The 131,076-nt window shown below is 45.3% G+C and overlaps 4 protein-coding genes and 1 pseudogene across 5 annotated transcripts; 1 reads left to right on the top strand and 4 right to left on the bottom strand.

Moving 5' to 3' along the window:
* Positions 1 to 7,142: 7,142 nt before the first annotated feature.
* LOC100832076 (alpha-mannosidase At3g26720) lies at positions 7,143 to 16,871 on the bottom strand. The gene is made up of 29 exons (XM_003577471.3): positions 16,515 to 16,871; positions 16,209 to 16,292; positions 15,699 to 15,787; positions 15,423 to 15,597; positions 14,171 to 14,290; positions 13,844 to 13,930; positions 13,699 to 13,770; positions 13,300 to 13,413; positions 12,805 to 12,905; positions 12,635 to 12,728; positions 12,350 to 12,517; positions 12,173 to 12,262; positions 12,017 to 12,082; positions 11,824 to 11,880; positions 11,446 to 11,665; positions 11,218 to 11,351; positions 10,938 to 11,006; positions 10,796 to 10,855; positions 10,561 to 10,632; positions 10,066 to 10,113; positions 9,808 to 9,927; positions 9,678 to 9,743; positions 9,021 to 9,133; positions 8,834 to 8,918; positions 8,342 to 8,452; positions 8,144 to 8,239; positions 7,791 to 7,838; positions 7,631 to 7,699; positions 7,143 to 7,541 (listed from the first exon to the last, which is right to left on the bottom strand). The coding sequence occupies exons 1-29, from the start codon at positions 16,725 to 16,727 to the stop codon at positions 7,323 to 7,325; spliced, it is 3,060 nt and encodes a 1,019-aa protein (XP_003577519.1). The 5' UTR covers positions 16,728 to 16,871; the 3' UTR covers positions 7,143 to 7,322.
* A 3,123-nt stretch (positions 16,872 to 19,994) lies between these two features.
* On the bottom strand, positions 19,995 to 31,773 carry LOC100831774 (alpha-mannosidase At3g26720). The gene is made up of 29 exons (XM_003577470.4): positions 31,403 to 31,773; positions 30,694 to 30,777; positions 30,289 to 30,377; positions 30,011 to 30,185; positions 29,678 to 29,797; positions 29,477 to 29,563; positions 29,324 to 29,395; positions 27,248 to 27,361; positions 26,988 to 27,088; positions 26,810 to 26,903; positions 26,521 to 26,688; positions 26,098 to 26,187; positions 25,944 to 26,009; positions 25,745 to 25,801; positions 25,388 to 25,607; positions 25,171 to 25,304; positions 24,810 to 24,878; positions 24,665 to 24,724; positions 24,478 to 24,549; positions 24,002 to 24,049; positions 23,755 to 23,874; positions 23,437 to 23,502; positions 22,640 to 22,752; positions 22,446 to 22,530; positions 21,718 to 21,828; positions 21,509 to 21,604; positions 21,049 to 21,096; positions 20,598 to 20,666; positions 19,995 to 20,511 (listed from the first exon to the last, which is right to left on the bottom strand). The coding sequence occupies exons 1-29, from the start codon at positions 31,610 to 31,612 to the stop codon at positions 20,311 to 20,313; spliced, it is 3,039 nt and encodes a 1,012-aa protein (XP_003577518.2). The 5' UTR covers positions 31,613 to 31,773; the 3' UTR covers positions 19,995 to 20,310.
* An 11,548-nt stretch (positions 31,774 to 43,321) lies between these two features.
* On the bottom strand, positions 43,322 to 55,523 carry LOC100831475 (annotated as a pseudogene).
* Positions 55,524 to 72,368: 16,845 nt separating this feature from the next.
* LOC112268650 lies at positions 72,369 to 78,991 on the bottom strand (the record flags this gene model as incomplete). The annotated part of the gene is made up of 10 exons (XM_024454570.1): positions 72,369 to 72,599; positions 72,739 to 72,831; positions 72,919 to 73,404; positions 73,712 to 73,784; positions 73,891 to 74,120; positions 74,308 to 74,406; positions 75,548 to 75,878; positions 76,239 to 77,821; positions 77,900 to 78,124; positions 78,449 to 78,991. Coding segments are annotated over 10 exons (3,894 nt in total), but the record flags the coding sequence as incomplete, so codon positions are not given.
* A 10,780-nt stretch (positions 78,992 to 89,771) lies between these two features.
* LOC100830867 lies at positions 89,772 to 97,237 on the top strand. 2 transcript variants are annotated; one of them, XM_010239383.3, is made up of 5 exons: positions 89,772 to 91,207; positions 93,384 to 93,955; positions 94,031 to 94,250; positions 95,529 to 96,876; positions 96,961 to 97,237. In XM_010239383.3, exons 1-4 carry the CDS (start codon positions 89,936 to 89,938, stop codon positions 96,852 to 96,854), a joined length of 3,390 nt encoding a protein of 1,129 aa, XP_010237685.1. In that variant the 5' UTR covers positions 89,772 to 89,935; the 3' UTR covers positions 96,855 to 96,876; positions 96,961 to 97,237. The 2 variants fall into 2 exon arrangements, with proteins under 2 accessions (XP_010237685.1, XP_010237684.1); XM_010239382.3 differs by having other exon boundaries at positions 95,529 to 97,237.
* Positions 97,238 to 131,076: the final 33,839 nt, after the last annotated feature.

Here is a 131,076-nt window from a genome sequence, read left to right as displayed (position 1 = left end):
AGAACAGATGCGGTTTTAAATATGGGATATATCTCAGAGAGAAGTTGAAAAGCCAAATCTGACCGAACACACAAATTTTACCTCAACACTCTCAGAAATCCACATTGTACTATAAATTATATGTGTCCAGCATTTAAAGTAAATTACAGTTCAGGTCTAATGGGACTAAAATTAATATTAATTACACAATAAAAACAAGATATGAAAAACAACTAATTCACATTACATAGTAGTATTATCAGTTCATTCATAAGAGAAGTTTGTGAAATAAAAACATCATTGAGGCAAGATTGCTTATGTGTGTGAATCAGTATGAAGTATGAACCTGAAATAGACTGTCTTTGACTATGTCCTTTCTTCTCCATAGGGCATTTACTTCCATGTGCTATACTGCTCTTTTGATGTACGTAGCATAAATGCATAATAAATCTTCCATGACGAATTGTGCATCTAGTTCTACTTCTTCCTTCATCGATGCCAAATATGGATTTAAGACCTCAATTCAGGGCAGGGAGGTAGGGCAAGGTGTTCCCCGTCTCAGAGAGCGGCATCAACTAAATAAACACCTTCTTCAACCCCGTTCACCTAATAAAGGATATACAGTGTGTGTGGAAGGAGACAATGCGCACACACCAGGACTTCATCCTGATTAAGATTTTGAAAGCTATGTTATGAGGATTTTATGGACTGGATGAACCTGCTGGGAAATGATATTTGACAAGCAAACATGACATCAAGTCATCAGCACAGAAAGACCTAAAAAACGGCTGTGAATAGCAGCCGATGAACTGAAATAAGCATAAGAACAGCGAACCACCAGCCACACCGCCAACAACGGGCGACAGATGCGCACCGCATACGAACTGCAGTTGTGCGACAACGCGCTAAACCAGCACCTGCAGCCATGCAAATCAACGACCAAATGGAACCGAGCAAACCAAACGGTTAAAGAAGAATGGACAGGGCAACAATGAAACCCAAGCCGGCAACAGATTGAATCCCATACCAGACCGCTTCATGCCTAAACCACGGACACCCGGGAAATCACGGGGCTGCAGCAATCCGAGGGGGAAATCACGGCGCTTGCTCCACCAATCCGAGGGGGAAATCACGGGGCTCCACCAAGCCTCGAGCCTTCGAAAGCACAGAAATCACCAGACCAGGCCACCGCCCCAGCACAGAAGCCCACAATGGAAAGCAAATCGCACACCAAGAGGGAAAAAGGGAGAACGAACCTGCAGCACGCACCAGCGAGACGGCCGTCGAGAACAGGGTCAGCAGCCGGCGCGGGGGTTCCTCCGGCTAGTTTGTCGTGCGCTCTCATTCATTGGTCCTATATAAACCAGTCGACTGGCTCTTGTACGTAAGTTTGAGTTCAGAAACTAATAAAGAGTTTCTATTGCTCTCTACTTACTGTTGTTCATTTACTGTACTTCGTGATTGTGTGGGTGTTCGACTACGATTTTGATGTGCAACTCCAAGACCGGCCAGCCGGCAGGAGTTGCACAACATGTTATCAGCACCAGCCTCTACCCCGAGTCTTAATCGAGCCTACCCTAACCAAGCTCTCAACAAAAATCACGGAGATATTGGATCTGAAATTTTATTGCAAAAATGGATTCCTCTCTGCGTTACAATTCCGTTTTTGCAATTAGTTTCTTTTCGTTGTATTTCACCTCAAGATTGGATTTTCCTCGCGGGTCGCTTGCTGACCAAGTCGCCGGCACAATTGCCGATCGATCCCGCCGCATGAGGGACTTGTTGACCAATTTTTGGGGGAGACGGCACCACGCCGTCGAGTGTCGCATCGCCGGCCACCGTAGCCATGAATGGCAGCGAGCCGTGCAACCCAATTTTTCCCATCGCGACCACCGCAACCGCTACCTCCGAGCGCGAGCGCCGCCCCCGTCGGTGCGCCGGCTGCCGCCGCCTTGGGCGCGGGCCGCTGCCGCCTCAGGAGCACGCCGGGCCCGAGCGCGTGCTGGCTGCCACTGCGTGCGTGCCCGCCGCCGCCGTCGCGTCGGGCACAAGGCGAACTGCCGCCGTGTGCAGGCCGCCGCAGCCAGCAGCCCCTGCCGCTGTTGTGCCGCCGCCGCCGCCCAGGGGAAACCCTAGGGGCTGGCGCGGCTGGCCCAGCTTGGCCGCGCGGGATGGGCCGTCCTTTGGGATGAAAGAAAGAGGGAAAATGGGCTGGCAACCCGAAATGCATTTTGGGCCAGGAATTTTGCGTTTTAGTCCAAGACGTTTCAGTAAATTACATGCATTTTATCCCTGTTGTGTTATTTTGCCTAATGTCCCTGGAACTGTCTGTTTTATCTAAAATCGCATAATTATGCCAAATTTGCTTCAGGAATGTACTCTTTGGGCGTTTTTTGCCCTTTGCACTTGCTTAACATGTCATTAATATTAACATGCTTTGATTTAGTGCTTTTTGATGATGTAGATTAACCGTTCAAACACTTTTAATCGTATTATGAATCCTCCATCTGATCTGGACTTGGGAGACGCTGCAGCACTTTTCACCATGGATGACGTGACCGCAAATGACATTGCGCTTGAGGTCAACGTTCTCATGGAAGAGTCTACCTAGCTTGCTTTATTCCTTTATATTTGCATGCGGTGTGTTTCCATACATTTGATAAATTTGAATAATTGGTTTACTGTAAGCTCTATGAGAGCAAAACATATTTGGTTTATGGCGATTGGATGTTGAATTCATTCATTAATTCCTTTATTAATATTGATGGCTTGTTATGTTCTGAAATGTATGTCGCATTTACTTAATTATGTTGCTACTTCCTCGGTTCATTAATTAATTAGATGCTATATTTTAGAACACGTGGCGCTCGAATGGAGAAAAATGTGCCTTGTGGATAGTTGTACCACAAACACCATCTTGAGAGAAATTCGTTATTTCGAGTCCATTAAAAAGACTCCAGGGAGTATCATGACTATCGCAGGGGGCGAGTCAATAATAGTAGGCTCTGAACAAGCTACTATCATACCCCCCATGGGAACAACTTTGCTCATTGAGGAAACATTATTGTACTCAGAGTCGACTCGAACTCTCTTGAGTGCTAAGGACATCTGCGCAAACGGCCTCCATGTGGAGACCGATGATGATAATAGCAAAGAGTGCCTACTTATCACAAAGCGCGATGCCCACGGTAAGCATGTTGTTGAAAAATTCCCTTCATTCGACACTGGGCTTTACTACACTAAGATTGTAGCGCCGCCCGTGTACACTACCTTAAAGACTATATTTAGAAGCTCTGAACTATTTTGCTTATGGCATGATAGATTAGGTCACCCCGGGTATTAGAATGATGAGAAATATAATTGACATCTCAAATGGGCATGGGGTGAATGTTAAAAATTTCCCAAATCATGATGATTTCATGTGCTCGGCATGCGCGACGGGGAAATTAATCATTCGACCATCACCATTGAAAGTGAGGGATGAAATCCCTGCGTTTTTGGAACGCATCCAAGGGGATATATGTGGTCTGATTCAGTCCTTTTCGGGGCCGTTTCGATACTTCATGGTGCTCATAGACGCTTCGTCTAAATGGTCATGTGTTAACTTGTTGTCTACACGGAACTATGCCTTTGCCAAGTTGATGTCGCAAATCATACAAATGAGGAATAATTTCCCGGATCATCGTATAAAGTCTATTCGAATGGACAACGCTAGAGAATTTTCTTCAAAAGCGTTCGATGATTATTGTATGGCACTTGACATTAAGGTTGAGCACTCTGTACGGACTAGCGGAGGCATTGATTAAGAGGATTAAATTCATTGCTAGACCACTCCTTTGGGGTTGTAATTTACCAACCACGTGTTGGAGTCATGCAGTGTTGCACGCCGCAAATCTCATCAACTATAGACCCACGGCCTACAACATCCATTCACCTATCCAACTAGCGCAAGGGTCGGCACCGAAAATTTCCCACCTTCATAGGTTCGGTTGCCAGATATATGTACCGATACCACCCCCTCAGCGATTAGCAATGGGACCGCTCCGTAAGTCGGGGATATACGTTGGTTATGAGACTCTATCCATAATCAGGTATCTGGACCCCATGACGGGAGACTGTCACACGGCCCGCTTTGCTGACTGCATTTTTGACGAGGATCTCTTCCCGACTTTAGGGGGAGGAAATCAACCTCTTGATGAGAAAAGTCAAGAATTGACGTGGCAAGCCACGGGGATCCACGCAAATGACCTGCGCACAAGTGAGACACATAGAGAAGTCCAAAATATAATAGATTTGCATGCTTTAGCGAAAGGGTAGAGATATCTAAGGATCCTGTGGGTCTACCTGCTTGAGTCCAAAGGCCTAAAAGGACGAGAAATCCGGTTCCTCAAATCTCAAGTACTCGGGGACGCCCGACGAAAAAGGACAAGGGGGATTTATCACACTTGGTTACTAAAAATCCCCGACAGAGTGAGGTAGTCAATTGAGACCTGGCACAAGTACGGAATATCCAGCGCAAGGAATTCCAGACTTTAACCTTCCAACAGTGGAAGCACCCAGCGGAGATGTGAGCGCACACATCGGCGCGGAAAAACTAAAGGACCTCGCTCCAAGAATGGGAAATCCTGTGGAGACAGAGGATGCGCATGACGCGCCCCATGACGGAATGGGCATAGATTATGTTAACACAGGAGAATCAATAAACCGAGCGACTGCTAATGTCGACATAAACTTTGCTAAGAAAATTGCCGCAATCATCGATCTTGACCCCGAGCCTAACTCGCTCGCTGATTGTAAGAAGAGGTCGGATTGGAAAGATTGACAGAAGGCAATAGTTACCGAATTATTATCTCTGCACAAAAGAGAGGTTTTTGGACCTGTGTGTCGAACCCCTCCCCACGTACGCCCTGTCGGTTACAAGTGGGTATTTGTCCGCAAGAGAAATGAAAATAATGAGGTAGTACGGTACAAAGTAAGGTTAGTTGCTCAGGGGTTTACTCAACGACCTAGGGTCGATTATGAGGAAACCTACTCCCCGGTCATGGATGGAATTACTTTTAGATATTTGATCTCAATGGCAGTCAATATGGACTTAAAAATAAAATTGATGGATGTTGTTACTGCTTACCTGTATGGTAACTTGGATTCGGACATTTATATGAGGATACCTGATGGTCTCCCTGTTCCGAACCAAGACAGAGCAAACAGAGGTCTATACAGTGATCAACTCAAGAAGTCGATGTACGGACTTAAACAGTCGGGTCGAATGTGGTATAATCGACTGAGCGATTTTCTACATGAAAAGGTCTACACGAGCAATGAAGATTGCCCATGTGTATTTATACGGCGATCCCAAGATGGATTCTGTATAATCTCGGTATACGTAGATGATTTGAATATCATCGGTACACCTGAGGATATTGAGGAAGCAAGTTCCTACTTGAAGTCAGATTTTGAGATGAAGGATTTGGGTAAAACCAAGTTCTGTCTAGGTTTGCAACTGGAACATTCCCATTATGGGATTCTAGTGCACCAGTCTACCTACACTCAAAAGGTGTTGGAAAGATTTGGATTTGAAAAGGCATATCCTTCAAAGACTCCCATGATTGGGCGGTCATTACAGCAAGACAAGGACCCTTTCAGGCCGAAAAAAGAGGGGGAGGAAGTTCTGGGTTCAGAATTTCCTTAGCTGAGTGCTATTGGAGCACTCATGTACCTCACGAATTGTACATGGCCGGACATTGTATTCGCCGTCAATTTGCTGGCTAGGTACAGCTCTGAACCTACCAAAAGACATTGGAAAGGTGTTAAGAATGTCTTTCGGTACCTGCAAGGGACCAAAGATCTTGGGCTATTTTATAGAAGTAATCAAGACCTATCTTTGATAGGCTATGCCGATGCTGGGTATTTGTCGGACCCGCATACATCAAAGTCTTAGATTGGATATGTTTTTCTATGTGGTGGAACTGTTTCATGGAAATCGTCAAAGAAAAGTCTTGTATCGACTTCGACGAACCACTCGAAAATCATAGCACTATATGAAGCATCACGTGAGTGTGTATGGCTTCGACGGATGGTTCGCCACATTTACCTGTGGGCTGAACACCGTCCAGACCCCCACCATTATCTATGAAGATATTGCAGCTTGTGTTGCACAAGTACAAACGGGTTATGTGAAGAGTAATCTCACCAAGCATATAAATCCTAAGTTTTTCTATGCACATGAGTTGCAAAATATGAACGAGTTAAAGGTCTTGCATACTAAGTCGTGTGAAAATCTTGCTGATTTGTTCACCAAGTCACTACTGGCATCCACTTTTGAAAGGTGTGCGCATGGAATCGGTATGTTGAGACTTAGGGAGATGCAAGGTTCAGGAGGAGATACTTCACATACTCATCGTTAAATCTTGATCATGGCCATCAAATACTCATTTTAGAGATTGAGTAGGTTGTACTCTTTTTTCCTCAGTGAGTTTTCTTGTGTTTCTCGCATGAGGTTTTTAACGAGGCAATCTGTGCAACATAGCAACTGTATCCTCTGCTCTCTTTCTCCATGTGTTTTTCCCACTTGGTTTTTTCGGAGTTTTTGAGGCATATGGCGTACGGATAATCGGTCAAGAGAAAGTGTTGGGAAACCAACGACGGGGTGGGATGGCCACCAAGTCGTGCGCCCCCCACCAACCCCCATGTTGACTTGTTCCTCCACCTAACAGTTTGTTGTGAACTCTTATCCATTGGACCTATATAAAGGAAATGAGACTATCCCTTGTACATACACTTGAGATCAAAAATTAATAAAAGCTCATGTTCCTCTCTACTTTCTGGTATTTATTTACTTTACTGTGCTTCGTGATTGTATGTGTGTTCGACTACGATCTTAATGTACAACTCTAGGACCGGCCAGCCGGCAGGAGTTGCACAACACAAAGAAAGCGGCAAAGCGCAAGCCGTGGAGCGACGAGCGGGCGAGGAAACTGCTCAGGCGTAGAAATCGAAGGGATGTGAATATTCAGTTTTACGGATTAGAAATACAGGTTGGTATCTAAAAACACGGATTTGGTAGACTAATATTTTTTTTATAAAATTCGGTAACCGCTAGAGAGAGAGAGAGAGCGCTGCTCTTACCAGTCATCCACGAGTCAACCACCAACCACACAAGCAACTTCAGTGCACTAGCAGAGGCTTGAGGACACCATGACCACATCATTGTTTATTGCTAATCACAAGGTCAGTCTTGACATTACAACATTGGAGACAAGATAAGCACATTACAACATCGTCTGCCAATGCCATGCCAACAGCATCGTCTACCAATGCCATGCCATGATGCTTCCCTCCAAAGCTCAGATCAGATGTTGGGTGAATCCATGGTCGAAGCTGATAATGAATGTGCGAATCTCCATGGGCCCCAGATTGACTACGAGCTTGGAAGGATCCACGGGTCCTCCACGGACCACATTCTCGCCGGGAGGAGGACCTTCCACCTTCCATTTAAGCCTCTTCTTCTCCATGGCAGCGCGCTCTTGGTTCGCTGATAGGCTTGTTTCAACGATCTTGCTAATCTGGAGCATCCAGATTGGAAAGAGGGTGAGAATGTTCGTAAAAGATTCAAACAGAACTGCAAATATAAACAAGTTTAAATGAAGATAACCTTTTTATCCGGGAATACCCTCTTGAGGTCAACACTCGCCAGAGCCGAGAGATCCTTGTGCTCCCCAGCCTATATGTATGCACAGGAGACAGGGCAAGACTTACAAAAGGAAACATGATCTAGTTCGAGCAAGAGAAAGTAAAGGATCAAATTATGAGACCTCATATAGGTGCGCCAACCGAAGAAGAACGCTTCCATCTTCAAGTTCCTGTACAGTGCACAAGCATTTAACACAAATAACTTCCAAAGGAAATGTTGCATTGGCACCAAACCACAAACAAATCTAGATAGATTTTCATCAAATTTTTGTGATATATTACCAACATGAGGATGCATTTGTTGCTAACTGGCTGATATTATTGTAAGTTGTAACCAATCAAACTAGACAGGATAAAGAACTACCCATGTAAACTAAACATCTTCACTTCGTTGTTTAGAATCAGGAATACTTTACATTTTAAGGATATATGACAAGTTAACAACAGTGGTCCATTCTCCATAGAAGGGACATACCTGAAGGGTTAGTAGTGCTACATTTTCAGGTAAGCTGTAAGTCGGATCCATTGCAGAGAATGATGGAACATGCGAATTCACCCAATTGCCTCCATCCTGAATAAACAACTAGGTGAATCTTCAATAGGAGAATAACCTACTCCAGATACAAGAATAACCATTTAATCAATAATGCGTGCAACAAATTCCATGCAATACCTGCTCTGAGAAAGCAAGAAGAAGAGGGGAGTATATTTCCTGACCAAATGTACGACGCCACCTAGCTCCTTCCCCTTGCGGGTCAATTTTGAGATAATATTTTCCTTCAATCTGTCAATATTATAATATGCTGCTATAACAATATTTCTGCATAACATTGTGTGCCAAATAATGTAACAAACTGGTCTGTAATTCCACAGCACATATAGCTTCAATAAATGTGCCAGTTGGATTTGGTAATAGATAAGATAAGTAAATTGCTTCCTCTATGACAAGAGTTGACAAATAGGTTATAACATTGATATTGCTTTCAAGCCATTGACTTATTGTCCTTCAGCTAGCTATCCAACTATCCTCTTCAACAATGTATTCTCTTCAGCAAAATGATGCAATACATTTATATTGCTGATAAGATAATATTTCTCTAGCAAACAACTCTTTTTTGACTTCTACTAAAAGCATATCGTCCGAAAGATATTTCCTTTTACTTACAACTAGTCCTTCACATTGATCAATTGAACAGACTGTTTCATTTAATGCTTCCGCAACACCACGACCATCATCATGGAGTAGCCTCCTACACAAGGAGTAAGAAAGATTTTAAACCAAGCAGAGGCAGACAAAGAGAAATGCTAGAGTATGAAAGAAGCATCACCATATTGTGCCCCTTGACATTTACCTGTGTAGCATTAGCTCAATCTGTCCATCCTTTATGCTCGAACCTCCAACAGACCTGTCTACAAGTACAGACAACTCTTTGCTGCCGTCTTCCACATATATTCCAAGATTAACCTGAAAATAAACACGGTACTATAAATGTCTGTATAAATTCCCAACACAATCTACAAAAGAAACAATAAAATAATTTGCCAGGTTCATCAAAAAATATTGAGAAAACTATGAGTAACCTGGCACTGCACATGTTAAATTCTCGGCCTGGCATAATCACCAATAACCCCTCACCAGTAAATGTTAACTTCTTATGCCATCATTTTTTTAAAGAGCAAGCTGCCATTAAATGCTTGTTGCCATTTTCCGGTAGGATCAATAACATATCAAGTACAAGAAAAACCCGAAACTCCTCCAGGAAAAGTGACAACAAAACAAGAATAACAAACAAAGAAAATGTATAAACTGCATGGAAAATGCAAAAGATGAATTCATGACCGCTTTCAGATATTCACTCAATTATGGAAAAAGAATGAAAGAAGCCAATTCTTAATGATACTCCCTCCGATCCATAATAAGTGTCGCTGATTTAGTACAACTTATTATGGACAATGGGGAGTATTATACTTCCTTCACTCAAAACATAACAGAGCAAACAAGAGCTTACAGGATAATAGTTCCCAGCAATTGGTTGGTTCACCTCAATCTTCCACTCCGAGCGATAATCCCGTACCTGGAAGTAAAAGGGTACACATTATATACTACTCCCTCCAATCCTAAATTCCGGTGCAACTTACCCTTTTGATGAAATCACGTCCACTGGAATCAGTATAAAATGTTCTGTTTGTCGCCATGTTTGTAATGATTTCAGTTGATAGTTCTTTTCCATTTCCATCATCTATTGGTATTGGTCCAATCTATGCATAACAACAATTAGTTATAAGATGTTAGAAAACTGTAATGCAGAGAAGAATAGAGGAACAAATTATGCTGCAAAATGTGAAGGCCTCAGAGAAGAAACCAATGCAAGGTGCATTTGTTGACATAGCACTCACTATAAATTCAGTTTCCACGTAGTCCTTTCCTTTGTAAACTCTGGTGATCTGTGCAAAGATAAGACAAACTATATCAATTATCCACAATTCAAAATCCAATTACTAGTCAATTAACAAGGAATGAAAGAATAGGAATAACTCCATATTTTTGGTCCTATTAATTTCACATTTCTTCCATATATGTCATTTCACCAAAAGCCATACATATGAGTATTTCTCCGATTTAATCATGCTCATAGGTGAATCTTACTGGTTATGCAAAAGATGATGAGTAACCAACAATAAGTTTATGTGCCTAAGGTGTGCTAATTCAGAACGAATAGGGACCTGTTGCTGTAGCAAAATAAGGTGTTACAAGCAAAGAGACGATTCTCACTGTTACTCTCATAAGTGTGGGCTAAAAAACCAATTAGAACCTTAAGATCTGGAACTAAGAGTGAGCAAATAAATCCCACGTGAGTGGTGATTCAAACGAAGAATGTTCATAAGAATAACCTGATATATCCATGAATTAATCTGCCGATGCACTTCATCCAATATGGGCCCACGCAAAATTGTGGGATGAACCTTGAAGTGGAAAACATAAATTCATATAAGAAGGCAGAATTTTGGGAGGAACACTGAAGTGGGAAACCATAATTTCATGTAAGAACAACAAGGCATCTTTTGAAGATCTCTTCAGAGATGTGTGTATCTGCTATTCCAGACATACTTCGATTCTTCATCATACCTGACTATCAGTGTTGATAGGAACAGTACCATTAGGGCGAAATATATATGCTCCAGAAGCCTACAGTCCGGTAAGAAGCAAACAAACGTCAGCATAAGTAATTGCTCCGTTTTGGAAAATAGATTACTTGTCCCTCTTGTACCTGAGGATCACTTCCATTTCCATCCTGTCCTATGTAATACTTGTACTTCTGCTCGAAATTTGCTTGAACCTTCAAATGTGTTAATGGCGTTTGAGTACAAGTGATTTCGTATAACAAGCAAAACTAAAAGAAAAATTCCATATCCAATACCACAAATGCACATATGAGCTAGGGAAGATAAACCCCGGCTAATGTCATAAGTGTGCAACTTTTAAGATGGAAGCAAGGCAAGAGGTCAAATTGTTCCAGATGAAAATAATACTGATCACTGGCAAATTACCTGAGTCTTGCTATCAGAGTACAGGGATAGTGCTACAGCTGCATCATATTGAAGTTTCAAACGCCCTTGCCCAATTTGAAGATTGCTATTTTCACTTCCCTGAGAGTATAGACTGGATGGCGAAGAGACAGATGCTGCAATGTATACATTAAATTGGAAAAATTGTCAAACCTTTGGAGTAATGCTTTCTAAATTTGTTGCATATCAAGATGAAAGACATGAATTCACCTGATTTCTTTTCGCTTGAGACAAAATAAGTGTTAAAACCAAGTGGTGGTACAGAAGCAGGAAAAGCAAGCCAAAACTTGGGCTTCGCAGCGGATGATGCGCCCAAGTAAGCCTTGACATGTTTATCCCGTGTGTACAATGAGGTATTAGCTATAGGCAGAAGTTGCGATTCAATTTCTCTTCCCTCAGAATCATGAACAACAATGGAGTCACTCATAACCTGTTAATTCCACAATGGGCACATTTAGTTTCATTCTCAAGTGGAGCAGTTTCATGATAATGGCACTACTCTTTAAGCACATCTTATACATATACAAGATGGACAGATGTATGAATGCCAATAGAATGTATTGTTTTGCAGGGAACAAAAACGCATACTGGTATGCGAAGGACATCCTCTCGTTTCCATCCAAGAGAGTTGTAGACAAGAACAACCTGCAACAGAAATGTCGAAAAAAAAATGATAGATGTTATATGGATTTACTTTCTAAAAAAGCATAGTGGATGAGTTGAAAATCCATATCAATTTGATCTTAAAAGGGGCCATGCATGAGTTGAGAACAAAACTCACCAAGCTTTTGCCTGGAGAAAAGTTCAACTCGGAATGGGGGCAATATGTAATGTTTAGGAGAGGACACTGAAAAGAGGGGATATATCTGTAAATAGTAAATACTACGCCATATTTTAAATTACAAGAGAAATCTGTTAAAACAAACTGTAAATCAACCTGTCCAAAATTTGTCTTTGGGGATGAACAACGAGATTTTGACCCTGACTCACTCAAACAAGCGAGAGATGTCGAAACCAGCTCCTCGGCCTGGAAAAGAATCAACCCAAATTAATCTGTCAAATCTTAAAAGACAACATCAAATATGAATTGAAACAATTTTCTTGAGAAGTTTACTTTCTTATAGCCAATTGATAATCTCTTCGCATAATCATTTGCAACGTGTTGCTTCTCTGTTCCTGTAACAGCATCGTGGTGCTGAGCAAGAGCTAGAGCATCACCTAAACTATCTGTTGTGAGACCTGACTTGCTTCTCCCTTTGAAAAATTCCAGCTGCCTAGCTGCCTGAAAGTGAAAGTATATTGACCTTAAGCAAATGAATGGTACCAAGTGACCAATACAATATATCATATTGGTGTTGGACACCTGGAGGATATTATCGAAAAAGCAAGTCAAAACTACCAAGTAATATCCACTCATCATGCGGACATATTGTTTCAAGGCAGGTCTGCTTGTGAAGTAACCTGTCCAGTATGCATTCGGCTTATCTGCATACCTATGATAGAAATAGAGTCATATGAATGTGAAAGAACAGTTAACCATGCCAATTATAAGTATAAGATAGAACATACGGGAAGAAATCATTTGTCTTGAGAGGCCATGCCTCATTTGAAGCAAATTTGGCATCAGTGTAAATGGAAGGTGTGGAATACAGAGCATTGACACGGCCATCCTGAGGTATGGTCAAAGAAAACAAGAATGGTAAGTTCTTATGTATTAATATGTATGTTATACAAAATTCCAGCACCATTTGACAATTCCCACTTTAAAATGCTCAAAATAAATCAAGTTGCATCAATAGCAAGAAAAGGAAAGAGGGAACACTTGCTTAAGCATTTATGTTCTTACACAAGAAAAAATAAATATCAAATGCATCCCACGATATGTGCACATATATTAGTAAGAAAAGATTGAAACATTTCAAATGTATTGTATAGTCCATAAGTGCATGACGGTGGGAGCTCAAGGGATATGACTAAGTAGTGCTGTGGTTATAGCTTTGTGGTGGAATTATAAGGGAACAAAAAGGTACAGTTAAGTTTTGTAACCCCGGGCTCCTCCTTTACCTTGTTTACATAATGAATTAATTTGTCCATCTGTCTGAACCAACTTTCTGCGTATTGATATTTGAAATCTGTTCCCATTGTAAACATGATATGGTTTGTCCTTGTGATATTTGCCTACAAAAAAGATGGAAATGAGTATAACTTAGGATGAAACCTGTATTGCTCAATAGAGCAACAATTTTAAGTATGAAATTCTGCGGTCCAAACAATAACTCCTCAGCGTAATAAAATGCACAAGGTTAAAGCGGCATAGAAAACCAAAGCTGAATTTTCAGTTTCAGATATAAACTTCAAAACTGTGACTGCAACACCCAAGTTCTAGTACACTAATGTATTTTTCATCCAATATATATAACTGAGCAAAGATATACATCAGCATAAAGTATGAACATATGAGACCTGTGCCACAGCCGCAGCAACAAAATCATTCACCCGCTGCTCAACATTGTAGTCAAAAAGAAGGGGATCATCCTGCATGGATGCAAGCAATGGACAATTGGTTCATCCCCATTGTTTTATAAATTTTCATAACTCATCAATTTACCTGGACGACAGGGGAATCATCATCAACTTCAAAATAAAACTCGCCAGGTGGTGGTTCATAATTTTTTGGGAAGATACCAGCAAAAATCTGAAAGAAAATGAGCAGATATCAAACATTACAAATGAAACATGGTTTACCGAAAACAGGCAGGAGTGATGCCTACCCAAAGAATAAAGGAAATGTTCGAAAATATATACAGGCAAAAGGACCTATTAAGACCGCCTGGGTGTGTTGCGTTGGAGGTCCAGGCTAGATCCTCAAAGGACCTCATCAAAGTGATTTATAACACTTATATTATGGATAATAAAAATGCTACTTAGTACACACATCAGCTGATGAGCCGAAGGTCTTGGAGCCCCTCCATATAACCTCAAGTTCTTTTGTCCCCTTCCTTGTGTCACGATCTTGGTAATCAATTCGGAAGAAATAGAAGGCATCAAATCCTACCTGAATATAATGGAATGTGTTAAATACTCATAATGCATAGCAGCCATGGATCCAATCCAATGTTGTACTGTATCAAGAACAAAGTAGACAAATTTTGTAGGGGGAACAAAAATAGCAGAGATTAAACAATCTCCACAAGGGAGAAATTTTGCCAAATGGACCGCAAATTCCTTGAGTATAATGTCAAAGGAGCACAATGTTTTATTCACTCATGACGTCTCAAACACTTTGTCTTGGATCCTTGTTCTATGCAAAATTCTAGTGCTAATAAACCTAGCCTCGATCATTTTTTTGCCATTCAAATAGCTGTTATCTTGCTTTGGATAAGATTTTGTCTCCTCAGATTGCCAAGGATATACCTCATGGTTATCATCTCCAATTCCTAATAGGATTCAAGTCCTAATAGGATCTGAGCAACGTTTGCTAACAAAATGTTTTGAGCCATCTCTTTGCTGGTCAGTCTGACATGTTTCTCAAAACACTGCGTCACCTGTAAATTGACTGACTTGCGTAACTATCATCGTTAAGAAAAGCTGTCAATCACATCACTCTTGAAAGCGTAGCCATTGGATTTCCCATTATGAGTGTCCTATGTAATGTAAGCACATAAAGCCTATGTCTCAGCGTTTACGTACTACATAGTACTCCCTCCGATCCTAAATTGTTGTCGAAATATTATATGTATCTAGAGGCTTTTTAAGAATAGATACATCCATATTTGGGCAAATTTGAGTCAAAAATTTAGGATCAGAGGGATACCTTATTAAGGAATTCCACAACAAAGTAGCAACATACTGAGTGTGAAATTCATCTTATCATGCAAATAGAAAGTATGCAGAATTAATGAGTGATGACTAGTTACTATCATAATGGTAAAATTCATGTTATCTTGTGCTGGACTAATAGCTACTACCTCCAATCCATAATAAGTGTCTGGAATTTAGTACAAAGTTACTACAACTTCGTACTAAATCCCGGACACTTATTATGGACCGGAGGGAGTATTAAGTAACAAAAAAGCATTAACGATACATGGAAGTTGGACAAGGAGCTCTGGCTTAGTTTCTTCAGGTAAAAGCATCAAAGTCACACAAAATCAGAAAGCATGGCATGAATAGATAAAGCGAATTACTTCTGCACCAAGAAGGTAAGCCTGAACTGCAGAGTGCCCAAATGGATCAATCTGCCAACCAATCCTTGGAATCAGACCAAACTCCTCCTTGATGAATCTGTGCCCGAGTGTAGTCTGATCTATCATGTCAATGTAGTGTACAGTCGCCTCGTCATGCATGCACATGCCCCCATTGCTTCAAGACCACACAAGCAGCAATATGTTTTCAAATATTGAGAAGAGATATGATTACAAATGCAACCTACTAAAAAGGAAACTTTGGAAGTAGGAGAATACATGAGTTCCAGCCGTCCAGAGCTGAGGAGCCCCTTAATAGTATCCTTTATAATGTCGTTCTGCTGCCTCCACCATCTCTGGAAGAACGCCTGCAGTCATACATACATATATAAACGGTTTTGCCAAATAAAAACCACACCATCGAACCCAAAAAAGAACCCACGTCTAACACCATCCATTATTCCATTTGGATGTATAATTGCTGGTCTAGCTCCAACTCTTGAAACTAACAGCAAGGAAAGGAACTACGGAGCTCCTATATTACACTGACAAATACGAAATGCTTGTAGAAGCCATTTGGATGTATAATTGCTGGTCTAGCTCCAACTCTTGAAACTAACAGCAAGGAAAGGAACTACAGAGTTCCTATATTACTCTAACAAATACGAAATGCTTGTAGAAGCAACAAGGTTTTAGGTAGCTGTACATTGCTCGCGAACTCCTAATTCCACACCTCAAAACTTCTCAGACTGAACTGTTTGACCCTTGTGTAGATGCAAATTTCCTTACCTGCTCGACGTAGATGAACTTGCGGTTCTCGTCCTTGAGCAGCGCTGGCACAAGCGAATCCAGCACGTTCTGCACGCACGCGCCCTGCGAGCAACAGCAACAGAATTGGGTACATTTCCCCACTAAGTTGAACAAATGAACTAGAAACGTAACTGAGACTCCGTTAGAAAAAACTAACGAGATTAGAAAGATAACATGGTATAAAACCATTCCAAAAGCTTTCCCAGAACAAGAGCGAAAAGGCTAAAATAAAACCGACGAAAAATTCTCGGCAAACCCAGGGGCATTCGAGCAGCGGGAAGTAACCTGGATGGAGTTATTGGATCCGACGTAGTACTGGTCGACGGTCTTGAGCCAGCCGACGTCGTCGTGGGTGTGGGGAACCACGTGCACGTTGAGCTTCCCCTTCACCACCCCCGCCGACGTGTTGTAGGGGATGTACAGCCCCTCGGCCCCGCCGCCGGGGCCGAGCAACACGGCGGCGGCGGCGAGGAGTAGGGCAAGCCGGACGGGGCCCATGGCGTCGGCCACTGGGAAGCTTCTAGAAGAGCGCGAGCGGAAGCGGACGGGCGGCGCGGCGGTGGTGGTCGTCGGATAGCGAGAGTGACTGCGGGCCGACCGGCGAAGTCGAGTAGCTAAGAAAAGGCGGCAACGCGGGCCCCTTCTGTCAGCGCGCGGGCTTGCGGAGTGTATATAGGAGGGAGTAGTTGCGGGTTCGCCGTGCCACGTCAAAGTCTGCGTGGATGCTGTGGCGTTGTGCTTGCAATTTTTATACGGTAGAGTGCCTTGTCAGCTCTGTTTTGTTTTTTGGATAGGGCAAGCGTTTTTTGTCGCTGGTGGTGGTATGATTGATTTGCAAGGTTTTGGAATATTGTCTCGCCCAAATCGAAGGAAGCTTAATATACTTTTGCGGTTGCGTAAGGGTTAATAATGCTATAAAATAAAATAGTCAACAAGTGAATAGGTGATTTTTTAGTTAATCACCGCAGGAGAGCATCCGACCCGAATATACTACCTCAGTCCAAGTTTACAAGACCTCTATTGGGTTTCGTGTCAAATTTTGACCAACAATCATAAAACAAATTAATAATGTATGTATAAAAGTTAAGCCATTGGAAAGAGGTTTTCAATACGAATCCAGCAGTATCTCTTTTGTGTCAAAATAGACTCATATAGCTAATGTAGTTTTTTGTCAAAGTTTGTCATAACGTTCCGTGCGGCCTTACATGTCCGGACGGAGGGAGTATTATTTAAGGGTTATGGTTACAAAATAGGAGAAAAATAATCACGCCACAAGACGACGGCTATCTTTGATCAATGCTTCTCAAGTTTAAAGTCCACAAAGGTAACTTCGTCACAAGCCGGCATGTACCGTAACCGATTGCACAAACGGAAAAGCTAGAACAAGGGGACAACTGCTGCAGACGACTAAAAACTACGAGGTCGGTCTAATGAAAAAGAGAACCACCGGCATAGAAACAATCTGTGACAAAAACATGAGACGAGTGCCTTCGAAGTCGTCGAGGGGTTGTCACATTGCTGACTATGCCCAGGATTCACGATCTTCAATTTCTTGCTAAGCGATCAAGGAAGAGGTCTGTGCACGGACATGTCGGGTGTTGTAATCTTGTCAAAGGGCATCATTGTTGCCAACAACCTCGCCAACTGAAGAGGGGCGGGTTGCCATCACTGGGAGGAGTGGTACCAATGCTATAGAAGGGCATTGCTATACCGAGACTGAACAAAAACACGAACCTTGATAGAAGACTCCAGATTCAAAAAGCCACACACCCCTGAGCATTTTGCTAAATGATACGACCAACAGACAGCCGAGACGCTGACGTGAGTCTGACCGAGAGCCAAAGTCAACTGACACAACATGAAACATGAAACACGCCGACATGGAAGCTGCGACAGATTGCAGATGATTTCACCAACGATGAAGACAATACCACCACCGTACAGAATGACGCACAAGCGTCACTGCAGTCACGTCTGAGCGAAGCCCGCCAAGGATTTCTCCCCATCCCAAAACTCCGACGCAACCTCAAGGGCAACTTCAGGAGTAAAAGAAACATCACCTTCAAGAAGGTAATGACACAGGAGCACCACCGTTACTGATCTAGCAAGCAGGATCTAGGGTTTCCGCGAACTCATGGATACATGCATGGAATCCAAAAACACATGCCTCCCAAGGTGGCAATCTCAGTGAAACACCTCTTGGTGTGGTGGTGGAGTTGTGAGTGCATGATTCAATCCACCAGCGTCCAAATCTTAGTGCTTACAATTATGTTGTAGGTTTTTCCTTACAGTCTTTTCGTAAAAAAAAAGCATCTTTGAGTCGTTAGCACACAAGCCCCAGATTTTTATGTGAGGCAAACCATACAGTGACAACCCAGAACGAGCGAATCCGGGTGGAGGAACGACATGAGCAAGAAAAACTCCCGAAGTCAAGTGCGATTGAAACTACGTGATGATGTTGATATCTATGTCTGGCAAGGCAATTGGAAATGCGCAGAATTATGATAGGAACTAACGACTAGTGCGATTGAAACTACGCGATGATGCTGATATAGAATTACGACATGAACTAATGACAAGTGCGATTGAAACTGTGGGTGGTGTGAAGTGATGTTTGTTCCGTTATTGGTTGATAGTGGAACCCGATCCTGCGGTCGTGAGGAATAAAAGCGATAGTAGGAACTAACATTCGAGAGGAAGCAAATGCTGTACACACGACAAATATGTGAGGAATAAAATCTAGCAAATGGTACGCCTAAGCAATTTAAATATTTTGCACTGAGTGCACAAGAGCTTTATGAAGAACACACTGTGCCATTCAATTGCACTTTCAGTTTTCTTCTTTTCTTTCCTTTTTTATTTTTCTTCACTTGGCTACAGTTGTCACCTGGAGCCTAAGGAGGGAGCGACGCCCGCAGCAGCTTAGAGATGAGATGGCCAGCTGGGACATGGACGGCTATGGTGCTTTGTTGGATCCACACGCCTAGCCTCCTCCGCCTCCTATTTTTTTATGTCCTGACTTTGTAATCTGAAATTATTTGGAAGCTGGGATTTGGAATTTTTAGGAGTTCTGGAAGTAATTGTAGAAGGCAAAGTTTTTTCTTCAACTTTTCAAATCTCCTCCATAATTTGTGAAACATCGAAGGAAAAAAGAGTGAACGTTCAAAGCCAAGGTTTAGAATTTATGAAAGTTTAAGAAAGCCAATGTTAGGACTTTCTTTTCTTCTTCTGTAACTTCTCTATTCAAGTTTGGCAATCTCCTTTAAAACAAAAGAAGTTCAAAGCCGAAATCTGGAGCTTGTCATTTCTGAAATGTCAAATGGTCACTATAAGAATTTTCTGAAAGTTCTCTCTTTAATTCTGAAATTCTCCCCTCTAAACTTTGGAACTTCCAAATTAGGTGAATGTTGAAAGTTGGGTTTATAATTTCTGGAATTACGTAAAGTTATTGGTAGAACTTCAGAAGTTCTATAACAAATTTTTGAACTTTTTTCTAAATGTTTTGGAACTTCCAGAAAAATTGGGGTGAGAAATGAAGCCTGGATTTATAATCTCTGAAATTTCATAATATCATTGGTATGAAAGTTCTTTATTCAATTCCTGAAATCTCTTGTAGAAGTTTGAAAGCTCTCTCCAAAAAATGGGGGTTGGCTGGGTCGCTCCATATCACTGTCGGAAGGTCATCCTGACATTGTTTTCAGGATGTCAAAATTTGACCGCTTGGTATAAGCCTCAAGCAGCCGACTGCAAACTAGGCATGCCCAATATAACCAAGCCAAAGGAACTTTTTATTGGAGTGGTGCAAGTCAGAACATGCAGCTCTCCACTAGCACAAGCTGGTGATGCTTGAGACGACCATGGCCGCATTATTTCTTATTGCTAATCACAAAGAGGAGCCAGGCTTAAAATTGCAACAGTGGAGTAAAAAGAAACACTATAACATCAGCTATCACTGCTACCTGGCTTTGCCTACCGATGCAGAGGCCGGGGTTTTACCTTCTTTTCGAAAAACAAAGCTATCATTGCCATTCCATCTCTCCAAGAAGCTCAGCTCCAAAGTTTGGTATATTAGTTTATCTTCTTATCGATGGTCAAATCTGATAACGAATGTGCGGATCTCCATTGGCCCCAGTTCGACTACGAGGTTGGAAGGATCCACAGATCTTCCACGGACAACATTTTCTTCAGAGGGAGGCCCTTCCACCTTCCATTTCAGCCTCTTCTTCTCCATGGCGGCACGCTCTTGGTTTGCAGATAGGTTTGTTTCAGTGATCTTGCCAATCTGGATTATTCGGATTGGAAAGAGATTGAGAATATTCATGAAGATTCAAACAAAATTGTAAATTTAAACAAATTAATGAAGATAACCTTTTTATCATGGAATACCCTCTTGAGGTCGACACTTGCCAGAGCTGAGAGATCCTTATGCTCTCCAGCCTACATGCACAGGACAAGTCTTGTAAGTTACAGTATATGTTGAAATTCCGCTAGGTGATAATTAAGCATATGTTGTCTCACTTTACAATACAATGATGTAACTTGTTTTATCTGAACACAAATTTAGCTCCATTTGCAAGCTCACATTACCATTTTTTTCTTCTTCAGATGCTTCCAATGTGGAAATTTGTAGCAATATCTTATCAATTTGTTTGGTTCATTCCATATACATTGTTCCTTCTATGATAAATATCCACAACTATGCTACCTGTACCCTTGGATCGAAAGGAGTGGATCCAAATAGTTTGGGGGCGTCTTAAAATTTCTTATAGAGAATATGTCTAGTTGTAGCAAGAGAAAGTAAGAGATCAAAGTATAAGACCTCATATAGGTGAGCCAACCGAAGCAGAACACTTCCATCTTCGAGTTCCTGTACAATGCACATGCATTTAAAATACACAGCTTTTCAAGCTATATACTTGTAAGTAGTATCAAAGAGATCCATTTGTTGTAGCTAATTGACTGATATTACTTGCAAGTTGTAACAATCGAACCAGGCAGGATACCAAAACTAGCTTGCATCAATACATATATAAAGAATACAAAATAGTACACTGCTCAAAGAGTATCTCTTGGCAGTCCATACAAAGAAGTTGATCAAAGTTTTGATTCCGACGTAGTACTATACTGTCCAGCTAAAGATGAGAATGTGTGAAAACCTTCCGCGTAGTAATTGGTCAGTACACATCTATATAATTAAATATATTTACCTCTTTTTAGAATCAGGACTATATTAACTTTTTAAGCACATACTCCGTATGAAAATCCATTGAAAGACATACCTGAAGGGTAAGCAATGCAACATTATCAGGTAAGCTGTAAGTCGGCTCCATTGCCGAGAATGAAGGAACATGCGAATTCACCCAATTACCTCCATCCTGTAAAATCAAGTAGGGGAATGTTCAATCCAAGAATAACCTCTTCTAGTTAAAAAAAGAATATGAGAATAATCGCTTGACCGATCATGAATATGAAAAATTCCAGATTGTACCTGCTCTGAGAAAGCAAGAAGGAAAGGGGAATATATTTCCTGACCGAATGTACGTCGCCACCTAGCTCCTTCTCCTTGTGGGTCAATTTTGAGATAGTATTTACCTTCAATCTGTCAACATCACATAAGTCGCTTTAAATAATAATAGCAGGACTCATGTGTTGCTACAGACTAAAATGATGATAATGTATGTTTATAAGAATAATAACATCATTGAATTGAGGTGTTGCTCGGTGTATGCCCAAATTCATGGTAGATTATGGTGTTTTTGCAAAAACAGATTTATGTGAGCAGTAAGCAATCCCATCTAATCTCAAATGTTAAAAGCACATCAGATGGCTGGTATGGCCCAAGGCAAACGGTCCCCCACTACCAACTTGTTTGATTATAGGAGTAAAGATTTCTGCACAACATCATGTGCGTCAAATGTAATATAATTTTTTTATCTATAATGCCAATGCAAATATATCTTAATATATATACCAATAGGATTTGGTAATAGAAAATTAAATTGCTTCCTCCATGACAAGAGTTGACCAAAGAAATAGGTTATATATATACAGATATTACTTTCATGCCATTTGCTTATTGTCCTTATCAAGCTATCAATCCAATCATATTCAACAATGTAATGCATTCTCCTGCTGCTAACAAGATTTCAGTAACAAATAGGTGATTTTGACTTCTATCCAAAGAACATGATCAAGAAGATATTTCCTTTTACTTACAACTAGTCCTTCACATTGATTGTCGAAACAGACTGTTTCATTTAATGCTTCTGCAACACCACGGCCATCATCATAGAGTAGCCTCCTACATAGGAAGTAAGATGGATTTAACTGAGCATAGGTAGAATAGGGGAAATACTAAAGTATAAAAGAGGCAAGATAGTACTGTGCAACTGTGCTTTTTCATGCTGTACCTGTGTAGCATTAGCTCTATTTGTCCATCCTTTATGCTGGAACCTCCAATAGACCTGTCTACAAGTACAGACAGCTCTTTGCTGCCATCTTCCACATAAATGCCAAGATTAACCTGAAAATAAATACAAGATCATCTATCTGTACATAAATCAGCGCCAATACAATCTACGAACAGAACTACATAATAGTTTGCAATTATGGATTCTCTAAAATTGAACATCACATTCCTAATTTCTTCATATTGAGAATACCATAAAATAGCTTCACTCTATGCATGTTAAATTCTCGGCCTTACCATTACAAATAATCCCATCCCTACCAAAGTTCTCCAAAGATTACTACTCCCTCCGATCCATATTAATTATCTCAAATTTGCCCAAAAATGGATGTATCTATGCCTAAAAAGCATCTAGATACATGTAATATTTCGACAATTAATATGGATCAAGGGTGTAGATATTAACTTCTTATGTCACCAAGTTTCCAAGAGAACAAACATATGGAAACAGACAAAGAGAGCTGATTTTGCTGGCATTAGATGTTTTTTACCAACTTACCACTTCTAGCACAACTAGCAACCAGAAAGATATTTAGTGCAAAATAACCCAAACATGATCTTAGAAAAATGACCGAAGAAACCGAATCAAGCAAAAAGTGCATAAACTGAGTGGAAATGCAAATTCGACTCCACTTTCAGATATAGTCAATGATGGAAAAAGGATGAAAGAAGTCAATTCATATTCTTACTGATACTAAATTTGCTGACTGAAAATGTATTACAGTAACAATAACTCACAGGATAATAGTTTCCGGCAATAGGTTGATGCACTTCGATCTTCCAATCCGAGCGATAATCTCGTACCTTGAAGAAAAGAAAGGTAACATATACACTAATATAAATATGGCATCATTGTGCATCATTAGCTCATTATATCACTTATTTTCTGTTCTGGTCATCCACTATGACATTGTTCAGATTCTCCCACCTTTCAAAACTAGTGCAGGAATCATTAACAGGCAATAATTTATGAATTATTTTACTTCATAATACATTTAGGGGAAGGACAATAAATATGTGTGGTCTAGGAAGGGGTAAAGTTCCAGTGCATCATACCCTTTTGATGAAATCACGCCCACTGGAATCGGTATAAAATATTCCATTTGTTGCCATGTTTGTAACAATTTCAGTTGATAATTCTTTTCCATTTCCATCATCTACTGGTATTGGTCCAATCTATGCAATAGAAAAGTTATTCATAATATGTTCGAAATCTGTAATGGGAGAAAATCAGTAAAAAACAAATTATGCAAAATGTGAAGCCCCCAAAAAAGACGGCGCATTTTATTGACAGAGCACTCACTATGAATTCGGTTTCCACATAGTCCTTTGCCTTGTAAACTCTGGTTATCTGTGCAAACGAATGAAAAAACTATATTAGTTTAAAAAATACAAAAATAATGACGTGGATTAATAAGGGAAAAACAGAATAAACTCAACATTTTATTACTATGAAATATTAATCTCACATTTCTTTCACCTATGCCAATTATCCAAAAATCATCTGTATGAGTGAGTATTTCTCTGATGTAATCATTGGTGAATCTTGCATACTATGCAGAAGATGTTGAGTGAATTATACTAGTAATCTATGAGTTCAGGTTGTACGTTGATTCAGAATGAATTACATTACATTCAAAGCGATCATTCTTACTGTTGCTTCAGCGAAACAAATGTGGGCTAAAAATTCTTTGAACCTTAAGATGCGGAATAAAAAGGAGGCAAATAAAAGATAAATTAGTGATAACTAACAGTTAAGACAACAAAATTTAAGATAACCTGATAAATCCATGAATTAATCTGCTGGTGCACTTCATCCAATATGGGCCCACGCAGAATTGTGAGAGGAACCTTGAAGTGGGAAACACAAATTCAAGTAAGACCGCTGATGCATGTTTTTAAGATCTCTTGACAGATATTGAGATGTATCTGTTATTCTAGAGATACTTTAGTCCCCTCATCATACCTGACCATCAGTCTTTATAGGAACTGTACCTATAGGGCGAAATACGTATGCTCCAGAAGTCTACAGCCCAGGTTAAAAAACACCAGTATAAGTAATTGCTACTTTTGGGGTAAATAGAACACTTGTAAATAGAAAACTTGTGCACCTGATAATCACTCCCACTTCCATCATGTCCTATGTAATACTTGTACTTCTGCTGGAAACTTGCTTGAACCTTGAAACGTGTTAATGGCGTTTGAGTACCAGTCATTAAGATCACAAGCAAAAGTAAAAGAAATAAATTCGATATCCAATACCAATCAACGCAAATGAGCTGCTAGAGAAGACAGCCCTGGGTAATCTTATTTAGTATGCAACTTCATTAATGAAAATAAAAATAATGAAAAACAAGGCAAGAGACAATCCAGATTGAAAATAATAGTCCCTCCGTTCCATAAAGATTGGTGTGGTTTTGAACCACCGCAATCTTTATGGAACGGAGGGAGTACAAGCCTTTGGAAAAATACCTGAGTCTTGCTATCGGAGTATCGAGACAATGCTCCAGCTGTATCATAATGAAGTTTCAAACGTCCTTGCCCAACTTGCAGTTTTCCATTTTTACCTCCCTGGGAGTATATAGTCGATGTCGAGGAGACAGATGCTGGAATGGATAAGAAAATTTGTCAAACTTTCGAGCAATCCTTCCTAAAATTGATGCATGTTAGATGAAAGACATGAATTCACCTGATCTTTTCCCGCTTGAAACAATATAAGTGTTAAAACCAAGTGGTGGTACAGAAGCAGAAAAGGCAAGCCAAAATTTGGGTTGTGCAGAAGGTGATGTGCCCAGGTAGGCTTTGACATGTTTGTCTCGTATGTTCAGTGAGGCACTAGCTATAGGCAGAAGTTGCGACTCGATTTCTTTTCTCTCAGAATCATGAACAACAATTGAGTCACTCATAACCTGTTAATTCCATAAATGGGAACATTTAGTTTCATGGTAGTGTCACTATTTATTGAACACATTTTATGCATATTCGAAATGGCCAGATATATCAGCTAGCGATCAAAATCAAGAAAATCAGGCCATGAATTGCATACTGGTATACGAAGGACATCCTCCCGTTTCCATCCAAGAGAGTTGTACACAACAACAACCTGTAGCAGAAATGTCGAAAACAAAACGATCAATGTTGTATGGGTTAAACTTCTTAAGAACTATTATGCATGAATTCAAAATCAATACAAATTTAATCTCAAAAATGAAAAAAGTCATGCATCAGTTGAGAACAGAACCCACCAAGCTTTTGCCTTGAGAAAAGTTCACCTCAGAAGGGGGGCAGTATGTAATGTTTAGGAGAGGACACTGAAAGAAAAAAGATATCAGTCCATACTAAATATCAAGTCATTGTGAACTAACACAAGATCCATTTTCAAAGAACCTCCAAACTGACCTGTCCAAAGTTTGTTGTTGGGGATTTACAATGGGATTTTGAGTGAGACTCGCTCAAGCAAGCGAGAGAAGTCGAAACCAGCTCCTCAGCCTGGGAAATAATCAAACCAAAAAAAAACCCGATCAAATCCCAAAAGAAAACATCAAATATGAATTTCCCCTCTATTTCACCACTGTTCTCAGCCCACAATGCGCACATAACAGGGAAATACTAAATCTAACAAGAATTTAATGCTACATGATAACCATAACGTACCACAACCGATTATCAACTCTTAAAGCAATTACATGGGGGTGCAAATTGGAACACTACAATACCCAACTTTTGATTTCCTCAATGGGCAGACATTGAAACGGAGTTTCTTGAGGCAGAGATAAATATAGTGAAACAGAGGGAGTACAATTTTTCTCTCGAGAAGCTTACTTTCTTATAGCCAATTGATAATCTCTTTGCATAATCATTTGCAACATGTTGCTGCTCCGTTCCTGTAACAGCATCGTGGTGTTGAACAAGAGCTAGAGCATCAGCTAAACTATCTGTTGTGGGACCTGAGTTGCTTCTTCCTTTGAAAACTTCCAGCTGCCTAGCTGCCTGAAATGTGAAAACATATTCACCTTTGAGCATACAAACTTTACGAAGTGACATATAAATTATATAATATTGGTTTTATACATCTGGAGGACAGTATAGTGAAAGAGGGAGTTATAAGTACCAAGTAGTATCCACTCATCATGCGGACATATTGTTTGAAGGCTGGTCTGCTTGTAAAGTAACCTGTCCAGTATGAATTCGGCTTGTCTGCATATCTGTGGAAGAAATATATTGATATAAATGTGAAAAGAACAGATGCTAAGTTAAGCGTCCAACTAAGAATACAAAATAGAACATACGGGAAGAAATCATTTGTCTTGAGAGGCCATGTCTCACTTGCAGCAAATTTTGCATCAGTATAAATGGAAGGTGTGGAATACAGAGCATTGACACGGCCATCCTGAGGTATGGTCAAACAGACATTTCAAATATATTGCATGATCCATAATGATCATCATGGTGAGAACTCAAGAACACACTACTATGTAGAGATGTGATTTCAACTTTACATCATGGAACTACATATAGTCAAGTTTTTAATTCCAGGCCCATCATTTACCTTGTTCACATAGTGAATTAATTTGTCCATCTGTCTGAACCAACTTTCTGCGTATTGATATTTGAAGTCTGTTCCCATTGTAAACATGATATGGTTTGTCCTTGTGATATTTGCCTACACAGGGAGATAGAAACGGGTATAACTTAGGATGAACACCTGTACAGCTGAATAGACTTACCACTTTTAGCATGTGGTACTATTAACTTTCCAGCATAACTGCAAATACATCCAAGTAACATAGAACAAAGCTGCATTCTCAATATCAGAAATAAACTTTATGATTGACGGCCATTCTAATAAGAAGTTTGTAGCTTGCAATCATCACCATCAATGAGCATGAGACTTGGATCTTCATGCAATGTATATTTAACAAGCAAAGATATACTCATATGCATCAGCTGATCAACGTAACTGTATGAGCTGTTCCCCAAAAAAAGTGTAATAATTTGAGGACTACAACTGCTAACGGCGGGGAACAGAGCTCGACTCCCCTGTCGCACGGACGCACCTCCCTAGCAGCCCGGGGATAACCCTAGCCACCGCCGCCGCCGAAGACCCCCGCCCTCGCTCTTCTTCACCGCCGGCGCTAGCCGCGGCGGCGGCGGAGATCGTCCCCAAGCGGGCGGGCGGTTCCGGCCAGCGCATCTCGCGGGCGTGAAGCCCTCCGAGGCGGCGCAACGGCATATCCGGGGAGCTGCGGGTGGGCGGCGCGGCGACTCTGCTGCAGCACTCCTCCTTCTGCGGCTGTGGTGCTGCCCCCGTCCCCGTGGGGTGCCGGGATCCTTGAGCTGCTGCGCGCTCGGCGGTTCCAGGAAACTTATTGACGGTGGCCATCATTGTGGCCGTGCGGGTTGCGCGGTGTCTGGAGTGGGGCGGTGAGGCGACAGTGCTCCTCGGCGTGCCTTCGTAGTCCCGTGGGCGACGTGTTCGTCCGGCGTCGGGGGTGCTCTAGTTGGCCAGCTCGGATTTGACCTTGGAGGGCAAGGCCCGGTGAAAGCCGGGCTCCGGCCTTGACCGGCGCCGATGCCGACGGCGCTCATGGGCGTCGTTTGTGGCCTTTGCTTCTCGACGTTCTGTCTTTTCTGAAACTAACACCTGAAGCGATGTGTTCTTTCTTCAGTTATCGTGCGGTGGAGATCGAAGATGGCCACCGAATGATGTACAACGGCTGCGATGGAGCCACGTCATCTATTTACTATTTACCGTATCATCTTGTCTGAACTCGTAGCAGTTGAGCTACCGTTACTTAATGAACTGTCAATTATAAACTGTAATTCCGTGGCAGGCTTATAAGCTGGCTTGAGCTACCAGAATAAAGCTAAGAAGAAAAACCACAATTCTTCCGGTTATACACAGTTTGCTTCAATTTCACCTAGATCCACTTGATTTCCATCGATTTCCAACTCGAGGCTTGACAGAGGTATCGAAGCGTGGGGGTTGGGTTCTCTCGTAAAATCCCACTCCTCCCTCCCTGTTGAGATTTCCAACTCGAGGCTTGACACGTTCTTGTCGTAATTCCGAGACTGATGCTCCTGAAAACCCCAGATCCGTTAATCAGTTGTGATGAATGGACTTTGGGTTGCAACGAAGGTTTTGGTTTTCCAATGTGTTTTTTGGATCATCGGTTTTAGGATTTTATTCGGTATCAGAAAGTTTGGAGTCACGAACTCGGCCTAAGCTCGAATCGGCCTCGCCTAGCTGTTGACGCCTTGGGCCCCAACCGTTTGGCATGGGCGACGCGAGCTTTGTGTGTGTTGTGGTGAGGGTCTCGTTTTTGGTCGTCCGCAATGAAGCTGGAGTTGCCAACTCAAGAGAAGTGTTGTGTGATGACGATGACCCCGTGGACAACCTCGACAGTGATCTTCTTTTCGCGCCATGTTTGCAGTGGTGTGTCTAGCCCGGTCAGCCGGCGTTGCCCTGGTGCAGCCATATTCCATGACAGCGGTGTGGACACATGTGTCTGTTTTTCACTGTTTTCCGCAATTAATTGAGCAATTCTTTTCTTAATTAATGGATCGAGGCTTTGGTCTTCGGTTTAAAAAAATAATTGCATGAGCACATGAGAGCCTAGTGTACCTGTGCCAGAGCTGCAGCAACAAAAGCATTCACCCGATCTTCAACATTGTAATCAAAAAGCAGGGGATCGTCCTGCATAGATGAAAGCGCCGAAGAATTGGCCCCTGCCTGGTGTTGAATAAAATTCCATAACTGAAGCTTTCATGCATTTACCTGGACGATAGGCGAATCAGCATCAACTTCAAAATAAAACTCGCCAGTTGGTGGTTCATAATTATTCGGGAAGATGCCAGAGAAGATCTGAAAGAAAAATGAGCAAATTCCCAGCATTACATGTGAAAAATGGTTTATCTGAACTTAAGAACATCAAAGTTATTTACAGCATTTCATAATGGAAAAGGAAAGGCTGCTTACATCAGCTGATGAGCCGAAGGTCTTGGAGCCCCTCCATACAACCTCAAGTTCTTTTGTTCCCTTCCGTTTGCCACGATCTTGGTAATCAATACGGGAAAAATATAAAGCATCAAATCCTACCTGAAAGATCAAACTAGAAAATCCATTAGTAGAAATTCTATCCAAGAAATTAATATGGTACAGAATGTGTCATCCAAACTGTGAAGTTAATCTTATCATGCAAATGTGTATCAGTGTAATAAGGAACTGTGACTTACTTTTATTAATTCCTGTAAAAACTTTGAAGTCACTTGAAAAAATGAAAGCATGGAAAAAATGGATACAGAGACTTACTTGCGCACCAAGCAGGTAAGCCTGAACTGCAGAGTGCCCAAATGGATCAATCTGCCAACCAATTCTTGGAATCTGAGCAAACTCCTCCTTGATGAATCTGTGCCCCAATGTAGTCTGATCTATCATGTCGATGTAGTGTACAGCCGCCTCGTCGTGCATGCACATGCCCCCATTTCTTCAACATCACAAACAGCATCAGCATTTTATCAGATATAGAACAGAGACATGATTGCCAGTGCAACGTAAAAAGGAAAACTTTGGAACAAGAAGCAGCACACGTGAATTCTAGCTGTCCAGAGCTGACGAGCCCCTTCACCGTATCCTTAATAATGTCACTCTGCTCTCTCCACCATCTCTGGAAGAAGGCCTGCAGCCATACATACACGGTTGCTAATGGAGAAAAAAAATCACATCATCAAACCCAAAAAAGAACCACATTTGCAAAACCGTGCAGTTAGATGTATGATCCCTCTTTTTCAGGAAAAAAAATACAACTTCGGGTCGACACCTCAGAAAAAACTAATATTTGCTGATCTAGCATTTTAGCTCCCATTCTTGAAAATAACAACAAGGAACAGAGTTCCCACATTACTCTGACGAATACAAATAAAATAGTGACAGTTAATGTAGGTGCTTCTGAGATTGCATTTTTTGGCCCTTGTGCAGATGAGAAATTTCCTTACCTGCTCGACGTAGATGAACTTGCGGTTCTTGTCCTTGAGCAGCGCCGGCACCATCGAATCCAGCACGTTTTGAACGCACGCGTCCTGCGACCAAAATCCGCCAGTTTAATTTCTGATTTAAGAACATCAACCAGAAATGCAATAGTGCAAAAAATCACAAGATTAACGTCACACAAAACCATTCCAAAGCTACACCAAAACAAGGACGAAAGTACGAAACACCTACAGAAAAATAGAAGAAAATCTCAGAGAACACCGCGGCAAGCGTGGCGAGCAATCCCAAATCGAAAAAAGAAAAGAATCACGCATGGCTTTCTCTAACGAAGCTAGTGCCGAATTAAAGACCTTAAACGGAAAGACACATCGCAATTTTTGGATTGGATGAATTATCGGAGGAGGATCGTTTAACTGTAGCAAGAGCGCGAAAAATTGAGCGTTTCTTATCACAACCGTTCTTTGTAGCAGAAGTTTTTACTGGTTCTGCAGGAAAGTATGTTCGTCTTGCAGAAAAGAGAAAAGTCCCGGAAAACAAGGGGGCATTCGAGCAGCGGAAACTAACCTGGATGGAGGCAAAAGCTCCATTCAAACGCAACAGTAAAACAACGATAAAATGGAGAAAAAAGTTTATAGAAAAAAACAGGATCAGAAATCTCGGAGAACTCTAGCTACGGGGAGCATTCGGGGAAAACCGGAAAAGAAATTACTCTACCTGGATGGAGTTGTTTGATCCGACGTAGTACTGGTCGACGGTCTTGAGCCATCCGACGTCGTCGTGGGTGTGGGCGACCATGTGCACGTTCAGCTTCCCCTTCACCACCCCCGCCGACGTGTTGTAACGGATGTACGCCGCCTCGGCCCCGAGCAAGCTCATGGAGGCAGCGGCCAGGAGAAGATGGGCCAGACGGAGACGGCCCATCATGGCAACTGCCGGCGGCCACCAGGAAGCTCGTAGAATAGCGCGAAGTCGAGTAGCTGGCTAATGGCAGCAGCGGGAGGGGTGCCTTGCTTTGTGCGGGCAACTTGGGCGCTCCTCTGTCAGGCTTGACTCCTCTGCCGCTTCAGTTCCTGCGCGAATGCAGGATAAATGGAGGAAATGAGAAATTGATTTCTACCGGCTGGAGCTGAGATGGGCAGGCCACTGAGTGCCTCCTGTGTTAGGTGAAGTGGAGCAGTACACTCGTCTAGTTTATTTTACTGAAGTCAAAAAATAGATGCTTCACCTGTTTTACTTCGCCTAAAGTAGGGATTAATTACCCACCAATGCCATTATGAAGACCGAACCGTTATCTCCCGAGACCCTCCCCGATTCCTCATCTCCCTGCTCGGCTCCTTCCCGTACGAGTTGGACTTCTCCCATGGCAGGATTGGCGGCGCATCTCCGGCCCTAGCAGAGCCCGCCGCCCTGCTCCTTCGTGGCGCCGCCACCGCCGCGTGGAGGGCCGCTGGCTGGGCCGCCTCGTGGTCTGGCGGCCTGGTCCTCTACTGCTCCAACGCTAGCCATTGATTCAGCACACCGTGGCCTGAGCAAGTTCTTTGTTGATTTCTCCATCCCGCGAATTGCTAGGTTCTGTGATCCTACACGAAAGTGCATCAACACCAATTGTGCAATTGCTAAGTTCTGTGATGTTTGTGCCAAGATATTTTAGAGGTGGAGTGGAGCTGATTTTTGTGCCAAACACATTTATCAGGTGAAGTGGAGCTGAGATGGAGTGGAGTTTAAAGGTGGAGTGGAGTTTAGGTGGAGTGAAGCCCTCCCAAACAGGCTCTAAGATAAGTCAATACTTCCCCCATTTCATATTAATTGGCATGAATTTAATACAACTTTTTATTATATCCAAATTAATATGTAACGGGGAGTACTTGGTATGAGATTGATAATAATGAAATTTGATTGATATAGTGTATTTACTTTAATTTATTTTATTTTATTGCGTTTCATGGAAGAAAGGTACTCTGTTTTTAGATACAGAAAAGTACCACAACGCCGTGGAAATATTTACCTTCGAGATTGGTCAACCTCCCTGAGGACGTTATGTTGATTGCCACAGAAATTATAATTTTTCATGGCCAGACACAAGTGACACCAAACCTAGCATCCAACCATGGCATTGACATGTGAAGCTATGCCCAGAAAATAGCTAGTCATGCGATGCACAGTTAATGACTAGTTAATCTTTAAGCCGTTATTATTTGTCTAGATCATTAAGATTTACAAGTCCATACGAAACGGATTCCCACTTACGTGGAGCTCCGCCAACAACTTAATGGGCGGACGAAAACCACTCTAAGAGACCCTATTGTTCCTCTCGAGCCTTCTTCCTTCTTCTACCCATGCATTCTTCCTCCCCAATCCAGTCTGGGTGCTCCTCCCCATGCTGCCTCGTCCACGGCCGCCTCCCCCTCGCGCCGCCGCGGCCCCACCCCTCAAGTAGCTTCCTCTCTGTGGGGGAGGTCTCCGGCGTGCTGCTGGGGCACCGCAGCCCTGCCCGCTGCCGCCACCCTCGCCCCACGAAGGAGGTAGGTTTTTTTTTCTGCATAATTAAAAGATAAAATGCAAAGTTCAAAAAAATTAAAACCTTCAAATCAGAAAAATAGAAGTCAAAGTTTGAAAGTTAAAAATTAAAAGATCAAAATATTAAATGTCAAGAAGCAAAAAATTAGTTTTTTCCAAAAATGGCAGAAATAAATAAATTCTAACAACCCAAAAAAGGCATGTCGGATTTCATCCGCTAGAATTGGTTCCGGCGGTCACCCGCCATTTCCAAAACTATAATCACCTTGTTGGTCCTCTCCCCGAGAGAGACAATATTTTAGAGTTGTGCAGGTCTCTGATAATCATTGGTTTTTACCTAACCAAAATATATACTCCAGCTTTTTTAATTATTTTGGGTGATATAGATCTTCTTAATGATAAAACTAAATTTTCTGAATGAGTAGTTTAAATTCATAATACATTTATTCTAGATTAGGTAGTCAATACATATTTTAACAAGAGAGTTGTATCTCATTAAATAGAAAGATAATATTAATTTGCAGTATAAGATTAACTTTTACAGTTTGGATGACAAATTAAATCATCAATAAATTATATATCAGTTGGAATCAACAGTACGACGCTTTTGCCCATTTTATGGTAGCAGATTTTGCGAGTTGTTGCGACAATCAGCAACTCGTGCTTGGACCCCTTGAACGCGACTACGCGATTCCGTCGCGCACGGCATCCTAACGTATGCGCGGGGGCAGGGGTTGTGGTCGCACGCATCGGCATCAGGAGAATCATTGGTTATTTAAATTGTTTGGCAGATCGTTGGAGATCTGAACCGCCAGTTGCTTTGTCTCCTCCCATGACCCGATCGACCACCCACCGGACTCGGAGATCACGCAAGAAATGGTTTGTTTTCTTATCCACTTGAGAGGGATGGACGAATTGTTTAAGTTGGTATTTGCCGTGTGTTGACCTGTGCTCTTATCGTGGGGCGCAACATGCCCACGTGAATACGCGATGCTGCACACACTCGGTAGTCAGAGATTTGTTCGTCCAATTGGTCATGGTCTCAGTTGGTCATGGAGGTAATCAAGCTTCCCAAAGCAGAAGTGTAAATAGCAGTTGTACTGACACATCATACTAGTATGAAATTCAGTTTTTGTAACACAACGGTGAGCACCAATGCTTGCTTCCAATTTGTTCAGTAGCTTTGAACGGATAATATTACTCCTTCCGTCCCATATTAATTGCCGAAATATTACATGTATCTAGACATATTTTAGTATATAAATACATCCATATTTAGTCAAATTTAAGTCACTTAATATGTGACATAGGGAGTAGTATTCCTGCTCACTGAGTCACGTGTCACTAGCTAGGGGGTTGTTTGGTTGGATGGGCGGCCTTCGTATTGTCGGTGCCGGGCCTAGAGATGCCCACCTTACTGATGTCGGACTGGATGACTTGCTAGCACCTCGTCGGTGCAAGCAAGTAGCGGGTTACTTCATCGGAGAAGGACTATGGGTGGAGGAAAGCTCTCCTCGTTGACGCTTGGACGATGTATCGACTCACTAGCACACACAGTTTCATGATGTAATATCATAGAACAAAGATCTCAATATTACAACGTATCATCCAGAATTAAAAAGGTACTTACAACTCGTATAACCTCACAGGTTAGCTGGAAATAAAACAACTATTTAGTAGCGGAAAGCGAAAGATACAAGGACACATCAACACCACGGTGAGAGCGTGTTGGAATGTAAGCCCGTAACCCAAACATGCAGAACGTACATCTTACTCGTCGTCGGAGCTTCCTGCATCATTAAACGATGCAGCCACTAGGGTCAATACATTGAATGTATTAGCAAGATTCACTAGGAGTTATATCAGAACCTACCAAGTATATGCATAATGTGGCAAAGTGGAGTTCAAAACTATTTGCATAAAAGCTTGGTTATTGAATCATATATTTTATTCAAATAGAATTTTATCACTATTGGACACGGAGTAGACACACCCATGCTCCTATTAACTTAGAGCACATTGAAGTGGATTCATCAAGTGCTTCTACCCTGTTCAACCATTCATTTTATTTAAGAAGTTGGAATGAGTGAGACTTTCCTTACAGCTCCACATCTAGTTGCTCAAATTGTCCATTGCCGGGGACACGGCTAAGTACTCAGTTTTGACGCTCTCGAGAGTTTGTACACATTCCCCACAAGAAACCGACGTGTTAATCCCTTGCTGTCCTCAGGGTAGAGTAGCAACGGGCATCGGTTACGAGATTTTCAGAGGTAATTCCCTAAACCACGAGATAATCACGCTCCCCCTACACGGCTACCTCAGTACAATTCCTCAGGTCTAGATTCATACAACTTACTCTTGTCTCGCCAGAGCCCATATAGCATTGTGTTTGTACTGGAAGCTTCTAAATAGGAAACTGGTCTAGTCTCGGTTACCCCAGGTGGCATTCCACATTTGCAACGTAGACGCTCCCCGAATCCACGGGAGAGACGTTCATGGACGATCCATTCCTGAATCCACAGAAACTCGACTCAGAGGGACGCATAGAAATGGACCTGACGCCGCTAATCCTCAAAATCTTCAAAGCAGCCCACCGAGGATGGTTCATTGAATTATTTGTTTTGCCTTACTTCTAACAAAACATTTCATATCGCCAAAAGCATAACAATATCATAATATAGTTATTTCCCCCACGATACTATCATAGCCTAGCATTCAACTACAATCGATGGCAATTTTGGTAGCAAGGTAATGGCGAGGGTAAACTAGACTAGATGGGATTTATAGCTAGCATAGAAGTACGAGTAATATTCCTGATGCATCTAATAAAACATCTAGTGCATAGTAAAAATATTTAGGAGAATGATCAAAGTGAACTTGCCTTGTCCAAGGTTGTGGTAGTTCTCGCACTCTTCGTAACAACAAGGATTACACTCCACACAATCTAAAATAAAAGAAACATGCACATAATAAACACAACATCCAATACAAAAGCATGCCATGATGCATATGCCATGATGATGCATGCAAAGGTTACTTCTAAAGTAAAAAGTTTCGTTTCTGTTTTGAAAAGTTTTTCAAATGATTTGGACAGATTATACAACAACAAAGTGGTAATTAAAATGCATGAAACAAGAATAGGGTTTAAATCAAAATATTGTGTGGCTTTTGCAACATAGAGCAATATTTAAACTTGTATGCATTATTATTCACAAAATAATTTCTTTTCTGGTCCTAATGGACAGAGAACAAGTTTAAATAATTTTACAGTAAGTTATCATGCTCAAAACTATTTTAAAATAATTCATTTGAAATTTAAACCATATTCAACCATTCTGTAAATAGCTTCTGTCTAAGTTGTTCGAAACTGAAATTAAACAGTGCCAAAATATTCTACACGTTGTGAAGATTCCAGAAAGGTGCGGAACACAAATTTTGGACAAACGGTTTAAAAGATATGAGGCTTTGAAGTTATAGGGGCTTTTCTGCAAAATTGCATTATCTAATTCGGCCGAAATAAAATAAAAGAAAAACTCTGCCAAAGGGCAGCGCACGATAGGCCGGGATCTAGGGTTTCCGGCCGGCGGCGGCGCGAAGGCGGAGCGCGGGCGGCGCAGGCGGGTCGCGCGGGCGGGGCGGAGTCGCGGGCGGCGGACGGCGCGGGCTCCAAAACGAGGACGGTTCGCGTCACTACGTGCGCAACGAAGAGAGGAAGAGGATTAGGAGGTCGGCGCGGGCGGAGACTCACCGGAACGGCGGCGAAACGCGGAAAACGGTGGCGGCCGAGAGCAACTCCGGCGAGCAATTGAATTCAAACCGAGGCGAAATTGGACGAGCGGTTTGGGGGAATTGGAGGAGAAAAGGAAGAGCTTCGGGGTGACGTGGTCACTTTTGAAGATTGAGGTCGTGGGCGAGCGGAACTCGGAGTGGAGTCGTGGGCGTCGTGGACTCGGGCGCGAGCAGAGAAATCGGACGGAGGTCGAAGAAGGGTGGCGGGGTCCACCGGTCAGGGGCGGCGGTGGTCACGGTGCGGCTGAGCCGGTCGGTTCGGTCCGGTTCGGCCGGTTCGGTCCGGTTTTCTTGGTTTTTCCTTTTCTTTTATCTATTTTCTGTTTTTGAACCTAAAAATTGATTCGAAGCTCCAAATCACTCCAAATAAAATGCAACAAAAAATTTTAAATCATATTTTCATATGATCTAACTTTTGGAACAAGAATTTTCTCAAAATAAAATATTTAAAAATACATTTGCCTATAAAATGGCTTTTAGGGCCCTTAGGCTATCGAAACAAATTATTTTTCAAAATAATTTCAAAAGCCAATTTATGTGATAGCTTTATATATGCATTAAATCCCTTTTTAAACCAATAACCTCATGGGTTAAAATGCAAATACTCAAAAGCAAGATCAAAGCCCAAAATCAAATAAAAGCATTTTTGCAAAAGGGTTTTTCGGGCAAATTTTTGGGTTTTCAAAGTGATCAAATGCAAAGGTGACATGATGCTTATGATATGCAATGCATATGAAGAGTTTTAAAAATTGGATGTTACAAGTGTTGGCGTAGATGTTGAAGTAGATGGTGACGTTTCGATGATGTAGTCGGTGCCCTGCGTGAAGCGATGGCGTCTATTCATGACACCATGTATGGCGGTGTCTCGATGGACACCACGTAGAGGGACGTCGCGAGCGGCTGCGTCTAGCATGATGGGCATGCTGACAGCGCAGCCGACAAGTTGCCATATTGACGATGACGGTGCGTATGGCCATGCCAACGGCACAGCCGCAGGCTCTGGGTGAAGTGGATGATGACGGTGTGTATCGTTTTCTCTGTTCCGACCTGAAAAATAAAGATTAATACTCTCTACGTCCAACAAAGTGAGCATATTAGGATTCAGTTGACCAAGTCTTTAACCATAAATTATTTTATTGGTATATGAATACCTAATCGAAACCATAACCATAGGCAAGTACTTTTGATTAGGAATACAATAATATCAAATTTCTGTCATATAATTTGATTTGATGTTAACAAAGTAATTTTTGTCAAAATTTCAGTAAAAACGAGTCTAATATGTCCACTATTGTTGGACCGAGCCAGTAGTTTGGCTCCCACCACCTTCTCTACCCTTGGCACCCAAGTACCAGTGGATGTGTAGAAAATCTCAGAGATAATTTATTATAGAAGACGGCAAAATAAACTGCGCAATGAGATAACAGTCGATGTTACTAGTATCTCATTGTGCAGTTTATTTTGCCGTAGAAACTTCTGCACACCATGTAAGGATTTCCATATAAAAATCTTGACCTTTGCTGGAACTCTCATCTTCCACTACTCCCTCTGTCCTATAATTTTTGTCTCAAATTTGCTTAAAAATGAATGTATTTATTTTAAAAAAGATATCTAGAAACATACATGTAATATTTCAACGAGAATTATGTAAGGAAGAATTTGCATGCAGTGGGCGGCGGAGTGCTGTTGGGATGCTTAGGCATCGGGCTGGTCGTCATGACCTGGCTGTACAGCAGACACAACCAGGCGGCGACGTTGTACTCTGCATTTATTAGCACCGTTCTTTGTTTGCTCTGGATGGTCTTACGGCTACAAGATGAGTAGTAATGATCAATTATCAATTGTGAGAATTGTCACTGAACTAGGTGTAACATTTATATTCGGAGTAAAATTCAGTAGCGGTCACTGATTATCAATTTAATTAGCCACCGTATTTTAAAAATCAAAAGTTACGGTGCGTAAACTTGATGAAATATTCCACGTACGGTCACCCGCACCATATTTTGTACGTATGGGTCCGTAGCCCGTGCTAGCTCAGTTCGGACTTCGGCATTTTGTCCTAAAAACATGCAAACCCGGTGGATAATAATTCGAGGGGTAAACTGCAAAAAAATAAAGCTGAGGTACGTACAAAATACGGTACCGATGACCGTATGCGGGATATTTCATCAAGTTCACGAACTGTAACTTTCGGTTCTCAAAATACAACGACTAAATTGAAAATTGAAACCAAGTTCAGTTACCGTGAGTGCATTTTAATCTTTATATTTGTACGTACTTTAACATTTCTTGCTCCGCGATAGGGTGGCCACTAAACATTAAGGATGAGCGACACGAAGAGGCGATGAGTTACTTAGGCGTCGGTCAGGCGGCCGAGGCTTTATTAGGGCTGTCAGACCTGAGATATTGGGGGTTTTACCCTTGTAGCTAGAATATCTCTTGCGCAGCATTTTTGTGTACATTTGCAACATCGAAAATCTATCAAAACATTTGTCTCTAGAAACTCATCGCAACATCAATTTTTTTTGAATCCAACATCAGTAGCTCGAGGCAATTTTGATCCACAAACTAGTTGTAGCATCCAAAATCTTGATTCGTCATTTGCAGCACAAAATAAATCCCCTGACAGCTGAAGGAGCAGTATGGTCGACTAGAGGGGGTAGGCGACTAACAATTTACCTTTTCTATTCACTGTTAGGGATACAAGCATCAATACATGCGTTCACTAAAACGCCTAAAGGATGAACACCCTTAGTATGATGCAATAGCAATAGGTCGTTCTCAATCCAATCCTCGAGCTCAAGAAAGCAAGAATCAGCACCGAGGCGACCACTTTCGTCTAGGGTTTCCAACAACCCAAGAGAAACGAAATCAACAAACGAAACAAGGGGAATCAACTTTTTAACTTGGTGAAACCCTAGATTGAGCTCTTCTCTTCCTATCCTCAAAGTATTGTCTTGGGGGAGATCACGTCGGGAGAGAGATCTCTTGATTTGAAGCTTGTTTGTGAGAGAGGAATGGGGAAATTTTCAGGGCTGTGTCAGGCAAGAAGCCCGTTGGGGATGAAGGGGTATTTATATGGGGTCCCCAAAATCTAACTGTTATGCACTACGCAGATCAGACCGAAACTTCCGGTCTGGAGCCGGAACTTCCGCAAATTACCGGAACTTCTGCATATTCCCAAGGGAACAAACAGAGAGCAAACAGAGGTTGGGGCTGAAGTTGCACCGGAACTTCCTCCACCTGATTCGGGTTGAAGTTCCGGGTGGAACTTCCTCCACCTCGAATGTAGCCAACACAAAAACAGTTATTTGAAAATTGGTTTCTTCTCTCACTTTTTTGGTAGGCTTTTTAATGGGTGCAATATACTCCCTCCGTTCCATAATATAAGGCGCCCACGCATCTGGAGGTGCAACTTTGACCATCAATTAGATTATCAAAATGTGAATTATGTGTTATAAAAACTATACCACTAGATTTATATCTGAAAGAAGTTTCTGACGGTATAAATTTTATAATATATAATTCACATTTTGTTGATCTAATTGGTGGTCAAAGCAAAATCTTAAAATGCGTGCGTGCCTTATATTATGGAACGGAGGGAGTATGTATTTGTGTACGTGAAAGTGATTCACCCATTACCTTCTCTTGTGTACTCTCTTTTTATAGTACGGAGTTCCTACGGCTCAATATAAATAAAAAGCCGCTAAACACCGCTACGCTTCTTTCCTTTTTTAGGGCAACGAATCGTCTTGTGCCAAATGATTTCAAATCTGAAACACTCAAGCACACGATTAGTCCACATGTCATGTTGTCATTAACACCAAAACATTTAGGGATCGAAATGCCCTTTCATCTCTCCCTTTATGGTGTTTGATGACAAAATAACGATTTGCAATAAGATATAACAATAAAACTTAAAGCAAAGGGATATAAAATATAGACGGGCTCCCCCTAGATATAGGCATCATTTAAATTTGCTTTTGGAATGCAAAATGCACATATTCTAGGATGAACGCTCCCCCTAGATTTTATAAACCAACAACTCAATTGCAAGGGATTAAAGATATTTCAATTAGAGCTTTACAAAGATATTTAAGATTCATTCATACAAGATATAGAGCGTATCTTCAATAGGCATATCAAAAGTGAATGAACCCTACATGAACGTATCCAAAGTGAATGAACCCTACATGAACGTATCCAACAATATATGGAGCAATGCTTTCATCAAGCATAATGGGTTAGATAAATCCAACAATTGAAATCATACCTTTTGCAGTGAGATCTTGTGATGGAGCAATTCTATAAGGGCAAAAATTGATAACATCTCCACACAAGATTAGTAAGACATGACATGGATATGAAGCACTATGAGATATAGCATGTCACAATAGATATAAAGCATATCACAAAGTGATCATTAAACACATGACTAGTTATCACATCTCAAGCATAAAGAACATGTCTTACACACATGTATCAAAGCATAAGGACCTAAAAGGTTACCATTAGTTCAAAGCAATGACACGACCTCCATTGGGCGTCATCTCCGACTAGGCCTGCGGCTTCTATGGTGGCGACAGGCTCGCGGTTCTCGCCGTGACAATGAGCACTTTGTTGGGAACGTGGTATGCTACAATAGCACAAATAAAAGTTTATATCATGCTCTGCCCTGATCAATTTTATGCTATTGTTAATGGATCACGGAATTGCCACTTGACACGCAAACTCTTGGGAAGAGTCGATGAAGCGAGTCGATGCATAGTGGATGAACATCCTGCTCCTCCTCGAGAATCCCTCGTACATGCAATACTACATAAGGCCTAATTTTTGACGTGACTTAAACCCTCCTTGCAGGAGAAGGATGCTTAGTTAGTATCTTAGGAAGGACACTTTGTTGATACCCTGCATAGGAAGGATCCCTCGTGCATATCTTGTAAAGGAGGAATCCTGAGTAGCTTAGAGGGATAGTCCATGTATCGGTTATGCCCGACTCTATCTTAATTAAAGCCAAACTGTTCGACTATATAAAGCCGGGCTAGGTGCCCTCGATGGGCATGACATATCATGTAATCATATTCTCAATAGTAGATTGCCAACATGACGTCGTAGGTCTACCTTCAAGAGCGGGGGTAGCCGAACCTGTATAAACCTTGTGTTTTGCCGGATTTCGGTCACCATCGCCATCTTCTCCCTCATCGGCCCTACTCTACGATCATCCTTCATGAGGATACTTGTCTTCATTACGACGACAACTACCTCTCCTACTCCGACGAGGACTCGATAGCGTCAACGGCGGCGGCGAGAAGCCCTAACCCAACTAGGTATAATTTAGTATGAACTATATGAATTGTTATTTAGTATTTTCGTAGATCTTGTGTTCGAACTCAGTTCTCTTTATGAAGTACGATGTTTCTATATATAAACTCAGTTCTATCCACGCGCGTTCTGATCTTTTTCAATTTTGCGGATTAGGATTCAGTATCTTTTATGCCCAGGTCAAATTCGAACCGAAAATGGGGAATTCGGTAAACAGGATACCCATTTTCTGCGGATCATAATATGAGGATCTGCTAGAGATGATCCCGCAAAAGCGCGATCCAAACTCGCTATTCGTTTTTTGGACCAAAAGACGGCCCTAACAGCTACTCGAAAACTGACCGGCCCGGAAAAATCTCTTTGGTTTACACCAAAAGGCCCTAGAAGGGACGCATATATGCTGAGTTGTGCGGCGAGCTCCGATCCAACCCCCCACATTCCGCTGCCCCACTTCGCCGCCAAAAACCCTCTGCCACCGTTCACAAACCTTCGTCTCCCTCCACCTATGGCGACACATTTCCGCCGCCCCAACGCCGAAATGTTGCCAATAAACTGCTCCGACCGGTCCGCCGCTCTCCGCGGTGGCAGGCCACTTCCCCGTGCGGCGCCCGGCGAGGCCCGAAGTCTCGAGCTCCTCCTCCAAAACCCTAGCGGCACCGGCGGCCTCAGGTGACAAGGACCCCGAGTACTTGCGGGCGTGGGCCGAGTTTGTCTCAGCGCCAACGAATGCCGCCACCGGGAGAAGGAGGACAAGGACCCCAACTTCCTTCACGCCGTCGAGGAGTCAATTCAAAGAAGGCGGTGAAGGGGAATGCACCAGCAGCGCACCTCATCATCAGTAGGCGGCGACGAGAAGAATCAGCCGGCGGTGACCCAGGGAGCAACATTCTTTTTTTTTTTGTAATTGCTCCTCCCCTAACTACGTAGTATTTTGTATAGTTCGTATTAGTTGACGAACTTGATGAATGTTGTTGATGATGAACTTGGCGTGATGAACTTGACGAATGTTGTTGAACTCTAGAGCGCCAAGCTTTTTTTTATTTTCAGTTCTATTTCTGTTCTGCCCGACATTGTGTACTGAACTTCCGAGTTCAGCTCAACCGAGCAGTATAACATCAGCTATATATCCGTCAAGAAAATGAAAACATCAGCTATCATTGCCATGCCACCTCTCCAAGAAGCCCAGCTCCAATGTTTGGGAGTACTTTAGTTTTATCACCTTATCGATGGTTGAACCTGATAATGAATGTGCGGATCTCCATGGGCCCCAGCTCTACAAGGAGGTTGGAAGGATCCACTGATCTTCCACGGACAACCTTTTCCTCAGCGGGAGGCCCTTGTACTTTCCATTTGAGCCTCTTGTTCTCCATGGCAGCGCGCTCTTGGTTTGCTGATAGGTTTGTTTCAGTGATCTTGCCAATCTGCAGAATTGGGAAGAGATTAAGAATATCCGTGAAGATTTGAATAACAATATAAACAAGTTCAATGGAGATAACCTTTTTATCTCGAAATACCCTCTTGAGGTCAACAGTCGCCAGAGTTGAGAGATCCTTATGCTCTCCAGCCTATATACACAGCACAGGACAACTTACAAAACAAAAAAAGGATCTAGAGAAAGTAAAGGGTCGAAGTATAAGACCTCATATAGGTGAGCAAACCGAAGCAAAATGTTTCCATCTTCAAGCTCCTGTACAATGGGCACGCATATAACTGACGCACAAATTAAAGCAAGGTGTTCTAATGATTGCCAGTAGAAATATATCCAGACAGCATTTTGTTCAACTTTCTGTGATATACACATAGATGAGCACATGGATACATTTGTTGCAGAAGACTGGATGACATTACTTGTAAGCAATCAAACCAAGCAGGACAAAGAACTAGCTTGCACCAATGCAAAGAAAAGGAAAGTACAGTACTCTCCGCTAGAGAAGAGAATGACTCGGTGTTTCGTTGGTGAATGACATGTGTAATTAAATATTTTTACTTCCTTTTTTGGATCATGAACATCTCTACTATTTGGGCAGATATGAAAATATTGATCCATTCTCCAAAGGAGGGACATACCTGAAGGGTAATCATTGCAACATTTTCAGGGAAGCTGTAAGTTGGATCCATTGCCGAGAATTTTGGAACGTGTGAATTCACCCAATTGCCTCCATCCTAAATAAAAAAGTAGGTGGAATGTTCAATATATGAATAACCAACTCTGGAATACGAGAACAGTTTGACCAATCGTGACAGCAACAAATTCCATACTCAACCTGCTCTGAGAAAGCAAGGAGAAGAGGGGAGTATATTTCCTGACCAAACGTACGACGCCACCGAGCTCCTTCTCCTAATGGGTCAATTTTGAGGTAGTATTTTCCTTCAATCTGTCAATATCGTAATAAGTAACTTCAAATAATATACCTGCACAATCATGTACTTGTAGATGTGATATAACGAAGTGATCTGTAATGCTAGAGCATATCTTCAATAATATGGCAATTGAGGATTTGGTAGTTGATAAGTGAATTGCTTCCTCTATGACAAGAGCTGACCAAACCAATAGGTTATAAATATTGGTATTACTTTCAGTCTTTCAGGACATTGGCTTACTGTCCTGATGAAGCTATGAATCCATTGTCCTCTTAAACAACGCATTTCTTCAGAAACAATGGAATGCATTCTTCTGCTGCTGATAACTGATAGTAAGATTTTAGTGCTACAAAAAAACTATTAGTATTGACTTCTATCAAAAGAAAACGGTCAGTCTAGCTAAAAAAAGGACATGGTCAGGAAGATATTTCCATTTACATACATTTAGTCCTTCACATTGTTTATCAAAACAGACTGTTTCAGTTAATGCTTCCTCAACACCAAGGCCATCATCATAGAGTAGCGTCCTATAGAAGGAGCGAGAAGGATTTAAACCTTAGAGGTGGAAAACGGGAAATACTAAAGTATAAATTTTCTAAAAAGTATAAAAGAGCCAACAAAATACTGTGCAGTATAAAAGAGCCAACAAAATACTGTGCTCTTTGACTCTGTACCTGTGTAGCATTAGCTCTATTTGTCCATCCTTTATGCTGGAACCCCCAACAGACCTGTCCAAGTATAGACAACTCTTTGCTGCCATCTTCCACATAAATTCCAAGATTAACCTAAGAATGAATACAGGATCATCAACCTGTGTACAAATCAGCAATAAGTCTGCCAACAGAATCTACAAACTGAGTGGACATGTAAGCTGAACTCCAGCTTTCAGATATTGAATAAATGATGGAAAAGGATGAATTAACTAAACTCTTAATGACACTAAATTTCTTTTTGCAAATATAATTAAGGAAGAATAGCTCACAGGGCAATAGTTTCCAGCAATAGGTTGGAGCACTTCGATCTTCCAATCCGAGCGATAATCCCGTATCTGGAAGAAAAAGAAAGTTATGTACGAATAGAAGTATGACATAATCGTGCACTACTGCAACACTTATTTTCTGTTTCAGCAATTCTCTATGGAATTGTTCAGTTTCCTACCCTTTCAAAAGTAAGCGGAGGAATCTTTAATTTTTTTATTTCTGAACTATTTTTTAATGTTCACATTGTATTTAATTGGAAGGACAAATATGCATTTTTGGAGAGAAGGGGGGAAAGTTCCAGTGCATCGTCATACCCTTTTGATGAAATCACGCCCATTGGAATCCGTATAAAATGTTCTATTTGTTGCCATGTTCGTAATGATTTCAGTTGATATTTCTTTTCCATTTCCATCATCTACTGGTATTGGTCCAATCTGTGTATAAGAAACATTATTTAATATGTTAGAAATGTTTAATAGGAGAAAAAAAGAGGAAAAGATTATTAAGCAAAATGTGAATCCCTGAAAGAAGAAACCAACAGTGCATTCTATTTACATAGCACTCACTATGAATTCGGTTTCTACATAGTCCTTTCCCTTGTAAACTCTGGTTATCTGTGCAAAGGAAAAACCTATCAATTATCATACAAAAATAATTACGTGGATTATCAAGGATTGAAGAAACAGAATAAACTCCACATTTTAGTACTATTAATCTCACATTTCTTTCACATATTTACGAAAAACCATCTACATGGTAACATGGGTGAGTATTTCTCTGATTTAATCAGGTGAACCTTAGATTTTTGATAAAGGGTAAATTAGGCGAATCTTACATATTTCTGCATAATTGTCCGGGTGAAAACCCGGATTTGGCTTGACGGATCGGACAACGGCGATGTCGTTGATGTCGTTCCCTTGTTGGAGGCATTGTTTTTGGAAGGTAGAAGTCGTAAGACCCGTGGCTGGAGCATGTCCTGCGGCATACGCCTTGGCTCTAGCGAGGTCTTGGCCACAATGATATCGTGCCAGTGCGCCACCTTGGACGGCAAGGGTAGTGGTTAGCAAGGATTCCGTGCCGTGGCATATTTGTCGCATGGGTGCACCCGATGGGTATCGACTGGCAGTTGCGGAGTTTGTTGCGACCATCAAGGGGAGCAGTGAGGTGTGGTGGCGCAAGGTTCGAGACAGGATGGGCATCGGCAATGGACGGGATGCCTAGCTGGCTTGTCTTCGAGTTCTGTGAGGCCAGCAGGCCGCGGCACCTTCTTGTCCTGCACTTTTGTGTTTAGGCCTGGGGTTGTGTGGTGGTGCTGGTTGTGATGTATGTCTGGCGGCCATTTGTTGTGGTCTTGTCTTAAGTGGTTGGTTGTGCTGGCCTGGTCTTGGACTTGTAACTACATTTTTTTCTATCAATGCATCGAGAAGAAAGCTTTGCGTTTTCTCTGAAAAAAACATATTTCCGTTTAAGATGTTGAGTGAATAATAGTAACCCATGAGTTTAAGCTGTATGTTAATTCAAAACGAGTGTCATTACAAACAAAGAGATCCTGTACAGGTTATCATCTCATGTATCAACTGGTTGGAATTGTGGTCTTTGATCGAAAATGACTATCAGCTCCGGAGCTACTGCTAGCTGGGAATCAGGTCCGACGATGGTGCATTGGGATTCCGGGGAGTTGGGCCCCACGTGCTTGTATTTCTGCAGCCCAACCCATATTCGTCCGTATTTCCTGGTCCAGCAACAGCTCTCTGGCCCATCACCCTGCTAGCAGGCACACCTTCCTCACACCACTCTTCATGTTCCTTGCTGGCCCAGAGCAAAACTGAAAAAGCCATTGTTTTTGGTTTGGCACAGCTTTGGGACATCCTAGGATGCGGCTAATTTTTCCTGGTCCATGATCTTTAAGTTTTGCTCTGGGACAAATTTTCCTGGCTATTTTTTCAGCTTTGGAACCAATTTGCAGGGTGCAAAAATTACACTGAAGATTGGTGAACAAAATTTTCACCGATAGTTTGGAGTGTGCAAAAAATGGCAGAGCTCATTTAGATGAGAACACATGTAAAAGTTGCAATGGGAAATCATTTCCTCAATTGAGCATTGAAGGAGAATTAAGCTAAATCAAAGATGCCGACACCTAAAAATTCAACTCACCACTAATTTGTTAAATGTTAAATTGTGTGTATAGGTGGTGTTTATTTGAACTGTGTTGGTTCCACACCATGCCGGAGCTCCTCCACACCATGCCGCTGTGAGGTCGCCGTGATACGATCTGGGCGGCGAGTCGCGATTGGAGATCGGGGACCGGTGGGTCGACGAGATGTTTATTACTGCTGACAGTTACGTACCACAACATGTACCAACACAGGTAGACCTGGGCCAATTCAAATGCCAGACTGATTTGGCCCATGTCAGCTCAATTGCCATGTGCCACTTACAAGCCCCGATAAATCCCCATATGAAAATGGTCCTGGACCTTGTACAGCGTACTGGGGCGACGTTGACATCTGCTGGGTCCGTATTCCTCATTTATATCAATTACTCCTCCCGATTTGGCCCACCAACAGTCCAACAAACTACCTTGATATCTGGCCCTGATAACGGTACCATAGTAGCCCGAGATCCTAAAATCCGCGTCCAGTCTTTGATTCAGCGGCAAGTGAACAAGGAGGGAACATGGCGTCTAGTTTTCAGCAGTATAATTATGTCCCAATATGGGGAATAGTTGCTTAATATATTATGCAGTGTTTAGATCCAGTCAGTGATGATTGCTAGGTAATCTTTTTACTACTGTATTGTGCTAGTGGGCACTTGTTGGGACTCCAAAGAAATGTGTGCTAAACATTCATTGGTCTTGGAACAAAAAGGAGGGAAATAAAAGCTACATGAGTGGTGATTAAGAGTTAAGGCAACTAATTTTCATATGAATAACCTGATAAATCCACGAATTAATCTGCTGGTGCACTTCATCCAATATTGGCCCACGCAGAATTGTGAGAGGAACCTTGAAGCAGGAAACATAAATTCAAGTAAGACTGATAATACATCATTTTAAGATCTCTTGATGTACTCCTATCTGTTATTCTAGAGATGCTTTCATCACCTCGTCATACCTGAACATCAACCTGGATAGGAACATTACCATTAGGGCAAAATACGTATGCTCCAGAATCCTGCCCTTTGTAATACTTGTACTTCTGCTCGAAATTTGCTTGAACCTTGTAATGTTATACGATTTATTTAAGATCACAAGCAATAGTAAAAAAAGAGATAAATCCGTTCCAGATTGAAAATAATACTGGAATTTACAAATTACCTGAGTCTTGTTATCGGAGTACATAAATAATCCTCCAGCTGCATCATAATTAAGTTTCAAATGCCCTTGCCCAAGTTGCAGATTTCTATTTTTACTTCCCTGAGAGTATATAGTGGATGTCGAAGACAGAGACACTGGAATGTATATATTTCAAAATAAAACTTGTCAAACTTATGCCTAATCCATTTTAAATTTGGTGCATATCAGATGGAAGACATGAATTCACCTGATCTTTTACCGCTTGAAACAAAGTAAGTGTTGAAACCAAGTGGTGGTACAGAAACAGAAAAAGCAAGCCAAAATTTGGGTTTCACAGCAGAAGATGTGCCCAAGTAAGCCTTGATATGTTTATCCCGTATTTGCAATGAGGCATTAGTTATTGGTAGAAGTTGTGACTCGATTTCTTTCCCCTCAGAATCATGAACAACAATTGAGTCACTTATAACCTGTTAATTCCATAAATAGGCACATTTAGTTTCTAAACTGGGTCAGTTTCATTGTAGTAGCACTATTTATTAAACACAACTTATGTATATACAAAAGATATGTATGAATGAGCAATCATAAACCAACAAAATTTCTTGTTTCCTGGCACAAAAATTGCATACTGGTATGCGAAGGATATCCTCTCGTTTCCATCCAAGAGAGTTGTACACAAGTACAACCTGTAACAGAAAAGTGGAAAACTTATCGATGTTATATGGGTTAAATTTATAAGTATCATGGATGAACTGGAACATACACAAAGTTAATCTTAAAAAACAATCAGATGAGTTGGATTAAAACACACCAAGATTTCGACTTGAGAAAAGTTCATCTCAGAAGGGGGGCAATATGTAATGTTTAGGAGCGGACACTGAAAAAAAAAAAGAAATCAGTCCAAAGTAATTATTAAGTCAGCTTTGAACCAATCAGGGAAATTTGTTTCAAAAGACAAAAACCTTCAAACTGACCTGTCCAAAATTTGTTGTTGGGGATTTACAACCAGATTTTGAGCCCAAATCACTCAAGCAAGCGAGAGAACTCGAAACCAACTCCTCGGCCTGGCAAAAAATCAGACCAAATGAATCCATCAAATCCCAAAAGAAAACAACAAATATGAACTTCTCCCTCCTTTCTGTCCTATGCACACCATGGACACAGACAAAGAAGCACAAAATCTAAGGATAATTTAATGCATGATAACCTTAAATAACATACTATAACAATTAGTACTTACAAGAAAAAAAAATACATATGGGTACAAAGTGGAAACATTGCAATAACTGCACTCTTGCTTCACTCAATGGACAGACTTATTGAAATGGAGTTTCTCTAGTCAAGAGACATATAGTGAAACGGAGGGTGTAACACAATTATCTTGAAAATCTTACTTTCTTATAGCCAATTGATAATCTTTTCGCGTAATCATTTGCAACATGTTGCTTCTTTGTTCCTGTAACAGCATCATGGTGCTGAGCTATAGCTAGAGCATCAGCTAAACTATCTGTTGTGAGACCTAAGTTGTTTCTCCCTTTGAAAAATTCCAGCTGCCTAGCTGCTGAAAGGTGAAAACACATGGGCCTATAAGCATACGGACTATAGGAAGTGACAACTAAAGTACATCATATTGGTGTTGGACATCTGGAGGACAGCATAGTTAAAGAGGGAGTTAAAACTACCAAGTAATATCCACTCATTGTGCGGACATATTGTTTTAGGGCAGGTCTGCTTGTGAAGTAACCTGTCCAGTATGCATTCGGCTTATCTGCATATCTGCCGGAAGAAATACAGTCATACAAATGTGAAAAGAATAGAAGCAAAGTTAATCATACAAATTAAACATATAAAATAAAACATACGGGAAGAAATCATTTGTCTTGAGAGGCCATGCCTCATTTGCAGCAAATTTTGCATCGGTGTAAATGGAAGGTGTTGAATACAGAACATTGACACGGCCATCCTGAGGTATGGTCAAACAGAACAAGTATGGAGTTCTAAGCGTTGATATGTATTTTTTATAAAATAACAGCACTCTTTACATATTTTCCACTTTAAAATAAATAATTGATGTTGTTTCAATAGCAAGAAAGGGAAATCATGGGAACCTTGATTAAGCACTTATGTTTTTTTTTATCTAATACAATGGCACAAGTTAAAACGATACTCGATACATACAGATATATTAGTATTGAAACTTTTCAAATCTGTTGCCTCATCTAGAACGATCATCATGGCGAGAGCTCAAGGCTTATGATTATATAGAGATGTGATTATAACTTTATAATGGAACTAAAAACTAACTAAAGAGCCACTCATGTGGTTATTCAATACCTATGAGGTTAGTCCAGCTCGTGCAGGTTTGGTCTATTGGAGTTTATGATGACATGGAGAGATATCAAGATACGTATAGCAATTTTGACTAACGAATCTTAATATAACTTTGAGTTTTATCAGAGATTTTTTATGCCGGTTTTTGTTTCAGTTATTCGATCCTTTGTACTCAGTTTATTGAAGGAAGAAAACCAGATGTTTGTAAAAGAAAGAGTAAATACAAAACCACACATTTTGTTGCAAGGGTTTCACAGAACCACTGCTATTTAGACATGTCTTCTCAAATAACTCAAATCGGTTCAGTGTGTTTTGACAGAGATTCTGATAGATGGGCCCACATGTAAGTGTAAGTGCCATGTCATCTCTTAATGGGCTTTTTACTCGACCCATTCTTGATCTTCTCCAGGTTCGAGGATTGGATAGGGGTTAATGGGTCAGGTCACTGACCGGGTATTTTTGTCACATAGATACTTACATGTGCGGCAAACATGGGTGAAACACTGTGAAACCCACTAAATTGGAAGTTTTGGGTCATTTGAGACGCCCTGCCTCAAGAGTTGTGCTTCTGTTAGAGAATTAGCATCAGCTGTGGTTTGGTGAAACCGTAGCCACAAAATGTGTGGTTCTGTGAAATTTACTCTAAAAAACCTAACAAAAGATAGTCAAGTTTTCAATTCGAGGCCCATACTTACCTTATTTACATAGTGAATTAATTTGTCCATTTGTCTGAACCAAGTCTCTGCATACTGATATTTGAAGTCTGTTCCCATTGTAAACATGATGTGGTTTGTTCTTGTGATATTTGCCTGCAAAAAAAATATGTTTTGAGAAAACACAAAGCTTATGCCTCAGAGCACTGACAAAAAGAATATATTTACGAGCCTAAGACACAGCTGAAACAACGGACCATTCATGGCAAGAAGATGACAAAAGGTCACTAGATAGACATTACAAATAACTATAGAAGTTAACTTCAGTCTAAGGATGAACACATGTATAGCTGAATAGAAAAACAGCTTTAATTATGAAATGGTACAGTTAACTTTCCAGCATGAACTGCAAATAGGTTAAGATACCATAGAACAAAGCTTCATTCTCAGTTTCTGATAGAAACATATGAAGGACGACCATTCTAGTTAAATAAGAAGTTTGCAGTAGACAATCTGCAGCATCGATCAGCATAAGACTAATGGATCTTCATGCATTGTATATAACAGGCAATGATACGTATCAGCATTACGGTATGAACATATATGAGACCCTAATGTACCTGTGCTATTGCTGCTGCAACAAAGTCTTTCACCCGTTGTTCAACATTGTAATCAGAAACCAGGGGATCATCCTGAATAGATGAAAGCGATAAAGAATTTGTTAGCCCCTGGTGTGAAATAAAATTTCATAACTGAGATTCTCATCCATTTACCTGGATGACAGGGGAATGATCATCAACTTCAAAATAAAACTCACCAGGTGGTGGTTCATAGTCCTTTGGGAAAATGCCAGAAAAGATCTGAAAGAAAAAAAGAAAGTTTATGACTTTACAAATGAAATATGTTTTACCAGATCTTAAGAACGTCAAAGTTATTTACAACAATTATTATGGAACATAAAATGCTACTTACATCAACTGATGAGCCGAAGGTCTTGGACCCCCTCCATACAACCTCAAGTTCTTTTGTTCCCTTCTGTCTGTCACGATCTTGGTAATCAATACGGGAAAAATAAAAGGCATCAAACCCTACCTGAAAGATAATAAATTGCGTGACACTCTGGTTAACATGTTCTTTTTACCAAGGAGGTTTGGATGGTGTTGGCAGAGTGGAATGATTTTCCTTTTGCCTAGTTTCTATTTGTCTTATCTCCCTGGACTAATGGTCGGAGCTTTTGTTGTGGGATGGAGGTAAGTCGGTAAGGAGATACGAAGACACAACATTGGGCTGCCCACATACACCATGTGGAATGGGAATGCCTGGAAGGGGCGGAATCGGCAAAAATAATTCAACATCTTTTGCTTCATCCGAGTAATATGGCTCTCCTTGAGCATGAGGGCTTTGTCAACGTTGTTTGGCTTTGGATTTGGCTAATGGGTGGTTTTTGCCTCTATAGGAAGAGCCTGCTATTCTGGCTCAATCGCCACTTGAGTAGTACTTTTTTCACCCTGGAGTAACTGGTTTAATTTCTTCTTCCTTTTGCTGTTCTGAGCTTGCCATTGTGCAAGTGCTTATAAAACTCTCTCTCCTTTAATGAATGGCAGTGCTCCTGCCTTTGCTGAAAAAATACCATAAAAAGAGAAAAAAAATGGTGGCACGGACGCAAATTTTCACGAGCACCATAACCTCAAACGAGCAAAAGGATTGTCACTTGCTCATGACGTCTCAAATATGTATTCTTGGATCATTGGACGATATCAAATATTGGCCTTATATTGGTTGGTACATATCGGAGTCAGATGTTACATGATATATTGGACGATGAGGCAAAACTTATCAAATATTATTTAGTTATTCTTGCTCATATCAAGCCTTTTTCATACAACTCAAATGTATGATAACTTGAGCATAATAGGTATATGATTCCAAGTTTTTGACTACTTCATCCGTCCAACAAAGAATGGCTTAACTTTGACTAAATTTGAATGCATCTATATATTGATTCATGTCTAGATACATCCAAATTTTGACAAACTTGAGACATCTTTTGTTGGATGGAGGGAGTAGTTAATTACAAAATAAATAAGTAAAAAAAATACTCACCAAATCCCAACTATTCCCTCCGTCCCATATTAAGTGACTTTCTATTACATGTATCTAGACGCTTTTTAGGCATAGATACATCTATATTTGGACAAATTTGAGTCACTTAATATGGGACGGAGGGAGTATAAGATATGAAAGTACATTATAAACACGCCTTTTGCAAAACTATTAATGGGTTTAACTTGTAGAAGTCATAAATGTCTGTTTTAATTTTAACATCTTTTTAAAGAAGAAAAAACAATGTCGTCTACACATGAGTTGATATCAAAAGAGTTATGGAGTCAACTATCAGAAGATATGTGTGAAAATGACATATTGGTCATATTTAGAAGCTCGGTGAAAACTGAAAGCATGGCACAAATGGATGCAGAGAATTACTTGGGTACCAAGGAGGTAAGCCTGAACTACAGAGTGCCCAAATGGATCAATCTGCCAGCCAATCCTTGGAGTCTGACCGAACTCCTGCTTGATGAATCTGTGCCCCAATGTAGTCTGATCTATCATGTCGATGTAGTGTACTGTGGCCTCGTCATGCATGCAAATTCCCCATTTCTTCAACATCACAAGCAAGCAGCAACATTTCATCAAACGGTTGTTCTGCAGTAGCTGCAGAGACATGAATGCGGATGCAACCTGAAAAAAGGAAAACTTTGGAACAAGAAGGAGACCATACACGAACTCCAACCTTCCAGAGCTGACGAGCCCCTTCACCGTCTTCTTAATAGTGTCGCTCTGCTGCCTCCACCATCTCTGGAAGAACGCCTTTGAAATGATAACAGGTGTTGTAGATTAGTTCCGACCTCCCAAGATGACAAGCGCATCCTTTGGCTAGGAACAAACCTGCTCGACGTAGATAAACTTGCGGTTCTCATCCTTGAGCAGCGCCGGCACAAGCGAGTCCAGCACGTTCTGCACGCACGCAGCCTGCGACCAAAGACACCCAGACTCTGCTTCAACAAACATCCAAAAGCTGACGAAAACCAGAAAATGCAATTAAAAGTGCAAAAATTACAATATGGCAAAACAGTGGTAGAATTTAAAAAAAAAATCTACGGGGAAAGACAGATCGGGGAGAGAAATCTCGGAAAACCCTACGGTACGGGGGGCATTCGCATTGGAGGAAAAGAAAGAAATTACCTGGATGGTGTTGTTTGATCCGACGTAGTACTGGTCGAAGGTCTTGAGCCATCCGACGTCGTCGTGGGTGTGGGCGACCATGTGCACGTTCAGCTTCCCCTTCACCACCCCCGCCGACGTGTTGTAACGGATGTACGCCGCCTCGGCCCCGCCGCCGGGGCCGAGCGAGACGACGGCCGCGAGGAGAAGGGCGAGCCGAACAGGGACCATGGCGGCGGCGGCGGTGTTCACCGGCCACGACGAAGATTGTCCAAGAGCATGACGCTGAGCCTGGCGCGCGGCGGAGTCGAGAACCGGGGGGAGCTGGGGCCACCTGTGGTGTCGTGTGGGCTACTTGTGCGCTCGCGGTGCCACATCAGCTTCTAAGGGCTTGCGTGCATGTAGCATCTCGTTGACAGAGTGCATTAAATATTGAAGAGACCGTATATTTCTCCGTCGGCTTACAGCAAGATTAATAATAATTGAGCCAACTGTGTCGTATATAGCCAATTTAATACTTCCTCGAAATATTACACGTATCTAGATGTTTTTTACATATAGAGACAAGTAATACCGGTCGGATGAAGTAGAGGCCATATTTAAACAAATTTGAGGCAATTAATATGAATCGGAGGGAGTAGATAGCTATGATGTTGTACTATACTTTATTAATACTTGGCCCACCTGTGTTGACGTGTGCGCTATTTGTGCATTCGCGGTGCCACATCAGCTTCTGCTTGCGCCCATGCAGGATCTCGTTGATAGCGTGCATTAAATTCAGTAAGGATTGTTCATACTTCGAAACTCTCTGCGAATGTACCGGTGCATATCAGTCATCATGATTTTTTCTATATCTCGACATTCAAGACTTACCCCATAGCAAGTTCATGCGCCACACAATTGTTCGCGCCGTATGGGGTAAACTGAAAGGAAATGTCTGGATCGAATGGGGGCATGGTGGAGAATTTCAGCAATAACCGAAAGGATGAGCGATTTGTCTTGAGACCCAAGTTTGATTGCATATTAAGCGATTGGCGGTCGCTTTCTATGACAAGAGTAAGCGTGGAGAAGGTCTCTACTGACTTGATGCCTTTCACGTTGCTTCAGCCAACTATGCATTTTGAGAAAGACCAATTACATTTCAAGCCGACACAACCACCACTTTATGTTCGTTTTGGACAATTGCTCCCCATGCCGCCAAACCAGTGGCGGGGTTGAAGCTAGCTTTCTACATTTAGTTCTTCCCAACCCGTGTCATGCAGATATGCTTATTGCTTCCCAAGTCCCATGGTGGGTTGGAAAGGAGGATTCGACAGGTGGGCCTAGGGCACGTGGCTGGCCACGTCAACATATCATGCGCGCACAAACACCATTAGAACGTCGGATGAAAACTTATGAAACTATTAGGACCCAAAAACACATTTTAAAAGTTTTGGAACTAACTTGGCATTTAAAAAAAAGATTAGGACCTATATTGTACTTAACTCATACACAAAAATGTATCATACTATGAAAGTATATATCATATGATAGATTTAATAAAAATTATATTTGGATGTTGACATTATGGGCCTGTTTGGGAGGGCTTCACTCTACTTAAACTTCACTTCACCTCTAAACTCCACTCCACCTCAGCTCTACTCCACCTGATAAATGTGTTTGGCACACCAATCACCAACCAGCTCCAGACTGCCAAACCCTTTTTTTTCTGTATCTTTTTCTTTGCTGCTGTTGGTTCGATCAGCCAAGTATCTATGAATTGATGAACGTGGCCGACTAATACAGCTACTGCTGATCGATTATTTGCATGTACTTCTATTTTGTGTTTCACGTGTTGTGTAGATACATCAAAGAGACGACTTGTTTGCTTTAGAAAATGAACCCCCATCAATTTTTATAACCCAACTATGAACACAATCGCAGATCTAAACAAAACGGAGAAAAAAGCCCGATGCCTTCTGGTTCCAGGAGCAATCGACGGAGAAAAGGAATCACATAGAAGAAAGGCCTTGCTTAACGGGCGCCCGGCGGCAAGGTCCTGCGAACTCAGCGAGTAGTAGAAGTCAGGAGTAGCAGACGGCGACGAATTCGCACGGTGGCGCATCAGCAGTTGGCTCGCCGGAGATGTTGCGCGACGGGCTCGCCGGAGACGGAGCGCGGCAGGCTAGGTGTTGGAGATGAGCCGCCATGGGATTCTCTGTCTCTGTCGATACGAGGGAGACGCGAAGAGTCGGGGGCTGGGACTTGAGGATAACAGTTTGTGTTAACTAATGGTGGGTAATTTATCTCAACTTTAGGTGAAGTGGAGCAGGTGAAGCATCTCTTTCTTGACTCCATTTCACAGCTCCAGTTCACCTAACATGTGAAGTTTATGATGTTTGGGACAACTTCACCTATTTTAGTGGTGAAGCTGTGAAGTCGAGCTGTACCAAACAGGCTTTAAGTCTTGATGTTAGACATTGGTATTGCGAGCACCTCTTGGACCAACATCAGGATGCCGGTGGGTATCCAATACCCGTTCCCTTATCCATACCCAAACGTTTGGGTCGGGTATGGGCAATGTTTTGGTGTGGGTAATACCCATCAAGACTGCTCGAGAGACCGCACGTCGTTCCCCTTCTCCAAATCCAACAATCCAACCACCGCCTGGGCGAGTTTTGCTCCGTCCCTGTGCGCCGCCGGCCGCCGTGCTCCTCCACCCTTGTGTGCCGCCGGCCGCCCACTTCCCTGTGACTTGCCCTTCCCCCTTCTATCCCCGCACAGAGCTCAGGCCTCGTTCTTCGTCAGGTGGGTGCCGTAGCGGCATGTTCAGAGAGGGATGTGTCCATGGCGAAGCGCAGGGAGGAGGAGCAGCAAAGGGGGGAGGGTGGGGGGGGGGGGGGGGGACGGTCCTCCCTCACCGTTGACGTCCCTCATGCCGCCCCCGCCGCAGGCCGTGATGGCCGGCCATGGAGGAAGTTCGGCGGCCTGAATGATGCCTCTCGATCCAGTTTTGGGAATTCATTTTTTCTTTCTTTCTTCTTCTTCTTCTTCTTCTTCTTCTTCTTCGATCTGCACCTTATCAAAGTTGATTCGATTGTTTCTGATTATTTCTTGGTGATATGTTCTGTGATCGAGATCACAAATGTTGGATCCAATTTGTGTTCTATCTTTCTGGGTATGGGTAAAACGGATAATGGATAAATTATGGGAAGGGTAGATTTGGGGATTGCGTTCAATGGGTACTGGGAAGGCAAACACCGGGTAAACCCATACCCTCCCCAACGGCATCCTGAGACCAACACCCGCGTTCGACCCCTGGGTGAAGCAAAGTACAACGGGTGTTGCACGAGCCGCTTGCGCGGTGTTAGTGCCGCCGGCTCGACGACGATTCCCGGGTCCGAGGCGGTTTCCGGGGCTGACTCAGCCCCCTGGCCCGCAAGCTTAGCCCTCGGGAGATCTTCTTCTTTCTCGGCAACAAGCACCGAGCTGACCACCTGGTCAGTCGCCGCTATGTATAGTAGCAGCGGCTCGCCTGGCTTGGGGGCGACGAGGATTGGCGGCGACTTCAGGTACTGTTTGAGATTCTTGAATGCCGTCTCAACCTCAGGGGTCCAATCGATTGGGCCCTTTTTCTTCATCACCTTGAAGAAAGGCAGGGCGCGTTCGCCCAGCCTTGAGATGAAACGCCCCAGCGCGACTACGCAGCCGTTGAGGCGCTGAACGTCCTTCACCCTGCGGGAAGCCTCCATCTTCTCGATAGCTTCTATATTCTTTGGGTTGGCCTGAATCCCCCTGTGCGAAACCAAGAAGCTCAGAAGTTGCCCCGAGTCTACACCAAAAATGCATTTCTCAGGGTTCAACTTGAGCTTAATCCTGCGGAGATTATCAAATGTCTCCCGCAAGTCATCAATAAACGAGTCCCCACGCTTTGTCTTGATGACGATATCATCCATTTAGGCCTCAATGTTCCGGCCTAGCTGGGTCCCAAACACTCGCGCAATGCACGCTGGAATGTCGACCCCGTGTTTTCCAACCCGAAAGGCATGCATGTGTAGCAGTAACAGCCAACCGGGGTGATGAACGCCGTTTTTTCCTCGTCCTCGACTGCCATCTTGATCTGATGGTAGCCAGAAAAAGCATCCAAAAAGCACAACAAATCGCAACCGGCAGTGGAATCTACTATTTGATCAATGCGAGGTACATGGAAAGGGTCTTTTGGACATGCACGATTAAGATTGGTAAAATCAACACACATGCGTAATTTATTCTCCCCTTGGGCACTACAACTGGATTTGCTAACCAAGTGGGGTACAGTACTTCCCTGAGAGCCCCCGCAGCCTTCAGCTTGTCCACTTCTTGCTTGATGAAGTCTTTGCGCTCCTGTGCTTGCTGGCGGATCTTCTGCTTGACGGGGCGGGCGTCTGGACGCACGGCAAGCCGATGCTCGATTACCTCCCTAGGGACTCCGGGAAGATCCGATGGTTCCCAAGCGAACACGTCGGTGTTCTCCCGGAGGAAAGTGATGAGAGCGCTTTCCTATTTGGCATGGAGGTTCGCACCGATGGTGACGGTGCGCTCCTCGTTGCCGGCCTGGAGGGGCACCTTCTTCACCTTGGCGGCCTCCTCCTTGAGCTTCTGGCCCTTGCCGGAGCGCGAGCTCGAGCTTGTGCTTCCCCCGGCAAGCTGCTGCGGGGTAACACGAGCCTTCTTCGTTGCGGGGCAGTTGCCCGGCAGCGAGCCTTCGCTTCCGGTGACGCCTTCGTCACTGGAATCGGCTACGGCGGCGGCCTTGACGACCTCGCCGACACACGAAGCCGCGTCCTTGAGGTCGCACTTGATGGAGAGAACTCCGTACGTGGACGGCATCTTCATCACATCGTAGGCGCAATGAGTTGCCACCATGAACTTGATTAGCGCCGGCCGACCAAGGATCCCGTTGTACAGCAATGGGTATGACCCACGTCGAACACGAGGTGCTCGGTCCGAAACGCTTCCCGGGACCCGAAGGTAATCGGTAGCGTGATGCGCCCCAGGGGGCGCACGATCCCGGGGTTCACTCCCCGGAATGGGTCGGTGGGCTTCATCTGCTCCAGCGGCAGCTGAAGCATCTCCACCAACCTGGCAGACATGAGGTTTAACCCTGCTCCGTTGTCCACCAGCACCTTGGTCACCGTCATGTTGTTGATGATCGGTGAGACCACGAAGGGCAAAACACCTGACCCCAGCTGCCGAGCTGGGTGATCGTCGGGGCTGAAAGTGATCGGCACGTGCAACCACTTCAGCGGCTGTTGCTGCATCCGGGAGGGCTCGGGGTTCTCCTGGCCCTGCGAGGTGGGCTGCACGTGGTGTGATCACGTGTGCGCCGCTGGGGCACCATGCGGGTCGATCCGGGGGTCGTCAGCCCGCTTGGGGGGCATGGCGACGGATTCTGTCGTCAGAGAAGACGAAGCTGACGTATCTGCAGACGATGGCGCCGGCGGTCACCGGCGAGCTCTCCACACGCAACCCCCTACCTGGCGCGCCAGATGTTGTAGCCTGGGGCTTAGACACCGGGGATGCGAGGCACCCCCATTTTGGTTCGGCAGTGGGCGTTGGGGATCGCTCCGGCGATCGCCGGCGAGGCCAATGTCAAGCGTGAAGATGCACAAGACCATGTTCCCTAGGTTTAGGCCACCCTGAGGTGCAAAACCCTACGTCCTGCTTCTAAGCTTGTAGTAGCCAACTAACTCAGGTTTACAAGTTGCCGGGGGAGTCCCCGGGAGCTCCCTCCTTTCCTACTAAGTGCTACTTGCTATTGCTGGGATAAATCTAGTAACAACCGAACCCCACCCTCCGACCGTTGGCGATGGTCCTCCTTTTATACTCAAGGGGATACCACAGGTGCTTCGATGCATGGGTGAAAGTGTCGAGCTTAGACCCTAGGCAGCTTGCCCTCCAAAGCACTGTACCCAGGACAGTATGTACCTTGGATTCACAGAGAGCCACTCACTGTGGGCTGACTTGACAAGGAACCACCCTTCTGTCGAAGCACTTAATGCTCGTGCCACACTCCTCGCCCTGATGAGTCCCGCACACAGGTAGCCTGCCAGGGCGGCCACATGGCGCAGACGCTCTGCCTGCTGGGCACCGGCCCTGTCGTAGGCGCTAGTGCCCGGGAACACCCTCCCAGCAAGTGACCTTCCCGGGGGGCGTTCTGACCAAGATTCCCTTGCCGCCTTCCGGGGTAACCCCCGCAGCTCGGCTAGTCCTGCTGGGCCGGTGACTTTCCGGGCAGCTCGAGCGGTGCTACCCAGGGTGCTGTCCTTGCGGGAAGCACGTGGAACGACCCACGCGTTAGGTAGCGGTGGTACCCCGGGTGCCACTGTGCGATACCTGCCGTTACTGGACTGCTTCCCTTATGTGTATCACGCTTCCAGAAATAAGCAATATGATGATCCGTGCATGATGCGCTCTCTACGAATGACTGGATTCAGTTTCTTTGGCCGCGGATTGATGCCCGTTGGCTTATTGAATTTGTAGAGAAAGGAATAAGAGCATCTTCAGCAGTGGCCTTAAAACATGGCCCCTACTGTTGTTTAGGGGCTTCTCTTTGAATTTTTTAGCCCCTATTTCAACTCAATCTTCAGCAGTAGCCCCTAATATCAGCCCCTATTTAGTTTTGCTATTACACTGACTAGTGGGACCCACATGTCAGTGGGTCATTTCTTTTTTTTCTCCTCTCATCTTCTTCCTTTGGTCTCATTTTCCCCACAACATCACATGCAATTCACAGAGGAGATGGGGCGCCAAATAGAGCACCGCCGGTGGGGGGGGGGGGGGCAAGGAGCAGGCCCGCTGCGTGGAGGCAGAGTGGGGGCCGGCGGGCGCCACCGTGCAGGCGGGCCGTGCGGAGGCATAGCAGGGGAACGCGGGCATCAGAGGAAAGGCAGGGGTGGCCTTGTGTGGCGGCGCCGAGGCGGAGCGGAGGCCGGCGGTCGCGGCCAAGGGGCACCGGTGCAGCCTTGGGAAGTAGAGGAGAGGCACGTGAGGGCGCCAGCAAGCACGGCCGGGTGCGATGCGAGGTCGTGCAGGCCGTCGGCGTGGAAGCAAAGGACCTGCAGGGCGGCGGCTAGGGTGGTGCGGTGCAGGCGAGGGCGTTGGGGTGGAGGTGGCGGCGGGATTTGCCGCCGACGAGGGGAAGCGGCCGGAGGAGCTGGGCAACGGGTTCTGTCACGGGAGGACGAAGGGAGGCATGCAGATGGAAAGCTGACGTGGCAAGAGTAGGGGCCTCCCTTGGAAGCCCCTGTGAATGAGGGCTTGGGAGGTAAATATAAGGGCCTTTCCACTTTCGGGACCTTAGGAGGGGTCCTGCTAAACATGATTTTTTTGTTTCGGCTCTTAAAAACGGAGCAGGGGCCTGATGAAGATGGCACGCTTCGGGAACGTTACGTCATCAAGCGTTTGGACGACAACAAATCTGTCCAATGCCACAGGCGCTAAAACCAGCTAACTAAATGCCCGTCTAATACTTCTTTGACGTGCAGAACCGCTTGAGGCATCGGACTCCTAAGCATGTACAATGCAAGATGCCTAGGTGGGTGTTTAGAAAAATTAACCGGTTTTTGTTAAGCACCGATGCTTATTTAGACTAAGCAGATGTCTAACTTGGCACCTCCTCTATACAAATAAGCACTGGTGCTTAAAAAAGTATTTGGTTTATTTTCGTAAGCACCTGTCTTAGCACCTTGTATCGTACATGCTAATCACGCGGCGACCCCTGTGCACAGCCCGAGAAAGGTGCATGGAATTGTATAACGGCCGGTTTTACATGTACTATTCGATGAAACCACATCTAGATCGATCAGCAGTGGATAAAACGCACTGGCACTAGAAAGGATCGGACTACCTAGGTACAGAATTTCCCTTTTGTTGTGGGAAATGAATTGGTTGGAAAGTCCAATGGCCGGTGAAAAGAAGGGGATTCATTAGCTCGCTATTTTGTATGTATCGGTGAAATGATCGAGAGAATCAATCAAAATTATTCGATGGGCTGTAGAGAAAATTCCTTGAGGCTCTATAAAAATGGGATCCCTATGAAAATTTAGAAGGCCGTCGCTTTAAGAAAAAAATCTGAATATAATGATTTTGAATATCGATTTCTCGGTAATAAAACGTTCACCTAACTTTGAATTAAGACATGCAATTGTCTTATCCGAAGTTCTTCTGTGCAACTCTCCTCCTAAAACATTTATTATAATATTGTTATATAGATGGGTGTACCAAAAGCAATCCTCGGTCAGGAATGCTTCAGTACACACCCTCGTAAAAGTTTAAGGAGATTTTTGTCTTTCATTCCCCTTGTTCCTGGAAGCCGGCGTGGTTGATGCATGAGACCAGCCGGCGCGAAGTCTTGGAAAACGAGACATTTTAAGTCTCATCCAGAAAATACAAAATTGAAACTGATGACAAGTCATATAGAGACTTCCGTTTAATGTTTTCTATCTGGCGACAGTGTGGTGCCCACCTTTTCCATTTCTTAATTGTTTTCGATCCGGGGCTATGGCTGTCCGTTCCCTAGAGAATTTGAGATTAATCTTGTTGGGTTCGTTGCAAGGAAAATAAAAAATTTCCTACGAGAAGTGCGGAAGAGAGTCAAGATAATATCTACTAGATGTAAATAACGAGAAGGATTATGAGCATCATACCCTCGTAGACCACAAAGCGTTACGATCACGAGATCGTTGTTGGCGTAGTGGTATTTTCGATGAGATCGATCTCAATGCCGAACGTATGGCACCTCTGTAACATCCCAATTTTTTCAAAACTCTTCATATGCATTGCATATCATAACCATCATGTCACCTTTGCATTTGAACTCTTTCAAAACTATAAAATTTACCCAGAAAACTTTTTTGCAAAGATGCCTTTATTTGATTTTGGACCTTTATCTTGCTTTTGAGTATTTGCATTTTAACCCGTGAGGGTATTGTGGTAAAAAGGGATTTAGTGCATATATAAAGCTATCCCATAAGTTAGATTTTGAAACTATTTTGAAAAATAATTTGCTTTGATAGCCTAAGGGCCCCAAAAGCTACTTTATAGGCAAATGTATTTTTAAATATTTTATTTTGAGGAAATTCTTGTTCCAAAAGTTAGATCATATGAAAAAATGATTTTAAAAAAAAATTTGCATTTTATTTGGAGTGATTTGGAGCTCCGAATCAATTTTGAGGTGCAAAATCAGAAAATAGATAAAAGAAAAGGAAAAACCGAAGAAAACCGGTCAAACCGGACCGAACCGGACCAGCCCAGCCCGAACCGCCCGGTTTCTCTCACTGACCGGTGGGACCCGCGCGTCATCTTCTCCAACTGCCTCCGGATTCCATGCCCTGCACGACTCCGAGTCGCCCACGATTCCGTTCCGATTTCTTCGCGCACGAGCCTCCAACTCCAAATCCTTGCGCGTCACCCCGAAGCCCTCGCTTTTCTCCTCCACTTTCCCAAACAGCTCGCCCAATTTCGCTTCGGTTAGAGATTAATTTCTCGCCAGAGTTGCTCTCTGTCGTCGCCGTTCTTCGCGTTTGGTCGCCGCTCCGGTGAGCTTCTTCCATGTCCGACCACCTTCCCGTTCTCCCCTCTCCCTAGCGCGTCCGGTGACGCGTTCACTTTTGAGTTTGCCCGCCGCCGTCTGCCTTCTTCCCCAGCGCCGGCTGCCCGCCGCCCGCGCCGCGCCCGCTTGCCGCCTGCCGCCTGCCCCGCGTGCCGGCCGCTGTCGCCGCGCCCGCGCGCACCGCCTGCCTCCGCCTCTCGCTCCGCCTGGCCGCGCCGCCCGCTCGACCCGCCTCCGCGTTGCTCGCGCCCTTGCGCCGTCGCGCCGCCCGCCGCCACCGCCGTCCGGCGAGCTAGCCCTGCCGGCCAAAACCCTAGCCCCGGGCCAATCCCGCCATGCCACGTGGCGGAATCTTTTTTTTATTTTGTTTTATTTCGGCCGAATTTGATAATGCATTTTTGCAGAAAAGCTCCTGTAACTTCAAAGCCTCATATCTTTCAAACCGTTTGTCCAAAAATTGTGATCCGCACCTTTCTGGAATCGTCACAATGTGTAGAATATTTTCGCGCTGTTTAATTTCAGTTTTGAACAACTTAGATAGAAGCTATTTACAGAATGATTGAATATGGTTTAAATTTCAAATGAATTGTTTCAAAATAGTTTTGAGCATGTTATCTTGATGTAAAATTATTTAAACTTGTTCTCTGTCCATTAGGACAAGAAAAGAAATTATTTTGTGTATAATCATGACATACAAGTTAAATATTGCTCTATGTTGCAAAAGCCGCACAATCTTTTGTTTTAAATCCTATCCATGTATCATGCATATTAATTACCACTTTGATGTGGTATATTCTGTCCAAGGCATTTGAAAAACTTTTCAAAACAGAAATGAAACTTTTTACTTTAGAAGTAACCTTTGTGTGCATCATCGCATGGCTTTTGTATTGAATGTTCTGTTTATTGTGTGTGTTCCTTTTATTTTAGATTGTGTGGAGTGTAATCCTTGTTGTTGCGAAGAGTGCGAGAACAACCACAACCTTGGACAAGGCAAGTTCACTTTGATCATTCTCCTAAATATTTTTACTATGCACTAGATGTTTTATTAGTTGCATCAGGAATATTACTCGTACTTCTATGCTAGCTATAAATCTCAGGTAGTCTAGTTTACCCTCGCCATTACCTTGCTACCAAAATTGCCATCGATTGTAGTTGAATGCTAGGCTATGGTAGTATCGTGGGGAGATAACTATATTATGATATTGTTATGCCTTTGGCGATATGAAATGTTTTGATAGAACTAAGGCAAAACAATTAATTCAATGAACCGTCCTGGGTGGACTGCTTTGAAGATTTTGAGGATTAGCGGCGTCAGGACCATTTCTATGGGTCCCTTTGAGTCGAGTTCCTGTGGATTCAGGAATGGATTGTCCATGAACGTCTCTCCCGTGGATTCGGAGAGCGCCTACGTTGCAAATGTGGAATGCCACCTGGGGTAACCGAGACTGGACTAGTTTCCTATTTAGAAGCTTCCAGTACAACCACAATGCTATATGGGCTCTGGCGTAACAAGAGTAAGTTGTATGAACCTAAACCCGAGGAATTGTACTGAGGTAGCCGTGTAGGGGGAGCGTGATTCTCTCGTGGTTTAGGGAATTACCTCTGAAAATCTCGTAATCGATGCCGTTGTTACTCTACCCGGACAGCAAGGGATTAACACGTCGGTTTCTTGTGGGTAAAGTTTACAACCTCTCGAGAGTGTCAAACTAAGTACTTAACCGTGTCCCCGGTTACGGACAATCTGAGCAACTAGATATTGGGGCTGTAAGGAAAGTCTCACTCATTCCAATTTCTTAAATAAAATGAATGGTTTGAACAGGGTAGGGGCACTTGATGAATCCATTTCAATGTGCTCTAGGTTAATAGGAGCATGGGTGTGTCTACCCCGTGTCCAATAGTGATAAAATTCTATTTGATTAAAAGATAGGATTCAGTAACAAAACTTTTATGCAAATAGCTTGAACCCCACTTTGCCACATTATGCATATATTTGGAAGACTCTGGTATAACTCCTAGTGAATTTTGCCAATACATTCAATGTGTTGACCCTAGTGGCTGCATCGTTTAATGATGCAGGAAGTTCCGACGACGAGTAAGATGTACCTTCTGCATGTTTGGGTTACGGGCTTACATTCCAACACGCTCTCACCGTGGTGTTGATGTGCCCTTGTATCTTTCGTTTTCCGCTGCTTAACAGTTTTTTTATTTCCAGCTAACCCGTGAGGTTATGCGAGTTGTAAGTACCTTTTAAATTCTGGATGATTCGTTGTAATATTGAGACCTTTGTTCTATGATATTACATCTTGAAACTGTGTGTGCTAGTGAGTCGATCCAGGGATTAGCGCTAAAGCACAGAGATCGAACCCGTGTACGGGAGCGGTCGCTTCAACCTCCTTGGTATCCACACGTACGGCTTGATGTCGTCTCCTCCTTCTTGATCCAGCAAGACGAGGGGGAGAGGTTGACGAGATCCCGGCAGCACGACGGCGTAGTGTAGGATATGATGGAGAGCTCCGCGGGCAGGGCTTCGCTGCGCACGGGAGAGAAGGAGAGGGGCTCAAGGGAGAGAGATCCAGCAGAGGGCTTGGTGTGTTCTCTCTCCCCCTGCCCCTCCCCTTTATTTATATAAGGGGTGGTGGCCAGGGTTTGCCCCTCCTCCAAGGAGAGTCTAGGACCGGCCAGGGGAGGGAAAGGAGTCCCGGGACTCTTTCCCACGTGAGGGCTCCCCATGTACGTGGTTTCCATCTCGTGGTGGAGTCCCCCACGGTTCCCTCTCCTAATTAGATTGCTCCAATTAATTCATATAAAGGCCCAATTAAATTCTCAGAAATATTCCGGAACATTTCAGAACATTCCGAGAACTTCCGGAACCTTCTAGAATATTCTCGGCCAATACCGAAAATACCCCGAACTTTTCCGAAACCCTGAAACAGCTTTTCCATATATAAATCTTTATCTCCGGACCATTCCGAAGCTCCTCGTGATGTCCCGAATCCCATCCGAGACTCCGAATCAATATCCGATATCACCATCTATTATCTCATCGAAACCTAATGACATTAAGCGTTAAGTGTGTGACCCTACGGGTTCGAGAGCATGTGGACATGACCGAGACACCTCTCCGATCAATAACCAATAGCGGGACCTAGATGTTCATAATGGTTCCCACATATTCCACAAAGATCTCATCGGTTGAACCACGATGTCGAGGATTCAATTAATTCGGTATTCAATTCTTTTTGTCTCGCGACATATTACTTGTCTGAGATTTGATCGTCGGTATCACCATACCTAGTTCAATCTCGTTACCGGCAAGTTCTCTTTACTCGTACCACAATATAATATCCCTGTGACTAAACACATTAGTCACATGCTTGCAAGCTCAATTCAATAGGATGTTATATTACCGAGAGGGCCCAGAGATATCTTTCCGTCACATGGAGTGACAAATCCCAATCTTGATCCATACAACCCAACAAGGACCTTTCGAGATACCTGAAGAACACCTTTATGATCACCCAGTTACGAGATGACGGTTGATGTCCACAAAGTATTCTTCCGGTACTAGGGAGTGGCATGATCTCATGGTCTAAGGAAATGATACTTGACATAATAAAAGCATTAGCAATTTAAACTTAAGTGACACGATCAAAAGCTATGCTTAGGTTTGGTTCTGTCCATCACATCATTCTCCTAATGATATGACCTCGTTAATAAATGACAACACATGTCTATGGTTAGGAAATCTTAACCATCTTTTAATCAACGAGCTAATCTAGGAGAGGCATATTAGAGACACGGTATTTGTTTATTTATTCACACATGTATTTAGTTTCCTGTTAATACAATTATAGCATGGATAATAAACATTTATCAAGAACAAGAAAATATGATAATAACATATTTATTATTGCCTCTAGGACATATTTCCAACAAATCTTACCAGTGAATTGTCGATATACTACGGAGTACTAGTTTACAACGAATGTTCGTCTTCAAGACCAACTTGACATGTGACGTTGTATTGGTCATATACTCATGTATATGATGTACGGGGTCGTTAGTGAAGTCATTGGTTTTATTATCAATGTTTGTCTTGAAGTGACCAACTTGACATGTGACTTCTATATTGGTAAATGATCATGCATATATATGACGGGTCGTTAGTGGGGTCATTAATTAGTATCTTCAGGGTTGAATTTCCCTAAAAACAAATTTAGGGTTGAATTTCCCTCAAAAAAAAACTTCAGGGTTGAATAGGTTCTTTCCTTAACGAAGATAGACATGCTTCGGAAATTTGTCATCCAAATGAGTAAATTTCTAATTATCTATTACTCCCTCTGATCCATATTAATTATCGAAATATTACATGTATCTAGACGTTTTTTAGTCATAGATACATCAATATTTGAGCAAATTTGATATGAACATGATCAACATGGATACGACCATCAGAACCCTATTTATCAGAGTACTTAATAACAATTATAATAAGGTGAATTCAATTATGAATTGTGTCCAATATATTATTTGCAAAGAGGCAGAGCTGCTATCTTGTGTGATCTTGTTATGTAGGCATCTTATTGAACTCTACAAGTCCAAAGTAAAGATGAGGTGTGATAGCATTCAGCGGGAGATGCAAGGTGAAGCCTATTAAGTATACTTTCCAACAAATCAAACAGCACATGATTCGGAGCTTGCTAGAGAAAAATATCACGAATGAAAGTTGAATCCGATTCGGGTCCGAGCTCTCAGGAGACCCGAATGTTTTTTAATCACCCAGGTCGCATCCGGAGTCCAAATCAAGCAAACAAGTACTTTTTGGAAAGGTAATTACAAGACCTTTCCAACGGATCTGGTGCCACAAGGAGATTCGACGCATGCTGACCGTGGCGGACAAAACAAGCTGACAGATCTGTTTTTATGTTCTGAAAGTTGTTGTAGTTTGTTAGGAAAGTTAGAGATAGACTTGGATTTCGCCCACCTCCTCAAGGTGGACCAAAATAACATCTTCCTACTCCTTCATATACTAGATGTGTTCCCCAATGGAGTCTTGGGTTTTGTTTAGTTAAAAGTTAGCCATTGCTGCTATTTCGTGTAATCGCGTGTGTCGGTTAGACCACCTGCTTTACCGCTTTCGGAACCCTAACTTATCATCTCGTTGAGACATCAATTTAATACAGTATATTCGCAATTTAAGATTGTATTTGCTATTTATCTTGTTCTTGCTTGTTCTTCGATTGCTTGCAGGAACAAAGACCTTCGTGGTCAGGTTGATCGTGCCCTTGTGTGATCAATAACTCTCTAGAGTTGGTGTATCAATTGCTAACTCGCAGCCTTCCAGGCCGTAGTCGGATCGTCAACGTCACCTCCTACCCCAATCGATAGTTACCAATCTCATTGAAAGATCATGCCACCCTCGAGCCATATCAAATTTTGAGACTATTAATATGGATCGTAGGAAGTAGTATCTATCAAATTGGAGTTGGTGGTGATGGTTGGGCGTCGTACGTTCAAGCTGCCCCATGCGGCCCGACACTCTTGTCCTCCCGAAGCGATTTTTCTATCCGATTGATTCTAACCGAACCACGCACGGCCGTTTCTAGTAGCGCCCGCCGCCCCCGTGCAGCTCCTCGTGATCCTCCTTCACGCGGGCACCAACTACGCCTGCCATGGAGGTCGATGCCCTTGTCATGGGCCTCAGATTGCCTCCTCCTGGCAGCCTCTCCGTCTCCTCCTCTGGCCTTTAGGCCGCTCGGTTTCAATTCCGCTCTGGTCGCTCCGCCTCGAGGGCTTCCACCTCTCCGACCACGCCCTTGCCACCCAAACTCGAAGGTGCGGCTCTCTCTCCCTCCCTCCCTCCCTCCCTCCCTCTCTCGCTGCAGTGCTGGGCTGAGGCTTCATTTCTTCTCTGGTGCTGGGAGACCGTGGATGATGTCTGTGGCGACGAGGGCGACATGCTCTGACACGACGCCCATCCTGAATTCCCCTCGAACAGCTTCCCCTCGTCCCTATCGCCACCGGTCTTTTCCCCACCTAAGACGCCATGGGCAGCAAGCAGCACGCACTGATCTCGTCCATGGACGAAGACGACAGCTCCGCCTGAAGCGCCTTGTTTTCGAGCAAGCTTGTATTGGTCGAATTTGGGGGCAAATTTTGGGGACTCCCATTGGAGAGGCTCTCATTCCTCAAGCGCGAGTGAAAGGTTGCAGTCATCGACAAAGCATAAGGCATGTCGGTAGAGTAGATCTGGAGGGCCATCGAGCATCGACAAGGGGTGCAGCTCATCAGCTAATTGCTCTCGGATGGACGTTGTTGGCAGAGCAGACCTAGAGGGCCATCGAGCATCGACTAGAGGTGCAGCTTGCATGCAAGGAGATGGCTATGCATTTGATAACCAATTTTTATACGACATGTTTTTATAAAGAGTAAAATGCACCGGAGGTCCTAATTCTTTCGCAAATGTTCCGAGTTAGTCCCAATTCTTAAATCTGCACATTTTAGTCCTAATATTTTCATAAGTGGTTCATCCCAGGTCCCTTACTCGCTCTGGCGCGTGCCGCCTGCCTACGTGGCTGTTCGGGCCCACCGGACAAGTGCCATGCGGACTGTGCTTTTGCACATAATCCCCTCACTCTTTCTTTCTTCTCCCCCGCGAGTCCACCCCATTATTCCCCTCTTCTCCTCTCTCCTTCGCGTGAACCCTAACCGGCGGTGGGTGGAGTTCGGCTCGAATTTGTCGGCGATGAAGAGAGGGAGGAAGGGAGCAGCGCCGGCGCCATCTACAGAGCTCCCTACATGTGTTTTGCCGCTGGTGACTTGCCCCTGCTGCCGCGTCCGACGCATCGTCCGCCTAGTCTCAAAATCGGAGCAAAATCCGAGCAGGGTGTTCTACAAGTGTCCTAACAACAGGGTAAGAGAAGTCAATCTTTGATAATTTGCACAAATTTTTCTTGTATTTGTTTGCTTTGTGCCGCCAGCCGATTTGAGGAGGGGGCTCATCTGAGCATGTTGAACTTTTGATTTGGGCAGATTGGAACTGGGGGTTGCAAGTTTTTCTGTTGGGAAGATGGTGAAGATTCCTATCTTGATTATTTGTCAAGCATTGGTATGATGATTCCAAGCACTTATTTGGGTGGAGAGATTGAAGAAGAGGAGCAGAAGGAGGAGCTGCATGAGGAGCAGAAGGTTGAGCTGAAGATGCAGAAGCAGCAACAGTTGAAAATGGAGAATTCTGAGATCAAGTTGTTGCTGGAGAAGATGGATGCTTTGGTTGTGATCTGTAGGATGGCTTTATGTGCTTTTGTAGTCTTTGTTGCACTGTTGTTGTATGTGTTGGCTCAGAAATAAGAGTTATTTCAAAGAGTCTGCATCTATTTCAAATGTATGAACTTTGGTTTGTAATAAATGAAATTTGGCTCCTTCTGTCAGCTGAATGGTCTCAATTTTGTATCTGAATGAAAATTACAGGAAAATTTGACAGCATTTCAGTATCAAACAGACAACACAGCAGAAAATTCACAATGCAAAGTACCTTCATGAACATCCATAGTCATTCTTCAGCATCCATCAGTTCACATAGCAAAGTAAAGAGTAAGTACAGGAACATAAGTAGCAATGCAATACAGTGCACTTTGCATTACAGTTCACTTAGTAGAAGTACAGGACCATAACTAAGAACTGTCTGTCCAAAATGTGCAATACCAGTCTGTCTGTCCAAAATGTGCAGCTTCCTGTCCAAAATGTACTCCCCTTCTTGAGATTCTTCTAAGGTCAGTTGTTTTCTTTTGGCTTTGCTTTCCTTCTCTTCTGTCCTGGTAGACCAAGTGTCCTGGTAGCAGTGGTGGATCTTGGCACAGGAAGTGCTTCCCTGCAGTTTGCAAATGAATGTACTCTCTGGAAGAGGGCCTGGTGCCTCGGACTGCTGAGTTGAAGCATTCTCTAAATTTTGGTCAAAGTTAATGTCTAGTTATTGATAGAGTTTACTGAGAGTTTATTGAAATGCATACCTGTGACAATATTTGTAGCACTGAAAGGTTCTGGGGGAGAAATCCATGGAAGTCAGTTGTTCTAGACAAAGCAACACTTGGGCTTGTTGATGCCTTGCAAGAAATGTTAGATAGTAATGATTTGTCATGTTTATGCAAGAGAATTAGTACCGATATACATGAAAATGGAGATCATTTTACCTGGAAGCTAGAACTGAGGTTTTTCTTGACAATCTGCTTCTTATTCCTGGTAGCTGGAGCCTTTGCAGGCTGAGGAGCTGGAGCATCTGCAGGAATTATATTTCTTTCCACAGGTAGTTTCCTCTTTTTTGAACCAGCTGGCGCAATTGCAGGCTGAGGAGCTGGAGCATCTGCATCATCTTGGGCTTGCTCAGCGTCAGCATCTTGGGCTTGTTCAGCATCAGTAGTAGCAGCAGTAGCAGCAGTACCTCTTCCTAATTCTGGGCACCTCCTCTTGTTATGTCCAGGTTGGTTGCATGCACTGCAACGTGCAATAATGCCATGCCTACTCATCCTTCTGCCCTGCTCCTCCTCTACAGGATTATTCCTTCTTTTCAGGCTTGGTCTGCCAACAACTTTGTCATATTTTGGTGGTAGAACTTCAACCCCATTCAAACTTTCCCGTTCCGTGGGATCTCTCCATGGCGTTATGACCTCACCATATGCCTGCTTAAAAGCAACTAGCCGGTAGCATAGTGATACCCTTGTTTCAGGCTTGATCCTTTCATGCCTTAGACAATAAATGGCATGCCTACAAGGTATCCCTGTCAACTGCCAACTCCTACATGTGCACTCCTCCTTCATAATGTCCACGGTATATTGCTGGGTCAAGCAAGTAACTTGAAACACTCCTTTGCCAGCAGGTAAGCAGAAACAATTATTTGCCATATTAGCCTGCTTATCTAACTTCTTTCTAATCTTTGGGCATATGTTGCCAGCCCACTCCTCACACTCTTTGTTCTTAGAGTAAAACCTTGTCATGAGCTTGTTTTTTTATCTTCTCTAGCATGCTAAGTATTGGAAGTTCTCTAGCATCAAGTATGTACCTAGGTGCAAGTAATGATAAGTAAATTAAAGAGTAATGGGCATATGGTGCAGGTAATGATAACTAAATTAAATGGGCATGTAAAAGAGAAATTAATTAAGGCCTACTTGTTGAACACTTCACAATTGTTATTCAGCAGGATGTCAGACTTGGGGAATTCACCGAAAAATGCTCTATACCATGCACTAGGTTCAATTGCCTCCAAATAGTCATGTGCAGCTTCATCTAGCAGCTTTATCTCCTCCATATTCCTCATCCAGTCAGCATGAGTGTATGACCTTGCAATGGCCCAAAGTTTGTTCTTGAACACATCACCTTTCCATTTTTTGGCAAAGTTCTAGTGGAGATGCCTCACACAAAACCTATGATGTGAATCTGGAAAAAGAGCATTCACAGCATTGATCAGCCCCTTTTGCCTATCACTCATGATAGTCCATTGGCTTGTGTTCTCTATGCCAAAAATCCTCAATCAATGTCCTCAGAAACCATTTCCATGTTGGAGTATCTTCCGCCTCAACATATACCTGGGCATCGGTGGCCCGGCCCGGCCGGCCCAGCCCGAAGCCTGACGTCTCGGGCCGGGCTCGGGCCTCAATTTGCAGCCCTAAGCCCAGCCCGAAAGCCTGAAAAAAGCCCGAAATGACAAAAAACGAGTATTTTTAGGAAAACTAGGTATAAAAATCATTTATTTATTGATAGCCTCGAGGGTGTCCCGATCTTTCGATGAGATACCTAATTATCGATTTGGTAGGAGGTGACGTTGACGATCCGACTACAACCTAGGAGGCAGCGCCTTAGCGATCGATACACCAACTCCAGAAGGTTATTGATCCCGCGGGGGCACGATCAACCTGACCACAAAGGTCTTTGTTCCTGCAAGCAATCGAAGAACAAGCAAGAACAAGATGAAAAGCAATCTGAAATTGCGAATAGGAGATATGAAGGTTCACGAATCTGAATATTCAATATAGTTGGAATCTTGATGACGGTAAAACAGGTGGTCTAACCGACACACGCGATTACACGAAAGTAGCAAAGGCTAAACTTTATCTAATCAAAACGCAAGGCTTCATAGGGGGGCTCATGGGGTATAAATAGGAGGGGAACTAGGTGGTTTTCGGCCAGGCCCTTGAGGGACTCCGAAACGGCCTAGGAATCCTCCTAAAACACAACGAAAACATTTAAAAATTGGCTGGACCCTATTACATGGCCTTAGGCCCAATAAAGTAAGATTATAACCCTCATCTTTGGCCCATAGATACCCATTGGAGGGGGAATCCTCCACTTGGCCGAAATCCCATTGATGAAGAGGATGCGGCCTTCTTCTCATCTCTTTATGGCGGTTTCAATGTTCTGAAATCATCACTTGAGCTAGCTTCCGCCACCTTGCTATCACCTCCATGGTTTGCTGTCCAACGCTGATCCTTGTGGTCCAAGCTAGGTCCTTCATTCCTAAAACACATAAAAGAACCCATCTTAGGCAGCAGCATATTCTCATTAATATTAAATGAAGTACCGAGGAATGAAAGTACCTGATAAATTTAGTTGTCGTGCACTAGCTCTACTAATTAGTCCATGTATCTCCGGTACTTGAGGTGTAGGTGCCGTAGGGGCTGTGGTTGTATCATTAGTTGGGATGTCCTCATCATCCTCCCCTTCTTGAATCGAAGTCATCCTCGATGGTAGTTCATCTTCTTCTCCCAAATAAGGCTTCAAATCTGCAATATTAAACGTGGGACTAACCCCAAAATCTGCAGGTAGCTCAAGTTTATATGCATTATCATTAATTTTTGCTAACACCTTAAAGGAACCATCAGCTCGTGGCATTAACTTAGACTTGCGCAAATCAGGGAAACGATCTTTGCGCAAATGCAACCAAATAAGATCTTCAGGTTCAAACACAATTTGTTTTCTGCCCCTATCTCCCGCAAGTTTATACTTAGAATTCATGCGCTCAATGTTCTCTTTAGTCGTCTCATGCATTTTTATTATAAGTTCAGCACGTTCCTTAGCATCAAAGTTAACTTTTTTAGAAGTTGGCAAAGGTAACAAATCAATTGGTGCACGAGGTATAAAACCATAAACAATTTCAAAATGGCACAATTTTGTGGTTGAATGCAGTGAACGATTATAAGCAAATTCAATATGAGGTAAACATTCTTCCCACATTTTCAAGTTCTTCTTTAAAAAAGCCCTAAGCATAGTAGATAATGTTCTATTAACAACTTCAGTTTGTCCATCTGTTTGGGGATGACATGTAGTACTAAAAAGCAATTTAGTCCCCAACTTAGCCCATAAACATCTCCAAAAGTGGCTAAGAAATTTTGTGTCACGATCTGAAACTATAGTATTGGGCACACCATGCAAGCGAACAATTTCACGAAAGAATAAATCAGCAATATTTGTAGCATCCTCGCTCTTATGACAAGGTATAAAATGTGCCTTCTTAGAAAATCTATCAACAACAACAAATATGCTATCCCTCCCCTTCTTAGTTCGAGGCAATCCCAAAACAAAATCCATTGATATATCTTCCCAAGGAACATTAGGAACAGGGAGAGGCATATATAAACCATGAGGATTGAGTGGTGACTTAGCTTTTTGACATGTAGTGCAGCGAGCGATAAATCTCTCAACATCTCGTCTCATCCGAGGCCAAAAGAAATGATCAGCGAGCACATCTTCGGTCTTCTTCACGCCGAAGTGACCCATCAACCCTCCTCCATGTGCCTCCTGTAACAACAAAAGACGAACGGAGCTATCTGGGATGCTTAGCTTGTTAGCACGGAACACAAATCCATCATTAATGACGAACTTGTTCCATGTTCTGCCCTCTTTAAAATGCTGCAAAACATCCTTAAAATCTGCATCATGTTCATATTGTTCTTTTATAGTCTCCAATCCAAATATCCGAAAACCAAGCTGAGATAACAAGGTATAACGACGTGATAACGCATCAGCAATAACATTATCTTTACCCTTCTTATGTTTAATAACATACAGAAAAGACTCAATAAATTCAACCCATTTAGCATGACGACGGTTTAGCTTTGCTTGACTACGAATATGCTTCAAAGATTCATGATCAGAATGTATAACAAATTCTTTGGGCCATAAATAATGTTGCCATGTTTCTAAAGTCCGAACGAGAGCATATAATTCCTTATCATAAGTAGAATAATTCAGACTAGGCCCACTCAATTTTTCACTAAAGTATGCAACAGGTTTTCCATCTTGTAACAACACACCTCCTAAACCGATTCCACTAGCATCACACTCCAACTCAAAAGTCTTATTAAAATCAGGAAGTTGGAGTAAAGGAGCATGTGTCAACTTATCTTTCAATATGAGAAAAGCTTCTTCTTGTGCAGCGCCCCATACATATGGAACGTCCTTCTTTGTGAGCTCATTAAGCGGTGCAGCAAGGGTGCTGAAATCCTTTACAAAGCGGCAATAAAACCCAGCGAGTCCAAGAAAGCTCCTCACTTGGGTGACCGTTGTTGGAGTTGGCCAGCTTTGAATAGCGTCGATCTTGGCCTTATCAACTTCTATGCCCTGTGGAGTGACAACATAGCCAAGAAACGAAACTCGATCGGTGCAAAAGGTGCACTTCTCAAGGTTACCAAACAAACGTGCATCTCTCAAAGCATCAAAAAGAGAATGTAAATGATTCAAGTGGTCTTCTAAAGAGCTGTTGTAAATCAATATATCATCAAAATAAACCACCACAAATCGTCCTATGAAAGCACGTAAAACTTCGTTCATTAACCGCATGAAAGTGCTAGGTGCGTTAGTAAGACCGAAAGGCATGACTAACCACTCATATAGTCCAAACTTAGTTTTCAATGTTGTTTTCCATTCATCGCCTAATTTCATTCGAATTTGGTGGTAACCACTACGTAAATCAACTTTAGAGAACACGGTAGAGCCACTTAATTCATCTAACATATCATCAAGTCTAGGAATTGGGTGACGATAGCGAATAGTAATGTTATTAATAGCTCTACAATCTACACACATACGCCAAGAACCATCTTTCTTTGGTACCAAAATAACAGGAACAGCACAAGGACTAAGGGATTCACGAACATAACCTTTGTCGAGCAATTCTTGAACTTGTCGTTGAATCTCCTTCGTCTCCTCTGGATTGGTACGGTAGGGCGCACGGTTGACCAGCGAAGCACCAGGAATTAAATCAATTTGATGTTCAATCCCTCGAATAGGTGGTAATCCTGGTGGTACGTCTTGTGGAAAGACGTCGGAATACTCCTGCAAAACGTGAGTAACAGCAGGGGGCAAAGAGGGAGGCATATCCTCAAATGAAAACAAAGCCTCTTTGCAAATGAATGCATAGCAAATAAAATTATTCGTATCTAACTCAGAAATATCGGATTTACTTGCAAGCAAGCATGCACCTTTCAATTTAATTTCATTAGCATGTTTCGGTTCAGATTTGCTAGTAGACGCTTGGTGCTTAAATTCTTTAGCGACATTCTGGTTCTCACTCTTATCCTTCTCTTTGCTCTTTGCTCTACTAGCTCTAGCAAAATCATCTTTCACAATTTGTTCAGGAGTTATAGGTTTCAAACCAATTTTCTTACCAGCATGCATAAAAGAATAAAGATTAGTTCTACCATGATGAACAGAATCTGTATCATATTGCCATGGACGACCGAGTAACATAGAACATGCTTGCATAGGTACCACATCACAATCCACAAAATTAGAATATGTACCAATAGTAAAGTGTGCACGGACCGTTCTAGTTACCTTGAGCTTACCGCTGTTGTTAAACCATTGAATGTAGTAAGGGTGGGGGTGCGGCCTGGTGGTAAGAACAAGTTTTTCCGCCATCTCCGTACTGGCCAAATTATTGCAACTTCCCCCATCTATGATGATATGAACAGCGCGCTCCTTAATGACCCCTTTTGTTTGGAACAAGTTATGCCGCTGATTTTGTTCGGCGTGGATCATTTGGACGCTCAAGGTGCGTTGTGCAATCAAACTCAAGTACTGATCAGCGGCTTCAGCTCCCATTAACTCCTCGTCATGGTGGGCAGCGGGGTCTTCTTGCTCTTCCTCGGCAATGAGAGCATAGGTAGCTTCGTCAAAATCACTAGCTGAATCATATACTCCATCTTCACGTATGATCATAACACGTTTGGTTGGACAGTCCCACTGAAAATGCCCGTATCCTTTGCACCTACGACATTGGTTATCTCCGGTCCGTCCGGTGGAAGCAACAAACGCTGCTGAACTTTGTGCAGAGGCAGCGGGTGTATTTCTTGTTGTTGCTGGTCCAACCTTTGCGGATGTAGGTGTAGAGGTACTTTGCTTGTTGGTGGAAGTAGTCGGAACAGCCAGACGTGTAGGGGGTGCAGCTGGGCGTGTGGAAGGGGCAGCGAGGCAGCGTGCTGCCCATGAGGAAGTACGACCTGCAGAAAAGTTAGTCCACGCGTTCGCGTGTCTTCCCTGCACTTCCCTTTCAGCTTTGCAAGCAATGTGAAACAATCGATTGATAGAATTATAGTCCTTATAATCAACAATGTCAGCAATTTCACGATTTAAACCACCAAAGAATCTAGCCATAGCAGCTTCCTCATTCTCAACTAAACCACAACGTAACATGTTCTTTTGCATTTCTTGATAATAATCTTGGACAGAATTACTACCTTGCCTTAATTGTTGTAGTTTCTTTAACAAGTCACACGAATAGTATGAAGGAACATATCTAGCGCGCATAATTCTTTTCAAATCATCCCATGTTGGTAGTATAGCGTTAGGATGTGCAATACAATACTCATGCCACCAAACAGAAGCAAAATCAGTAAACTCACTAGTAGCAGCCCTAACCCTCTTATTAGCAGGAAAATCATGGCAAGTAAATTTTTGACTCAATTCTAATTCCCATGTAAGGTAAGCATGAGGGTCATATTTTCCATCAAAAGGAGGAACCTTAAGTTTAATAGAATGCAGCGAGTCATGTTCCTCTCTTTGAGGTCGTGTCGGTCCCATACCTCGGCGGTTGAAACGAGTTCGGCGACGATCACGGTCGTTGTGATGGTTTACGGCCCCGTCGTGTTCCGTATCCGCGGAGTAGTCGTCGTCGTTCTCCTCAACCTCACTTGCGAAGGTACCGTTATTAGCGGTCCGCTGGTTGTGTGTATTGTTTCCTCCCGGTGTAGCGATGGTCGTTGCAGCAAGTGCCGCCAGTTGCGTCGTGATTTCTGCCAGAGAAGTACTAATGGTAGCAACAGAATTCTGTAAAGATGTTAGCTTGGTATTTGTTTCGATGTGCGCGCTCTCCAAGGTTCCAAGTCTCTCATTCGCAACCCGAACGTCCTCATCCAGCTCCTCGTTACGGAGCCTAAGCTTGCGATCAAAATGTGAAATAATGCCCTTTGTGCGTGGAGAGTGGCCTTGTAAATCATCGTCAGAACCTGCCATCGTTAGGAGAAAACAAGAAAAAAATCACAAGGAAAAGTCCCTATGCACGACTAGGATGTGGGGTTCCAAAGATCACTCCACTCAACTTTTAATCAAGTTCTTACTCATTCTTACCCAGCAAACAGGAAGGTGATGGCCAGCGGCGAGAACAAGCCCTCCGAAGATTAATGTATCGATGCCTTGAGGCAAACCAACCTAAGTGTAGAATCTGTGGAGCTTGGAGGCTTATGTGAGTAGTAAGGAAAAGCGAATAATCAAATCAGCAATGCAAAGTTGAAAATATGCTCAAAAATGCTAGTCCTAGCTGCTGGAGTCGATAAGAACGAATTACAGAAATTAACTAAGCCTAGATACTGAAAAAGGTAGAAAGGAAAGATCAAATGAAAGGTAAAACAAGTAAATCTCTGGGGAATATTTTTTCTTTTTTTTTCTTTTTGTGGCCTTCTGTTTGGCTTCTTATTCTTTTCTATTTTTTTTCTTTTTTTTATCCCCAGAAACTCACGCAAAAGAAGTTAAGACCGGAAAGCTGTACGTCGGTCTGTAGGAGAATTGCAAAGGCTGTAGTAAGGAAAACTCAGAAAAATATGAGAAAATATGGGTTAGAAGCGTATCAAAACAAGCTTTCCAACAAGTGCAAGATCACTCAAAACGGAGGTCGGACGGTGGAAAAAACTGAGATATACTGCGTTGCCCCGGTGCCGAAAAATGGGTGCAGAAACTTCGGAGCACGAAAAGTCCACCTTAGAGGCCGAACTTGAGGGTCAAGGAGCCGTTAATTTTAGAGGATGCGCCTCGTCGAGAGCTTTCCGAAAAGTTTTGGAACGTCCAACTCTGACTTTGTATGCAAAAAATACGCCCATTTTAGTGAACACGGGTCAAACCCACCCGAAACTCTAATTCTACTTGGACTCGGGTCCGAAACTGACTCGAACTCTTCCTCTTTTTTTTCGTTTTTTTTCTTTCTTTCCTTTTTTTTTCTTTCCTTTCTTTTTTTTCACAACTTTCCGAACAACTTGATCTCTAAACAAAATTCGATCTATTATGAAACACTTTCCAAAAGCACTCTTGATTGGACTCGGAGTCGAACTCGTGGCTGAAAACTATAACTTGCCAACTCGGTGTAGGACTCGAAGAGGGACTCGGTGGAAGATATGGTGGCGGCGGAATATTATGGCGGTGGTGTGGCAGGAAGTTTGGCGGCGGAAGTTTGATGGAAAGCCTGCGTCACACGAAATCAAAAGACAAAAACAAGTTCGATCTAGTAGAAAAAATCTGAAAAACGATCCAATCTAATGCAGCAACTCAACACGATTAATGCAGCAAAGATTCAACAATGCAAAACTAATGTGAAAATTGCAAGGCGCAGATTGGTTCTAGGACAAGGTAACTAATCCAAATTTTTTTTTGCTTTTTCTTGATGATAGGTAAAAAATAGATCTAAGTTAGGGATAAATTGAAAGATCTCACCGAGCAACCTTAAGCTCTGATACCACGTGATACCCTCGAGGATGTCCCGATCTTTTGATGAGATACCTAATTATCGATTTGGTAGGAGGTGACGTTGACGATCCGACTACAACCTAGGAGGCAGCGCCTTAGCGATCGATACACCAACTCCAAAAGGTTATTGATCCCGCGGGGGCACGATCAATCTGACCACAAAGGTCTTTGTTCCTGCAAACAATCGAAGAACAAGCAAGAACAAGATGAAAAGCAATCTGAAATTGCGAATAGGAGATATCAAAGTAGCAAAGGCTAAACTTTATCTAATCAAAACCTAAGGCTCCATAGGGGGGCTCATGGGGTATGAATAGGAGGAGAACTAGGTGGTTTTCGGCCAGGCCCTTGAGGGACTCCGAAACGGCCTAGGAATCCTCCTAAAACACAACGAAAACATCTAAAAGTTGGCTGGACCCTATTACATGGCCTTAGGCCCAATAAAGCAAGGTTATAACCCTCATCTTTGGCCCATAGATACCCATTGGAGGGGGAATCCTCCACTTGGCCGAAATTCCATTGATGAAGAGGATGCGGCCTTCTTCTCATCTCTTTGTGGCGGTTTCAATTTTCTGAAATCATCACTTGAGCTAGATCCCGCCACCTTGCTGCCACCTCCATGGTTTGCTGTCCAACGCTGATCCTTAAGGTCCAAGTTAGGTCCTTCATTCCTAAAACACATAAAAGAACCCATCTTAGGCAGCAGCATATTCTCATTAATATTAAATGAAGTACCGAGGAAGGAAAGTACCTGATAATTTAGTTGTCGTGCACGAGCTCTAGTAATTGGTCCATGTATCTCCGGTACTTGAGGTGTAGGTGTTGTAGGGGCTGTGGTTGTATCATTAGTTGGGATGTCCTCATCATTTATTCTAAAAATAATTATTTTAATGCTTAAATAGCCTATTTTCGGGGTTTCGGGCCGGGCCGGGCCATGCTCGGGCTTCAGGTTTGACCGTCGGGCTTTTATGAAGCCTGGCCCGGCCCGAGGTTTGCCCAGGTATACCTCAACAACAGCCATGGCCACAGGGAAAATACAGTCATTTGGATCCAGGCCAACCGTTGTCAAGAGCTGCCCACCAAACTTTGTCTTCAGGTGGCATCCATCAATACAAATGATGGGCCTGCAGCTAGCCAAGAACCCTCTCTTGCAAGTATCTAATGACATGTACATGGTACTGAACTTGCCATCTAATAGACTAAGAAACATGGTTGATCCAGGATTTGATCTTCTTACCTCAGCTGAATAGTCCCACAACATGTTATATTGCTTCAACTCATCTCCATGGATCTTCTTCATTGCTAACCTTCTAGCTCTTTGTAGTTTGCTTCTGGATGGTGTCATGTTGTAGTTTAGCTGAACTATTCTTGCAAAATTCTTAAGAGACATCTTATCATCCGCCCTAAAGGACTCAATATACCTGGCAGCTAAGTACTTTGTAGTGAATTGCTTCAATTCCCACTCCCTGAGCATGTGTGTTGGCCAACAAAGTTCTTCAAAATCCAGCTTTGAGTCCTACTGTCAGGGGCAGCAAACAAGAACCGGCTGCAATCTTCATCACAATGTGCCCTAATACTTTGCTTGTCATTCTTTGCATACTTGATAGGTACTCTGTTCTGAATGATGTACTCTTGTATTGCCTGCCTTAGATGCCCAACAGTTGGAAACACCATGCCTAAGTGGAAATGGACACCTTTCATATGTTCAGGCTTGAATTTTGTCAGCTTAACTTTCTTCTTCTTCTTATTTTTCTATCTATTTCCTGCTGCATCCACTACTATAACTTTTTCATTTTCTGATTCATCATCTTCTGGCAAGTCCATTTCCTCGGAATCATAGTCATTGTCACACTCTTCTTTAGCCTTCTTCTTTTTGTCAGCACTCTTATCATGCACATCATCAACCCAGTCATCAAATAGATCATCATCATCCTTCCCTATCTCATTGTCAGAGTCTACCCACTCCGAACCACTGTCATCTGAACTACTTCCATCAGCATCTCCATCTCCATCTGCTGGTTCAACATTTCTTCTGCTCTTGTGCATAACATTGTGCTCAGGCAATCTCTCTTTCCGTTTAGCTGCTTGGCTAGTCTGTGCACTGTTCATGCCTGGTTTCCTTGGGCTCAAGACAGGAGGCAGTGGTGGTGAGCCAACAATGCAAACATCATCCAAATAGATGTCGCTATAAAGCTCATCTTTATGGTCAATATACAATGAGAAAACCACAAACTTTGGAACAACCGAAGCCATTGCTAAAGTGTCTGCATCACGATCAACAATGCGTAATCCATCACCCATGTTCTTCCCAGGAAGAAGCCAGTACTCCTTACACTTGTCGTGAATGTAGCCCAACTGTTCTAGGAAGTCCTTAATCCAAAGTGGTGACCAAGTTTCAACCTCACATCCATCAAACCATGCAACACTGCCATCTACATAAGACTTGTTCTCCCCGAAGCCACAAAAGAATCCCCCATGACAGATGCTTAAAGAGAACAGCGAATCACTTGGTCCTAAGCAGATAAATGACAAAATTTGTGCTCAAATTCATACGAAACTACTTCTACCTATCATCCACTACAACTAATTCGTACTAATACATCATGAAAATAGCAATGGCGGTGGCTAGGGTTTCCGCCAGGCTAGGGTTTTACGTACCGTACAACGGCTGGCTGGCGCCTGGCTCCCGGCGGACTGGGGCCATCTCGGCGGAGTGGCCTGTGTCGTCCGCCCCCGGCAATGGCGGTTTCTTCGCCGTCGCACGCGTTGCCCTCGGGTCGCCTCTGCGTCACCGAGAAGAGGAACAGAGAAGAGGAACGGAGAATAAGAGGTGGGGCTCACGAGGGAGAGAAGAGGAGAAGTGAGGGGGTTATGTGCAAAAGCGCAGTCCACGTGGCACCTGACCGGTGGGCCCAAACAACCACGTAGGCAGGCAGCACGCGCCAGAGCGAGTAAGGGACCTGGGATGAACCACTTATGAAAGTATTAGGACTAAAATGTGCAGATTTAAAGAACTGGGACTAACTTGGGACATTTGCGAAAGAATTAGGACCTCCGGTGCATTTTACTCTTTTATAAAAGACAACGAATGTGAAAGCAATATCCGTGACATGTATGAGTTTGTCAATCGGTAGCAACGCACGGGCACTCCACTAGAAATTATATAATAGAGCTTTCTAGAGTAATAGAGCTATATAAGTTTGCGTCACAATAGAGCTTTCTGGAGTCACGGATTCTGTAGTAGTGTATATAATAAAATAGTAAATAGTCTGAGAGCAGAAATACTGATAAAACCCTGCTGACACTAGCACAGAACAAGCTATAGGATGATAGATGTTAGTGGCGAGTATTCGGCGCTCGTCACTAATGCTCGATTCCAGAAACTCCGAAAACCCAAAACCCAACCATTAGTGGCGATTTCCCCAAGAATACCCACTAATGCTTGTTTTCATAAGTGAGTAAAATATTCATATAATATTATTTGATTGTGAAAATAATTAAACACCTGTACTTTTGAATGAGTTACTATATGTTTGTTTTACACCAAGAATTTCAACTAAATTCAAAATATTTATGCCCAAATTTTAATGATTATTTGGACATTTTGTAGTTATTTAGAGGTATAAATTCATTTTAATTCATAAATGTCTGAGAATTGGCATGAAGAGTAGTACTACCATAACACGCCTATATAAAAATATATGTTTGAAAATATGAAATTTATCATATAATTTATTTCGTTTTGTTTCATTTGAGTCAACCTCAAGTATAACTTCTACCCCAAACTTGCCAAAATCAACATTTTGATACAGAGAAGCTTTTTTACTTACTCATGATATGAATGTTCATTTTCACTAACTTAGAGTCCATGCCAACTTTCAGCCTATTCTGATTTAAATTGAATTTTATGAATTTAAATTACTACAAAAGGTCCACATAATCCTACAAATTTATTCACAACAATTTTGAATTTTTGATTGAAATGTCTGATGTAATACAAAAATTCAGTAACACATTCAAAAGTACATGTGTTTCAATTTTTTCACATCCACAAAATATAATATGAATATTTTACTCATTTGTACTCAACACACATCGAGCACAACCGCAAATGTTGTTTCCAAACATACCTCTTTTTGTGTCATCGTACATGCTCTCTGTTAGCACACCTCAGATTTTCTCAAGTAGTATCTATTCTCCATTTGCAATTATACCTAAAGAATCAAACTTATCCTCATATACCTAAAGAATCAAACTTATCCTCATATACATAAAGAATCAAACTCATCCTCCCATTCATCTTGTCCGCTCTTTTAACTATTATGCGCCGAGTTCTTCCTGGGTAACTGTGAATCTCTGTTGACAAAAGATATTATGCGCCGAGATCTTCCACTGCTGCCGTAGTGGAATGTGTGGATTTTAAAGAATGTAACTGACGTGGTTATGACTAACCACGTACTCGACTCAAGTATACCCGTTACGGCCCAGCTGGGGGGCCATAAGGAAGCCTACTACGACTCCAGGAGTTTACATGCCAAATCCTGCGACTCAAGATAAATAAGCTTAATTAGAGTATATCTTTTCATTGTAACCGACTTGGACTCTACCTTAGACCTGGGTTCCTACATATATGAAGGACCAAGAGGGGGAGCCAAGGAGACCCCAACTTAGTTAGAAGTCACCTAGACGCACTCGCAAGATCGAATCTGTGCATCTAGCCTCCGCGGAAACCCTTTGTAATCGACTCATCAATACAAATCAGACAAGCAGGACGTAGGGGTATTACCTTTCGAGGGCCCTGAACCTGGGTAAATCGTGTTCCCTGTGTCCTTGTTAGCCGACTAGTTCGCTAACACATACACTAAAAATCTTTCTTAGAATACAAGTCCACCAATATGGACATTGTCAAAGTCCCAACTTCGTCAGTAACCCCTGCTCCTAGTAACCAGGATAGTAAAAATATAACAATTGACAATAACTTATCTCCTCCCAAAAAAGATGCCAGAAATACGACTCAACATGAAAAATATGATTTACTTGAAAAATATGATTTACTGATCTGCAAAGAGGAATATAAATAGTACAATTCAAAAGTGGTATACACGATGGTTTTTATATTCTATGAGCAAGATTCATGATTAAATGCAGTGAAAAGCACTGAAATTGGTCAGGGTTTGCGAGGATAGGATTCTATTATCAAGAGCATTTTTGGGTTTATGAGATATGTTTTGATATAAATTGAGAAGAAAATACCTTCAAAGGACGGATGGGATGCGCGGGCCTGAACTTCTAAATTAATGGAGCTAATCATGGAAACAAATTGGCGAAATGGCACATCACAAAATCTTTCCCTTTTTGGGGCACACCTTCCAAATCCAATCGATGGCATCCTTCCGGACGCCGAGATCCCGCCGCCGGCGAGAAGCAACCTCTCACCAATCGCCATAGTATGGCCACGACATGTGCTCCGGCTCCCTCTCCACCAAGCCGTTGACGAATTCGTCCAACTCTGGCGGGAAGCCGAAATCCATGTCTGTCGACCTGCCTCACCTCATCCCCGTCACCGCCGGCTGATCCTCTTTTTCTTCAAAGTTCATGATGCGGACGTTATCCTCGGCACGGAGGGACGGGAACGGCGGAGCACGAGGCCGCACGAATGGTGGGGACGGCCGTTTTTGCAGCGACGAAAGATGGTGGCAGTGCGAGGGGCGAGGGGATGGTGGCGGCAGAGCGGATCGGATTTTGCAGGTGGAGCGAAGATCGGGGGCGGGTGGTTTTGTTTGCGGTGACCGGCAGTGGACAGGGGCGGAGGCCAGCGATTCGATGAGGAGAAGGGTCAGGGACAGCGGCGTGCGGGGCTGAATTAGGCGGTGTCATCCCTCATAATTTCAGTGGAAACGACGTACCGACGACGAAACTGTGGCTTAAAGAGTAGTCGGTAGTGTATATACTCCCTCCGTTCCATAAAGATTGGATTAAGAACAAGACCTACCATCATCAATCAAATATACACACACACACAACGGCAAATCTTTTCTGTGCCTGAGCACTATCTGGTCGCTCTCGGTGCGCACTGGCTCGCTCCGTCCAATCAAATCATGCGGCTCAAGCGCTTCCTCCTTCTGGACCCCGACTGACCACGTGCTCGGTGGTTTTCTTTTGCCCGCATCTCTCTCCTCGCTGCACATGCCGCCCCTAGGCCCCAGCATCCATTCAAGACGGGCCTCCACCGCCGCACGCACTGCCACCAGCCTTCACGCCGGGCCGCTGCCGCCATTTCCCTCCTCCGCCGTAGCCGCCGCTGCCGCTGCCGCCTCCATCTTCCGCCATAGCCACCAACGCCTCCCTCTTGAGTTTTCACCATTGCCTCACCGCGAGCCTCGAGAAGGCAGCGTCTGCTCAAGTTCTCATCAGCCATGGGACTCCCGGAATCCCGCCTCCCGGCGCTCCTCAAGAAGAGTGGCACCAGCCGGCGGTTCGACCATATCCATGGCCTCCACCTCACCTCCTCCTCCCTCCACCGCCTCCCGTCGGGCCTGCCCACGCTCCTCGTCCGCCGCACCGCCGAGGCCGGCGACATGGCGTGCGCCTACCTGCTCTTCTCCTCCTTCCCCCGAGACGACGTCGCCCTCTACAACGCCATGATCCGTGGCTGCTCGTTCCGCGGCCCCACGAGCAGTTCTTTATCTTTAGAGTTAGTTTCATGATTTTTTTGAAAATCTGAACGGTTGTTTTGTTTGGATACGAGCTACTACTCTTGTTGGATCTAAAATAGTTCATGTAAATATACATGCTAGCTACACTTGGTTGTAACTCTTGTGAGGTTTTGACTTTTCTGTACCTAGACAAAGTAACTTTTGGATATCAGCTCTTTAATAACGGTAACTTCTGTGTAATTGCTTCTCTATGATGAGATTGATGCTTGTAATGGAGATAAGTAGAAGGAAAAAGATGGGTTCCTTGAAGAAAAAAAAAATAAGTTGCGTGTAACCAGCTCACCGTAGGAAAAAAACCATCTGCATGCTGAGAAGGAGCGCGCCCACGTGCCCAAGAGAAGGTTTGCGTGCTGAACCAGCTTACCGTGGCAAAAAACATCTGCATGATGGGAATGCTTTTTTTGGAAATTGCGGGACCACGGTACTTTACCTAAAAGATGAGTTGTCGGAACGCACACTTTTGTACACTATGCGCGCACCGCATAGCCAGCCCCTTGTTGTAATTCTTTTTTTTGAAGGGTATTTGTTGTAATTCTTGGAGTACTCTAATTCTTGTGAGGGCCTGAGCGTGGAGCACCGGTGCAGGGAGACCGAAGGAGAGAGGTAGGACCGGGAAGGATTTCGTGTTGGATTTTTGCAACTGTCATGCGGTGTGAGCGCACGTGTTTTTTCCCGCTGTGAGAATTGGGTTTTCCTAATCTGAGACGGACAGAAGCTGTCGGAAAGTGAGCACCTTAGCGCGCACTGTGTAGACACCCCATATATCTTCAGTTTTTAACCTAGTTGACAAAGGATTAAGAGCAAGCTAAGTTATCCCAATGAATCTACGTGGTAGCTTGGTGGGAAATGAACTAGAGAAATGATACAGGATAAGCATAATACAAAATTACTGATCTAGCTTTGTTTGACATGCATTCCATCTTCTGTTAGAATAGTAAAACTAAGTAACATGTTAAGCAAACTGCATATTTTGCTTCACGCTCTAAAGGCTTTTTTAGCAGTCAAAAGGAAAGTAGTGAGAATGCTTATTGCAACTATCGGAAATAATTTTGGGTGTAGTAATGTCTTGGAGGTTTTTTTAGAAGTGCAAATTATTATATAGGGAAGATAGCAGCTAAGAGTCGATACGGTAATCTCGCGGGTCAGGAATCGGCCCTTCTGCATTATCGCACGGTCCAGTTATCCAGTCAAATCCTCTTGCTCGCTGACAGTTGGCTCCACCGCTGCTCCATCTGACCCTTCACTGACATCTCGGTCCCTTCTCATATGCGCTGACCCACCCGTCGGCCACAATTTGATACTCCGTACTAATTCACAAGGATTTTCCTACGTGCGTTAGCTATTCCCCATTTCCTCCTCCCCCAGTCCGTTCCACTTCAGATCTCCGCCGCCGTTCTCGTCTCGCCGTCTTCCTCCTCTCCGGCCGATGCCTCCCAAACCCTAGCCCCCCGCAAAACCCCAGATCCTGCCTTCCCTGGACGTCGCTACTGCCATGGATCCCTCCGGATCTGGCTCCCGCCATGGCCGCCTCCTCATCTCCCCGTCGCTCTCCACCCCGACCTTCTCCTCCACTCGTGCCCCGTCCTCGTCTCCCTCCCCGCACCACGACCGCCGCAACTCAACCTCCTCCCCCATGCCTCTCCTCCCATTCCCTTCCCCTACCTCCAGGCCCAACAGCTCCTCCGGCTCAGCCGCCGGGTCCCGTGCCGCGGCGACTGCCTCGACTCCCGCCTTCGCTCACAACGCGCGCGTTGCGGCGGCGCTTGCGACTGCCGCCGCCTTCCTCCTCGACCTCGGTGGGCTCCCCGTCTTCGCCGTACTCGCCGTCGGCCTCGCCGCCGCGTACCTCCTCGACGCACTACGGCTCCGGCAAGGCGCCTTCTTCACCGTCTGGGCGGCGCTGCTCGCCGCCGACGTGGCATTCTTCTTCTCGGCCTCCCTCTCGTCCGCTGCTGCCGCCTCGTTGCCCCTCACCGTCCTCGCACTGCTCCTGTGCGCCGAGACTTCCTTCCTCATAGGCGTCTGGGCGTCCCTGCAGTTCCGCTGGATCCAGCTCGAGAACCCTGCCATTGTCGCGGCGCTCGAGCGGCTCCTCTTTGCATGTTTGCCTATTGCCACACCTGCAGTCTTCACGTGGGCTATTGTGTCCGCAGTCGGCATGGCTAACGCCTCCTACTACCTTGCCACATTCGCCATGATCTTCTACTGGCTGTTCTCCATACCACGGCAGTCTAGCTTCAAGAACCGCAAACAAGACGCTCAGTTGCAGGACAGTGATGGCATCCTTGGCCCCTTGGAGAGCTGTGTGCATGCGTTGTATCTGTTGTTCGTGCCTGTGTTGTTTCATGCCGCATCACACCACTCCACACTCTTCGCGTCATGGGCCAATGTGTGTGATTTGCTGCTGTTGTTCTTTGTACCATTCTTGTTCCAGCTCTATGCATCCACGCGTGGTGCACTGTGGTGGATTACCAGGGATGCACACACAATGGATCAGATAAGGATGATGAATGGCTTGGTTGCACTTGTTGTAGTGGTGCTTTGCCTAGAGGTTCGAGTTGTATTTCATGCCTTTGGAAGGTACATTCATGCTCCACCGCCACTTAATTACCTGCTTGTGACGGTCACTATGCTTGGTGGTGCTTTGGGTCTGGCAGCGCAAGCTGCTGGCAAGGTTGGAGATGCGGTTAGCTCGGTGGCTTTCACGGGATTGGCAGTGCTTGTAAGTGGAGCAGGTGCTGTAGTCATTGGATTCCCTGTTGCGGTATGTTTCTACCTGCTTGATAGCAATACCTGCACTTGCAAAAAAATTATATACTTTAGCATTGCTGAGATGGATATTTGTAGTATGTACTAAAATGTTTTTTTTTCAACTGCATTTAAAATACTCCCTCCGATCCATATTACTTGTCTCAAATTTGCCCAAATATGGATGTATCTATGTTTAAAAAGCGTCTAGATACATGTAATATTTTGACAAGTAATATGGGTTGGAGGGAGTAGTTGAACTTGTTATTCTTAATGACATTGCATGCTACTACCTCCTTTCCTACATAAGAAGTCCAAACTTTGTCCTAAGTCAAACTTCTTAAAGTTTAACCAAGTTTTTAGAAACGTACCAACATCTACAATATCAAATAAGTATACTATCAATATATATCTATATCATGACGAATTTTATAAAACTAATTTAGAGTTTTAGATGTCTTTAGAATTTTCAAACTTGGTCAAAGTTTAAGAAGTTTGACTTAGGACAAATGTAGGACTTCTTATATTTAGGAACGGAGGAAGTATCCTGAACTAATCATTACAATTATGCACCGTGGACACATATTGTATTATGAAATATATTGAACTCTTGGAATAATCTCAAAGGCCATCAATAATAACTATGTCTGTTGAGTTCTTATAGACTTGTTGACTCTCTTACTACTTGATACAAGAAGTTGCTTGGACATTACAGTAGTTCTACATTTCATGTTAATGTTGGTGCCACAGCAAACCTTTTAAGTAGGTTGTTAGCCTGCAAGTAAATCAATTAAATTCTTTCAGTTTTTCGATCTGCATGCTTGTAGTTGTATGTCCATCTTAACTGCTGTCCCCTTTATTGCAAGCTGACACTTTGACCACTTTGTAATTCACAAAGACTTATGTCGGCCATTTATTTCCTTGGTAGTTAGTCAGTTGGTCTGGATGATCTAAGTTCTTCTGATGAGTACCCTAGTGATATATGCTGTTCCACCAACAGAGCTTAATTAGTTAAAAATTTGGAATTTGTGATATCGCAACAATCTGTTGAAAAAACTGTTGTTTGGAGAATATTGTTAGCCATAGTTTAGTCAGCATCAATTTGTGTGTTCTATCCCATATCAAAGCTGTCCAGTAGTAATACATGCAATTCTTCCTGTGGATGTTCTTCGATCATGTATTACTTTTTGAGCTGTCATTTGTTCCTTGTTCAGATGTTTATTTGTCGTCGGTGCACACTTTTTTTTTGTATATTGGAAATGCTGTAGCTGAATCCTTTTTTTTCTCGAACAGATGTAGCTGAATCCTTGTATTTCTATTTTCACAGCCGTTCTGACACTGTCCTCAACCAGTATATCTGTTGTGATTTTGTTGCTAAGTACTCAAGTTATGATAGTGATACCTGATACCTCGAAATGGTAGATTGATAGTGATATGATGGTGAAGTCCTTGACCAACTTATTTTTGTAAATATTACTACGGGGTACATAATTTTAAATTTTATCTACATCATATTGTAGATATCTCGCTCTAAACTGTGAAAGTACTATATATGCATACAAGCAGATAGATCTGTGCTAGCTCAGAGTTGGCTATATTGGAAGAACTTGACTAACACATGGATGTAGTGTTATCCAACATCCATGTAGTGATGTTTTTCTGCTACTTCCATTGCTCCAATTTTCATAGTGAAACAAGTCCCAGAAGCCAGACAATATAGATGGCATCAGGGAATCAGTAGGGTGTGGGTTACCAGGCAATCCTCGCTGTAGAGTATTTGAGGAAGCTTGGTGTTTAGAGACACAATTTTTCAGTCATTGGCTGTAGGATGGAGTCCTGGTTTGGCAGGCTGTGGAGTTATCTGCTTGTTTATTTGTTGGCCAAATGATGGGATTTTCTCTCTTGAGATGTACTAACATAATGTAATCTTCATCTGCTTGAGATATAATGATATAATCTAATCTTTGTCCAGCCTCTTGGTAATAACACACAACATATCCTGTTGCAACTGTAACTAGTTTTCATGTTGGCTGATCTTGCACTAGCATGGAATTAAACGACAAACGTAGATAATAATCATTTCTTGGCTTATCAAGTATTGTTATGGCCTTGAAATTTCAGCATTCATATTCCAAGTTGTTATTTGCTTTTTGTTGCTCCATCTAATGAACTTCTCATTAATCTGTCTGCAGCTCCTTCCACTCCCAATGATTTCTGGCTTTTATGCGGCAAGGTTCTTTACAAAGAAAAGCTTGTCATCATACTTCACCTTTGTCGCAATATCAAGCTTGATGGTCCTTTGGTTTGTAGTGCATAACTATTGGGATCTAAATATTTGGATTGCTGGCATGCCATTGAAATCGTTCACGAAGTACATTGTTGCTGCTGTAATCATGGCAATGGCTGTTCCTGGTTTGGCACTTCTCCCAACAAAACTGCGTTTTCTTGTGGAACTTGGTCTTATTGGTCATGCTTTACTGCTATGCTACATCGAGAACCGATTGTTCAACTATGCTACCATGTACTACTTTGGATTGGAGGACGATATCATGTATCCAAGTTATATGGTTTTAGTCACAACCTTTTTTGGATTGGCTCTTGTAAGAAGATTATCTGTTGATCAGAGAGTTGGATCCAAAGCTGCTTGGATCTTGACTTGTCTCTACTCCTCAAAATTGTCAATGTTATTTATGACATCAAGATCTGTGGTATGGGTTTCAGCTGTGTTGCTACTTGCTGTCACCCCCCCTGTTCTTCTTTACAGGTACCCATTTTAATTTCCATGTTCTAGTTGAGTATCTTCACCTCTTTATTTAACAATCTTTCCTTACCCTTCCAGAGACAAGTCCAAAGGTGCTCCAAGAATGAAGACCTGGCAAGCTTATTTCCATGCAGCTGTAGTAGCCTTTTCTGCATGGCTCTGTCGGGAAACAATTTTTGAAGCTTTACAGTGGTGGAATGGAAGGCCTCCTTCTGATGGTCTGCTTTTGGGGTCCTATATTCTATTGACAGGTGTTGCTTGTGTACCGATAGTAGCTCTCCATTTCCCTCATGCTCAGGTAGTTGATACTCACCTCTTTGTTCTATTCGAAAAAATCAGGCTTCTCGGAAAGCACCATTTTTTGGTAGTCTACTGCTATACCTGCACACGAATATGTACTAATGCAGCATTCATCTTCCCAACAATGATCTATTGAGGGCCTGTTGATTCTCCACAGACATCGATGGTTTACTCACTTAGGCACTTAGCACTAGATAGATGTTTGTTTCTGAATTGCTATACAATGATGACATCACTTAGCAATTAACCTGTTCACCATTTTATGAGAATGTCATACTGATTGACATTGCTTTTGGTTTTGCACAGTGATGTCCAGATCACACCTGTGTTCTTGCCTTTAACTTGTTCGGTTCAAGGCTATCTCATTTTCTCTGCAATTTTCTGAAATTTGTCATCTTTTAGTCCCATCATGTTTTCCACATTATGGGATTTAAGTTGAACATAAAATAGATCTTTATTGACTCGGTGCCAGCTGTTGTATCAACTGATGTTAGTTTGTTGCCCTGGAACATTGTGAAATACTTTCCTTCTGTTGAATTTAAAACTAGATTAATTAGTTTTATTTTAAGAATTTTTCAAATGAGCCCACTTGTACCTAATCACGATATATTTATGTTCATGATGATGATGCTAAAAGATATTCTTCAACAAAGGACTATTTTCGGAACTAAAACTTGTAGGATTATTTTCGTCATATAAGCTTCTAGGATTACTTTTGGAATTCTGTATTATACAGTCCTTGCCTGTTAGTGTTATACTGCCTCCGTAAGGCTTATTTTGATTCATTGAAACAAGGCTTTTGACCAACAGTTACACCATTACTATGTAATGTGCATGATGTAAATTTGATGTCATTAGATTTGTATTCAATAGTACTTATAATTATGATTTTCTATATCATAAACCGCATATTAATAGGTTAAATGTTGGTCAAAGCTTTCTCTTAACCCTGCAAAATATGCCTTCTATTTACGGACAGAAGGTGTACTAGGCAAATGTTTGAAATAATCCTTTCATGTCCTACCTTTTGAATTCAGTGTCAAAAAAGGCACCATCTTGTTATGTTTCCTGTTTAGGAAGACTGCAAGAAGCCAAGAAGCATCTTCGTATTATTGATTGGAGTTAAACATCTCAGTGATTCTATATCTATTTCTCCATTTGTTGTAGTATTTTTGCTCTATCACTTCTCATGTTGGAGTTATTATTGTGATAATGAACACCTTGCATGTTATTTTGGGGTTGCACTAATTGATCATATATTGTTATTTCCTTGCAGTCAGCAAAGAGATTCCTGGTGCTTGTTGTGGCCACAGGGCTTCTTTTTGTTATTATGCAGCCTCCTATCAGATTATCATGGATATACCGGTCAGAATTGATCTCAGCGGCACATCTATCTAATGATGACACATCAATATATGGTTTTGTAGCATCTAAGCCAACATGGCCATCTTGGCTGCTCATAGCAACAGTGGTACTTACACTAGCAGCAGCTACATCTATAATCCCAGTGAAGTATGTTGTCGAATTGAGGGCTTTGTATGCAGTGGGAGTAGGGATTACACTAGGAATCTACATATCTGTGCAGTACTTCTTCCAGGCAGTTGTTCTGTATCCTCTTCTTGTTGCAACAATTGTCTCTGCTGCTGTCTTTATAGTATTCACACATCTCCCATCTGAATCTAGCACAAGGGTTTTGCCATGGGTGTTCTCTTTCTTAGTAGCTTTGTTCCCGGTCACATACCTGCTTGAAGGACAACTAAGAGCTAAAAGTTTTGCTGCGGATGAGGATGAAGCAGAGAAGTTCACCAACATGTTGGCTATAGAAGGGGCCAGAATGTCACTATTGGGTCTGTATGCTGCCATATTCATGATCATTGCACTAGAAATTAAGTTTGAACTGGCTTTGCTTTTGCGTGATAAGGTCACAGATAGAGGTATAACACATGGTCCATCTGCTGGTCGGGGCTCTGCCTTTCCACCTAAAGCAAGGCTACTGCAGCAAAGAAGAGCTCACGCTGCACCAACTTTCACCATCAAGAGATTGGCAGCTGAGGCAGCTTGGATGCCTGCGATTGGCAACTTTTCTACGGTGTTGTGCTTCATCATCTGTCTTGTTCTCAATATAACACTTACCAGTGGTTCAAACCGTGCTATTTTCTTCCTAGCACCCATCCTTCTGCTTTTGAACCAGGATTCAGACATCGTGGCAGGATTTGGTGACAGGCAGCGTTACTTTCCTGTAACAGTTTCTATTTCTGGGTATTTGCTATTGACAGCGTTGTATAGAATATGGGAGGAGACGTGGCCTGGCAGTGGAGGATGGGCTCTTGATATTGGGGGGCCAGGCTGGCTCTATGCTGTGAAAAATGTTGCTCTTCTTCTGCTAACATTACCTAATCACATACTCTTCAATCGGTTCATGTGGGATTATGTCAGGCAGACTGATTCGAAGCTACTCCTGACATTGCCTCTCAACTTGCCATCTATTATAATGTCAGACATACTCACTGTGCGGGTCTTAGGATTGTTAGGAGCTATTTATTCTCTAGCGCAGTACATGATATCAAGGAGGATAAGAATTGCTGGGATGAAATACATTTAAACTAGGACATGTAACCTTTGAGGTAAATCTTGTTTGTCTTAGTGCAAGTGTTGTCAGTGAAGTCTCCAGATTCCTGAGGCAGATCATTTCAATGCATTGCTTGCAGGCGTACACAAATTTCTTTGTAAGGCCCCGGACAACAGACATCTTTGCCTGGTGGCTGGGAACAAAACTATGCCTTGTAGCAGAGAGAAACAATGGCCAATGGTCATCACTTTTGTACTGGATGATCTTTATACTGGTATACCCTGAAGGTGTTGTATTATAGATTTTATTGCACAACACATAGAATGCATCACCTTGGGGCCTTTGGACTTGTAACAACATTTTGTGCTGGTACTCTTTGATAAGCCTCGCCAAAAGTTACTTGTGCATTCTTTGTAGATCCTTCTGTTGTCTATATGTGGCAGGATGATGATCTCCAGTGGCGCAAATGCACGTACAGGTTGAGGTGACTGTCGTATTTTATCTTTGATTTTTGTGATTTTTTCTTTTCATGATCATGTTTTAGGATCGTGAGCTTCTTTTTAATATGCTGAAGATAATTTTTTTAGAAGACTTAACATTACTGCAATCATGTTTGAGCGGTGGAGGAATATTGCAAAGTTTGAGCGGTGTTTATGCAAAGAGCAAAAGTCGGCATTGTTCACTCTATATTTGCAAGCACTCGACAATGAAATGTGGCCGTTGCAAAAAGAAAAAAACAGAATTGTATCCTATTATGAATTTCAGATTGGATTTTCTAAACTTAGTTAACTACTCCCTCCGTCCCAAGTGTCTTAAATTTTTTTAAATATGGATGTATATATGTACTAAAATATGTCTAAATACATGTAATAACAAGTCGCTTGATATGGGATGGAGGGAGTAAAAAATACATGTAATAACAAGTCGCTTGATATGGGATGGAGGGAGTAAAAAAAAATGTTTTTTTAAGTAAATTGCACGAACCATTCTTCTTGTGGTTAGAGTTTCATGTTACCATAGTTAACGCTAATTGTCTAACGCAACTAGTCTTCATCAGACAAGGGTTTTCAAATACCCTAAATCTCACAGATTAGATCATTTCACCGTGTTTCTACTGGCCTCACGTATCAGCTTCTTCTTTCTCCTCTAGCTGCCGTTGTGGTAGATTTGTGCCCAACGTGCTTCCCCCTCGATCTCCTCAACTTACGCGGCCTTGAATCCGTGTTCGAGCTGTCCTCAATCTCCCCAATTTCGTTGATTTTTCCACCACCACCGCTGCACCGGTGAGCAATCTTGCTGTCTTCCCCGTGAGCATCTTCACCTTGCGGTGACGCCTGGAGGCCACGCCTTAGACGATTTTGTCTACCGAAACGTTGCCTGCCATTGAACTGAGGCAGCCGCCTCATCTTCTTCGACGTGAGCCACCTCTCACACCCCACAACCGACACTGCTGTCTTCACGAAGCTCTAGGACCATCCCTTGGACAAGTCCATCCACTGGAACGCGCTGTGTCATCAAACCACTGCCGCCCCCCTTTCTTCATAGTTGTCGAGCTCCCATCCACTTCAAGATACTGCACAACCTCCATCCGGTTAGCCTCAACCTCCTTTATCTCCTCCACTCCTCGACGTGCCGCCCCTGTCGCCGGGCCACCTCCATTTAAAGGTACCGTGCCACTTTTTGTCTTATAACCACAATGTGGGTCCCACCTGTCGGGATTCCTGTCAAACAACCTAGTCTGTTCGATTTGGGTTATCTGATAAAGCTCATCCCAAGAAGTGTGGATCCGTGAGAGAATTAGTTTAACTGTGGTTCCATGAAACCCTAGCTACAAGAAGTTTGGTTATATAAGATTTACTGTATTATTTGGTAAATAAGCTGGCTAAAATCTAGTGCAAGAAAAGGGGATTGACGAACAATTTACAACGTCTAAAGGACAAAAAAAAAATTACACCAAATCTGACAGCAAATCGCAGCTACCATGCATCTAGTAGTACAAATGTTGACTAACCAATCGATCCAAACGCAACCATCATCATCAGAGAGTTGAATGCCTAACAGCTGCTGAGCTGCAACACATCGAGACTAATTACCAGAGCAATTAACTTGCATTAGATTACACCACGCATGAGAGAACCGTTGAGGTCGATCGGCCGAACGCGCGAGTCTAGCGAGCCTTGCTCTCCCTCTACTGCTGTTCACCAGCACCGGCCGCCTCCCACTAAGCGCCGCAGCCAAGTACTCCCTCCGTCCAAATGTCCAATTACAGTGGACATATTATGTTTCAGTTGAGCAATGCTTTGATAAAAAATTACTTCACTTATATGCGACTATCGTGGTCTAAATCATAAACATAAGCATGTAATACACGACATTCCTCTTACTGCATGGTTTATTTTCAGATTAAACAGGAGAAAACACACAAGACATGTCTATTCATACTATTCGGCGATTAAATCTAATCTCATATTCAACTGTAACTAAGGTGTGGTGTAAAAAATGGTGGGTACGGAAAGCATCTGAAGGCATGATTATGCACTAATTGCACGGTACTTAGGGTACTACTAGGTATATACAACCAGGGATGAGATGGTATGTAACAGGAACGGCACACGATTTAGATAAAAAGAATGAACGGATTAAATTGGGGGAATTGTTTTCAACAAAATACCAGTGCAAAAGGCAGACATCATCCTCGATGGGAATTGAAGGAGTGGAAAATAAAAGAAAAACATGGAGATTAGTATGTTAATGGTTTTGCTGCTTTTGCAAATGGTGAGTCGCTGCCTCCCTTATGACATTGTCTTTTTTTTTTGTCACATAGGACGATATATATCGAATGCTATGCATTCACGAGTTAGATCGAATACCAGTTTACCACCGCGGGCAAATAACTGGTAAATAGCATCAAATTTATTCTATATCTATACTACTCCCTACATCCCATGATTCTTGTCATTTTTTAGTACAAATTTGAACTATAACAATGACCACAATTATGGGACGGAGGGAGTACCTATTAATCTACAACTGGTATTTGTTGGTGTCGTTCATCCGTTTATCCACAACTCTCTTACATGGACCTGACCCAAGCCCATTAGCAAAGTTTATGAAAACCGCAGCGACGTGCGCAAGGGGCACTTAGCTAGTTAATATGGGAGTTTCCCTAAAAAAAAAGTTAATATGGGAGCGTCCATTTTTCTCAGTGGACTTAGAAATAGTTATTTCTCGGTCATCAATCATAGCCATCCGATTACAATTTTATCATATTTTGTCCTTGCATGATTATTGCATGAATCTTAATTGTTGGATCAGACGGTTGTTAGCATTGACTTAGAAATTGTTATTTCTCAATCATCTTAAAAATAAAAAAAATCATAATAATATACAGTGGCGAATGAAGTGAATGGCTTGGTTCGGTTATTAACATGCATACTAGGGTAGATTAGGCGGCAAGTGACTTGAGAAGACTGATAAGTTTTGGGGAAGAATCAAAGCTTATAAGTTACTCCCTCTGTTTCCAATTAATTGGCGCCGGCAATTTCGCAAATAAAACCCTCTTAATTTCAATTGAACGTGGATTGCACGTTGATTTCGAAAAACAACAGGAGCTTTTTCGCAAAAGTTTTGATAGAACGTGGACGGCATGTTTATTTCAGAAATTAACAGGGTTTTTTTGCAAAACAGCTGGCGCTAATTAATTAGGAACGGAGGGAGTAATTTAGTAACAACTTTATACTAAATCAGCGAGACCACTACGTACAAGCATGCATGCACGCCATTGAGCAAAAAGAATTGGTGGATTGACAATAGGAAGAAGCTATGTGGACAAGCGAGCATATCGCAAGAAAAAAGCAAAATAATGTTGTTGATGCAACAAGAAAAGTTTGTAAACAACGCCAAGTGTACAAGTCATTTTAGTTGTATAGAACGGTTTTTTTTTTGTTCCAACACATATCAAGATCATTATTAGCAACCTAATGCACTTAATAGGAAGCTAGATTAATTCCAACCAAACTGCAATAATTTTTTCTCAAGATACAAAGATTGAGTACAATAAAACACAGATCGAAGAGGCTAATATAGGAGTGTATGTTTCAAACGATATATCATTGCTAATGTAGTGGCGGATTAAATCAAATACTAATTTGCACGTGGAACCCAGCCCAAAAATGATCTGGCTAAAGAAAAAAATGCAAGAGGTGTATTTTGGCTATAGCCTTTTCGATGTTTCTCTGTTTGCGAACTACAACCAATATCTCAAAACTAACTACTCCCTCCGATCAAAAAAGGATGTCCCAATTTTGACTAAATTTGAACGCATCTATACACTAAGTCCTGTCTAGATACATTTAAATTCTGACAAACTTGAGACATCTTTTGTTGGACTGAGGGAGTAATACAATACAATATATGTGAAAAAACAAGAGAGACGACACGTAACAAATCTAACGTACAATTTAACATGTACGACAACGAAGCCCAAGCAATTGCAAGTTTGCAACCTCCATGAACATCGAAACAGATGCTTTTTACTCCAACAAAAATCTTCGGAGAAAGTTAACGAATCCTAACTACTGAAAATAGCAGCAGCTAGCTGCTCATAGTGTTTGACAAACCTAGAAAAACATCTCGATCATACGTCTGTTCGATTTCTGTACATTGGAGAGCAAAGCAGAGGGGACCAAATCAGAACAATTACCTACAAACCGTGACACCAAATCGAACGGGATCATCTAAGGAAGCTATCTACGCAAGACAAAATCGTAGTCACTAATCACTACCAACACATTTCACAAACCGATTGATCCAACGCAATGAGCGGACTCGAATGCCTAACAGCAGCGACTAATGGTCGGGGACTAATTACCAGAACTATGTGCTAGCTTTTACCACCACGCAGTTGAGAACCTCGAGACGACGAGATCGATCGGGCGGACTTGCTCTTCTCTAGTCCTCCTCAACACCAGCACCGGCCGCCGCCTCCTCGCCAATGTCACCATGGCCGGCTGCAACCGCGGCGTCCATCTCGAGCACGAGTTGCTCGGTCATGGCCATGGCGAGCAGCATGGAGGGGCAGAGGAAGAGGCCCCGGGCCAGAGGCAGGTCCCGGGCGTCCACGTCCCCCACGACGCCGCGGAGGAACGCCCACGTCTCCTCCAGGGCGTGCTTCACGCGGCGGAGGTCCCGGCTCCCGCGGTGGCGCTGCAGGCGCAGCTTCCCGGCCGCGCGAGACAGGCGCGCCACACGGTGGATCGAGGTGGTGGTGATGGGGTTCCCGTGGCCGTGGCGGCGGGGCCGGCCTCTCGGTCGCCGCCGCGGTGGCACCATGCCTGGCGCGGTGCCGCCTGCGTGGTGGAGCTGGCGCGCAGACCGCCGGTTGTGGGGGAGAAGAGGGCGATCAGCCGAAGGCGTGCGTGGGATTGCAACGAGTAAGACGCAGTTGTTTATATAGTGGCAGGCCGTTGTGTGACTTGTGTCTCGCTGCCTCTCCCTCCAGTCCCGGCTGAACCCGTTGGAGAAATTTGAAAACCGTCCAGCCTGGCTCCAGTCCAACGGCGTGGAGGAGGCAGCTCTCTCGGCTTCACCAGCAAGTCACGGGCAAATGGCCAAATGGGCCCGCCTGTCGGTCAGAGAATTCTCCAACCAAGGAACGAATGGACACAGGGAGGTAGGCCGGAGGCGGATGCAACACCGTGTCGTCACTTGTGACTTGTGAGAATGTACGTATCTGCTGCTTCTGCACTCGGGGTGCTTCAGTCTCAACTTTAACACAACAATGTACCTGCCATGTGAAAAATAGTCGAATCTAAATTTGATCAACAGCTGGATAAACAAAAAGAATTTGAAATTATGTTGCATATTCGCCCCATCGTCAGTCTGTAGTGAATTTATCCTTTTATCTTTGGAGTACACAGAACAGAGCATGAGCAAAAAAACCGTATCAAAATACTTTCTCCGATCATAATAAGTGTCAAAAAAAAAGACCTAAAAAAGTCAAAGTTTGACAAGATATTATGCAGTTCACAAGATGTAATCCATCATTTCTAAATAGAAATAAGTCAATTTTACCTCCTGAACTTATCGGAAAGTTCAGAAAACCCTAAACTCTGAACCCGGTATTCCCCCCCCCCCCCCGAGCTTTAGAAACCAGACACCTGACACCCCCCCCCCTCCTTGTATCTGGGTTGTTTCGTTGGTTTTAGGTGGTTTTGACCCCGTTGACCACCACGATGGCAGCCCGACTCCTCTCTCATTCTCTCGTCTTCTCTAGATCCCCCCTCTACGGGTGCTGCCTTTCCACGTCCATTGATTCCCAGCACGCGGGCGTCGTCGACGCCAGCACCGGCAGCGACCGGAAATGTTGCAGTGGTGGAGTCTCCTCCTCCTCTCTCTCTCCATCCCCACAACTCCCGCGCTGGTGTTGTAGTGCCATGGGATGTGCTAGTTCAAAGAAAATTCCATGGTGGCGACGAGCGTGGCACAGAGTGGAAGCCTCGCCGGCGCCTGGCCAGCAACTGCTGAGGCGTATGGTTAGTTACAGATCCAGCAAGAGCCATGATGAAGAGTAGGAGAAGTGTGAAATCATAGGTGATGTGTAACATTGGCAAGTGTTTTACGTGAAACATTGATGTGGATATTTTGGATAATATGGATACTTATATGATGACTTGTATCTTGTTTGGACTTAGTGCTTTGCCAGTGGTGTGTTGATCCATTAGTTTCTTATGTGAAAACATGGCGTGAGTTGTGTGGAACTTATCCTGAGTCAAGTCGTGGACTTGTGTTCGTACTGGTTATTTGTGTGTTCGCTTTTAGGTGTTGCTGGAGCTAGAGGAACGTGGTCCATGACGTGATCGAGGGACGAAACTCAGGAGAAGCTGAGGTCGAGTGATCAATGTCATGCGGGACGTTCGTGCGAAGGAACAATGAAAGTGAAAACTACGATGATCCGGGAGGGCACCGGTTTGTCGTATGTTGTTTATACCGGAGATGTACGGTATTGGAGATATTCGACACGGTGATGGTCGAGTTTTGAAGACATCACAAGAATAATTGATGGCAAGAAGTCGCATCGACGTGAAGACATGTAGATCCATCCGTGGCTGGATGAGAGCTGTTTAAAGATTAAACAGTAGCGTCATTAACAAGGCGTCCGATGGAAAAGTAGTCCACATGAAAGTTGTGAGTGTTGTCGATACGAACAACTTTTCTTTTTGAGTCCTCTCAATCCGAGGTCGTCTGTGGGCGCCACAGGCAGAGTAACGACCGGGACAGAGGAGTTCGTGTTGGATTCGGACTCGGTTTAGGGTCGCGAATTTTTCCTTATAAATAGAGGGCGTCCTAGCTAGGGTTTTAGCAAAAACGTGAGAGAACTCAGAGCTTTGGATCTAGATCAATTCTTGGAGAGTTCTTGGATGCATGGTTGTAATCGATCGACATCGTTGCAATTAAGAGATTCGTTGGTGGTGTCATCTTTGTTCTTTTTGAATCTTCGTGGATTATTCGTGCTACATATTTCTGACACTTTGCTGCAGATTTATCACGATTTCATAATACTTTGCTGCAACTTTATCACGAGATCAAGGAAAGATCACGATTACTTCATCTTTCTTGTTAATCCTCCAAATCGATTATAGATTAATTCTCGTAATTTTCTGTCAGCTGTTACGATTTTGATCATATCTTTTGATTGGTACGTCCGATTGATCTGATTCTTGTTGCGTTGGTTAGATAATTTCAATACCTTTATTTTTCAGACTCATACATATTTTTTGGTTCATCCAATCAAAAGTTACGGCTGTTTTACTATCACGGACAGAAAGGTGATTTAGGGTTTGAACTTTCGGAAAATGTTTTAATTTGCTTCCGCACAATCATTCACCCCCCCTCTGATTGCCTATCTCGATCTCACAATTGGTATCAGAGCAAGGTCTCTCTACTTTATGTTAACCGGTTGATTAGACTTGCTAGATATGGATAGGTATTCTACGAAACCCTGTGTGTTCGATTGTGTTGATTTTCAGTTTTGGAAGGCGAAGATGAAGGCATACATCATGGCACAAAGCTACGCAATATGGGAGAAGGTCGCCAAGCCCTATGAGCTTCCCGCGGACGATGTGATCACACCAACAAACTTGGTCCACGTGGAGAACAACTACAAGGCGAGGAACTACATCATCCAAGGTCTACAACGAAGTGACTTCGACCGTGTCGCTCAATTTGCATCCGCTCATGAGGTATGGAACGCACTTTATAGTTGTCATGAAGGATCAAACTCTGTTAACGAGGTGCGTCAGGACATGTACAAAAAGGAGTATATGAAATTTGAGATGAAGACAGTTGAATCTTTGGATGAATTATTTGCACGCTTTAATGAGATTTTCAGCAACTTACGTGCATTAGGTGTTACCTATTCTGATGCTGAGACTTCTAGACAACTCTTGAGTGCTTTAGATATGTCCATATGGGAGATGAAAATTACATCTATTAGAGAATCTACAGTCATGAGCACACTTACACTTGATATCTTATACTCAAAATTGAAAACTCATGAATTAGATATTCTTGCTAGGAGAACCGGTTCCAAATCAATTGCACTTGTTTCTAACTCTAGCCACTCTAATGATGGTACTTCTTCATATTGCTATGTTCTGTTTTTTTTGTCTCGACTAACTGATGAACAGCTAGAGCAATACCCAGAGGAAGAATTGGCACTCCTCACCTCTAGTTTTACACGTGTCCTGCAACATGTTCGTTCAAGGAAGAGAGGTGAGAACAATGCTCCAAGGTGCTTTGAATGTGGTGATCCAAATCACTTTCGCCAAAATTGTCCCAAATTCTTATCCAAGATGGCGAAAGAAGAAAATGGGGAGGACAAGAAGAAGAAGCGCCCCTTCAACATCAAGAATAAAAAGAGGGACGACTTTGCTCGAGCTGTGGCTCACAATATTTTCTCTGTAATCAATGGATATGGTGATCCATGCTTGAGTGATGTGGATGTCGAGTCTGATGAAGATGATGCATCCAAAGGCAAGCGCGACATTAATGGGATGTGTCTTATGGCTAGCAATAAGAGTGCTACCTCCTGCGCGACTACGACCATGAGATCGAGATAGGCAATTAGAGGGGGGGTGAATGATTGCACGGAAGCAAATTAAAACTTTTCCTGAAAGTTCAAACCCTAAATCACCTTTCTGTCCGTGATAGTAAAACAGCCGTAACTTTTGATTGGATGAACCAAAAAATACGTATGAGTATAAAAAAAGAAAGGTATTGAAATTATCTAACCAAAGCAACAAGAATCAGCTCAATCGGACGTACCAATCAAAAGATATGATCAAAATAGTAACAGCTGACAGAAAGTTACGAGAATTAATCTAAAACCAATTCCAAGGAATAACAAGAAAGATGAATTAATCGCAATTTTCACTTGATCTCGTGATAAACCTGCAGCAAAGTATTATGAACTCGTGATGAACCTGCATCAAAGTGTTAGAAAGATTTAGCACGAAGAATCCACGAAGATCCGAGAAGAACAGAGATGACACCGCCAACGAATCTCTTTATTGCAACGATGTTGATCGATTACAAAAGATGCAACCATGCATCCAAGAACTCTCCAAGAATTGATCTAGATCCAAAGCTCTGAGTTCCCTCACGTCCTTGCTAAAACCCTAGCTAGGACGCTCCTTCACACGAACGTCCCGCATGACCTTGATCCTCGACCTGAGCTTCTCCCAAGCTTCGTCCCTCGATCCCGTCATCGACCACATTCCTCTAGCTCCGGCAACACCTGAAAGCAAACACACAAATAACCAGTACGAGCACAAGTCCACGACTTGACTCAGGGTAAGTTTCACACAACTCACGCCATGTTTTCACATAAGAAACTAATGGATCAGCACACCACTAGCAAAGCACTAAGTCCAAACAAGATACATGTCATCACATAAATATCCATATTATCCAAAGTATCCACATCCATGTTTCATCTAAAACACTTGCCAATATTACACATCACCTATGATTTCACAACGACAGTGACAGCAACAATGAGGTAGAACTTTCTTACGATGAATTATTTAAAAGTGCTAGTAAATTGAGTTCCTTGCTTGATCATGCTACTAAAAAAATTAATAAATATGACTTGAAAATTGCATCCTTGAATTTTGAAATTACTAAACTTAAGTCTATGATTCCAAATGATGATTCTTGCAAGTCTTGTGATTCTATATATTCTGAGCTTATCTCTTTGCGTTCTATTCATGATGATACTCTTGATAAGCTTAGAGTTGTATTAGAAAACAATGAGAAACCTATTGTGCATAAACGTAAACAAATTAATGATGCTAGCATGGATACTTCTGATTTGACAAATTCAACTTCTTGTAATAATTGTCATATTCTTGAATTGAAGTTGAAAGATGCAAGTGCTAGGGTTTCTCATGTTGAAAATGCTTTACATATCCATGAGATTTCTTTGTGCGCTAATTGTAGAAGTGGAAAAAAAATCATGGATGGTGTTTGTGATAATTGTATTGCCTTGTCTCATCAAGTTAATTATTTACACGCATCTTTGCAGAAATTTTCTAGTGGACACAAAAATTTGAATATGATTTTAGATAAGTCTAAAGTGAGTAAAAACAAGACCGGAGTTGGTTTTAATACACATGCTCATTTTAAGGCTAATCCACCCACTATTGTTAAGTCACTCGGCAATAGAATTTTTGAAACATCTAACAAGCCAACCAATGTGATTTTTAAATCTGTCGGCATCATGTCTAATGATACTTCAACAAGTGCAAATGTAGCTCATACATCACATGCTAAACCTGGAAGTAGGTACACTTGCACATGGTGTAGGTTCTTGTTTTAGACTAACTAGAGTAATTAAAAAAGACAGAAAACAAGCTAGATCTAATTCCTTCAAGGCACATTATGCTCATGATAAAACTACTACTCCCCGTTATGTGCCTAGGGTGAATGTTTCACCTTCCATTTCAACTTGCACGAGACACGTAAAATCTTTCCCAATGTTTAAGGAAACTCGTGCTTTGCCTACTCGTTGTGTATCTCAGTACTGGATAACTAAAAGTTTTTTATCTAACCCCAGTACGGAGATCTCGGCATGTGTTTGCTGTTTGTAGGCACTTCGCTTGAGGAAGGGGACCATGTGGCTAGTGGACTCCGGTTGTTCTCGTCACATGACCGGTGATAAAAATTGGTTCTTGTCCCTCACACATCTTGGGCTGAAAGTATAATTTATGGAGATGCTCGTACCTCTACTGTTGTGGCGAAAGTCCTCTTATTCGTAATGCAGGAACATATGTTCAGGGGGAGAAAATATTTTTAGAGATCATACCCTTATTGGTGCACGTTGGGTATTATGTTATTTTTCACAACAAGGCTAGGTTTGAAGCTTCCCCACGCGCATCACATCTACAAGTTGTCAAAAGGATTTTCAGGTATCTACATGGCACCCAATCTTTTGGCATTTGGTTTTCTGCTTCCACTAGTATTATATTGCGTGCATTTTATATGTATGCTCATATGAAGTAGTGTATCACATGACTTCTAATACGAATGATAACTTGAACTAAATCTTGTCATGGTTAAACTTTGTTAGCTATTTTGGTCTTGGATACTTAATTACTAGCAATGATGAAAATATAATGGTATCAAGGTTCCAAATATACAAAGACACGTGGTGTCAAGCAATTTTTACTAAATAAATATGCCAATGTCGCACTACATTTTCACGAGACTGCTTACTATTGCACTTTGGTATGAACTTGGAAGTTGCTGTGTTTATTGAAATCTTTGTTTTAAGCTTCTGATTGCTTACCATTGCCTTAAACTTCTGATTGTTAATCATTGCACTTTGGACATAGGCTTGGCATGGTGTTTTAAATATAGGCTTGACAAGGTTGAATTGACTTGGCATATAAATTCAATGAAAATAAATATTATGCTTTTATAAAGTGCTCTGTTTAATGTAATGTGCTGCAAGTTATTTTGTATTCAAGTATTGATGTAGTTGACAGAGGGAGACATGTCTTGCAATAAATCGTAACAATACTTGATTTTTAGTCATGTGTAGATTACATCACACTTATATACATGTCGAGTACAACTACTTTTTACATGACTTGGATGCACAATTATCATGTTCATGATGTCATAATGCTCATTACAACAAAGAAAAATGAAATATGACAAAATAAACAAAAAAAATCGCTTTTAGTTTAAAGAAACATTTTTTGAAGCGAGGGAAATATTTTTATATGGATTTGATGAAATTCATTGTCAAAGGGGGAGAGATTCCAACACATATACATACTTTATTGGTGTTTCTCCAACATTTTGATGTTTCTCGTTTTCTTTTCAAACCTTGAAAATCCGAGAGTTACGTGAATGTGTATGCCAATCAATGTTCAATGTTTGGTGTTTATGAGATGTTGCCAATGTTTTCATCAAGGGGGAGATTGTGAAATCATAAGTGATGTGTAACATTGGCAAGTGTTTTAGGTGAAACATTGATATGGATACTTTGGATAATATGGATACTTATATGATGACTTGTATCTTGTTTGGACTTAGTGCTTTGCTAGTGGTGTGTTGATCCATTAGTTTTTTATGTGAAAACATGGCGTGAGTTGTGTGGAACTTACCCTGAGTCAAGTCATGGACTCGTGCTCGTACTGTTTATTTGTGTGTTTCCTTTCAGGTGTTGCTAGAGCTAGAAGAACATGGTCGATGACGGGATCGAGGGACGAAGCTTGGGAGAAGCTGAGGTCGAGGGATCAATGTCATGCGGGACGTTCGTGCGAAAGAACAATAAAAGTGAAGACTACGATGATCCGGGAGGGCACCGGTTTGTCGTACGTTGTTTATACCAGAGATGTACAGTATTGGAGATATTCAACATGTGATGGTCGAGTTTTGTAGACATCACAAGAAGAGTTGATGGCATGAAGTCGCATCGACGTGAAGACATGTAGATCCAGCCATGGTTGGATGAGAGCTGTTTACAGATTAAACAGTAGCGTCATCAAGATGACGTCCTATGGAAAAGTGGTCCGCATGAAAGTTTACAGATTAAACAGATCCTTTTGTTTCAAACTTTTAACCCCATTTGAATATTTCCAAAATACTAGTACCATATTTGAATTCTTCTACTTTTCAGCTTTTCAAAATGGTATTTGAAATTTGAATCCAAAAACTATTTGCAAAAGTAGAAAACAAAAAAGAAAAAGGAAAACGAAAACCTACCTGCTTACCTCGGCCCAACTTCGCGCACAGCCGAGCCGCCTCGGCCTCTCCCTTCGCGCAGCCCCGTAGCGCCGCGGCCCACTTCTCCCGTGCACGCCCTGCAGCCCAGCTCGGCCCAGCAGCCACGAAATACGCGTTCTCTCACAGAGCTTTCTTCTTCCTCACCTTTTCTTCCTCCTGGCCGGTGAGCCCCGCGCGCCACGTCTGCCTCGACAGCGACAGCTTCCTCCGCTCCGCCTTTATAAGCTGCGCCGCACCTCCTCCTACCCGCGCCGTCACCAAGAAACCCTAGCTAGGGTTTTCTTCTTCCCCTTTTTGCGCAACCCCGTCGCCCCGTTCCTTTGGCCGCGGACGCTACTCTGACGAGCCGCCGTTCCAGCCGGACCTAAGGAGCACCGACCGCGTCACCCAAACCGCGACATCGTCTACTTCGTCTACGCGCAAGCAATTGGAGCGGGATCGACTACATCCACGCCCACTTCGTCTTCTTCGACTCCGGCCGCCACCGCTTCTCCGGCCAAATTCCAGCGAGCCTATCTGCCAATCCTCGTCAGCTTCCTCCTGGAGACTCAGGGTGAGCTCCTCTTCCTCCCTCTCTTTTGCGCGCTCAATTTGGTTTATCATATCGCCGTAGCCGAGCGCGCGCGCTCCGCCGTGCCGCCGGCGAGCTCCTGCTCGTCGCCACACCGTCGTCTCCTTAAGGATGTTGTGGTGGTCTTCGTGCCACTTAGGATATTTCTACGCGCCGCTTCCGTTTCCGCGTCGCTAGCCCTCCGCCGTGCCGCGTGGTCGCCGTCGGCGATCTCTGCCGTGGCCGCCGCGCGCGCCCGCTAGATGCCAGGTTGCGTCGGGTTAAAAGGACGTGCGCCCTATCCCTGTTAAGATCCACTCGCTGTCCCAACTGGCTACCTCGCTCGTCCGTTCGCTCGGTCAAACCGACCCGCGTTCGAATCCCTGCGGCGCAAGGGTAAAAACCCCATTTTTGTGCTTGAACCGGCCACATGGGACCCACCTGTCAGTCGCCTGGTGCACCGATGCGCCCGGTGGACCGAGTCCATGCGCCGGGTCCGTGTGGTTTTCTTTTCGGTTTTTGTTTATTTGCAGAAAATTGTGTTAATCTTGTTTAAATCCTAGAAAATGCATGCTATATCCAAATTGGGCAAACCATATATGTTTTGGAATCAGAAAAATGCAAGAAATTTAACTGCGCGATTAGATTTACATTCGGAGGTTTAAAATTTCAAATCTGTCCTAGATTTGAAATTCAAACATAAGAACTTGTGTAGCTCCTAGTTTAAAATTGGTAATGAATTTGAACCTTCTGTTAAAATGTGAACTATTCTTTAGAACCTGTACTTTATGACCATGTCTCTGTTTAATATATTTGAGCAAGGTGAAACCACTGTTATCATCCCTCTTACCATCTAATGGATAATCTTTTTCGCTAAATGCCTAGAACTCTTGTTTAAATTGAATGCATCTTTCTACCACATGCCATGCATCATTGTTTGCGCATTGCACTCTATGTATGCTTATTCTACCTACCTTGTGTGTTTGGATCTTATCGTTAGCGACTCCGACTTACTTCGCCGACGATCCGGGTTTCCACACTTCTTCGGATCCCCTCTCTAGGTGCCCAGCGACCGAGAATCCAGGCAAGCAGCCATTCCTTGAACATGTTGATTATACCCAATGTCTCTTTCTCATTCTTGCATTAAGTTACGTTCTCGGTTCTGTCACAATGCCTCTAGAATTGCATAGCTTTAGTCAGCTCTACTCAAATGCATGTTGTCTTGTTCCTCATCCCATTAACCATGTCACATGTTTGTTATTGCCCTAGTTGGATATTAGAAGTCTGCATAGATTGCTAGTCTAGTGTCCTTACTTGGGGTTATACAATTGCTACATCCACATGCTACTTTTCTGTATTTAGTTGCAATTATTGAACTGTGACCTGTTATCACCTGCACAAGGCAACGATGGGAGGCCATGCTAACGCATTGGTGTTTTGTTCCATTGGCGCCGACCTAAGGACTGAGTTCTCGTTTTCACCGACCCAAGAAACTTCGCGCTAACCGCTCGTGGGAGAATATATGGGTTCCCCCTCGGCTTAGTACTCGTTTCATAGCTCTTCCAGGGGCCACATAGTTCGGGCGTTCCATTTGGCATGTCGCATATACACTGGTGTTGTGTTTGGAGACTTGTTGGTACTTTGCATACATATAGGACCGCAGCACACATCTGGAGTGGTTATTCTGCGAACACTGAACCACTACCAGCTGTTCCCTTAACTCTTGAGTCCATACGACGCTTCGGCCGGGCTCTCGTTTCGGATTAGACTCAGTTGGGTGGTTCCCTGGATTAGTTGTGGGGTTTGGAAACGTCGTGTCGCTCAATCCTGCCGGCACATGCTTTTGTGTGTGTTCCATGCTAGTGGCGTCAAGGTTGGTCGAACGTGTACGGGTAAATTGGCACCCCTGCAGGGATAAATCTTTCGGAAAGCCGTGTCCGCGGTCATGGACGACTTAGTTGGTCATTACTTGATCATAGAGGACTTATCCCATTTAATTAACTTAATCTCTTAAACTTGATAGTAATTAGCCTTAATGATGGATACGCTTAAAACTGCTTAAGTGTGAGTGCCTTTGGATCATTTCCTCACAAGGGCTTGAGGGCGTGATAAGAGGTTGTGTTTGTTTGGTGTTAGTTGTTAGATCACCACCTCACTTATTAGACGCTTCTCATCCTCTGCTTAGACGGTGTCATTAGTGTGTCTCTCCAGATATTTTTGCTGCTGCATAATCCCCACCATATTGTCTATCCTTTGAGACTTGTTGCATATCTAGTTTAGATCTCCCGTAAGTCTTGCGAGTACTTTGTAATCAGTTGCTTTGCAACGTTGTTTTCCTTCAGAGTTTCCGGAGGAACAGGTGTGTGGCTACTTCATGGAGTTCGACGATGACAGCTTCGACGCTTAGCCAGAAGATTCCAGAGCAGGGTTCTGTGAACTTGTGGCGGGCTCTCCTTTTCAGTTTCAGCCCCTTGGGCAATAATTGTAACTTGTCCGTACTCGGGTCTAATTTGCTTCCGCTGGTGTAATGATGATTGTGGACATGTGTCCGTGAGTTGTAATAACTTGGTATTTCGCTCCTTGTATGAGCTTGACTTAATCTTGTGTCTTAGAAGTGATGTAAGATGTAACGATATCATTTTTGTTCCAACCTGCAGTGAACACATTGCGTGTATGTTGTGAAGTGTACATCGTAGGGAGGCACTGGGACTTGATTTATGTGCGAGTTAGCATTTGGGGCTAAATTGCATAAATTCAGTCTCGGGGTCTCACCACCGTCCACCACAACTTCCTATGCATGAAGATCCCGGGCCCAAAAGGCGTGATCACGGTCCGTGGTGAGCAATCCTCCGATAGGAAGACATTATATCGCCACGAGACTAAGTGCGCCGAGAAAAGGAGAAGCATCCAAAAGTGTCCACGTGCTCTCGGGCACAGGGGAGTCCAAGACCGATCACCCGGAGCGCCACATCCCTAAGCCCCTTCCCGAGGGAGAGCTTAAGGAGATACGCATCTCCGACAATGACGCTGCGCGTGTCGTGAAGATCGGGGCCAACCTCTCAATCGAACTCGAGAAGAAGTTCATCGACCTACTCCGGGAGAACTCTGACCTTTTCGCTTGGTCTCCCTCCGACATGGGAGGAGTCTCACGTGACGTCATGGAACATCGACTCGCCGTAAGGCCCAACAAGGCGCCCGTGAAGCAAAAACTCCGAAAACTCTCCACGGAGCAAAGCGAGGTCATCAAGCAAAAAATTGTGACGCTCTCCGACTCATCCGAGAAGTTTGGCACCCCGAATGGTTGGCCAATCCGGCCTTGGTGAAGAAAGCCAACGGCAAGTGGCGGATGTGTGTCGACTTCACCGACTTGAACAAGGCGTGTCCCAAGGACGACTACCCTCTCCCGCGGATCGACCAGCTAGTCGACTCCACGGCGGGATGTGAAAGGTTGAGCTTCTTGAACGCCTATTCAGGATATCACCAAGTCCACATGGCCAAAGAAGACGAGGAAAAGACCAGCTTCATCACTCCCATTGGCACCTTCTGCTATCGTAGAATGCCTTTTGGTTTGAGGAACGCTGGTGCGACATTCCAACGCCTCGTCAACCTCATCCTCAAAGAGCAATTGGGGAGAAACGCCGAAGTCTATGTTGATGATGCCATCATCAAAAGTCAAGTGGCGAATACCCATCTCGAAGACTTGCAAGAAACCTTCAACAACCTCCGCAAATATGGCGTGAAGCTCAATCCCGAGAAGTGTGCGTTCGGAGTTCGAGGAGTGTCGTCGCACGGGGCTCCGACACCTGGGGCATGCTGGCACACCCCCTTTTAGGTTCGGCAGGGGCGTCGGGGATCGTTCCGACGATCGCCAGCGTGGCCGATGGCCTACGCAACTTGCAAAGTAATTTACACCGGATGCATGCAAGCTAAGAACACATGCACGTACGTTTTTACCTAGGTTCGGGCCACCCGGAGGTGTAAAACCCTACGTCCTGCCTGTCTGAACTGGTATTGACTATAGATCAAGTGTTTGCAAGTTGCCGGGGGGAGGGTCCCCGGGCGTTCTCTTTTTGGCTAAATGCTCTTCACTGCTTTAGGGTAGTGCTAATGGCTAAGTGTGAGTCCGTCTACCCTTCAGATTGTGTAACCGTGGAACCCTTTGACCGTCGGCGGGGGTCCTCCTTTTATACTGGAGGGGATACCACAGGTGCTGCGGTGCGTGCATTACAAGTGTCGATCAGGGAGACATGCAACTCCCCCTTGGTGAGCTGGTGGTGCGCATGGACGTCACCTCCGCTGCTACGGGTCTAAAACCCTAAAGGTAGGATTGGACAGCCACTGTTCACCTGATTTGGACGGGTAACGCCCCTCCTGTCGGCTCATTTAATGCGCCGTGCGCCTCACTCTTCACCCTGGTGAGACTGCGCACCCGACGCCCGCCGCGCGCCCGCGTGGCGCTGTTGCTCTGTCCGCTGGGCCCCACCTTTGTGGCGGGAGCCTGCGCCCGGGAACTCCTCCTCCCGGCAAGTCGCTCCCCGGGAAACGCCCAGGCCAAAGACACCGGGAAGTGTCCAGGCAGGAATATTCCCCGAAGCCCCGCTAGCCCTTCCAGGCTGGTAGCTTGCCGGGCTGCTCGTTGCTACTGCCCGGGACGAAATCCTCCCGAGAACTCGGAGACGAGGCCCACACGTCGCGCAACGGTGGTACCCCGCGTACCACTGGTGCGACAGTAGCCCCCGGGCGTGGGCAGGTATCACCTGTTCCCGGACGAGCCTTCCCCAGGTCGGTTGCCGGGCTACGCCCACAACCAACGCGTGGGCCCCGATTCGCCTCGGGCCCGCGTCCCTTCGTTGCCCCTAGTACCACGCCGTTACAGACGGAGTAGTGGGCGCGTGATTTCCGCCCTAACCTCCCCCTTAAACAGGGAAGTTAAGGCCACTCCGCGCATTACTCCTTTTGATTAGGAGTTATCCCCGCGTACCCGTAGGGTACGGAACCGGCCGTTACCAAACGGCCGAGTGTTATAAAGATTTTACCGCTGCCCAAAAGGGGAAAGCACTCTATTCCCCACAGCCTTCGCCTTCATCCTCCTTCGCATCTCACACCCAAGTGTTCTTGCTAGCTTCCACCCCTGCTCCCGATGGCGCCCCCACCACCAGGAAGGGAAAAGAGGTGCAGGTCTCGAAGAGAGCGGCGGCCAGCAACAGCGAGGCGGCAACCAAGGCAACCGCCGTCAAAGACCAGAAGAAGCGGGAGATGCGGGCCACGCTCGCCTTCTACCGGCCTGGCTACAACGGCGAGGCACTGGACAAGGTCCGGCATGCCGTCGTCTCCAAGTTCAACGAGCACGGGGAGACCCTGATCTTCCCGGCGAGCACCGAGCACCAGGACAATGACTTCCGAGTGTTCACGCGCTTCCTCCTCACCGGGCTGGTGCCGCCATTCTCGCTGTTCCTCCACGCACTGATGGAGTCGTACAGCTGCAGGTGGCGCAGCTCCACCCCACATCGTTGTTTCTTCTCGCCACCTTCCAATTCCTCTGTGAAGCGTTCGTGGGGGTGATGCCGTCGGCGGCGCTCTTCCGCCACTATTTCTACCCCCGGATTGACAACGCGAAAGCAATGTCGTCGGCGGTGGTATTCCGCACCCGCGACCAGATGAAGTCCGAGTTCATCGTCCAGTCCGAGTGGAAGACCCCCAAGAGTTCATCTTCTCGCCCACAGAGTTGCCGCAACCCCACAGCGGCTGGCAAGACAGGTACCACCGCGACGCCGATCTCCTCCCCATCGTGGAGAAGATCAAGGCGTTGCGGTTAGCGGGGCTCACCGACGTGGACGTGGCGCGTACCTTCATTAACCGGCGTATCGCACCGGACCAACTGCGCTCCCGGCCCGCGTGGACGTACACGGGTCCCGGGGACAGAACACGCCTCCACCAGGACGGCATGGATTTGGAAACCCTCACGACGTGGGTGAGGGGAGCGGGGGCGAGTCGGAGATTAGCTGGCTCTCCCTCCAGTCCCTGGATGAAGAGGTGCGCCAGGCTGCAGTGTCCCCGGAAGTCATCCCCGTGGACGACGACGAGGAGGACAGCGACGACGCGCCCCTGATCGTTCGGAGATCAAGGGCGTACGCGGTGGCCGCAGCTATCTCCTCGGCGGCGACATCAACCCAGGCAGCGGCCGCCAGCCCCGCGGCGGCAGCCGCTTCAGGGGGGCCTGTCGGTACTTCGGCGGCGTCTGAGTCCGCGGGGGTCGCCGGAGCCTCAGCGACGGCTTCCACCCCAGCGGCGGCGGCCCCTTCAAGGGCGCCTGCCGGTACCACGGCAGCGCACGCGTCCGCGGGGGTCGCCAAAGCCACAGCGGCGACGGCGGCTGCTCCAGTGGCACCCGCCGATGCCTCGGCGAGGGCCATCAACGACCCAGCAACGGCCTCAGCCGCCGGGGATACGCCGATAGCCTCCTCGGGGTCGGCCCCTAATTACGTGGCGGCTTCGCCACCGTCTCCCGCGACGCCCCGGGTCGCGGCGGCCCAGCGGGCGCGGGTGAAGGGGAAGCTGCTGGGGAAGGACAACGGGATCACCTGGAGCGGGCGGGCGACCCCCCGCACAGCCCTACAACGGCAGCAGGGGCTTCGTCGTCCTCGACTGCCCTCCCCAACACCGACCTCGGCACCCTCGCCTGGCTAGCTTGGAATCCTATCACCTGGGATCCGAGCATCTTCGAGCGGGGGCACCGGTTCCTGGACGCCGTCAGGGACCAGTAGCAAGCCTTCGTCACCTCTTTCAATGAGGTGAGGGAGCACCACGCTGTTGCCAAGAGCCAACTCGACGAGGTGCGGGAAGCCGTGGAGAGGGAACGACAAGAGCTCTCCCGGCTACGCGAGAGACGCGCCTCGCCAGGGAGGAGGCGCGTCTTGCCCGACAAACCCTGGAGGACGCCGAGGAACCGGTCGTCCTAGAGCCCGAACTCCACCGGCAGCTGGAGGCCTAGCGCACCAAGCTTCAGGGGGAGCTGGAATCGCTGGCGGCAACCCTCGAGGCGACCAAGAAGGAGCACGCCGAGGTGCTCGCGGCGGCCCAGGCCCGGCTGGACGAGAAGAGCGACCTGATCGCCAATTACCGCGGCGAGATTCAGGGCCTTCGTGTCAAGCTGGAGGTGCAGGTCAAGGCCACCGAGGACGCGGTGGGAGCAACGGCCTGGCACGAGATCCAGCTTGGCTCCATCAAGGACAGAGCGGCCAGGCTTGAGACCGAACTAGCCGCTGTTCGGGAGGAGCTCGCCAAGGCTGGCAACGACATCGTGGTCAAGACCGCGGAGCTTGCGGCGCTGGAAGACAACCTCCGCAAGGCCAAGAAGGCCATGCACGACGCTCGGCTCCATCATGGCACGCTGATTGGGCACCGGCAGTTAGAAACCGAGAAGCTGGTGAAGATCGCCCAGGCGCTGCACGACTTGTTGCCCCGGTTCGAGCTGCAGGCCGCGGCGGTGGACGGCACGGACTTCTTCTCCGACCTGGTGGGGAAGCTTGGGGCTCTCGACGTCTGGATCACCCAGTACGGCGCCAACTGCGCCCGGGAGGTTGCCGGGACAATCCTCCCGAGGATACACCTCCGGGACCCGGGGTTTCCCTTCGAATCCCTGCTGGACGCCTGGTCGGACAGCGAGGACGAGCCCACGCACACCCAACCGGTGCGCGGGTTCGTCGACGAGGTGGTCGAGCGGATGCAGCGGAAGCCGGACCCTGAGCCGTCCACGCAGCCCCCGGCCGAAGACGCCAGCAACTAGTTGCCGCAGCCCCCAGCCGTCCTTGCTGCTTTCCGATGTATCTCCTTTTGCTTGCTTTTTCCTGCAAGTGTGGCGTTTGGCGCCGTTTGAACAATTATTTTGTAATTAGCTTATGTAATCGCTCAACACTTAGTTAATCAAGCTCTTTAATTCGCTCAATTCTTGTTCCTTGTTCCCGGTGCTGCCTCGCGGGGCGACTCCCCTAGCCTTTGCGTGTTTTGCCTTGTGTTACCGGGGACTTGCGCGCCTCACCCTTGACCAGACCAGGAACCCGAGACGGACCCACAGTGCCGACCTGGGGTCAAGCAGTAGCGGGGAGCCACTCCACTTGCGGGGTAACTACTCCAAGCCATGCCCTTTTGGGACGGACCCGGGAAGCCACACGGGGAACGCACTCCCCCCGCAAGCGTCCTTCTAACACTCCAGCTACGCGCAGGGTTTGGGGCCACACCTGGCGAGACAGCGTTCAATTATATTCAGTTCTTAGTGGGTTCACCATTTAGGTGTCAGTACTTAGCTTTTCATTCAGTCTTGCGTCCGGAGCGTTCGCCGGAGGTGCACTCTTGGCTTGCCGTGCCCGCAAAGTGCCTGATAAAGGGGAGCAACGGGGACGCCGCGGCAACCCTCGCCCTTGGAAGAGCCTTCTCCGAGGGGTGTGGCAGGGACGCCGTGACTTCCTTGACACCGCCACTGACCGCGGGCGACGAGGATGTCGCGGCGTCCCCACAGCGGCCCTTGCTGCCTAGAACAAACCCGTCTGAGGGACGCAGCAGGGACATTGTGGCTTCCTCGCCACCACCGCCAAAAGCAGGCGGCAAGGATGCCACGATGTTCCCGCAGCAGCCCTCGCTGCCTGGGAGCAAAACTGCTCGAGGGCCGCGGCAGGGACGCGGTGATGGGCCGGAATGGACGGCGAACGCCGGCACCGGCGCCATCACAATGTCCTCGCAATGACCCGCGCCTATAGTTGGGCTCTCTTAGGGGAATGCGGCAGGGACACTATGATGGTGCACCCGTCGGCGCGAGGCGATGATGGCATGCACCACCATAGTGTCGCCGCGGCAGCCCCTGCTCCTTGCGGAGGTGTCCTCTGGAGGGATGCGGCAGGGGCACTGCGGTAGTGCACCCGTCGGCTCCGGGAACCGATGGAATGCACCACCACAGTGCCTCCACGGCAGCCCTCGCCCAGGAGCCGCTCGCTTGAGGAGGCGCGGCAAGGGCATGGTGGCAGTGCACCCGTCGGCGCGGAGCGCCGATGGCATGCACTCCCACCGTGTCTCTGCGACGCCCCTCGGAGCAGGCTCGATGGGGCGATGCGGCAAGGGCGCGATGGCAGTGCACCCGTCGGGGCTAGGCGCTGATGGTATGCACCACCATCGCGCCTCCACGGCACCGCCCGCCTTAACAGCCCCTTTCTCGGCTTCGCTCTGAGCCGTTCCATGGCTGGGGCGCGCCTTTTATAGGAGCGGTGGAGGGGCTTGCCACCGCGCGCGATGGATCAGCGCAGCACCCGTGGCATCCCTCCCTTTGAAATATGGTACAGTCTTCGCCACCCTGCATGCCAAGTTGTTGTGGCACACGTGGCGGCGCCCTCCCGAGTCAAGAGCCTCGGAGTGCGGTGAGTCCCTTGTGTTGCGGTCGTCCCGCACCACAAGGCACTGCTACATGCCGCGACCCGTGGGCAGCCCACGGGTATTACAGTGTGCAAGATTCCACCTTTTCCTACAGATTAGATTCTTGCCAAGCCCGAGGTGCTGCAATTTTTTTTCAAAATTCACGAAAATACATAAAGCAACACGAGTAATCTCCTGCCTCCCAGCCCCCGGGCACGGAAGGGTTGATGCCAAACTTGGACGTGAGCACTCCATTTCCCAGCCGAGGCGCATGTTGCAGGGAGCCCCGCAACTACACGCCCCGTGATGCACGTTGCGGGGGACCCGGCAACTGCATGTCCCATGATGCACGTCGCGGTTAACCCCGCGATTGCATGCCCCGTGGCGGAGTGATCCGGCAACGGGGTTTTTGCTTTTGAGGTTCCAGTAGGCCCCTGCTCACAACCAAGTTTGGAAAGACACTTCCGTGCACCAAAAGCAGGAGACAAGGAAAGGGGGAATACACGAATAAACGAAGCAACTTTGAAACTCAGAAAAGAAACACTTCTCTTTATTCACAATAACTAGTGGTTTACACACGGGAGCTGCCCGGCTACACTAGTTCGAGAGGCATGCATCGGCGGCATCACCTGAGGGTCGGGCTCCGCCGCTTCACGGGTAGAACTTGCGCAAGTGCTCAATATTCCAACTATTTGGCACCGGCAAGCCATCTTCGGTTTCCAGCCGGACAGCCCTCGGTCTGGTCACCTGTACTACCCTGAAGGGGCCCTCCCATTTCGGAGTCAACTTGTTTCCGGCCTTCGTTCCTTGTATCCGGCGCAGGACAAGGTCTCCGTTCTCGAGCCCCCGTGGACGGACTCGCCTGTCGTGGTAACGACGGAGTCCTTGCTGGTAGCGCGCGGCTCGCACAGCAGCCCGGCATCGAAGTTCTTCGATGAAGTTTAAATCGTCCACCCTTTGCTCGTGTTGGCTGGTGTTGCCGTACGCGCGTACTCGGGGAGATCCGTGCTTGAGCTCGAGGGGCAGCACCGCTTCTGCCCCGTAGACAAGGGCGAAAGGAGTTTCGCCCGTTGCCCGACTAGGTGTGGTCCTGATTGATCACAGCACGGGCTGGAGTTCTTCAACCCAGTGTTTCTCGTGGCCCTTGAGCTTGTCAAAGGTTCTCGTCTTGAGCCCCCGCAGCACTTCTGCGTTGGCCCGCTCCGCCTGCCCATTACTCCTCAGATGAGCAACGTACGCGAAGTGCAACTTGGTGCCCATGCCCTCACAATAGGCCTGGAACACTGTGCTTGTGAAGTGCGTGCCGTTGTCGGTGATGATGCCGTTAGACACACCAAACCGGCACACAATGCTTTTGAAGAACTTGATGGCCACCTGGGCGGTCACCTTCCGCACTGGTTCCACTTCTACCCACTTGGAGAACTTGTCGATGGCCACGAACAAATATTTGTAACCACCAACCACTCTCGGTAGCTTGCCGACGATATCGAGCCCCCAGACCGCGAACGGCCACGAGGAAGGGATGACATGTAGGGCCTGCGCCGGCTGGTTGCTCTTCTTCGAACTAGCACGCTTCGCACGTCTTCACTAGCTGCTCCGTGCCGGCCAGGGTCGTGGGCCAGTAGAAACCGTGCCGAAACGCCTTGCCGGCTAAGGCCCGGGAGGCCACATGGTGTGAACATGTGCCTCGGTGTATCTGCTCCAGCAGCGCGCGGCCTTCGTCTTGCGGCATGCAGATGAGCTTGACCCCATTTGCTCGCTTGCGGTAGAGGTTCCCATCCACCACAGTGTACATTTTGGCTTGCCGCGCTACTCGCTCCGCGGCAACGTCATCTTCCGAGAGAGCCTCCCCTTTCAAGTAACGGGCGATTTCCACCGCCCAAGGAGGGATCTCCCTGCCAACGCATGCCGCTATATCAGCGGCATGGACCCCTGTTGCTGCCGGGGTTCCTTCGGTTGCCGGAGGGGCGTCCCCGGCAGCCGGCTCGGGTGCAACTGAAGGAGCCGCTTGCTTCTGGCAGAACACCCCTGCCGGAGGCTTCCGGCGCTCTGCTGCCATCTTGGCCACCTCGTCAGCACCGAAGTTATCCTTCCGCTTGACGTGCTCGAATCGCAAACCTTTGAACTTACGTTCTAGCTTGCGGACTTCCTCCACGTACGGTGCCATCTGCAGGTAGTCGTAGTCCTTGTTATGTTTCCTAAGCAGAAGGCCGTAGGTTCGACCCCTACCTGGCACGCCAGATGTCGTCGCACGGGGCTCTGACACCGGGGGCGTCCTGGCACCCTTTTAAGTTCGGCAGGGGCGTCGAGGATCGCTCCGGCGATCGCCGGCGTGGCCGATGGCCTACGCAACTTGCAAAGTAATGTACACCGGATGCATGCAAGCTAAGAACACATGCACGGACGTTTTTACCCAGGTTCGGGCCACCCGGAGGTGTAAAACCCTACGTCCTGCCTGTCTAAACTGGTATTGACTATAGATCAAGTGTTTACACGTTGCCGGGGGGAGGGTCCCCGGGCGTTCACTTTTTGGCTAAATGCTCTTCACTGCTTTAGGGTACTGCTAATGGCTAAGTGTGAGTCCGTCTACCTGTCAGATTGTGGAACCGTGGAACCCTTTGACCATTGGCGGGGGTCCTCCTTTTATACTAAAGGGGATACCACATGTGCCGCGGTGCATGTCTTACAAGTGTCGATCAGGGAGACATGCAACTCCCCCTCGGTGAGCTGGTGGCGCGCATGGACGCCACCTCCGCTGCTAGGGGTCTAAAACCCTAAAGGTAGAATTGGACAGCCACTGTTCACCTGATTTGGACGGGTAACGCCCCTCCTGTCGACTCATTTAATGCGTCGTGCGCCTCACTCTTTGTCCTGGTGAGACTGCGCACCCGACGCCCGCCGCGCGCCCGCATGGCGCTGTTGCTCTGTCCACTGGGCCCCACCTTTGTGGTGGGAGCCTGCGCCCGGGAACTCCTCCTCCCGGCAAGTCGCTCCCCGGGTAGCGCCCGGGCCAAACACACCCGGGAACCCCCCCTCTCGGGAAGCGGCTTCCCGGGAGGTGTCCAGGCGGGAATATTCCCTGGAGCCCCGCTAGCCTTTACGGGCTGGTAGCTTGCCGGGCTGCTCATTGCTGCTGCCTGGGACGAAATCCTCCCGGGAACTCGGAGACGGGGCCCACGCGTCGCGCAACGGTGGAACCCCGGGTGCCACTGGTGCAACAAGGAGGAAAACTCTTGGGTTTCCTCGTCTCCCAACAGGGGATTGAGGCCAACCCGAAAAAAATCCAGGCCATCCTAGAGATGGAGCCTCCTCGCTCCGTCAAAGATGTGCAGCGCCTAGCAGGGAGGATGGCGGCATTAGGGAGATTCGTTGCCCGATCGGCCGAGAAGGGTCTTTCGATTTCAAAGTCCTGAAGGGCCTTAACAACTTTGAGTGGACCGACGAAGCTCAAAGGGCCTTCGAGGAACTCAAAACCTATTTGTCGACTTCTCCACTCCTCACGAGCCCGAAGCAGGGAGAACCTTTACTCCTGTACCTCGCCGCGACTCCGGTCATCGTGAGTACAGCCCTTGTGAAGGAAGTAGATGGGTCGCAACGCCCGGTGTACTACGTGAGTGAAGCTTTGGGAGGAGCAAAGGATCGATACACCCAGATCGAAAAGATCGCGTACACCCTCCTCATGGCCTCTCGAAAGCTCCGTCACTACTTCATGGGCCACACCATCATGGTGCCGACGGTGTTCCCACTCAAAGAAGTCTTCGGCAACAAGGAGGCCACCGGAAGAATCGCCAAATGGGCAACAGAACTGGCTCCCTTATCGCTGGAGCTCACCACAAGAACGGCTATAAAATCCCAGGTCCTCGCTGACTTCGTGGCCGAGTGGCATGCGCCGCTAGCCCCGCCCGAAGAGACGTCGCCCAAGGCTGGGCCCCCCGAACCACATTGGATAATGAGGTTCGATGGCTCCAAGCGCCTCAACGGTGCTGGGGCTGGAGTCGTACTCGTCAGCCCCGAAGGGAAGATATTGGAGTACGCCGACCACCTCGACTTCAATGCAACCAACAACAAGCCGGAGTACGAAGCACTCCTTCTCGGACTCCGGTTGGCTAAGGCCATGGGTGTTCGATGCCTTCTCATCCAAGGTGACTCCGAGCTGCTGATAAACCAAATGGACAAGTCATATCAATGCCTTGATAAAAGGATGAAGAAGTATAGTAAAGAAGTTCGCAAGATGGAACGGTACTTCCTGGGCATGGAGCTGCGACGCATCCCACGAGGAGAAAATCACCTCGCCGACAGATTGGCCCGAACGGCCGATTCCAAGGAACCTCTGCCACCTGGCGCATTCTTCGAGGTGATCCGTGCCCCATCCATAGGAGAAGAAGCCGATGACTCTAATGAAACTTCGAAGACCAGCATGGTCATCGATAATCCACCCTCTTTGATGACGCCAATTATCCGCGCCTTGAAAGGAGAGGTGGATGAGGAGGCGGAAGGCCTAAGCGCTAAAACTTTGCTTGCAAAAGCAAAAATGTACGTCCTCCTCGATGGCATCCTTTACAAGAAGGGTGTGGCCGCGCTACTCAAGTGCATAACCCCCGACAAGGGGGCTGAGCTCATCCAGGAGATCCACTCCGGAGTGTGCGGCCATCATCTCGCGGCAAGAGCCACCGCGGCGAAGGCCTTACGACAGGAATTCTATTGGCCCACCATGGTGCAAGACGCAATCACAATATTGTGAAAATGCGAAGCTTGCCAAAAAATGGCTAAGTCAATCCACGCGCCGGTGACGACCCTGAAGAATATCCCAATAACTTGGCCATTTGCACGCTGCGGAATGGACCTTCTCGGGTCTTTCCCGCATGCATCGGGGGCAGCAAATACTACATGGTGACGATTGATTACTTTTCCAAATGGATAGAAGCTGCGCCACAAGGCAATATCACATCACAGGCCATCCAGAATTTTTTCTGGGAAAACATCATATGTCGATATGTTGTCCCACGAGAGCTAACCGTGGACAACGGCAAACAGTTCGACTGTGCGGAATTCATTAAATTCTATGAATGCCTCGAGATCAAACTGCACTTCGCATCCGTGGCCTACCCCAAGAGCAACGGCGCATGCGAAAGCAAGGCAAGAGGAGCATGGGGGAACGAACTCGCCAGCGTGGTTTGGGGCATACGCACCTCCGTAAGCCGTTCCACGGGCCGAACACCATTCTCTTTGGTGTATGGCGCCGAAGTAGTTCTTCCCGCCGAGGTAGAATTCCGCTCACCTCGGGTCGAAAGACTCCAAGAAGCTACTCCACTCGCCTTCATCGAAAATGAAGAGCATCACAAGACGGCCATTGATCTTGTGGAAGAAGCTCGTGACAAAGCCCTCATGAGGCACGCCATCTATGAGCAGAGCGCCGCACGCTTCTACAACACGAGGGTGCGGGAACGAGCTTTCTCCCAAGGAGACCTCGTGTTGAAAAAGCACGTCGACCCAAAACTCTAGTGCAAGCTCGACCCTAAATGGGAGGGACCATACCGCATCGCCGCGGTGTTGGGCAATGGTGCATACCACCCCGAGAACATGGAAGGCAAAAACCTCGTCCATGCCTGGAACGGCGACAAACTCCGGCGTTTCTACACCTAAGGAGAGGAACCTCAAGGACGCCCCTCGCCGCTCCTGAAAGAAGATTATCAGCGCCCAACCGGCCACTTCCCTACGAAACTCAGGGATCGTAAGCGCCAACGAGGCCACGTCTACATAAGGCTTGTAAGTGCCCATCGGGCCATACCTTAAGACAAGCAAGCGAGGGATCAATAAAAACGAGTCCTTGATAAGAGTGACACGAGACACTCATACAACCCACCGTCGTAAAGGGAACCCCGTCGAGCGGCAATGTCACGAAGGAACGATCCCCAAAACCGAGCCGCTGCCCCAGTGCCACTCACCAAGGGACGCCAAAAGGCCTATGTTGGCCCAGGCATCACCTAAAAATGTCTTCGGAAATAAGTCGCCACCGGCGACCCGTTCCTTGGTGGATCCTAGCGTGCCTCGAGGCCATCCGCCAAGTAGAACCAAGTCCCCTGAGGGCCGGAAGCTCCTTAAAACGCATTTAAGGAGAACCGCAAATAAGCGAGTTATGCATGAGCTTACTTACCTCGGAGAACCATGCTACTCGCGTGCGAGACGTCGCGCACGGGCCTGCATGATAGTAACCGAGTTAAGGCTCCATAATAATCACGGGAAAGCATAGCTTCCTGAAGTCCGCATGAATTTTTCCGAACGGTAGGTCGAAATGTCCGGATCACTACCAGCGTATCGATAGCGACCCCCACAAGGGTACTAGGATACATGGCTCGTAACCATGGCCTAAGGCACCGAAGCCAAGTCGTATCCCAACGGCGACAGCAATTGATTATGCAAAAGTATGATCATAGCGAATGATCGTGTGCTGTATAAACTGAGGAAATATAGTACATCGCCAAGAAGGAAATATAGTACTCCAAAGAACACATGTTGAGCCAGGTTAGCATTTCCGATAATGTTGACTACATGGTGAAAACGCAAGAAAATACATGCCGAGCTAAGTTGACATTTCCGACAATGTTGACTACATAGCAAAGCATGAAACACATCAAAAAAGCCGCCTTACAACCTCTATGTCTAAGCCTAGAACATGCAAGTCATGAGGCTATGTCATAGGTGGATATGCAACATTGCATAAGTAAGCAGCTGGGGTACCTTGTCGCCTCGAAAGGCAACAAGACTCAAGCTCCACCGTCGCTCTCCTGAAGAGCGGGCTCAAGGCAACGCACGAAGCGTCGAGCCAGAGCACGAACAGGAGCTCCCTGGTCCACCAGAAACTTCTTCGCCCCGTGAGTCATCTCACCCTCAAGTCCACTCGTCCCGGCAACGCCGTCCAGGACAGCCACGACTGCCGACGAAACAAGTCGAGCACCCGTATTCAGAAGGCACCTCTTTATAGCGGGCTCAGGGAGCTCCACCTGTGAAGTAAGCACCCTACTCGCCTCATCCGTCGTACGACACAAGGGAAGATCTGGCTGAGGGGAGCCCTTCAAACAGAGTATCATCTCTCGAATCTCCAAAGCCTGGGCGAGCAGGAGCGAGACCACCTCCGGACGGCCATCCGAGGGGGCGCGAGCACGAGGGGCGAATACCGGTCCGAACCCGGCATCCTCCGACTCCGCCCTGAGGGAGGCGACTCCGCTCGAGCGTGCTCCACGTTGAGGCTGGCCACCACCAAGTCCTCCTCGGCATGACGGGTCTTCGCGATCGCATCCTTCTGGCCCTCCTCGGCAAGGTGAGCCCTCGCCTCCATGGCCGCAAGCTTCGCCGACACCCGAGAAAGCTCAGTCTCGACGGCCTCCCGCAGCGTCCTCTCCGAAGACAACTCACTCAAGGCAAGGGTGGCCTTCGAGGTCTCAGCGTCCAAGGCCGCCGAAAGCACCCCAACCTGAGCCTTGAGAGCGGGAAGAGTGCCCACGGCCTCAACCAAGCCTCTCACCTGGCAAAAGAAGAGAAATCATGAGCGCTAACCGACAAAATAGACCTAGCAAGAAGGGAGACGAGGAAAGCGGACTCAAAAGCTCCAACGCCTCGAGAGCATCAAACGCCGCAGGCCCCGTACCTAAAAAAGACAAGAGAACCCCGTTAGAACATTCCCGAAAGGGAATTAAAACGCTCAACACACGTGCACTCACTGGTGGCAGGAAGCTCCTCCTCGACAGGCCCACGAGCCAAAGAGAACACCGGGACACCCGCGCCGCTGGCTTCCGAGGAGGTATCCACCACAAGCTGAAGCCCGGTCCTCTGGGCGAAAACCGCACGCTCGTGAGGCGACAGAGGCAGGATCTTCTCAATGTCGATTTTCCCGGCTAGGTGCATGTCCATGGACTCTCTCAAGGGAGACCTCGACTCAGCTACGTCGGCTAGGTCAAGAGAAGGAGCCTTCCTCTTGTGTGAACTCAGAGGACGAGGGATCTTGGGCATTGGGGCCACTGGCACACCCAACCCAAGCACAACCTGAGGCTTCACCTTCCCACAAGCATCTCTAAGGTGAGAACCAACGGCGATCATCGACGGAGTCGCAAGGCGAGAGTACCACTCTCCGTCCTTGATGAGCTTCCCGCACTTGGGATCCGGGTGCATCGGTACTGAGTCGTTGAAGCACGCCGCCACGACGTTGTGGCATCCTCCCTCGTTGATGGTATCGACGTAGGCACAGTGCTCCACCGAGTTGTACGGCCCAACCATCTGGGAAGCCCACTCGGCCGCCTTCTCTCGAGAGAAAGCCGCTGAAAAACAAGCACAAGCACTAACTAGGGTTAGTATCAAGCAAAGAAAAATACTTGAAGCAACGACTCAAGTGTCACGAAACTCACGCTTAGCCGCACCGCGTGGGTGATGAAAGGCCAAGGGGATCCCCGACTCCACCTGTGGCCGCGCCCTCATCATGAAGCGGCCCGCCGTCACCATCTCCTCGAAAAGGTCGCGGAAGCTATGCTCCGAACGAGCCGACTTGATCCCGACAAGCTCCCACTCCTCGACCAAGGACGTGCCCATGGGACGGACGACATCCCGAAGCTCCCCAGGCCCAGAGTGTCGAGGGAGCCTACCGGAGTGACGCAAGCTCGTCTCCGAAACGTCGAGGAAGAACCACTGCGAGTCCCACCCGTCGAACAAACGCACCGCGCTCTTGGCCAGCATCAAGGGGAAATCGTCGTGGAAGCTGGGACGGAGCCTCACGGTGACCGACCCAAAGGCACTCCAAGTACTCTTGTCGGGGGTGCGGCGCTCCTCCACGTGGACGGTGAACAGCAACAAGAACAACCTCATGGTAGGAGGCTCCCTCAAGGCGGTCTCACGAAGCCACCTGAACACGTTCAAACGCAGGATCGCCGAAGGGAGCAACTGCGCCAACCCGATACCATAGGTCCAGGAACTCCAGCAGGAACGAGTGTACGGGCAGGCACAGTCCGGCATGAAACCAGCTGTTGAACACAACAATGTGCCCTCGACGCCTCTGCGGCTCCAGTCGAAGCTCACCCTCGTCAGGAAGCGAGGCAAGGCCCTTGCGGAAGTAGCCCGCCTCCACAAGGTCCGACAAGTCCTTCTCGGTCGTCACTGACGCCGGAAGGATGACGGGAACCCGTCCCGGTGCAGCCGGGTACGGCTCAGGCCGAGGTCCTCTCTCCGAGCGTCTGACCTTCTTCGACCTCCGTGGCTTGCCCCCCGACGTCCGTGCCTCGGCTCCGCTCCCATGGGAAGCCTCCCTCTCGACGCTCCCGACGGTGCCATCTCGACGCTCCACATCAGATCCCACCATCTCGCCTACAAAAAGATGCAAAAAATTAGTACAAATTGCAAAAATTCCTAAGGGAGCAACTAGGGAAAATCTACGTTGCAAAGCTCAACCGCCGAACGGGTAAAAAAAAATGGAAAGAGAGGCAGCGCGCCACGCCCTCCCGCGGCCTGGCTCCTCTTCGGCCCGCTCGTACAAAGGAAAGCGGGCCCGTAGCCCCGCTCTCAACCGCCGGCCCACGCGGGAAAGGAAGGAACAGGGGAAGCCTAGTCCGCCCGCCTACTCGCGCCCCGTCAGCCCAAGGATGAGGCCCAAGGCCCCCAATTCTACCGACAGCGCACCTTACAGGTAAAAAAAAGGGGAAGCCAGGCAGCGGCACACGAGGTGCTCAACCAAATGACCGGCATCCCGAGCTTGCCCCGGCTGCGCTCCGCGGACGTCGACACCCTAGCTGTGCCCAACGTATCCTGAGCTCTATCACCCCGCACCTCGCGTGTCCTCGCCGAACATGCCAGACGCTCTGTGTGATGGGTGTGACGCGGCCTTGCCGAGCCCAGCGTGCCACGCACGCACCCCGGTCGCGCCCACGACGGTCCCCGCACCGTTGCATCTTGCACTCGTCGCGGCCGCGCTCGCGCGCATCACGTCTTCACCCTCACCGCTCCTGGAACACGCCCCGGCGCGGCGTCCTGGCCTCACGCTCGTGCCGCTCGGGTCGCACCCGCCAGGTGTTCAACGGAATGACCGAGGCCATCGGCTCCCTACTACACAACCGCGACGCGCCAAGCCCCGCGCTAACGGCGTCCCCCCACAACAAGGAGGGACTCTCGGCCGCGGCTCACCTCGACACGGACACGGGAACACTCGAGCACCACCACGACGTGGCTGAACTGCAAACACCGCCGGCAGCGTTCAAAACCCAGCGCCCGGCGGAAGCTCGACCCCCACGAAGCTCTAACAATCTTCAACACCCGCGGCGGGCTGGGCAACCTCCTGGACGGGCTACGCGCTCCCAAGGAGCTCCTAGTCGTCACCGGTCCTGTCCCGTCTTTCGGGTGCCGACGAGCTCATCTTCGGCACTGAAAGGGGAGGAAATGGGAGTGTGCGTGGCCTCCCAAGTCTCTCGCGGCTCCATTTTATAGGCCAAACGGCCCTCCTCGGTGTCCGGGCCTAGCCACCCACGGGTCGACACGTCACCGGCCATGGACAGGCTTTGTCCAACTCCAAGACAAGAACCAAAGGAGGAAAAGCAAAAAGGAAGCAAAGGTGGGCGCAGGGAGCGGTCGTTTGGTCTCCCAGGACCGGTCCGCGCTGTCCTGGCCGAGCCCTGGGTCGCTGGCGTCACCCCTGGCAGCCATGCCCCCCCCCCCCCCCGACAAAAGAGGAAAGGAGAGCAACACCTTTTCCGCCCGTACGCAGGAAGAAGATGAACCACATCCGTCGGATCTAGGGTTTCGGCACATTCGCGACCGTCCGATCAAAGCCACTTAACCCTGAACCGGTATGCGGGCCGGTCGGGTCGGGTGGGCCTCGGCCCAGTTAGCAACCGTTAAAAAAAAGAGGAGGAGCCTCACGGGCCTGGTCGGACATGGTCCGCGCACTCGGGAAGGCCCGCAAGGCCGAGTTCGCCCAAACGCACGTCCGCGCGCCCACGGAGAGGACTTTTTGCAGAAAAGGCCCTCAGGACACGG

This window comes from Brachypodium distachyon, chromosome 4 (assembly GCF_000005505.3).
Source record: "Brachypodium distachyon strain Bd21 chromosome 4, Brachypodium_distachyon_v3.0, whole genome shotgun sequence".
NCBI classification, from domain to species: Eukaryota; Viridiplantae; Streptophyta; class Magnoliopsida; order Poales; family Poaceae; genus Brachypodium; species Brachypodium distachyon.
This window is presented reverse-complemented; position numbering and strand designations above follow the sequence as displayed.

Excerpts from the sequence above, each read along its gene's own strand:
- LOC100832076 (XM_003577471.3), bottom strand. The coding sequence starts at position 16,727 with ATGGGCCCCGTCCGGCTTGCCCTACTCCTCGCCGCCGCCGCCGTGTTG. Across the intron at positions 16,293-16,514 it reads GATCCAATAACTCCATCCAG|GGCGCGTGCGTGCAGAACGT; the intron begins GTTACTTCCCGC and ends TGTTGCTCGCAG. Across the intron at positions 8,240-8,341 it reads TTCTTGCTTTCTCAGAGCAG|GATGGAGGCAATTGGGTGAA; the intron begins GTATTGCATGGA and ends TTGTTTATTCAG.
- LOC100830867 (XM_010239383.3), top strand. The coding sequence starts at position 89,936 with ATGGATCCCTCCGGATCTGGCTCCCGCCATGGCCGCCTCCTCATCTCC. Across the intron at positions 91,208-93,383 it reads TCATTGGATTCCCTGTTGCG|CTCCTTCCACTCCCAATGAT; the intron begins GTATGTTTCTAC and ends ATCTGTCTGCAG. Across the intron at positions 93,956-94,030 it reads CCCCCTGTTCTTCTTTACAG|AGACAAGTCCAAAGGTGCTC; the intron begins GTACCCATTTTA and ends TTACCCTTCCAG.
- LOC100831774 (XM_003577470.4), bottom strand. The coding sequence starts at position 31,612 with ATGATGGGCCGTCTCCGTCTGGCCCATCTTCTCCTGGCCGCTGCCTCC. Across the intron at positions 25,608-25,744 it reads AGGATGTCCTTCGTATACCA|GTTATGAGTGACTCAATTGT; the intron begins GTATGCAATTCA and ends TGGAATTAACAG. Across the intron at positions 25,305-25,387 it reads TTCAAGCGGGAAAAGATCAG|CATCTGTCTCCTCGACATCG; the intron begins GTGAATTCATGT and ends TATCCATTCCAG.